Raw genomic sequence first — 144,179 nt, 5'->3', positions numbered from 1 at the left:
CCACTAAAGCCAGAGGCTGCTGAGCAGCCCTTGTATAAGTTAAGGCTGCAAGTGAGTGTGGAGATACAGAGCCAAATGCTTTTGTGGGAGGCTGGGGGTCTTTTAAAAGGGGTAGTTTGGGTGTGTGGTGATTCTCCCACATCCCTGCAGAAGAGGCAGCCGTCCTGTGCCAGAGCTGCTGCTGCCTAGGGGAGGGAGAAATGAAACCCCCTGCATGGGTAACATCAGCTACCAGTTTTGCCTAGGTGCTTGTGGCTGAACAGTGTTCGTGTGTATGCAGCCTGGAACAAACATGAAGGCTGACAGATGATCCCAGGTAGATACACTTTTAAAGGATATTGTTCCCCTGAAATGCGTCAATTTGCCCCATGTGAGCTAAAATAAATTAGATCAAATTGATCTGCTCATGGTTTTCCTGATTGCTTGTAATGATTTTTCTGAATTACAGCGTTCTTTAAATATTACTTGTAACAGCTGCTGTTACAGAATTTTGAGGCAGGAATGCGATTTACTTTTTATTTAAAATAGATAATGGGCGTTTAAAAGTAAGAGTTCCCCAGTCCTGGCACAGCCCCAGTCATGGGTGTCCTGATGTGTAACTCAGCACAGATCATTCTAAAAACAAGAAGTTTGCTGAACAAATACAGGCTTCCTGCAGCCCAGTATGTCTGTCCCCATGGACCAATGAACTTCCCTCTGACTGGAGATATTTTTAATCCTGCTCTGGACTTTCTCCAGGAAATCAGTAATAATTACTAATTGTATTTTTGTAAGCTAAATGAAAGGATTCATTCTTTCTTGAAATTCTCCCTTAGCTTTTGCAATTAATTATGTTGCTCTTTTGTGTGATTAATCCTTGTCTTTGTATTACAACTTCACTTAATCAAATAGTACTGTGGAGCATGCCAAGGGTTCTTAAGTGTAAGATATTTTCTCTTTTATTGTCACTTTCTTTTCTCTGCTGCTCACATCTCTTCTAAACTTTTAGCAAAGTAACGTTTTATTAAAGAACTGAAGAGTCCCAGGATTGTTAGGGGAAATTTGCATGAGATTATTGTAACTAACTTGGCAAAGACCCCCTGCCATGTGTGGAGCTACAAACGGATTCTTAGCAGGAGGACACACCACCAACACATACTAAGGCAGTTTTCTGATAAAACTATTTCAACAGAAGGTCAGTCAAAACCCCTAAATGACCTCAGGTTTTCTTTCTAAACCTTTACTGTATGAAATATATTAAAACAGACTTACCTCACCACCTTAAATTATATATTAAAATTATCCTCTTGCAATATGCCCACACTGGAAATATCAGGAAGAAACAAGCTGGTTTTGAGCTGTTTAGAGAAAGTCTTAAACACTTAGGTTGCTGTGCAATTTTGTGGCAAATCTCACTTATTCCTTTGCAGCCAGGGAAAGTTTTTTCCGTGGTGGAAGTGCAGCATGTCTGTCATTCCAGCATAGCATGGCTGCAATATTGCCAGCATTAAATGTTCAAAAGTCAGGAGATTCGTGTGCACTGAGCAAGGTCCTTACTTCAAAATAAATCATTTTCTCTCCCAGTTTCCTATTTTTTAGGTTCCTTAGGTTTGTATTTCCAAGAGCCTTTCTGTATCTTTAACCTTAATAATAAAGCAAAAAAAAAATCACCTTCAGGAAAGGTAACAACCCCATTGCTCTGGGACCTGGGGCTTTAAGAGCAAGACCTGACCAGCCTTGCAGTGCAAAAAGCAGAACTGGTTGGAGCTATAGGGGAAATGCAATCATTTTATCACCATAGAGGTGTCTGTGGGTCAAGTATGAGTCTGAATATTTATTACCATAGAAACCCTCTCTCCCTTGAGCCTCACGAAAGATGGGCATTGCCCATTCGAAGCTTCACAAGGTGAGCTGGGATAGATCCCAGAACAAAATCAGCTGTTAGGCAAGTCCTGAGGAAGCTGCTTACCTTTCATTATGGGATCACTCTCGCAGCTTAATAGTGAAATAATGAGTGAAGGCAGTAATTGAAATGTTTTTTGCCAGTGTAAACATAAGTGGTTAGTGAATAGATATGATGCTAAAAGACATTGTTAAGATACATGGTTCCATCGCTGTAGGATGAGTTAAACTTGCTGGTGACTATCGCAGTGGATTCCTCTGTGAAGCTTTTTACATAGAGCTAATTGCAGGGAGAATGAGCAGGCAGGGGAAAAGAGTAAAAAAAGTGGAATTAATATCTTCCATTAAGCCCTTAATAAATGCTGAAAAGAAGCTTTGACTATTCAGATGACCTGCATCAGCCGAGCATGGAGGTGCATGCTCACCTTAGGCATAGTTGTAGTCTCATGGAAATAAACTAAAATAAATTGAAAGTATTTTGGAGTTGTGTGGCCCTGCTTGCATGAGTAATGTGAGGGATCTGCTTCTTGAACCAGGTCCTTTATGCAAATAATAAGTCACAAATGTGGTAAGGATTTATTTTATGTTCTTTCAAATGAAGATGGGTTGGCTGTATTCAGTATATTAAATCCTTCCTGCTGCTAAGCTTAAAGAAACTGATTCTCTTGTAACATATTTTGATTTGACTACTGTAGCTTCCAAGTGCTATAAAGCACTAGAGTAGTTTGCCTTGGCCTCACACCTAGTTACAGTAGTGCTAACTTTAAAATTGCTGAAGAAACCCACATCTGGAGTCAATTGAGTGAATTCTAACCAGCTTTGGTGGTAATATGCAAGTAATATTTCATCCTCGTGTGTATTTCACTCATCTTACAAAAAAAGGATGCCTCATTCCAGGACTTCTAGACATATTTCTTTGCTGTCTCATATATCAAGAGTATCAGACTAAGCAGACCGCTTAAAACTGGATATGTCCAAACACTCTCTTATCCTAAACAACGGCGAATATTTTTGCCAACACTTCCATTTCCTGCAGTGGAAAAAAAATATATAACCCCAAAGCCTTGGCCAGATCCCGCTTTCCTTGAAATGCATGGCAAATTTGTCAACAAAACACTCTCTGGCTCAGTAGTGGGGGGAGAAGTTTAACAGCTGGAATTAACCAGCAGAAATAATGTGAAGCAGGCTGAAGCTTCAGATTAGGTTTAGTCTAATGCTGGGGTTCAAGGCTGAGCATGCGTTCCGATCCCCCTGTGCCAAATTTAAGGAAGCAACATCCAAAACCAGAACCAGAGAGCAGGCCCTTTCAGCTCTGGATTTGTCCCAGAGCCAGACCAGGGCTGTGGGCATTGGTCCAGGAATCCAGCACTGAAACACTCGCAGGCCCCAGATTCAACGGCTTGAAACTCCAGTTTTCTGCAGTTGAAAATATTAGGCTGGCATAACGAAAGTGCTTTTATTTACAGAAATGTTGTAATTAACTCCCATTTACAGGGACTTTGTTTGCCTGACTGCTTGCAGGGGATGACCAGCCATAGGGAAGACAGGCATTCAACTAAACAAGACACCAGATTGGTTTTATTCCTGTTTTTATCTGAAGAGACCACCACTGGTGCGAGGCTTGTTTCTTGTAGTGCCTCAAAAATCTACTACAGGCAATTGTCATGTTGAAGAGACAAGGAGTTGAAATCCAGAGGTGCCATCCTATTGGTGCTCCCAACGTTTGCCTCCTCCAGCCCTCTCTGACATGAATTTAATGCAGGTGCAGACACAAACCTAACATAAGGGAGCAATTTTCTGATTCATTCATGTAAGACCCTGAGGGAGAGAAGGAACAAGATGTACAAAGGTAATGCGGCATTGTTAAAAAATTAACTTTGCTTCCATTTTATGGAGCCATAGTGCTGTGTTGCTTAGTTACGTGGATCAGGAATTTAGCTGTAAACAAGGTATTTTACTCCTCAGTCCCAAGGATTTTCAGCTCTGTTTGAAAAGCAGTTAAAAATGTGCATCTTTTACCATATCGTTGGGTTGCTTCTTGCCATTGCTGGTACCATTTGTGCCCTCTGCTGCTGTTCCAGCAGCACTGGGAGATGGAGATGGTGGTGTCCATGCTAACATGACCCCTGCCAGGCTAGAGCCACATTTCCCTACTAATGCTGCACTTGTTCGGAGATGAAACAACCTGCTTATGACTTTTGTGGTGGTTTTTGTTTGTACAAAACCTGGCTGCATGGGTTCCCAGCATTGGGAGTTTGCCAGCTGGACTACACAGTTACTCAAGCTATTGGAAATGAAAAAGGGGTTAATTATTATAGTATATTATTCCATCACTAGTGGAAATTCTGTTTTTGCCCTCAGGATCTCCACTGCTGTGTCTGCTCAGAGCTGTTAAATATGACAAGGTCACTCACCCTGCTTTAATAACAATGAGTGCTAACAAATTTTGGGGTTGCATGCATTGTCATTGTGTTAACAGGGTCGTCCCTGTAACCACAAGTGTTGCCTATGCCTTGTACCCAGTAAACCTCGCAGCAAGTCAGATGTTAGATTACACTGTGATATGTTGGAATCTGTTTATAAAAATACAGTGACGCACAACTTCCCTGCATATTTATATTCTAAACAAGATTAGGCAACTGACAAGTACAGAGAAGATGAGGAGCGATAACTAATGAAAAGAGGTTAAGAAGTGGGGCTGAAGGTAGGAACAAAATACTCCAATCGATAGGGAAAACTTTCAAGAGTTTTCCTTCTGGCTCTGCAGATGGCTGGGGCAAATCTGTCTTTTACAACACCATGTATTGAAGCAACATGTACTTTTGAAGTTTAGTCACCCACTAATTACTAGTCTTTCATTAGCAGCACAGAGACACAAATGATGAAGTACTTGCTTGTATCCAGTAGTCTCTATTGTTGAGGCTTAAAAAAATAAATCATTAGCTACATGCTTGTTAGGCATGCAAAGACTGTTTATGTAAACTCCCTTGCTCTTATTTTGGCTCACACCGATGGTTAAGCTAATGTTTCTTATTTTGAAGAGAGGACTAATTGCCTAAAGGTCAGAAGTGCTGAGTACCACTTGTCTCAGACAGAAAGGGGATGTAATGTGGGCACAGTTCACCCTAAATGTGGGTTGCTACCAGAAATTTGTTGTCCAGTTTGTAAGAACAGCATCATCACAGCTGAGGAAAAACCTCTGTTGAGGTCACGGCCACACAGCTCTCTCAAATCTCATGTTATTTAGGAGCAGTTTTGCATTTCTCCATTGAGGGTGTTCTTCAAGGGAATATCTGAAAGCTGAGGCAAACATCAAGAAGCAATGCACTTGTTTGGTTAAGACTTCAGCCTTGACCTCCATCTTTAAGCCCTTGTTTGTTATTAATCACGTGTTTCCTGAATCAAAGAGAATATTTTTGGAGAGGGAAAATTGTTCTGGGACTGGAGCGTTATACGCCAAACAGACTTGCCCAGATGACAAATAGCCTTTGCATGATAGCCAAGGTTCATCCAGCTGCTCGGCCCCGTACCAAGTGATTGATGGTGTTGATGTTCTAAATAGGCTTAAGATATGCCAAATATCAAGGGCTGTAACAAAGTCCTTCAGATATGTACTGTAGATAGGCAAAAAGGCATGTTCCCAGCATATGGCAACTCTGAGAGCGGTGTCAGGATTATAAGTAACCTTGCAGGGTTTGTCTGGTTTCTTTCGAAGTTAGACAAAAACAGTTTTCTGTGCCGGAATGAGCAGGGTCACGCGAGGTCTGCACGAAGCTTCCGATTACCACCGATTTTCTCTGTAACTGGACACCCTTCAGAGTTATAACAACATTTGATTTCTTAGCAGAGATCAATAAACTGTTTTTCTACCAGGGTTCTGAGAAGGAAAGAAGAATAGGATGTGCTCAGGAGTTGTTGTCAGTGGTTTTTTATCTGTTAAAGGAATGGGAAATTCACACCTGAATAGTTTTATCTTGGTAACATGACAATGCTCGTTCTTCCTACTAATCCACAAAAGGCTGTTCATCGATATCCTGCAGGATCAAGCAGCTGCACTGCAGAAGCATCAGTTTCATTGATCACTCCTTTTCCCCAGAGAAACTTCCTTTATTTTACATTTCCCTCTGCTTTGCAGTATATACAGTTCTGTGGACTGAGCAGGGCTGTGTGCCTGCTAGGTGGGCAGCAGAAGCAAAGTCTGGGAAATGCAGGGATAATGAAGGACAACCTGCCCTCTACTCCAGCTACAGCACAAGCAGAGATTAGTGAAGGGTAGCAAGGTTTTTCTCTGCTTAGTCATTCAGAGGTGATGATTAGCCTGCATTAGACTAACCCCTGCCTGACAGCTAGCAGGGTCTCAGACCCCTCACTAAGAGATGTTCTCTGGTGCAGCCCCCTGCTTGGCACTTCACATCTTCACTGAGCCCTGGTATCTCTACTGGAAAATGTATGTTCCTGGCCCTGCAAGCTCTCCACTCAATGACATAATCTTATTGTCTAAGAGATAAACCCATCTTGGTTTTGAGCCTGTGTTTCTAGGAATGACGCTGGGGATGCATCTCTTGTGAAAAGACCTTGATGGTGTAGTAGTGGGCTATTTCCTGGATAAAACCGTTTCCTCAGTAATTGGAAGACAAGTCAGGCTCACACATGCAAAACCAGCTTCTCTACTGAGTCACTCCAGTTTGCGGCCAGCAGATCTCTACTGGATGCTGCCGCGAGAAGTGGCCAAGACAGCCTCTGCTGTGCAAACTGGCCATAGTGCAAATTGTCCCTGAAATAGGATCAAGTGACTGCAGGGCAATAAAATTTAGCCAGACCATACCAGTAAACTCAGGATCAGCAATGCTCTGAAACACCAGCTGAGCAACACAGAATGGCGTTTTGTAATAACCAGCTCAGTTTGGGGCCACAACATGGAGCAACTGGCACTTTTGCACAGAGTCCAGCTGTAAGCAGCTTCTTAAGAGATCAGAGGTTTCAAAATTCCCTTTTCTGTCATCCCCATGGGCTGGCAGGAATCATCTGAAATCCTAGAATCTGGATCTTTATTTATTGCCTACTCACTTCTTGTTGGCAGTTAGCAGGTTGTGTCGCCAGCCCACCAAGCCAACAGGCTGTCAGTGGTGATTAGCAGTTAAATCGTACACGGTTCAGGGCTCTGTGGTGCCTCAAGTGATTTTGTTTGCATCCAGCCTGGGAGTGGAACAACAAGCCAGGTTTCAATTCACATAGTAATTTAAGCATGAGCCTGTGAGTGGATGTTCTTATCTCTGCTCGATCCATTTCAATGGAGCTCAAACTCGTTCAAAGCCACTCAAGTTAAATCAAAAGTGAGACCTTGAAGAATGAATGGAAAATGAATAATCGCACAATTACCTTCAACTAATTTAGTATATAAATGGAACCAGAACTAGCTTTTCCAGTGGGTTCCTGTTCATAGGTAGCCCTCAGTGTGACACATCAAATGCAATGCTAAGAGTAAAGCTGGTCATGGTCACAGTCATATTCTTGACTTTCATGTCATCTGCTGCTGGGGACATTAAGGCTCTAATGGAATACCATAGGTAATGGTCTGACCTGCACAGCAGGTCATTAAACATTTTCTAACAATTTGGGCACTGGGCCCTTAGCTTCTGCTTGAATTATAGCCTGCATTTCAGAAAGACAGGTGATTGTGACTTAAAGGCTATAAGTCACTGAGGCTCTACCATGTTCCTATCTGACCTGATCCAAGAGTTAATTACCCTCCTTAAAAGAAGTCCTATTTCTGTTCCACAGCTTTTTCTCCAAGTTGCATTGTATAACCTTCTGTAATGATAACAAACTCTGAGATTTCTTACTTTTGCTGATTTTCAGTTGTTTGGCAATAAAACCCTAGCATACCTGAATTTGGCCAGACTGATACTACTAGCTAATTCCTGATGGATATTCCAGTTCATTGAATAATTTCAGTAAAATTGCATTTGGGAGCAGGAAAGCCACTGTTGCCAGTCAGCCTAAATGGAGGGTGATGATGTTGTTCCTCTTCCAGTCAACAGACAGGACATTCTTCCAGGCTGAACTGAATCCAAGTTCAACTTCCAGATCTACCTGACAGGATTACAACCTGCCAGTCCCTGTCATGGCTCTAACAGTTGTGTTGCATTTCTAGGTGGGGGTTCCACAATCCTTCTGCTTTGTGTGGGATCCTGACATATCATTTAACCAGAAGGGGTGGTATGTGGACATGTGTCTTCAGGCTAGTGGGGAGAACACTGATTTCAAAGGTGGAACATCTCACCTCAAGCGAAAAATTTAATATAAGCATTAAAAGTGGAATAGCGCCCAAAAGACAAATTGACAGCTTCCTTTGCCTCAGGATGCTGGAGCTTGGCAGATAAGGAGCTCCCCAGCTATGTAAGGCTCCTGGGAAGAGGACTACTGAGCACCCTTCTCCTCCACAGTAGGAGGCATTGGATGATAAAAAGTGGATTCTTCTCCCTCCCTGAGACTTTGGTCCAAAGGCTCTCTTAGAAGTAACCAAAAGGAATATTTCATACTGAGCAGAACAAAATAGTTTTATTTCATACAGAAGAATTGAAATATTTTTAAAATGTCATTTAAATTATTCCTTAGATGGTTGCATTTTTGGCTGCTAAATCAGAGAACCAAATATTAGCTAATAACATTGGAGGATGCTGACTTTCTAGGACTGATCTGAGAATAGGCTGTACACAAGGAATGGTTTATCTAATAATGTGCTTTTGTTATATACCTTGTACTGTGAAGAAATTACAAGGCTTTTTTGTTGGTTGTCTCCTTTTCACGTACAGTGATGAAGTTGTAGTTACATGTATGTAAAATTGAATGACATAAGTTCAGTCACTGTTTCTACTGTGACCTGTATACATCAGTATTAACACAGTTATCTTCCTGTAGCCTCCTTCAGCAATGGAAAAGCTGAAGACATGATGGAAATCCACAACAGAGCTAGAAAATAAATCAAGCACTTTGCATTTTGGCCCCATGCCCTAACAACACTTTCTCTTCTTACTCTTTGTAACAGAATATGTTTCACAGCATTTTTATTATTGTAACACTTGCGTAATTCAAATCCCTTTACTTGTTGTTTTGGCTTTGTAGATTAATTGGTCCCTGCCTTCCTCTCTGTATCTAGAGATATTTTCTTACTCCTCTCAACTCTTTGCCAGGCTGAGCTACCCCAGTCCGTTAGGCTTTTCGCACGTGGCAGGTTACACAGATGACTTATTCTTCCTGCTCTCCTGAGCCCTCCCCTGGTCTCAGTCCTTCAGGAAGTTCAGCACCCATCTCATCGCCCCTTACTACAATGGAGAAGTGTTTGGACACGTTCTCACTGCAGAGCAGATTTGAACTAGCCTTCCAGAAGTCAACAGCTGTGTTGGGCCATTGAAATGACAAAGCTGGCTCTAGTTCTTGCAAGCCTGCAAAGTTTATTAATTCACCTAATGGTTTGGCTCTGGCTATCCCCTGCCTGTGAGCATTTGATCTGCTCTGCAGCTTCAATTCTCCCAGTTATTTACCACTAGCTATTTGTATACTCAATGGGCTCCACTGTGTAAGAAAACTGTTTAAAAATACATTTTAAAGAGATCATTTCACTTCATGTGGGTTTTTGCCAGCAGTGTGGTTTTTAGAAGTGTTTTTTAAGACCTGTGTAGCACACAACTATGAGGCTGTACCTTAAAAGGTGAAGCAGAGCCCTTCACTTGCAGGGAGTGCTCAAGGGAGCTGCTGTGGAGCACATTGCAAGCCCTGTGCACTGCGTGAAGGCTTGGTGGGAGTTTTGCTTCCCTGTGTATAAAAACAATGATAAGGTTGTGCAGAAGCAGGTGGGAAAGGTTATTTAAAAATTGCTTCAATATGGTCCTTGCTATAACATTATCTGAATTGGCCTGGATATTTAAAAGAGAATTATCCATAATGATCTCACTCTGTCGCTTTCCCTTTTGTTTTTATGTTTCCCAGAGAAAAAATGGATTTGGTTTATCAACAAAGTTCATTTGGGGTTTCTACCTGGATCTCCCATGTTTCTGCCACATCCATGCCTGCCCTGGGAAGGAGCACTAAGGGCACTCGCAGAGATGGAAAGCCACGCCAACAAACTCATTCCCATCTAGTCCTGCCGTCTTGATTAATGCCTGCTACCCCAAAAGAGGTAGCAGGTCAGCCGGGTCCAGCTTCAAGGGGAGCTGAGCACGCCAGTGTGCCCTGTTACTCAGTGGCTTCTCTGTTACAGCAAAGCAGCCCGTGTGGAGATCGCATGGGTCGGGAAAGGGGCGATTATTTCTCCGCTGGGTGGGAGCAGTCTCCCAAAGGTCATTTGCCTGCTGCAGACAAAACAGCTATGCAGGGAGGCTGAAAATTATCAGACTTCAGACAGCCACCAAGCCCTGTAAATATGTTCACTCTTTGCTCAACCACCAGTGTAACAAATGTATCACATTCTTTCAAACAAGGGTAAAATCTCATTTTACAAAATTTAGTTTTGAGCGGTAACAGACTAAAGATTATTGTAACAAAGCAACAGATCTCTTGTTTCACTGTCCTGTAAGTGAAAAGAAATCTTCAGCTTGGAGAGTATTTTTGGTCAAGTTATAAATGAAAAGTAAACAAAGAAAAATGTGGATTTCTTATGGAAACACAATACCAGTTGCTACAATTCTCAATAGCAGACCGGTATCTGCAAGTTTTATCCAAACATGCTTTGCAGGTACTGCAGCAGTAATTGGTGGCTGAACCCCTTGTTTTTAAATGACGTGCTAAAAGCAGCTTTTTGGCCACAAGACAAGAATAGTTTCAGTTATTCAACTTGATTTTGCAAGGAGCCTTCCTACCCTGTCATAAATTCTCTTGCAAAATGCTGGGACAATGAATTTCTAAAAAGCAAGTACAAGTGGGGTAAGGTTTCTAGGGCAAGTTAATACCTGTTATTTCATCAGCTGATTTATCCAAAAGTATGTTTGGTTTTTTACAGCCAGATTTCTTGGTTTGCATTTGGTTTGTATAAAATCTCAAAACATATTCATAAAGAATTCAAATATTCTTTTCAAGCTTGTAGAAACTTTAAAAAATCATAACCCTCAGTGGTTCCTTCTGAATTCTGTGTGCCTCACGTTGAGCAGAATTAGTTTTGTTCTCTTTCCCCATTGGCTCCATCCAAAACAAATCTTCCAGTTTTGTGTTTGCCATCCAAAAATCCTTTTAGTCTCCTTCTTCTCTGCCTTAAAATTTTGCAAGTATTAAATTCCATGCTGAAAACTTTGTCTTCACACACTTCCATGCAGCCTAATACCAAAAATGTTTGGGAGGCAAAGCAACATTCCAAATGCTAAAAAACATCTGTAAGGGAACAACCAATGAGGGTACGGAGCTTAATTTCTTTTTTTTTAAAGAAAAAAAAAATTAAATAATACACATCTCTTAAGCAAAAAAAAATGGATAAAAAAATAAAGAAGCTAGAAGTGGCTGGAAAAGATCTTCTGAGAAGTGATTATTTTTTTCCCCACTAGCAAAATAGGTATGGAAAATGTAAGTATGCACAGCTGTGTTTATTCCAATGATTAGACATTCTATTTCTCTGTGACCTCTTTGCATTGAGCTGGCAAGACACCTGGGTATGCTTAGAAGTGTCTCATTCATGCATTTACATTTATTCAACTCAGACCTTTCTTTCTCCCTCCCATGCCCTTTTCTTCTCTAAAAAGACCACAGGAACAAAACAAAACAAAACAAAACAAAACAGCTGAATCTGTGCACTCCTTCCTCTTTTTTTTTTCTCCATGTTTGCAAGGTGTTTGTCAAGACTCTGCCCTGTGCCTTTACACATTTTAAATGAAAGCATAGCACTATTTCAGCAGTGAGCATAAAGCCTTCCTTTTCAAGGCTTTTTCAGGATGAATCAAGGGAAGAGGTGGTTGCAGTGTATCATGTGATGTGACAGCACACATGCTGTACTGGGAGTGCAATAGAAGCTAAGCCTCAGTATCTGTATCTCCTGTGCTCTATGTCTGCACCTGCATTTTACTTATGCAAAGTATGTGTGCTTGTGTAATACGGGCTATCCTTGCACTAGTGCCCAACTGCTCTGGCTGATATTTGATGGATGCTTAGTTGAGAAGTTTGCTTACAAGAAAATACTGACGTGGTAATTTTGCAGTCCAGACTGTGTTACTGATGTAGAAGTGAGACAGAGAGGGGTTAAAGTGTTTCCTCACTGTCATCAAAGTTTGGTACAGAGCTGAATTCCCCCTAGGTCTTCTGAGTCTTAATCCAGTGCCCTACCTGCTACATTAACCTTCCTCTGCAAGTATGCATCAGGTTTGGAGACAGGGCTTCCCTATTAGTTTCTCTTTTACTGTCATTGAAAGCAAAAGCGAAATTTCTAGTAATTGAAAATTGCCAGCTCAATTCAAGACTGATGCCCTCAAACTTATTATAGTTTCTCCCCTTGCTTCTTTGGATAGCTAGGTATTTCAGAGCACTAAATGCTAATTGCAAACTGTAGATCCAGTTCTTCTTTTAAGAACTGCATCTTAACAGATTGCTGGTTTTCTAAATTTAGTTAGTATAAATTTAAACTGAAGAAATATGACTATATATACATGGAATTAGAGTAAATGAAATGACAATGAGAAGCATCTGTACATAAGGCACTCGTTTTCCTTTCCTTTCAAGCTTTCTGAATTCATTAGCTGGCTTTCATACAATCTGCTGTGTAAAATACAATGTCTCATATCTCCTCCACTCTGTCAAATTAGTCTATTTTTTTTTTCTTGCTTCAAAACCATGACTCAAAAGCTCTGAAATGCTATTGGGTATTATTCAAAGGTGCATCTGATTTGCTGTTTTGATAATTATTAGGAAGTGTTTAAACACAATCTAAAGAGAGAATCACTGGGAGATTTCTTGTACCCTCACTCCACAGTAAGGCTGAAAAGTCCTGAAACCCAAACACAAGAAAACTCAACATGGTAACCCATCCCTTCATGTGCCCCCCTGACATTATCCTTCAGAGCTGGGGAAATGTAGGCAGATTGGAAAGACTTCACAGCAGAGCAATCCTACAATTAGATTTGGAGGGAAGTGTAAAGAAAAAATCTAATTCTGAGATAAATGGGTTTCTGTGTATTGGTTTGCCAGCCTTTGGCTAGCCTGTTAATGCACTGGAATCTGTAGAGCCAGTTCTGTACATTTGGTTGTGGGAAAGGGAGATAAGCCATTTTGGGAACACAGAAGGTAGAAGAAAAGGAGGGGAGTACATGAGAATGAAAGTAAGGAACAGCTAGGCTGGAAGGAGAGCAGGAAGAGGCAGCAATGGGGATGCAGCACGAAATCCTTTCTTCACACTTGAGATAGAAGACTCCTCAGGTGCAACATTTAATAGGAAGCCAGACAAAGTACCTAGCTGTATGTTCTCGGTACTAACCTTGTATTTTACAGGAATGAGCTACTACTGAAAGGGGCAGATGCATGGAGTATTTTCCTCTGGTGGAAAAGCTGTTTTAACGGGTTTCTACCACCTTGATTAAATTATTTGAACTGAGGAAAAGAACAACTATTTTTTTCAGCCCCTGATGTTTTTAAAACTTGGATCATTTTACTTGCCTGGTTTTTAACTTTGCTGTGAAGAACTTGTCCTGCTGAGCATGAATGCAAACACCCAAGCAGGGACAGCAAGCCAGGGGTGCTACAGATGGCTTGGTGACATGGGACATGACTGGGAGACATCCCATGTGAATGTCCCAGAGAAGCCACCTGCTCTAAGTACTCTTTAGAGATTTATAGGGATTTCCCTCTGCTCAGAGGAAGAGAGAGAGGGGATAACTCTTGAGGTTTGCTGTCTAGAAGCGTCCAAGGGGTTTAAGCAACAACCCCCATTGAAATGTAATGTGCAGGAGGTGCCTGAATCCTTCAAGCCTTTTGGGGTCACACTTGAGGGAGCCCAAGGAGAGCATCCGCCTGGGATAGGCTGGGGTGGCCATGGCTGTGGGAACCCGGTCACTTTGCAGAGCCGACGCGGCAGAGGCCATGTGGAGGTGGGGAAACCTCGGGGAACACCATGGAAGCAGGTTAATGAGGCTCCTTTGAGCTCAAAGCGTTTTGTGAGGGGTGGGAAAGGGCTGCCAGCCCATCCCCAGGTTGAAAGGAGGGCTGGAGGGAAGGGGTAGGAACCGGCAACCATCCATGCCCTGGCCTGGGGCGGAAAGGTGGTGTGTTTGCTGCCTTCACCCCTCCCACCTTTCAGCCACATTAAAGCCCAATTATTCACGCTTGATGTCAGCAAGGCAGGCCCCCGCTACCCGCTGCTCCCGAATCCCTTCCCCGAGGGGCCACATTACCCCAGCATGCACCGGCCCATGCGGGGTGGGGTTCATAGGGGTCCAGGGCACCCTCCCCCCCACGCGGCGCTTGCTTTGGCCGTTCCACGTGCCAGGGAGACATCCATCGCTCCATTGGCCTCCAAGGGATAGCGGTGGCTGTTGAGAAGCTGCTGTTCCTCACCCTGCTGCAGGCTGCAAGCTCCCTGGGGGTGACGGTTGCTGGCAAGGCAGGTGCCCTGGGTGCTGCAGCAGCGCACTGGCACCACGGGTTCATCGGTCATGCTGGCTGTGCTGCTCCCAGCGAAGTCAGCCCCGGGTCAAGGAGACAAGGAGGGTTGGCCAACTGCCCCACTAAGCAGCTAGGGGCACAAGGGACGATCTGAAAACTCAAGAGGAAGGCAAGAGGGTAGGGAGAGGACTGAACTGACCCTTTTTTCCCCTTACTATTCACATGCTTACAGATTTCTATCAGGCTTTTTAGCTGCAGGGCAAAGTGTTTCTTTATAGTTCCTTCCAAAGCGCTGCTGCCAGATCCAGGCTGTGGTTGCCGCAGCTGTAACCCATCCCCCAAGGTCTGCACACCCCTGGTCTGGGAGCAGTTCGGCAGGAGCGCCTGGGAGCGCTTGCAGAAGCCTGATGGAGGGACGCGTTTGGTGTCCTCCAAGGCCCCCGTGCAGGCAGTGCGGTGAGGGCATTCTGCGAGGGCTCTTGCCAGCTTTCACAGCAGCAGTTTGCTGTGGTCGTGGCGCGGGAGGGAGCTGGGCTCTGCGGCACGTTTCAGGAGCACCCCTAAGGCTGCAGGCTTCCCTGTTCAGAGGGTGGGATATTTACTGGCCAGCTGATGGGAAACACCCAGAGACAGGCAGAGGAGGGCTGGGTGTGAAAAACATGGTGATGGGCACCAGTATGCACCCGGCACTGCTCCTTCCTCCCTGCCAGCCACAACGCAAGTGTCACGTTGGTGGTATCACGAAGAAAGGGGCTGTGCAGCACCCATGGGTGCTGGCGCTGAGCAGCCCTGCCTTCTCCAGCGCTGAAGACAAGGGGGCCACGTTCTTGCAGGCAGAATTAGACACTTTTATGGTGTGTCTGGGGCTAGTTTTCCCTCCCTGTATTTTTTTTTCTCTTCCCCAGTGGGGACTTGCTCATTTGTAATAGGAAGGTTCATTGTTTTCCCGTCTGATATTTCTTTGATTACTTAAAAAGAAATCCCAGAGGCTTGTTTTCACAAAATAGTGATTGCATAATTGATGTGATTATGATGTATTTTGCTGTGTCACTGCAGCTTAGTTGATTATTTTGAGAAGCTCTGAACACTGCTAGCTCTGCCATGTGTTGTGCGTGCATGGCCCAGGCTTTCATCCCCCTCCACATATGTACAAGAGTCTTTCAAACCCCGTTTCCTCCAGTGAGGACTTCCTGAGACCTTCCACAGTGCAAGGAAAAGGATGCAGACCCACAAATGGCTGATACCAGTGAAATCACAGATAGTGTGAGGTGAGATGCAAAGCTTTTTCTGATTTAGATAATGACTTTACAGTGTGAATAATCAGATTTAGCATGTGGATGAATACACAAACAAAACCATGGGGCCAAAATCTAGGCTCTTTCTCTGGCTAGAAATGTACAGATAAAGCAAATGCAGACCAGACAGGTGTGCTGGAAATAAAATTCTTCCCAATTAAAAAAAAAACATGCAGCAGGTCATTCATGGTAATTACTAATTGTAACCTGAAAATGTATCAGCTAGCTCCAGGTAGGAGTACTTTAGGGCTCACCTAGGGAAGCCTCATGGAGAAGGATCGCCTTCCCTTTTCTTGGCTAGAACTTTTTAATTATTTTCAGCTTGAGCTGGAGACCACCCCTAGAGCCCTTTCTTTCTCCTGAAGACATTTTTTGCATTTCTTTTCTGTATTCTCTTTCTAATTCTCCTTTCTTTCTTTTTTAGTTCAGAGATGAAACATTGCCCTTGGTGCAGCTTCTTGGCCGAATCTCCACATTTTTGAACCTTTTGTTTTTCTCAACATGTGTGCAATTTTCACTATTTTTGTCCAGCGGTGACCTCTGGAATTCCAGAATAATTTTCCCTCCCCTTCCTGGTGCCCTCATGTGACCCAGGAACACAAACATCTGAGAGACCTCTGGGCATCTTCACATCTGCTGGTATATAAGATCAGAGCCATTGTGTGATGTATTTTTAACAGCAGGTGTTGGGCTTGGAGAAGGGTGTGTTGGGTTTTGAGGGGCTGGGCAGAATCTGCACTTAATTCTTAGTTCCCAGGCTATTTAGGAACAGCTTAAAAACACACTTAATCTGTTTGTACAAATTTAACATTGTAAAACCACAATAAGGAATTGCTAATCAAGTGCAAGCCTGGATTTAGTTTCAGCTTTGCATCATTGCTGTCCTAAAAAAACAACACCCCCTTAAACCAAAAAAACCAAACGACCTTCAAACTTTAAAGCTGAGTCCAAGATTCTAGTTTACAACTTATTTTCATGAAATGCTATTGATTGATTACTTGAAGCCTGTTAATTATTATTTAGTCATGGTTTTCAACACAAACTCCTTACAGCAGCAAAACAAACAGTGAGGATGCTTTATCTTTTGCCAATTAACACAGTTTGAACATGACTTAAAATAGGCTGTAAGCTAAGGGTTTGATTCACAACTGTATCTCTCCTGGTTGTGCTGCTGTAATCCTGTTGATTTCCATGGCATTGCGGGAGCCTCAGTGCAAAATGAGAGAAACGCTTCTTTTTAATGATACCCCCCACCTCCATGCATCAGGGAGCTCATGGCACACCAAAGCCTCACACATGACTCTCTTCCATGGTCCATTAGTAGAAATTTCACATCTAAATTTGAGAAACAGTATCAGCAGAGTGTTTTCCCCAAAATACCATTGAAATCCTATTTTCACAGAAATCTCTCTCAAATTTTTTTATCAGACAAATCTAAAATGGTGCTTAGCATTCAGTTATCTGCCAGGTATAAATGGCATAAATGGATGATTACTTTAAATACATCTTCTCTGAGAAGGGAGTTATGGGACCTCACAAAAGCATCAAGCTGTGACTACTTTCAGGAAATCACCTGGAAATAAATGATAAAGGTTGCTTGCAAGTCCTTAGATTCTTATTGCCTTTTTAGGCAGATAATTGAATTCAGTACGAGCTGTAATTCCTTTCTGGGATCACTGAGGAACAAATTATTTATCATCTGGGAGAAGTAACTGAGTGACCTGACAGGTCCTTTCCGTCACAGCACCTGTGATTATAAATTCCCACGGCACCCATTGCATGGATGTATCCACACTAAAATAAAGAAGCAGGTTTTAGCCTTGTTAAAACTGATGAGGTTTTGTTGCTAGTGGTTTCACCAGTAATATGGCTTCACCTGTCCACTTTTCTAGGCTACATTTGAATTTTACCACATGACCTGTTGGGTTGTCTCTGACTGGAGTCAGAATAGCTATTTCCAAGTAGTTACTTTTAATAATGTGCCATGTGTGCATACTTCTCAGATGCAGGGCCCTTACCATGGATTGATTCAATCTGCTCTTGATTTATCCCAGCTGCTGAGTTTTGAGTTTGTATGCTCCTTTATTTCAAATATTAATATAGAAAGGCACTAGGAGGATGCATATGGACCCGACATCCCAGGAGCAACCCAAAATGCCCCACCTCCTCACAACTGCCTCCTTCTGTTGCTGACATGCCACTTGCAAATAGCAGTCGCATATGTCCATATACACCCAGCATGTTGCACTGGTCAGGACCCACATGTTGCCCTCTCCTCACCTTCTTCACCCACATCAGGCTGTATAGGGTGAGATATGGGATGTTGACAGTATCTGAACCCCTCTATCTTACATCCAGCAAAGCTTGCCTTGCATGGTCAGAGACATAGCTTTTAGATGACGAAGGCAGTTTCTTGAAGGATGGGATGCCTGCATGTGAAGCTCCTTTTCTTTTCTTTTCTTTTCTTTTCTTTTCTTTTCTTTTCTTTTCTTTTCTTTTCTTTTCTTTTCTTTTCTTTTCTTTTCTTTTCTTTTCTTTTCTTTTCTTTTCTTTTCTTTTTTCTCTTCTCCTCTCTCTTCTCTTTTCTCTTCTCTTTCTTCTCTTCTCTTCTCTTCTCTTCTCTTCTCTTCTCTTCTCTTCTCTTCTCTTCTCTTCTCTTCTCTTCTTTTTCTCTTCCCTTCTCTTCCTTTCCTTTCCTTTCCTTGCCTTGCCTTGCCTTGCCTTGCCTTGCCTTGCCTTGCCTTGCCTTGCCTTGCCTTGCCTTGCCTTGCCTTGCCTTGCCTTTCCTTGCCTTTCCTTTCCTTTCCTTTCCTTTCCTTTCCTTTCCTTTCCTTTCCTTTCCTTTCCTTTCCTTTCCTTTCCTTTCCTTTCCTCTCCTTTCTTTTTTCTTTTCTTTTTTCTTTTCTTTTCTTTCCATGTTATCCCTTGATTGTACAGTTGAGGAAATGGCACTGTTGACTGGCTGGGCATACATTAGGTCTCATCCTTTCAGCTGCTGGACTTCATCGTGCTACAAAAGCTGTTTCCAGTCCTGTATGCCACAGGGTGTCTGTAGAATCAGAAACAAAGTACAGGAGGTCCTACCTCAGTAGAGGTGCTACTGATGGTAGTAGAGGATGGGTTTGGGCAAATTGTTAAGGTGCTCAAGGATAAACAACACCTGCATTTTGTGCAACTGTAGCTGCCCTCTTGCTCTTCTCCATCTGGGGCTGTGGAGTGCTCCCTATGTTTCAGGTCCTATGCCCTGTAATGAGATACAGCAATGAACATCTTCCTCAAGATGCACGTCACCATTTTGCAAAGGCCATTATCTTTAATCTGGTTGGAAATACTTTCCAAACATTTCTATTCCTGGTTAGTTGTGTCCATAGGGCATTATGAAACCCATAGTGATTGTGAAAATTTGTTGTACACTGAAACTTGCCTCATAACTGGTCTGAACTGACTTGAAAATTTTTAAGAAATATTAAAAATAATTATGACTTGGATTCCAGAGATCTGCTATCGTACAGCTTGGTCTTTGCACATTTCACAGCACAATAAACTAACCAGTAAAGCAGAGAAGCTGTGGGACAGTTGTCCAGCCAAGGTAGTGGGGAAGTCACAACAGGATTACAGGTCCTTTCATCTGCCCTACGATGTTTCTAAGCACCTGGAAGGGGGGACATAAAATCCCAAGTGCATTAAGATAAAGATGAAGGGTGGTGCCTGCAAATAATGAGCAGGATGTGGTAATATTGGATGCCCTGTGTTCCTACGAATGATGTTACAGAGGGTCCACTGATGCTCCAGGTTGTTGAGACCTGACAGGCCTCCATATGCTGTCCCAACAAGGAAGTGTCATGGCAATACACAATTCCATTCTTGGAAGCTTCAGCCCTGGCTAATGCACTTACTAAAGCCAGTGAGGGATTTCCAAAGAAAAGTCAAAAGGTCTTTGGTGGTGTTGCCTGATGGAGCTGAAGCTCTTTATGTAGCGTAATAAGGCTGTTGTGCTGAATAAAAAGGGCCAACAAAAAGCAAGCAAAGGAAATGACGAGAAGATAAAAAACTTGTACAGCTAATGCCAATGCTGACCCTTTCTACAGCCAGAGAAAGAGGGCAGCTGTCAGTTTGGTGCAGTAAATTCATCACTACCGGTTTCATCCATGCTGATTGCACTTGATTTCTCTTCTACTTTTTTTTCTACTTTTCCCAGTGAGTACATCCTGACTGGCCCATCTGCAGGGTCATCTTCAGGAGCAGGAGTAGCTTCAACCACGGAAGTGACTGGAGACTAGAGCCTGTAAGACACATGAGATCCCCTCACGTGGTGGGAATGAACCTCATTTCACACACGCTGCATGGGTGCCCTGGCCACCTAACCATGGAGATTCACTACCATTTTTCTTACTGAGCTTTGGATGGTGCCTGATCTGGGAGGTGTGCTCTGAAAATGCATGTCAAGTCAGGCCTGGCAAGGGGGGTTAACGCTTTGTTTGCAAATCCCAAAGAGTTTAGATGTGATTTAGGTGCTCGGAGGCTCACACTATTAAGACTTTGGCAAGTTCTGAGCCAATATTTGGGAATTTTTCTGGCAGGAAAATAGACACCTCCGGGCATATGCAGCAGCTCAATGGGAATGCAAATGTTGGTGCTGAGAAGTACAGTGGCAGGTAAGTGGTGCTAGGTGAGTAAGCTTTTTTCTGAATCTAGTCCAAATCCACTGCATGTAAATAATATCTGAAATGCTGGAACAGTGATCTGAAGGAGGTGTGGACTTGAAAAGGAGGAGGCTAATAAAACCAGGAGAGAGCTAATGGGAGAGAAAAATTCCATTTAATGAGTTCATTTGGTGAGGATTGTGTAGCAGTATTTAATCCTCTGCTAAAATCAGATCCTCTGCACTTGTAGCTTACCTTGAAATACAGAGAAGGGTGGCTAGAATGTGACTGTCGGAATCAATCATGTCCTGAGGGTGGGCTGAAATTTTATACTGTTTTTATGCAAAAAAACACAAGTGCTTCTTTGCCTCCCTCCAACCTTGATGCATAGAATTGCTTTGAGTTGCAGGCAGGCTAATTAATCTAGTTTGTGCCTGCCTGTCAAATCTTTCTTGTGGTAGAAACATTTCTAGCTGTTTTAAGTGCAAATGATTTTATTTTGGAGAAAACTGCCTTGTGCCTCAGATCTGGGGTTATCCAACAGGATTTTGGATAGGATAAAGGCACTCTGCTGCAACATGCTGCCAGTGTGAGCCAGAAGCAGTGCCTCCCGTGCTCATTTGGCACTGTGCATACAGATGGATGTACACAGCCATGGCACTCTGCGGGAGCTCAACCCAGTTCATCTTATTTCTCATGGTTATACTGATGCTCTGACACCTTATGGGCTACAGCATGTCCGTCTTAAAAGTGTGTTGTGTGGCTGCAACCTGCCTTCTCTCCATGCTTTTCCTGAAGCTCAGGGCAGTCAAGCCACCCTTCTTTGAGTTTTGGTTCATGCAGCCAGGATCTATTTTTAAGTCTTGCGGTAGGAACGTTACACTTTACACTTACAGTTAGCTGAATGCGGGCAAAATACTTTATCTTATCCCGTACTAAAAGCTGAACTGCCTTTGTTGTTGTTAGCAAAACATGTTTTTCTGCTTGACCTCTTTTCTTTGGTGTGTCATCTACATTTTAATGTGGAGAAGCTCTTTCAGGATGCAAATACATCTAACCTCAACAGAATGGTTCATGTTGGATACAGTATCTTTGCACAGCGGTGCTCTAGAAAAAAGATTTTTCCCTATGATGTACAGATCAATTCACCTTAACCCCCCAAATGGGTACTATTGTTGTTGCTCTTCTTTGCACAGTGCAGAAGAAACACAGGGGAAGAGCAGACATGAAATCGATTTTTTTCAAACAAACTCCAAACAGAATGGATGAAATGAGTCTCTTCAAGGTTTCTGTGTCATCAGATGTTATTGTTGACACTCTGAATGTGGCAATAGTTGTTACACTAATTAGAGTGGTTCAGTTCTAGAAGCAGGAACTGTGAAAAGACTGTGTCTAGAAGGTACTAAAAATCTTTTGATACCTGTATTTTTGCCATTCTTTATTATTATAATGAGAGAGTTAATGTGCAGGGGAGAAATCATGTGTCCTTAATAAAGAATGAAGCAGCACAGTTGTTATCATCTTGAGTATCACATTCATTTAAAATCAAGTAGGCAACTCAAAGGTTAAGAGGTTTAATGTTCCTGAACTGTACAATTGAAGCACTATAGTCCAGGTTATTGTTAGCAATTATGCAAAGTGCCTGGGGGGGTTTATTAGAAACTTCATTTTCCAGAAGAAAGTCCCCCACAACTTCAGCCAGCATTGCAGTGTGACCATTTAACAGCCAGACATTTCTGCGCAAAGCATATCACAAGATGTTGTAATGGCATAAGTTGCTCCCAGCTATTTATATGCTGTTAACTAACCTCAAACAGTCTTCAACCTCTCTTAAGTTTTCAGGACACATATCTTTCCAGTGACAATCAGAAAGCTGAAGAAGCTCTGTATCTAGTGATTAATGTGATATTCTGCATGCACTCCTCCCAACATGTGCCATTTATTTGCAGCTTTGCTAGAGCTGATAGTGCACCAGTAAGCCTATTGGACTGTGTGATAAAAAACAATGAGCACAGAATGAATATTATGGTAAAGAAATACTGAAGAAAATCAGCTAAATGGAGGGAAGAGAGGAAGCTTGAAGAATTACAGATAGTTTAGAAGTGAAATTAGAGTCCCTACAGTAAACAGGGGAGGTGGCCTACATGCTGGAATAGATGTGTATAAGACTGAATCAGCCTGAGGAACATGAGAACACATTTGCAGGACAACTACAGAGCTTAAGAAATGCAACGCCAGAAAGGTAACCATTTACTGAAAGGCCAAGATTCAAACTCTTGCCTACCCTTCTGCAATTTTAATCCCTCCAGGATATTCTAGAAGCAACAGAACTGCTGGAGTTTTGTATTACTTCTCTTCTACTTGATCAGTCACAGCTGTGTTGTCTTCCTTTGGTCCCTTAATGAAGCCTTATTGGCTAATACATGTACTATGGGATGAGTGTTCCCAGTCAGGTTCTTAAACTCACAGACTTCTACTTCAGTAGCTAATTTACATCCTAGCGCCTACAAATCAAAACCTCTCACTTATGATTATTGGATCTGCTAACATGATTTATTGACGTTACAGCTCAGACTCCATTTGAGCAGCATCAGGCAGTATCAGTTGTGTCCCACCTAGCCAAGTGTCTTTCTAAACTCTAACAAAACCCAACTAAAGAGTGAATTCTTTCCTGTTTAAGGATCCTCCTACCTTACAGAAAGACCATTAAGCCAAGCCACATGAGAGTAGTTTCTTTGCCTTTATTGATATCCACATCATTCCAGTTTCACTTTATTAGTTCATAATTTTGAAGTTTCTTTAACCTTTGCTGCAATACATACATTTGTGTTTAAAGCAGTCTTTTCATAGCAGTATCCAATAGTCTTCCCAGATCCTTTCAAACCCCTGTAAAGTCACCAGTACCTTCTTGCACACTGTGCCCTATATGGAGAATAAACAAGCTCCATGACATAATTTTCTGGTCAACAAAGCAAGGGTTTTGGTGAACTGAGACAAGTTAATTAAGAAATTAAGCTCCACAACTTTACAGTTCCCTCACTTTTCAACAGCATGTCATGCCTCAGGGTCAGCAGTTGAAGCCTCCTTGCTATTACACAGGGAAGAGCACTATCTGATGCAGCTGAGATGCAGTTCCTTCAGGATGCATAGTATAAAGCACAAAGAAGAAAATGGGACAGAGTGAGAGGTGGAATGGCAGACATCACCTTTACCAACATTTTCCCTGATTTGCAGATACACCAGTGAGGAAGCCATGGAGGAACCCTTTAAACTGAGCTCCTCACCCATGTGCAGAGGTAACCTAGAAGCCGGGGTGGATCTGCAAGCTCTGACCATCTCTTGCAAAAAGCTCTTTCAGGGCCCTGCATTGGTCCTGCATTGGTTGGAGGGGCTGGGCCACAGCAGCACTACACTGAGTCACCCCAGTCCATGATGATGGGAACTGTGGTGGGGAAGCCTTCTTCAGCGTCACAAATCACCAGCATTCAAAAAGGGAAAACCAGAAGGAGAAAATAGCTATCTCCTAGCTGATAGCTCCTCTGACTAGCTGGTTCCCCTGACCTCTGATGCGATCCCATCCTTGCCCAATTGACTCATAACCAGTTCTGCTTCATCCAAGCCACAGTGCACCAAGGCACAGTGAAAGCCAGTCAACCCTACCAACTTTGTCTGTATTTCCTGACAGTTTAATCACTGAAGACTGTCTCTGTGTTGAAATATTTCCCCTTGGGGTTTTGGATAGTAGGTTTAGATCAAGGTAAATGGAAACAAAAAGTGAAAAAAAGCACTTGCCCTCATATAAATCCTTTGTAGTAGATACAAAAACACCTCTTCTGTTACTTTTGCAGTGATAAAAAATATATTTGTCATGAGCCCTCCACCTTGTGCAGTCATAGTGGCTTGCAATTCAGCTGAAACAGCTGCATTTTACATTCTCCTTTTCACTGATGTCAGTGGTGACGTAAGTTAGAAGATACAGACTATAATCAGTCTCACCATCCGTGTCAGTTAAAATGAGGAAAAGATACTGGACAGTGGGAACTGATGACAAGAATTCCCTGAGCCAAATTCAGTCTGGTGGCAATCAGGAACTAGTACTGAAGTATTCAGAGTTAGACTGCTCTGGAAGCAGGCAGAGTGAGAACACTGGTGCCATTTTCAGGTTACGATTCTGAGTGCACATATTTTCCTACACGTCATATTTTTATACCATCTGATAGCATATCATTGATGTGGTTCAAATTACTGTGTTAAGATTCACAAAAAAAAAAAAAAGAGGAAGATGAAAATATAATAGAATCGAGCACAAAGCACTGCTAATGTGGGACCTGAGTGCTTTCACCCTTCACTGGAACAATCATCCAGAGATGCTTGTTCACCCTTTTTGTTACAAATATCTAATCAAACCAATATTATTAATGTGTACCAAAAAAATTATCCCATACACAAGTAACACTGCTGTAAGGAAAACACTTTTTCAATGATGTTACAGAAATTATAGGTTGTTGCACCCACCAAAGTTATTTTAGCAGAGCTGTGTTGTTAGCACTGGAACTAAGCCATGTTTTTATAGTCAAATGATAGGCCTTTTCTGAGGTCATGCCCACGCAGTACAAAGCCCACTAAGTGCCTCATTGAAAAGACTAAATGGAATTCACACTTCTCAGGCAATCGTTTCATTATGATCAGTATGAGTATTCACAACGTAATTTTAAAAATCTTGGAAATAAAACAGTACCTAAAGCAATCATATTTCTGGCTTTCACTTCGACCATATAACATTCCATACAATGAAATTAGCATTTGTTACTTTGCTCTGGCCTTTCTATCACATGCTTCTGGCTTACAGTTTTGCAGGAAAAAAGTATCCACTTAAAAAATAATAGAAATCAACATTTCACTTTTTCATACTGAGAACTACCAACACTCCTGTAATATTATGCATTATGAAAGTGGCACAGAGTCTTGAAGGAAGGGACAGCAAAATGTGAGTGCATGGATTCAGGATCCTTCAGACTTCACTGAGTATGTGGGTTTTAGCACTTGGTTTAGGTAAATCTAGACCAAAAAATGGTCAGCGGATTCATGAAAATCAGACTTTCATTATCCACCACAAGTGGATATTAATCTAATTAACCTATCACCCATGAGGACATGCATCTAGGTGGTACCAGGCAGGGCCTCTCCTTTACCCCTCATCCTCTAGCTATCATCAGGGTCTTTCTGCAGGAGACAGCTTGCATGCCATTGTAATGAACAGCCACCAACATTCTATGTGGGTTTGTCCAAACATTTCTGAGTCATGATAGCCTGGGCAATGTGTTCCCCAGTGCAACCACACAGGTATGGGAAAGGGCAGAGGACTGCCAGCAGGGTGATATGTTCACATGATCTTGCAGGGCTGTCTAGCTTGACTTCAGTGAGATTTTTGTCACCTTTATGTGCGACATTCTCATAAGCAACCTACAGAGACATGCCAGAGGGTAGGTACATAACTGACTGGGTACTGTATCCAGGGGAGTGTTTAGTGTTTCAACATTAAAATGATATCTCAAATACAAAACCCACTCCTGCTAGGTTCTGTCATAAACACACTGCCTTTTTTTCCCCTTTAGTGAACTGGATGATGCAAAAGGAAGTATGCTTACTAGTTACGTATTACATGAAACAGCAGAGATTTCTGGCAGATTGGAGGACAGGCTTGAATTCAAATTGATCTGGGCAGGCTGAACAAATAGGCTTAAAAAAAAAAAGGAAACATACAATAAAAGCAAGTGCAAAGTGCTAAGTTTAGGTAGCAGTAGTCAAGCAAAAGCACAAGATGGAGAAAAACTGGTTAGGGAGCAGTATTTCAGAAAAGGAGACAAGCCCTGTAATAGCTCACCTTCCTACCATTACAGATAGTAAAGCACTGAGGTTCACTGGCTTGCAAATGTGTCTCAAGGACAGCATGCATATGTTGAGTTGGCTTTCCAAGTCCCTTCCATTCTTTCCCTTTGATAGCTTAGATATGCATCATGGCTATGGGGACTTACTTGATGTAGTCTTTGCAGGACAGTTTCTTGGACTATCCTGGGAAAGCAGATCCAACAAAGAGGAAGCAGAATTATTCCCAATATGCCTGACAGGGGCAAAAAACACCTCTGAGAGACAGGAATCCTTCTGGTCCAAACCAGTGGACTCCTGGTTTGAATCACTCCTCAGTGTTAGCCCATCACTGGAATCAAAGGGCAGATTATTGAAGGGATTTTGTGGTATCACAAATGAGAAAAAAAGTCCTTTACTTTCCTTTTCTTTTTTGAACACTGTAATTCATCCATCCTGGTACAAGAGTCCACAGGCTCGAATCACACCATTACATATCAGTGCCATCTCCAGATGAAAATATTTATCATTTAATGAGTCAAAACAGTGTGATAGCAATTGTGTTTGTTTACATCAGTGCATGCCAGGGAAAATAAAAGAGCATAATTTATAGTGTCACCATTATTTATACAGATCTTGGGTTTCATGGCTGGGAAATATGGAATTTATACAGATATATGGTAATGATCCATCGCTGAAAGATGAAAACATAGGTCCGGAATCCCTGGCACTGTGTATTAAGTGCTAATAGCACATTAAGTCTGACCCAAGAAAGGAAAGGTGGGGTCTGCCTTCTGAAGAGGGCTTAAGATTTTAAAAGAATCTCACAGCCTAAAAAAGGGTCTTTCCAAACAGATACAACATTTTTCATTCTTGTGCACACAGAGATCAAGGGAAGGCCATGAATCCATGGATCATAAGGCAGTTTTAAAAAACTTATTAATCTCCTTTGCTTGGGAAATGCTAAGATCTGATCTCCTTTACTTTGCCTTCTTTTATTTGTTTATGAACCAGAAGCCTGGGTTCTTTAGAAAAGGGGGGAAATTGCTTTGAAGTTAATTTTAGATGTAGAAGCAAACCCTGACCACAAAATTATTTCAAAGGGTCACAGCACTGTCAGGAGATTGAGTTGTCCTGACATTTCCAAATACTGGGCATAAGGCAAATTCCTTTCGCCTTGATGTGAGATATTAAACATAGGTTTTATGGATTAAAAATTGGATACTACAAAGTTAAACTTTGGGAGGACTTTCTCTTCTGTCATTGTCAGTATTTCTAGACCCAAATCCTCCAAGGGCACCCTGAACCTGTATTTACCATGAGTACAGCTTTGCAGTCGTGACGTTACAGCATAGACACCATGGAGGTGGTTTTATCACTACATTCTGTAACCTTTTCCCAAGCAGTTACCCAACCCATTGCAGCCTGGGCAGTGTTTTCCAACTAACCTCTCCTTGCAGCAGTGACCACCAGGAACATCCTGGTTGTGCTGGAGCAACAACAGCATCTCTGCCCTGGCAGTTCCAGATGGGGAGCTGGATACATTCAGGAGCTGTTTAGTTCCCTGAGGCAAAGAGGGCACTTCAAGTAGAAAGCTGAAATCAAAACCAGAGGAGGGGGGATGTAGCTTCATAGCCATCAAAACATGTGTGTCCTAGCACTGGAAGAAGGGCAGGTGAGAGAAGGAAATGGACCTTCCTGCGTGGACAATGCTGCATGGAAACCTGGAGGATTTACCCTTTAAAATTGAAGATAGCATCCAGAGGCAATCCACATGGATGCACCTTCCTCAGGGGACTGTACAGGAGCTCTATCAATGATGCAGTCAAAAAACTATCACCATTCAAATGCAACCAGTGGGAAAGAGAGGCAGGACCATGGCAAGGTGGGAGGATTGCCACCTATTTTGGGATGAGAAATGCCGTGCGGTGTGTCAGAGTCCATGCAGAGGAGGGCTGTGGTTTCTGAAGCTTTAGATGGGCACCCAGAGGAGGTGTAACTTATGCTAGAAAAGACTTTCATGTGTTATGATTTGGTTGCCTTCAGCATGGAAGCCCTTGTTATGGTGCTCTGTATTTTCATTTGAAGGCATATTAAACCATTTTGTTTTAAAGATTATCAGATAAATGGTAGTGCAAACCTTTGAGCATGCTGGTAATGCTTGTTTCAGGTTACTTTATCTCTGGGAATGGGCCAAAGTGGTTTCTGTCTGTGTGTGTGTGCTTATAATGAGCCCACAAATTCAGACGCACATGAAAATAATGAGGCAATGACTGTAAATAATCGGGGCCATGATACACATCACTCTCAAAATGTGATCCCCACACAGTGAGAAGACACAGGCTCTGTAAAAAGTTAGCGAAACCTCAGCCTTCATTTCAGTCATTAGGAAGAGCTGTAGGGGAACACAGATACCCCTTACTTTGATAGGTGTCTAAAAAGGGAAGTGAAGCAGAAAAGACAACCAATTTGCATGCGCAAGGACGTGAGGAGGGATGCCATGGTTTGCAGAGGTTTCTGGTTTGGAAGCAGCTTGCTGCCGTGGAGGACCCAGCAGGGTGAGCAGCTGCACCTTCTGTCCCAGGCTCACCAGGTAAGAGCTCAAGGGAAAGCCAAGCTTGGTGCTGCTAGAGATTTTTATATCCCACCTGTCTGGACTCCATGGGTAAGAGTCTAGGGCCACACTCGGGCACTTGGTCTCCCATCCCAAGCACTCTGGGAACACCCTGTGGGCCAGGCTTCAGGGCTTGCACCTGAGGTAGTGCCTGGAACGCAGGTCCATTCCTTCCTGCTGCCAGCCAGCCCTGTGCCTGTAGAGCAGCCTCCGAGAACCTCCAACCAACATTTTTTTCCTTCCCTGCATCACGGCATGGCTGTGGCGTCAGGTGCCTCTGCAGCGGTGAGGGAGCTTTGTGTAAACAGGTATTCACCCTTCCTGCTCTTGTGTCACCTCGCATGAACCAGGGACAGCCTGCAGCAACGCAGACTCCTGCTACCAGTAGTAGCCCCTGCTACTATCACTGGAGCTGTACCAGCAGCAGTAATGAAGTCGTAAGCCTGGAGGGCAGTCTCCTGAGATATTTGCTACAGATGCTTTCCCAGAATGAGGTCGGAGGAGCTGCAGGCAGCCACTGCTGGCACACCCGGGCAATGTCACATGCTGCCGGGAGATGCGAGGGAATGGGAACACATGGAAATGTGATACTATCAGAGAGACCTACGGCTGTGATATTTATTAGTGCAATTTGTAAAGCTGACAACACCTGCCACAAGTCACAAAATAAATCAGAAATGTGTGGAAACTGTAAATCTTTCTGAGAACAACCGTTGTAAACCCTTGTTAAGTTTTACCACAAGAAAGGACAAACGTCACGGAAATTTCAAACATCCTTTTTTACTGTTCCTAGCCTTATCTCTTCTCCAAAGACTAGGGAAAGGACACCCTGTATTTTCCCTAACTACTTCTCACTCTGCTGTTTTCATCACCTTCACCTTGTTTTGCCCTGGGAGGTGCTGCTCCTTTTTGGATCCCAACAGGAAAGGTACAAACACTTTCAAGACAGACAACTGTTTATTAATACAGTCATAGGTAAGGTGGCAGAGAGTTAGAAAACCTGATGCCCTACCTAACAATGAGGTGAGAGAGGCGCTGGTGAGAGTGAGCAGATCCATGGTCCTGTGTGCCTTGGCAGTGCCCAGCTCATGGTAGAGGTTCACTCATCTCCCACAGGAAGAGAGGATGAGTCCCTGACCAAGCTGGTCTTCCACATATCCCATGTTTCCACAGCAGATTGCTTCCTGGTGTCAGGAGTACCAGAGAAGTCAAGACAGGACAGGCCTGTGCTGCTTGCTAGAGGAAGTCCTGAGTGGAGAGGCTGATGTAGTCTTTCTAAGTCAAACCTCTCAATTTGGGATGTGAGCCACAGCCTTATGTCACACTAGGTAGCAGGGGACAAAGTGAACCCAGCAGATCCTGTAGGAGGATGGGACTGTGAATAGCCCATGGGCTATTCAAGGGATGCTTCAGCCCTAGAAATTGTGATGAGAACAGTGCTGAAATCCTTTTGCATCATTTGGCCTGTAACAGCCCAGTTGCATATCATTTTTCCATAGGATAAGAATAAATTGATGGGACTATTCAAAAACAAGCCAGAATTTTGAAACACTATCAGTTCTGGACTTTGAAAAACGATCAGTTCAATCAGTGATTCTCAGCTGCAATGACATTGGGTCAGTCCAGTAGTTCTTGAGGCTTACACTCAGATGTAGTTTTGCTTGGAAACATCACTGATAACAAAATGGACATCTCCAGGTTATTTCTGAAAGGGATAAAATACCTTGGGTTGAGCCCTCTAGTGAAAACCTCTGAGCTCCAGCACTGAAGGGGAAGGCAGGTTGGAAGAAGGATACTAGCTGTGCCAAGTGCCCTATTGTTTTTGCCCCTGCCCTCTCTAACATTCACACTCCCCAGTGTGAACAGCATCCCAAAGCACCTTTCCACTGAGTCACCTGTTTCAGGAAGGCGATGTGTTTTGAAGCAGTCACTGCACTTGAGGCAAAGGTTTCAGCTGAAAGCCCAAAGGAGTGGAGGGTGTTGCACCAAGGACACTGTTCCTGCATGTTAACATACATGTGTGCATATAAGAGAAAGTATGGTGTAGAGAAGTTGCCACTGGAGCACAGGAAAAGTTTTGTACCATCTGCAACTGTTTGATGCTGACTGGAGATATGAACAGTTTATTTTCATTTGCAGAAGTCTACACCTCAGAAATTAATGTTCCTTCTTTTCCTGCAGTCACAGGACTGTGGTTCAGAAGGCTGTCTGGTCACATGCCACAGCCATTCGTAGCATCACATGTATACAAGCCCCAGCCTACAGCCTCTGCTGCAATACTATCCCATATTACCTGTCACCACACCTCCTTCCCACCACTCAGCTATGTGTACCTTCATTTATGAAGCACAATGTGGGATGTGGATTTGTATCCTGAGTAAAACAGGTCTCCATGTGTACTTGACACTTACCATTCACTTAATAATTCAGGTGAGCAAGGAATTGAGTAATTTAGCTCTCAATGTGACCACTACCGCTAGGCTATGCTGGGGTACTACTTTTGAGCATGCATTTGCAGAGCCTTGCACAGTGTTCAGGACAACAAGCAGGGCCACAGAGCATGAGACAGTGAACCCCCTGTACAGGGTGACTAGCTGTGCTGCATGTGCAATATCAAGACACCTGCACATGCACCAACAGGCAGATAGTGCGCCCTGGTCTGCTGGCAGTGGAGCAGAGGAGATGCTGGCCAGGGAGGACCTCTTATGAGTGGGTACCTGAACCTACCCCCACGGGCTCATGCTTCAACACATCACTTACTGGCAATATGGAAGTAGCTTGCTATCAACTGTCCTGCTACCACACAGGTAATGCTTACTAAGCCAAGGTTTCATCATGGCTATTTATGGATATGCATGATTTATCTTAGGTTCTTAGGTTATTCCTGATGTTATCAGCTTCACTGACTATAGATTATTCAAGAAGCTTTATAGGTGGTGGCATCTGAATAATTGTTATTTGATCATACTAAACGCTAGATATGACCAAGTCATGATGACAGAGCTGTGTTATTGTTCAATGCATTGTAATTTAAGTAACATGATTTCACCTACCCATCATCTAAATACTTGAAATAGAAATATTGACAGAAAGCTAAATACCCTCAAATGCCACAAATTTACCCAAAGTGTCTGCATACAGTTTACATTTGATTTCACAGTCAATTGCAAGTTGGCTCCAAATCAACAGTGTGACTCTTTTTCTATCTGTGTTTGCAGAAGCCATATGAACTAGCGGCTAAAGGAGATACGGATATATTAATGACATTTTACAAGTCCCCAGTGGGAATTTATATCAAATGCTGTGTACCACTTCAGTGTTCCCCTTTCACGAAGGAGCTAGAGATGATGCCCTCAACCAAGCAGAGTCAGATTCTGTGGCCCTGGAAATACCTTTCCAGTCCTGTTGTTCTGTGTGCCAACTGTCATATGAGAACGAGCTGAACTGACTTATATTTTACAACAATTCAAATAATTCCAAAAGCACCACCTCACTTTAAAGCATACAGTAGTCCAGAGTTAGCTGCAACCATAGGACATCTCATTCAGGTTAAAATTGCTGATTGGATGCAGGCAAGGACAGAGCTGGGTTTCTGGACTCTGGCACACTAGCATTTGAAAATGCATTGCAGTTTTATCTCAATAAGATGATTTCTCAGCTCCACTGAATCATGGGGAGTTTTGCCACTAGTTTTAGTGGTGTGAGAGCATCACCTCTAGAATTACTTGAAATCAGTATAATTATCCATACTTGCAATGATATAGCGAAGATTGGAATCTGGCCATTGTTTTCTGTCTTAGTGAACTAACAGATTTAAAAGCAGATTCTTACATTCTTCTGAAAGTTTATGAAATTCCCATCTCCAGGCCCTTGTATTCAGCACCACCCACTGCTCTGTTCAGCATCCCAGCTCTCACCTCCAAGCCTGCTGCCCCAGATCCTCCCCTAAAAGGGCTACTCCCATCCAGGACTGAGTCCATGTAGTGACCCAAGGGTGGAGCAAGTTGCTTTGTGCTGGCTTGTCCGTGGTAACCCTCCACCTCTGCATATCAAAGGCATCTGTTAACATCAGTGTCCTGAGAGAGGAAGCAGCTTTTGCAAAGCACATAATGAGCGGCAGCTTGCTAAAACGAATGCGAGGCATGGGAGATGAAGGCTCCTAAGAGCCCCAGAAGCACAAGACTCAAAGTAACCAGCTGAAGTTGCTTGTGCCTGTGACTGGCTTTGCTGTTTTTTCTCTTTTGAGGGCTCTTTGAGGGGGGTAGGGAGTGTTTGTAGCATATAAACCTAAGCATCTCACCCACAGTCCATGATAGAGTGCAGCTATCTTGGTCATACAGGCAATGGTTCCTCCAGTACACCTATGGTTGGCTATTGTGTCCTGCCTTCCCTCCTTGGTGACTGCAGGAGAGCCTGCCTGCCTTGCTTCATCACCTGCACTGTGTACTTCAGGTTGCATTGCACACATACCCACGCACACACGCACACCTCCTCCCATTGGGTGCAAATGCATCCATGAGTCACTATGGGAAGTGCACTGAATGATCTCAGAGCCAGCAACAAACAAAAAGCATCACAAAGCAACCTCGTGTGAGGGCTGAGGACCAAGCCAGCTAAAGCCTAACTGGTCAGATATTCATGTCTAGGGATTTATTCATTTTCACAGTGTTTTCCAAGCAACAGTAGCTGTGTTCTGTATGTCTGACAGACATTCAAATTTTGAAGTGGTACATAGGAATTTACGTCTGTGATGTTATATGATGTGTCTGAGTGAACAAAATGCAAATAACTGAATTGTCCTAAGAGAGATGGAGAGGTTATTTATAGTTTAAAGGTTGCTTTTAACCTACAGATGCATCTGGCATAGATTGGAATAGAGAAGAGTAATACGATCACAGAGCAGGAGCAGGAACTTCTGCTATTGATGCTGTTTGTGCACCATTAAAAGGGACAGAGAAACTCAGTCATTAAGAAGAAAATAAATTGTCCTAAATACCAACAATATTTCAGTGTCAATGTGTGGATGCATACAGATGTATTTAAGCTGTCAGTAGGAGATACTCCATTTGCAAGGAATAGTTATACTGAGCCTCACACAACAGTGAATTTTATGTAAGAAACTAGATCCATCTTGCACCATTGCAAATGCACAGCAAGTCTCACTGTACTCTGGCTTCATAGCTCTGTGGTCAGGATTTTCTTCAGCACTTTCTGAGGCAGAAAAAGCATTTCTTTCCACTTGTATACATCTAAAAGTAATGTTAGAAATTATTTTTAATAATACGAATACTATCCTGCATGGGAGCAGAGCTCTCATGATGCAGTTGAGGGCAGTAAATCCTATTTTCTACTGAGATGAACAGGTTTTGCAGGATGAGCGTGCCTGAAGGCACTGTACTCTACACACCCAATTTTTTTACAAAGCACAGCAAGACAGGTTCATGTCTGGTGTAATCCCTTTGCCTCCAGAAAATTTCCATCTTGGCAAATTAGTGTTAGAAGAAAGCAGTGTGCTGCAGCTTTTCACTTGGGGCCAGTTTTTTTTCTACTTCCCCTACTCCACATCTCCTTCCTGATCTTCCTTTTCTTCAGATCAGCAGGACACCAGAAGGTCAACTTCAAGCAGTCCAAGCGAGAAAGATAACACAAATCTTCCTTCAGTGGAAAAAATCAGAGACAGGCAGGACATCATGATACAGACCTTATTAACACGCCCTGTATGGAAGTGGTTTTGGCTGGAATCTAACCAAACAGTCCTTTTCCTTGTGGCTTGGAGCTTCCACACTTTTCCACTCGTGCAGGCGATCTCGTGTGCATCCCAGGGTGGTTTGAGCCAGACCAGGAGCCTCACACTACTTTAATGTGGCTGCCTCAGGTTTGGATTCAGTTTGGGATTTGGAGCCTTAGCTAGGAGTTCATCCACATGAAAACATAGCTGAGTTTGCTGCTGATTCCCTGTGTCACAGCAGCCCTTGTTCGTGGCTGTGCATCCACCTCGCTTCTGCTACACCCATGCGAACCATGCCTCACCACAGGAAACAAGCTGATCCAGTTAAAATTCCCCTCTCTCCCTGTCAACATGCAGAAATGAAGACAGAAACTTCTGCCTCTGCATTGCTCAACGTGCCGGGCGTTTGAAAGAGCTTTTAGGTGAACATGGAGCCAAAGCGTCTGTCTCCACCCATTCTCCTTTTGCCAAAGAGACAAGAAGAAATAAAATACACATATATAGCCCCCGTCATTGTTCTCTGATTTCAGTGGGATGCTGGATGTGCATGTGTGAGTCTAGCAGTTTCTGCCATAAAACACCTCCCCGTTTTGAAGGGGAAGAAGTTCTCTTCTGTGTGCACAACTGACTCAGACTTGTTTGTCCTGCAGGAAGAGTTGGAGGATTAACTTTGAATACTTTGATATTCAGCGATGAAAAAGCACATGATGACATGGGGATTTGGGGAGGTTCAGTGTGTCCTTCTTTCTCGCTTTTTATGCACCTAGAAGCTGGGCGTGATTGACAGCTTGCAACTTCAGTCCTGGAAATAGTCTCTTGAGGCTTAATCCAAAAAGCAACAGAGGCATCACAAAACCTGGTCCTGCTCTGCTGAAAACTCAAGCAGCTGGCTGCAGGCGTGAAATTCACAGTGCCAAGTTAGACTGTAATGATCAAACTCACAACTGTGAAAGGCTTCCGCATGGTCAGCTGGAGCTGCCAGAGACAGAGGCACATGTAAAGCAGCATCCTTCTCCCAAGGCAGCCAGAGGGGGCATCTCTCAGATGGTAGCTCACCCTCCTGTATCAGTGCCTGATTTAGAAATAACGCAGAGTGACTTGGCTGGTGTACACACATCCCTTTCTGATGACAAGAAAGGAGGAGGAAATGCTGATAGCACCAGCACAGCACTCATTCAGGAAGGTCTCTAAGCACCAGAGAGGTTGCTCAACCTGAGAAGATTCAGATTCACAGCTCTGTCCTGGTGTAAGCTCTCCAGGGCATCTAAAGCATCTCAGGAGAGTGTGACCTGAACACTGATTAAGCTCCATAATAGGCTGCATAGTGTGCTAACTTGGATGTTATCCTTAACTTCCAGTTAACCCATACATACTTAGGCATGCTTTCTGCCCTCATTCAGAAGTTATAGAGCAAAGCTGTGGTTCTCAGGCTGCCCAGCATCAAACCAAATCTCTTCAGGAGGGATGATGAGAGATGGGGTTGGAATGGAGCGAAGGGTACAATGGTATAGGGTCCATTTCTGACCCTCAAGAAGTTGATAAAAACATCTGTCTGTAAATCTTCTTCACATTGGTATTTCTGGTACAAATAAGTTACAATAATTACAGATAAAGTATTCCATCTTAGAACCAGAGAAAGAAACAGATCTGAAAGACTGTTGCCTGTTGCTCTGCAAGGCGAGTGTGGTTGCTACAGAATTTCTTCTTTAAACCTTGCAGCAGGACATCCACGCCTTCACACACGGATGGCATGTGAAAGCATTGCCTCTGTAGAGGAGCAGAGGTACACACAATTCTCTCTTTGAGAGTCCCAGAAGAAAAATACTATATACCAATCATAGAACTGTGACTTTTACCAATTATTTACCTTTTTTGTTCCCCCAGTAATTCCCTCATCTTGGCTTTGAAAGTAAAGGAGTATCTAATGCTCCATCCTTAGGAAGTGCCTTTCTGTTCTTCAAGACACTGGAGGAATGTAATGTTCCTCTAGTGCCAGACTCATGGAAAATTCAACACTGATCCTGCCTCAAAATGAGTTTCATTTCAAAGAAGCAATCAGTATAATGCCAAAAAATAGGAAATCCTGATTTTATTTTTTTTTTTTTGTACATTACTTACATTAGACCCAGTTAAGAGGTTAATGGCATTATTACCTATGATGAGGTGGGTATGCTGCAGCACCTTACACCTCTTGAGTAGACTGGGGTTTGTATCCCTCTGTAAGCTCCCCAGAGCTGAGACTTGAGGACTGAGTGTCAGAAGTCTAAGGAAGCATTGCTGTCCTACTGAGGTCTAGTGACACATGAAGATTTATAAGGGCAACAGGAAACCAGACTGACGTTAGCTAAACTTTGGTGACACCAGCTGATGGTTTACCTGCCTAATTTTAGAATGTGAAACATTTTCAGTGAGCTGGTATTGATAGAAAACTGTGGTGTTATTTTAAAGTCTGCTTGGAGTTGCATCATTTCCATGGAGTCAATGTAACGTCAATAGCTCGCGACTCATCTGGATTTGAGTACAGTGATACTTAGAAGTTTGTCCTGCTGAGGGCTGTCTTTCCCCTGAGGAAAGCTGTGTGTTCACCTTCAAGATATAAATGTTATTGGGAAAGTGAAGGAATGACATCTGATTTAAGAAATTATGGACTAATTAGAGTGGGCAGTATTTTTTCATCAGGACTCTGCTGGATGAAAAATGCAAATTTGCCAACGCCGAAACTTTCCAGGACTGTCCCATTTCATCAACTTATTTTCACACACAAAACTGAGAAGTTCCCTGAAAATTAATATCTTTTCTTTTGACATTTTCAAAATCAAGGATTCAGTGTTTCTTTACAAAAATCTTTTTGTTTTGAGATGCCATTCAACTTTCTTTGAAATAAAATTGAAAACATTTTTTCAAATCTACATTTCAAAATAAAACAGTTCATTTGGGGATCAAACAGAATATTTCATTTAAGTGGTCGGAAAAGCTTTTTATTCTTTGGAGCTGCTGATGAATCAGAAAAATTCCTTCTTTCTTCAACTCTGATATATGCTGTGTTGAAGCTGCTTTGATATTTGATATTTATTACCTTAATCTTATTTGTGCTTTAGCATTACTGACTATAATGGCTCCATCCTTGCCTGATGTTAAAAGTTTAGATGCTGTGGGCCTGAACAGTGCTGGGATAGAAGCCCACTTAGGGATCACAAATACTGTTGACATAAACTAAGCAATTATAATGGGGCTGCTGACTTGGTAGATGAAAACTAAGTAATCATCTTGGTCACAAAACATGGGCATAAGCAGAGGATATAATAAGAGTGAATCTTAATTAGAGGAGAATCTGAATGTAAGAGAAAAATCAACTCAAAAGAAATTGAGAGATCCTACAGCATTCAGATTAACTTTGAACCTGTTTGAAGTTACATCTGAGAGCTGGTGAACAAGGTGTCATGTTTTCAATGACTAATAAAAGTAGTCTTGAGCCAAAACTGATCTGAATTTAGGTATTTGCTTTTAGCAAATAACATGTTAGTGCTTTGAATACTCTGACTTGTGACTACAGGAAAGCTGCCCATTGTCTGTGTTTTATGAGTACCTCTCTTTTTTTAATGCAGACACTGGGGAATGTTGGTCTTTGTGTGGCTAGTTTTCAATGCATTAAGAAAAATACCTGTTTATTTCTGAAAAAGCAAAGGAACCTTTTGCCACCAGAAACCCAAAACTGTCACATTAGGACCACCCTGGCTGGCCTATCTGTTGAGTTCTAACTTCAAGTAAGTAGTATGGATACAGAAAGTTATGCTTAAACAGACAAGACTGTATAGATTTGTACTGGAGATTTTATTTCATAGAATCATAGAATAGAATTATAGAATAGTTAGGGTTGGAAAGGACCTTAAGATCACCAAGTTCCAACCCCCCTAAACCATCTCACCCAAGGCTCGTCCAACCTGGTCTTGAACACCGCAGGGATGAAGCATTCACAACTTCCCTGGGCAGCCCATTCCAGTGCCTCACCACCCTCACAGGAAAGAATTTCCTCTTATATCCAATCTAAACTTCCCCTGTTTAAGTTTTAACCCATTACCCCTTGTCCTATCACTACAGTCCCTAATGAAGAGTCCCTTCCCAGCATCCCTATAGGCCCCCTTCAGATACTGGATGGCTGCTATGAGGTCTCCACGCAGCCTTCTCTTCTCCAGGCTGAACAGCTCCAACTTTCTCTACTTGGCTTTAATACAGCAGTCATTATCAAGGTAACTGAGTGTCCTACAGACTGTTACTGTTTGGGGAAGTATTATCTTCCATTTTCAGAAAGAAAGATCAGTTTGACTTGAGGAAAGAATAACTTCCCAAAGTCTAAATGTTAGGAAGGAGGCCAACGTCTTTGGACCTCCATTGTGCTGTGACAGCCACAAGCTTGTTCTTCCTGGCAAGGTCCATTGCAGGCATTGGAGCTGGAAATCTGCCTTTTTCTCGTGACTTTTGTCTGTGGGCAGAGCAATCCACAAGAGTGACCAGCCATGAAATTCCTGTGCAGTTCTAGGTTTGGATCCTGAAGCTGCCCTCACTAAGATTCACAATTTGGATTCAAGTGTTTATTTCAGAGCTATTTATACTTAGACAATGAAAACTGAGCATGTACCAGCTGAGCCTTTGAACTGTATCCTTTTTCTTAGTGGGCTAGTAATCTTTTCATGGTAAATACGTTAGATATAGTAATCACTATTAGAGTTGGTTCAGCCAATTCCACATGGAAAGTATCTTATGTTGAGACACTGAGAATTGCAACGCCTAACTTCAACAGGACACACTTCTGGAAACGGGCTTTAATTCTAGCTACAAGGAGAGCATGAGCCTGTGTTTCAAGTGGTACAAACAATGGAGTCAGGTCCTCAAGCCAAAATTTCAAAGTCAGATATCTACATGCTAGTTCATACAGGCAGCTAAACAAATGGTCTCAGAGCAAACATCCATAAAGGACACAGAAGAGGAGAATTTTTCCACAGATTTTACTCCTACTTTGTGTTTAGTTTCACTACTCAGATGGTCATAGCAACCTTCACTCAATCTCCTTGTCAGGAGACAAGTTTGTGTTCCAAAGTTCTGCCAAAATGCTTTGGTGTGCCATGGGAGGGTCACAAGAGCCTCAGCTACTTCTGGAGAAAGGGCCGTATTTCAGATGCATCTTCATCCCACATCTCCACACTGCTGTGTCTGAGCACGGACATATCCCACGTTGTTCGGTCCATGCATGAGCTGTTAGTGCTGCTACAGCATGTGTGCTCAGGTGTGTGCTACAGAGCAAATAAACATGTCAGAAGAGCTGGTGGGTCTGCCAGTGCAGAGGTTTTCCCTGATACATCCCCATAGTGTAGGCAGCTCTGGTCAAACACCATGGGCAAATAAAGGGGGTCAGATGAAAGATGCTTGATTTGGAAATCTTGTTGAATTTTTGACATCCCCATTGTTGTGAATACTGCCTGTTTCAAGTTATCTGGTAAATACTTTTGTCATCATGACTAATGACCTGCCAGAAGAAAAGGAAAAAGACATAAAATGGAGCTGCATTCAGGGGTAGGTGGCTATGTCCTGCCCCTCCAGTTTCCTCGCAGGCAAACAACGATGGCTTTCCTTTGTGAAGAAGCTCTTTGAAACTTCACATTCAAAAGCTGCTGTTTTTCTTACACTGCAGTTTATACAGTGGTCATCTGGAAACGGTCTAAAGCTTTACTTGTGCCCAAAAAAAATAACCCAGTCTTTATTTTAAAATGTGTCTTTTGATCAAGAAGGCAACCAGTACTATTAGCAGAAAAGCGATTTAGTTAGATGGCAGCTGTTTGAAAACAAAGTTCTGCTCTGAGTTTATCCTGGACAAAACCAGACCATATAAATAGGAATCTGTACACCTGGCACAGCTTTCCCATTACAGCCTTCAAAGTCTTTAGAGGATACAGCTACTCGTCCCTTTTACAAACCTAAATATTGAGATACAAAGGGACTTGTCCAAGCTGAAAATGAACCCCAGCTCTTCCGCAAGCCAGACCACAGGGCTATCTGCTGTCCTTCTCTGACTCACCTTCAAGAGGGGAGAAGGTCAGGAAACAGTAGTTTTCCATGTCATGTCCAAGAGTTAAGTTGTGCTTGTGCTGACTTCCGGACAGTGAGGCTCATTCATGTCCACGTGGAGTCACTGCCTATCTTCTACAGGGCTGCATGGCCCATGGTCCTTTCAGAGCAGCCGGCTTGCACTGTGCTTTTGTTACTCAATTTTTAATTCAATTTAAAAAAAAAAAAAAACAAAACTGTCTCCCTTTTCTTTTTCCTGTTGGATTTTGCATCAATTATTGAGACCCTTTGGTTTGTCTCTGAGGAGGGGAAACTCAATGACTGATAATTACCTTGCATGCCGTTTAGTGAAATTGAAGGAGCACAGTAACATCCATAATCTAACTCTTCTAGCTTGTTAAGCCCTAGTTCTGCATATTTCCTACTGTTAATATTCAGACATAAATGGAAAAAGGTCAAAAAGATTCAGTGAATTTGTAACAAATGTGCCCTTTGTGTGTATGAATTCTTAGTTGTCTCTACTGGACACAGTGCATTGTTTAATCTTGCTATGAATACCAAAATTACTTCCTTGTTATCAAGACTCATTGCTGTTATAACTGTATCCTAGTGGAAAGTGCATTGACTTAGGTGCTAAAGGACTTAGTTTCTCACCACATCACTGCTACTGTCCTCCCATTTGTCCTAGGACAAAATCCTGCATCTATTTATACCTCTGTTTCCTTTCCATCTGGTGCTGTCTTGTGTGTCTAGAGGTGAAGCTCTTTAGGACAGAGAACTCCTTTTATACTCAGTGTCACAGGCAAAGGAGCCTGATTGCGCTTGATTTCTCAATGAAGTAGCAACAAACGCCAAGCAGTTAAATGTTACACGAAAAGAAGTTCAATCTAAAACTGATGAACATACTCAAAAATGAACATACTCTGTACAAAGTTTAAATGAGCTTTATCAACCAGTTTTACCAGTCTTAGGTCATCAGGTGCAGGAGATTGCACATTCTGCAGCAGCTTCGTCTACATTTTAAATACAGAGGTCTTTAATAAGTAAGCACTGAACAAAAGCCATGACAGCTGATCCTATGCCTTTTCAGTTTTACCTTCCTTCCAGTTGTCCTGCTTTCATCCTGTTGCTTTCCATGCACAGCAGAATTTTGCAGTGAAAACGAAGAGCTCAAAGGGAGGTGTTATCATGGGAGAAGATTGAGAGGTGATCAGAGGTTACCTGCAGTGAAGGTATGTGAGTTCTGCACCTGTATTGAGGGACAGAGCAATCAACAAGAAAAGAAAAAAAAGGGTAGTGGAGAAGGGAGGCAGCACTTTATTTATTAAGTGCCATCAATGTTTAAGGCATAAGGCAGGAATTCCTGAACCAAGCAATTCATAGTTTAAGTGTTAAGTTGTACCTTTAAGTGGAAAAATCCCACACAGAGGCCAAGAAACCACTTACTGAGATTTCTCAGAATGTTTTCCAGTGACTCTGCTTTTCTCCCACCACTCTGGTGAAAGGGAGGGTGTCTCCATAATGCTCATCTCCCTTAGAGGCTGGTGTCACATACACAGACATCCTCTGTTCCCTCCATGGCTGCTGTTTCCCCACCAGACCTGTGTCCCTACAGTACTCCACTCTCAGGAGAGAGTCAACAGCAAGATCAGTGTGGCAGGGCAAGACACTGCCCACCTAGCAAAGGAGTGAAACGATAACACTCAGGGAAAGGACGTCAGTTGGTGGGTAGCATATAAGACAAGCATGAGAGCTGTTAAGAAATCCCCATCATCTGTAGCTAAGCTGTCCTCTCTCCAGCTGGGTCTGCCATGTTGGTGTGTACCTCTTCATTAGAAGATACCCACTGTTTTTTTCAGTGTTGATGCTTGAACATTGCTACTTTTTCTTGTTTAGGGTGTTTTCATGTTTATGTGCCTGTAGCTGATGAAGTTTAGTCACTTCTGGCTGCATTCGAGGTATCTATGGCAAATTACAACACGCACTTTTGCTAACACAGGGAAATGACCTTTAGATCATTTGAACCTTTCATGATCCCATCCTACTGTTCCTGGATACCTAAGGGTTTCTCTGAAGTGCAACAACTTACGTGGTGGGACAAAAGCTTAAGAAAACCTTTTTCCTGCCCTAAGGCATATCCATCTCACACAGGTATGGCTTTACTGCACAGGACCTGCACACCACAGGCAAGCTGCTCTGAGGATGTAGGGTGGAAATGTGACATATAAAACCCTCTGAAGGATTCACGATGTCATTCTTGAGTGTGGAACCCATACAAAGCACAAAACCTTAGTCTCTCCCTCTCTCCCTAATCAGCACCTTCGCATGCTCTTTGGTATTCTGCCTGTGTTGGTAATGAAAAACTGACTTTTGTCATTATGTAAAAGCACTATCATGTGTTGGAAACAGGGATAAAGAAAACCACGTAAGCTGAGAAAGCTGCAGAAAGGTAGTGAGCCCTCCAGACGGAGCTCTTGGAAGCCTGTTTTCCTACCACAGAAAGCAGATAAAAATCTAGCTGAGGACAATCATATTTAGCCTAATATGACCCCTACATTTAAAGTAAGATTCAGAAAGAAACCTGTGGCCTTGCAAGCACAGAAACATAATAAGTCATCCATCCTAGAAAGGGCTGTTAAGGTAAAAATGATGCTGATTGGAAGTGTTCATTTTCTGTACCCATATTTTTCATACTAGGAAACATCAAACTTTCTGTTGCCATTTCAGAAAATACCAAGGTTGTAATATCTGCCATGCCAGAGTATGAAACAAAAAGAAAATAAGAATTCACTTCTGGTTTACAGCTGTTGTCCCAATAGTTGTATATGCACCAATAAAGTATTACAATGGTCCAGAGACACTTGTTTGCCAAGCCACAAGCACATCGTGCTCCAGAAATAAACAAGGGCCAAGAGAAGAGAAGTCAGTCCTGTTGGAACTATGTTAAAAAAGCCTCCTTGGTTTGGTTTGAAACCAAGTGTGCTATTGCCAATCTTGCCATACAGTAGAACGCTAGTCTTTCACCTCCAAACCATGAAATTAAATATATATGCACTAGATATTTTTATTTGCCTTCTACTAGTCCCAGAGGCTCAAATGCGCAATCTTCTCCCTGCCATCACGAGGGCCTAGCACATTTCTTTTTAAACAAAAGCTGAGATTAGCATGCAATTAAGTGGCTCTAGGCACTGAGCCTTAAAAAAATACCCTTTAGAGGATCCTTTTCAAACCATGAAAGCTGGTAGCGCTACAGTGACAGAAGAAAAGTGGGGCGAGGAGGTCACTGCAAAGGCTAAGGTGACAGTGGCTGAGCAGGGCTGGTGAAAGTCCCATGGCAAGAGTTTGTCCCAGGAGCCCGGGAAAGAGAGTGGCAAATACAAAAACCTCCAGCTTTGGCACTTGGCTGCAGCCCTGCTGTGCTTGATCTGCAATTCCTCCGGGAAATCCCACTGAGATTTTTGGCTGGGGCTTTGGAACAACTGGAGAGGAAACTTCATCGAGCCCTCCGCCTGTTTGGAGAGCACTTTATATGTTTATGCTATGCTGACTGAACACTTCTGCAGTGCAAATACCAGCCGTTAGACTTCTAGTTCATGTGCTGTGCAGCAGTCAAGGTTTGCTGCCCGTAAAAGACGGCCCCGTGAGCAGGGGCTCGCTGAGGCTCTTCTGGGTACGACCTTTTGCAGATCTTACTCTCTCGCTCTACAGCTGCGAGTTGTGGTAGTTCCCTGATGTGTAGATGGAATCTGTTGTTTCCTCTCAAGAGAGTTACTAATCTTTTCAGCTACATAAATATGCTTCTATTATTGTCTGAGTAAATTGCCTTAGAAAACTGTTTCTTCAGATTAAAAAAAAAAAAAAAAAAAAAAAAACCCTGAAATTTCTTAAAAGGAAAATGCCGGTATATTTTTCACAATTATTCCAGTACTTTTTTCTACCCTTGTGTATGGTAAAATCTTGATAGCTAGAAACTAGCATAATAAACTGACATTACCATCCCTGCTTGAGAATCTGAGCTTACCCGATCTCAAAGTGAGATTTGTGCATCTCAATCTCCCTTACTCCTCTCTAAATCTCACCTAGATTCCTTCCCAAATTATTGGCTATCTACATTTGTTTGTTATTACAACGTTTCTCTTGGATGGGGAAGAGCCCTGAAAACAGAAATATTATGAAAGTCCACCGTCAACATGGCACTTCAGTGCTCACATCCAGCCCTTCCCAGAAAGAGTCCAGTTCAGCAAGATATTTAATCAGATGCTTCATTCTGCACCCAGCAGTCTGCACCTGCTCTGCCCCCTTCAGCATTAAAGTGAAGGGTTTGCTCTGGGAGCTGGAGAAGCGAGGCAGTGTTTGACAGATCCAGATACCAAGTGGTCTGAATACCCTAAAAATAAGGGAAGAAGCCAGAATAGGGATCTGCTCTATTTTATACACAGCATTAGGTATTGCTGGTATTCATAACTCTTTCAATACCTGAAACCAAACAGCCTTTTGAATCATTTCGTTTGTAAAAAGAAAAGAAACTATGCAATAGGCACTATATAGATGTAATTTCCAAACAAATATGCACTGTGATTTCACCAGGAGGTCTGTGAATGGAATTCAGGCAAGTCCAGGGCAGATCTGTTGAGATGTCTATGGATGTCTGTTGAATCTGCCTTTACATCATAATAAAAGATTCAGTCAGAAAGGAGCCGGTGCCCAAGAAGAGTGCACTGGAGAAACCGTAGGCTAATCTATACCTTATTCATATTATTAATTTTAGTATCTGGACTTACCACCTTAGGAGCATTGTATGAATACAGCGAACAGATGCAGTTTGGCTCTATTCTTAACAGGTACATTTATTTTTTATCGGAAGGCTAATAACAGCCCAACAGCGATTCACATGGAAAATTCCTACCTCTAGCTGCAGTTATTAAAACTATAATAGTGGAAGAGACTTCAATAATTTTTGAGTCTTGTCCAGAAATTACCTGCCCGAACAGCAGTTTTACATACCAAGTCCCACTTACATCCACAGGGCAGGAACTTGAATGCAATTCCTAAGAAACTCATACACTTCCCAAATTGCAGTTGGATGTGAACATTTTGATGGGTTTGTGGGCCTATTGATGCTGTGGCCCTGAAGATTTTGCCACAAGTCTTGGGATAGTTTGCCCCATTGAAATCCCATCTCCTGGCAGAGTATCAGTTTTATTTTCTGAAGCCTCAAATCTTCTTGGTTATTGAGCAAAGCTGAGCCATATAATCTCCTAGAGGCTTAAAAGTCGGAAATCTGATAAAATAAACTCTCTGTTTCCTAGAACTAAAACTCTCCTGATCATTATTCCAGGGACCTCCGCACTTGTTTTTACATAACTGGGATTGTGTGATACCAATTGAGGAGTTCCCAGCACCATCAGGGCACATCTCCCCTGACTTCCAGTGGGAGCAGGTCTGGCCTGATGTCAGAGATTTATTCATCATACTTCAGCTGCCAGCATTAGCAAGAGGCAAGGCGACAAGAAGCAGGTGATGTGTTTTAACAGGGAGGACTGTGCCTATTTACTTTATAATCTAATGCTTTTACTTTCTAGTTTTAAATTTCACCTAAAGCTGTTGCAAAGCCAATTAGTGAATAACGGATGGAGCAGCAGCAGCAGCAGCACTTAGCACTTAGGCAGGCAGCAGCTGCTATTGCAATGGTAGCTTCTGGCTAGGGGCTAATATGCAGACCCCTGCTTTGTTGCAGCTACAGGAACTTGCCAACTTCTGAAATGCAGCGTAAGAAAACCACTACTGCCCTGCTGAACTAAGAAAACGTCAAAAAATAAAGTCCATGTTTGCATTCCACAGTCAGTGTTTTGCTGTGTAAAAGGTGTCTGGGAGTGTCTGAGCCTCAGCGGGCTTGTGCACACTTGCATGGGCACCCCAGCTTTCTCCCGAGCTTTGCTGAGTACCCTCAGTGTGGCGGGAGGAGCCTGACCTCTTTTCATCACAAACGCTGCACCCCAGTGCTCCATCATGCCTGGAGTGAGGCTGCTGACCCACCATGCCTGAGGGAGCTTTCAACCTTCAGAAACATGGGGTTTGCAGGGGGACACCGCAAACAGACATTAGCACAGAGGTGTTGCAGGGGGATTGTGATCCTCTCGTGCTCCTTCTGTACAGGCTCAGCACTTTCTGGGTGTTCCCTCCCACTCCCAAAAGGAAAACTTCTGCATGATCAAGAGGATTCTTCCTCCTGGACCACTTCTTGAGCCTTTTCAGTCAGGGTTTAAGACAGTGAAGTGTCTCCAAGGTGCACAGTGCCCGCGAGAGGAGGGGGCCCTGCTCCCCTGCACGGGAAGAGCACAGGGGGCAGGACCAGCAAAAGCATCACAAGACTGAGCCCTCCTGACTTTCTTCCAACATAAATACTTGCAGAGAAACCTGGAATTATATATAAGTAAGGTTGCCTCTTGATATTACCACGTAATTTCCACTTCTGGCAAAGAGATTTTTGCCCAGGCTAATTTGGAGATGTTTCCCTTCACCACATTGGCACCACTGTGTCATTTCTGATAGAAGTCTCATTCATGGGGATAGTTGGGGCAAGCCACTCGCCTCTCACTCCTGCAAACAGGGCTGTTTGTTGAGTCTCTTTTAAAGACTGCACGAACAGATAAACATGCTACACATGAAGTACATTAGGTGGAGGTGAAATACAGATGATTATGTTTAAGGGCTTACAATAGTCGTTAAGAGCTTCTAACCACAGGCCCTGGCAGGGCTGGTCCTCAGCTTGCAGTACATGTCTTGGCTGCATCCTCAACCGACTTTCTGTTTCTCCCCCTTGAAATAGGGCCAATCTTGTCAGTCTGGTGGCAATGAAAAAAAAAAGAAAAGAAAAAAAAAGAAGAAAAAAATCAACTCTGTTAATAGGATTATAAGATTTGGGGAATATAATGTTGTTGCAGATCATTTATTTTGAAAGCTGATTTCATTTTAGTGAAAACAAGCTCAGCCCTGCACACTGGGGGTTTGCAGCCATTATGCCAAACACAATCATTGCTGGTTTGAAAGATGTGATTGCTTCTTAATGTGGAAATTTCACAAGGTTACAAAAGAGGAAAAAATTAAACTCCTTTCTTATAACAAAGTCACTCTGGGATATGTGCTACAATGCCCTGACAATGTCCAGATACTCTGACCGCATTACACATCAGAAAGGTGGATGAGTGTGATTTACACCATTTCGCAATTGGGGTTTTTTTCACGCAGCTGAAAAAGCCGGAGAGTTTTGAACAAAAATGAAAACAGTGCTTTGTAAAATGCATTTGGAATTGCGCAAACACAGCCCAGGGGTCAAGGAAGTAGAGAGTGGATGAAGAAAGAGTCCAAAGGGATAAATGAGGGGATAATGTGATCTCCCCCTCCATGCCTGATAGCTCTGGACCCACCGTGGCAGCCCACTTGGCATATTGAAAACTCAATTCCTCCTCAGCACAGCAGACAATCTTTGTATTTGTTAGACATCAGAATAAAAAACAATAATCAGCATCCCCAGCCTTTTCAATAGCAACCTCCCAAAGGGCTTGAATATATTCTAGAAATAATGGCTAAGCCCCATTTTCCTGGGTGTTAGAGGATGTTCTGTCACCATCTCAGAAGAACCGCTGTTGTGACAAAAGCCTCATGGCACAGTCTAGATGGGGCTGAGAGGGGAAACAGGCACTAACAGGAAGGTCCCAGTCAGAGGAATTCATAGGGAGGGACCAAAAGGAATGAATTTTTCCAATGTGCTCTTAAAAGGGTGATGAAGGGGATAGCAAGGCTGCCCCTTTCTGAGGTGAGAAGGCAGTATGGATTAGCAGGCTCTCTTCTCCTTTGTAGTGAAGACACTGCTTTTGATCTACAGCATAGGGAGAGCTCTTCCCAAAGGCAGGGGTGAGGGAGGGAGAAGATCTGGAGGGAGACACAAAGGATGGAGCTGAAGCACTGCTTTGTAGACAGGGATTGAAATTTCATGTGTGCCGTGGAACCTCTTTCTTTTCAAAGCAATTTGCTATCATTATATTGCCCGTGCATTTCCAATACATGTCAGCCTGTTCTCTTTTAACTTGGCGGGAGGGGAAGGTGCTTTTATTTCAGGGCTCTTTGCAGAAGCTCACCAGACATCGCTATTATTACATCTGCTGGGCACAGCACAGAATGTTGCATGTTCATTAAAGGAATGGGGTTAGAATAAACCAAAGTTGTTCAATCCCTGTTAGAGAACACTTGAGTGGGCTTAGAGGTTTTCATATACAGAAATATTCCAAATTTTTAAAGTAGGATGGTTTCTAACCCTGTAACTTCAGCTCAGCTTCTGGCTGGCATTACCAAAATCGTTCAGCTTTGTTCGCCTGGATCCTGTCAGTGATGAAAATCAGGAAACTGCTAGAATAGCATTTATTAAGGATTTCATGAAGTTGTAAATTGCAAGGCTCCCATTAACAGTTTCTGTTAGTCTTCCTCTTTCACTTTAGCTCTCATGTTTCTCTAACTGTTGGGGGACAGTGTGTGGTTATATATCTGCATATATATGGCAGGAGAGGTAGGGCAAGGTTTGGAATAAAAACTCAGGTTCACTTCTTCAGCCAGCTGCTCTCACTCACGTGCCAAGGGATGGAGCTGATGTTAGTTCCATGTGGCACTGTGCCTGGGCTGATGTACTCAGAGGCTTAACACCAATAGGCAGCACACGGAGGGTTAGTCTCTGTTTCTGCCTTTCCAGCTATTTGTGCAAGGAAAACTATGCAGAGCAGAACAATATAATTTTGGTTCCCTCATCTATTTTACCCTGGTGTTGCTGCAACTCCAAACTGCCTGAGAATGACCAAGCCCTTCCTCCAAACTTATTTCCTTTCTATTCTTGCATAGGAGGTTGGTAGCTGGAAAGGCCTTTTTGGTGGGAGAACAGCCAAAACCAGCCACCTCTGGCTGCTCAGCTTTAGAGTCAGGATTCCTAATGGTACAGAGAGGCTCCGCAAACTGTTTGATTTCTTCTGCAGAACTGTGAAGATGACATCAGTCACCTCCTCAAAAGATGGCAAGGACTACAGGAGAATAGAGCAAAATTCCCATCCGCTTAGATCCATAGCCAGTAAGCACCAGAAAACTGGGACTTTGAAGTGCAAATACTTGAAATAATTCGCCAACACAGGGTGAAGGAGCCTCAGAAAGAGCACCAATGATAAAGTTCCACTGATTTACATCTGCCCCTTCCTGCCTCAGAGCCACTGACAGGGTGCTCAACCAGGAAGGTGGTGCTGCTGGGTGGTGGTGATGCCTGCAATAACTCTCTGTAATGACAGCCTCATAAAGTGCTTTAGAAGGACTTGTGCAGCTGGGCCAAGAGGTGGGCTTTGGAGATGAGAGGACTAGAATTCACCCTGTGGTTCACTGTGGTCTCCTGAATGAGTGTTGAACCATGAGGAGTCTGTTGCTCACTCTCCTCTCTTTTTTCTTACACAGAAGCCCAACTAACAAAATCAAAAGCACAGCCTGAAATGAGCCCACTGCACACAGGTTTTTGCATGGCACAACAGGCTATCACAGCCTTAATGGTAGGCTGCTAGACTAGAAGCAGTCTTTCATTGAGTTTGTCTTGCTGAGAGGAAAAACTGCTTTGTGTAATAACTTTATGGTAAATGTTGGCAAAAGATTTGCACTGCATACTGAAAGAGAGACATTTCTGACCACAGCTCATGAACCGCATTTATTTACTCTGGCATTTGTCCATTATTTGTTCATAGGCTTTCTGTCTCTGCTAAATGTGTTCCAATTTTGGGAGCTAAATCATTGCCAGTAGTTTCCAGGACATTCCGCTAGGCTAAGCAAAATTGCCCTAAGCAGTTGTCAGAAACCACTGGAGTAGTATTTTAAATACAGAGTATTTGAAGAAAATATAAGATACCAAGAGCCCTATCTGTCTGGATCCTGGATCCTGTGTATTGTAAAAAGTTAGGGAACAGAAGCAAAGGGCTTAAAAGCCGTGCCTGTCTTTCCTGAGCCATTTTTCATCATGTAATGAACCAACCTGATTTTAAAATGTGGATAGTAATTAAAAAATATATGCATTTGTCATCAGATCTTCAGATAGAAATCATGCTCAAACTTCAGTCTGGAAAATGTTAGTTATTTACTTCTTACTAAAAATGAATTACAAAATAGAGGAGGAAGACCATGGCTGTTAAAGCTGACACTCAATTGCTATCAGATGGCTTTGCAAAAAATGTGCATTTATTGTAGTTTAGATAGGATAACAGCATGGGAATTGCTTTTCTGGACCAACCCCTTGATCCATCTGCTCACTGTCCTGTATCTGATAGAGCTCGCAATAACCTGATGTATTACCTGCCCTGACCATGGTCTGATGAAGACTGCGGAATAATCCTTAAGACAACGAGTGACTGGCTTGAAATATGAGTTCCTATATTTTTCTCTAATTTTCTTGGCATTAATTATTGAAATTGCAGATAGTCTTATTGTACAAAAGAAAGCTCGGTGCTTCTTCAGACTGTTGAATTCCTGGCCAGCATGGTAGCCTCTGGCAAAGCAGCCCAGAGTCGGCATGAGCCCTCAGAGAGTATGAAACTTGCCTGCTAGCACTGTGAAATTAGCTGCCTTTCATTGTCCTCAAGTGTCCACTTTTTGCTGTGTGTGAGAGGGTACACTGATTATTTTCTCTACTTTTATCATGTTCCTTTCTTTTTCTCTCCTTTTCAGAGAAGCAAATCTCAGCTTTCAAATTTCTCCACCAATGAGTCAGAGTAATTTCTGAGATCATTTCCAAACACTCTCTCTGCAGACAGAACAACCAGTCCTACCTATGCAGTGTCAGGGGAAGTGGTGGTAGAGATTTATGTAACTGCATTTTGCTGTCTTCTGCTGTCCTGTTCCTTATCCTTCCCATTAAATCCTATCCAGGGTTTTAATTCACACCTTCACATTACTATAGCATCCTCAATGAACTACCACCTAGGATTGCTCTCAAAATCAGTGCTTAAATTCAGGGATCATTAAAAAAAAAGAAAGGGGGGGGGGGCTATCTTTCAATATGTGTATATAAATACTTCATCAACACTGAATTTCAGCCATCATTATTGCTCTTTAGTCTATTTGTAACTACATGAACCTCCTCAGAATGTTTTTTTCACACTGAAAAAAAATTAATGCTATGTCCACTTGTATAGTAAGCAGAATAGTAATAGTAATATAGTAACAGCAATATAGCAAGCAGTAACACTGATCCTAATGAGTGGACCATCTCAGAGGTAAACCTTTTACACTGACAAAAACCAGCCTTTAATCCTACGTGAGTAATTGTTTATTCTCTAGGTATAAAGAGTGCTTTGCTACCTATGATCTAGACAGGTTTGATTGATGGAAATATTCAGATTAACTTCCACGAAGCTTTGGGTTTTTTACTTAGCTTTTTGTGCTCATTTTGTTAAGAGGTTTACTGGAAGCCTAGAAGGATGGATGTTTAGTTTGCTTCTGTCCACCCTCCTGTGGGCATGGGCAAAGATTCAGAGAGATTAGGGATGTATGATTTGGCAAAATCTGTGCCAGACCTTATCTGCTTACATATCCCTGTTTCTATTTTACTTTTACTTGCCATTTGATTAATTTAATGGATGCAGAGAAGATTCCTACTGGTCCATGATTCCCAAATTATCCATGTATTTTTAAATATTGGTAGTCTAAGCACTATCCAAACGCTTTAAAGGTCTCCTAGAATTTTTCCTTTTCTCACCATTAATAAGGAAATGTAAACGTTACCCTGTCACTCCGCAGTGGTAGATTTATGCTGTATGGTAATTCATTTGATTTTAACTTACCAGTTTACTTCAGTGACACCTTTGTTTCATATGCTGTACCATTACTACTACTAGAAAAGAGGAGGCTGAGACTAAATAACTTTCCAAAACCTTATGTAATAAAAATCTTCCTCAGCTCCCCCTTTAATTCCTGTGAACCCAAGCAATGCTGTGATTTCCTTGAAGCCTTCAAGCTTGTGGTATATACAAATAAAGCATTCTTGTTCTGTTTGAGATATTCAGCTACTTGGGCCCGTAAAAAGCTATCTTGACTTCCTAATCTTCCTCTCGCTTGTTATCCTTGATAATGGCAGCACCGTTACCATTCACTTGGGCATTACAGCATATTTTCTAACAAAAAAGAAAGAAGTAGGACTACAGTGGGAAAGCAACAGCATCTGGAAAAATCGAACAATGTGAATTAACACATTCTTTGTGGGCTAGAGGAAGCAATGGAGTCAAGGAAGGCCTTTGGATGTTATGTTTTACAATACCTCTGGAGGCCCAAGCACCACTGTAGGCTGTTTTCTTCCTGCCTTTAGACAAGCTGAAATTAACTGGTAATAACACACAATTAAAAGCGCATGTGTGTGTCTGTGAGGGGGTGTGTGTCTTTGCTCTAATTCCACACCTTCTGTGCATTTTAACTTTCAAACTCCGACAGCAGTGAAGAGGAGACAGACAGGTATACATAGCAGCCACATCAAAATCTTGGTGGGGCAGCTGGAACATTTGACACCTCCTTGTTTCAATGCCCCCTGTCTGTTTTTAATTTCACTAAATCGCTCCCGTCTGGGGATTGTATATTTTCAGTGGCCTCTCCCAGCAATGCAGAGGTAGAGCATTAGTGTGCCAAACCCCAGCTATGCTCAAGCATGTGGCTGCAGCTTTACAGGAGGCAAGAGGAGAGTCAGCTCTCGGGACCAGCCATTTGCCAGACTTAACTGAGACCTAAAAGTGATGCCAAGAAATCTCACTTGCCCTTTTCCTACAAGGGAAGAGATGGACAATGTGAGTAGCAAACTGGATTCTTACATCACCGCTTTGAAATTACCATCAAGGTTTGTTCATCTGAAAGGTCCTTCATTAGTGAGGGGATACTGTACAGCAGCTGCTTCTCAGAACACGGACTTTGTTGCTCAAGAAGGATGTTTGCTTGGTTTTAAGACGCAAGCAGGACCTAGTCCTGAGTAACTCCAGGCAAAGGGATGGCTTTGAAGGGCAATTCAAGGAGGATTTCACTCCACAGCTGTAGGCACAGTGGAGCCTGCGTTCCCGTCCCTTGCCACTGAGACCAGCGGAGGTTTCGCTCCTGATTTTGTTGAGGGAAAAGCTCAAGCCCAACGCAGAAAGCTTGCATAATCTTGGGAGGAGTCACCTCATAGCAATGAAAGTGAGCAACAAGACAACATTAAATAGGGAAAAAAATGAAGAGCTCCTCAGTCAGCTGCTCAGAGGCTGAACGTCACTGTCACAGGGCATAACCCTGCATCCCCCCTCCTGTGAGCATCTCACAGAGCAATCCCCTCATGAGCATGGAATAATGAATAGCAATTTCAAATACTTATGCCTGAACAGAAACCCTTCTTCACATATGGAGATGTGTCAGGATGTAAAGCAAAGTAATTCCTCCCAGTATTAATTTGCACAGCTCCTGCACACTCATCTGCTCGTGCTGGATAGGGGCATGGGACAAGGTCAGCATGAAGCACTGAGCAGACTCCAGGCATGTGTGGCTTCTGGGGGGATTGCAGAGCTCTGTCTCTAGGATCCAGGGGGCTAAAACAGCCCTCAGGATAAAGCCAACCAAGACACATCATGAATTACTTTGGCCCACTTTTGTGAGTAGTGGGATTTGGCCTCAATACAGCAAGGAAACCAAGGTGGTAATAGAGTGCTATTTGTGCCATTGCGTGGCCCTGAGGATGCAATAAATGACTTGCACAATAGGCTAGTGGGAGCATGAAAAGATACCTGAGCCTATTCCACCAAAGCTTCATTGCATGAAAACACACTTTTCTGAGATCTGAAGGATTTTTTTTTCCTCTCTTGCCCTCACTGAGTTCTCTGTGAATTGAGCATTACAGTGGCTTTGACTGTAACCATCATAATCGTTTTCCAGTGCTAATGTTGTGGTTTTAATGAAAGGAAACAGCAAATGGTGTATCGACTCATATACACAAATCTGCACTTCATTTGCACAAAATAGCTTCTGGATGGCTTTCCTCCATGGTTTTGGTCAACACCACTCTCTTTGAGAAATGATCAATGTCTACAATTGTTTGCTCTTCCACAGATAAAGCAGATGCTATTCATTACTGCCTTTGCCATGCATATATTGCTACTTTCCTCAAAGCAGCTGCAGTGGGTCATGTGTTTATTTTTCTTTAAATCCTTTTGTTCTTAAATCACTCCACTTTTGCTTTCAGGGTATGATGAATGATTAATGCTGTAGTAGCAGCATTATTGAATTAGGAAAGTCACTGGCAGCTTCCAAAATCATTGAGACAACCAACAAATAAATACAAACCACTTCTTCAGAGTTAGATACAGCGGAGTAGTGTGATGGTGTCAAGATAAGGAGAGGTGATGCTGATATGAGCACTTTTAAAGCTATAAGACAAACTTGCAGTTGCTGACATGTAAATCATAGCAGCTCTGGTAACAATGCAGATGTTTTGAACAATCTTGCACTGAAGTAGTATAACTGCAATAAGAACAATGTTAAGGCAAACTCAGAACTGGTGTGGGCATTTGGAGGGAATTCTTTTCTCCAAGAAGTTACGTGATCATAAAGGCAAGAATTGTTTGTGGTTTTAAAGTCTGGGTTTATTTAAAGAATAGAGATTTGGAGTCAGATGCTGAAAGGTAGGTGTTCGGCACCTCCCAGGGATTATAGCCAACAGCATGAGCAACAGCTCACCAGGAAGGGAGTAGATTTCTGGCGTAACCCTTTGCAGTCACCACTGGCGTATCTGGTTTACAAGCAGAGCTAGCCTACTGCTCGTGGTGATACTAGAGAGTGTAAGATGGTAAAACTCCAGTTAAATGAGAGTTTGCATGAAATAGGAAAGCAAGATTAAATTCATTTTCCTATATTCATGCACAGCAGGTTTTCTAATGGCTTCTTAACAAAGTCCATCAGGTTTCCATGTGACTTTGCCCCTTGTGTGTTTCATCACAGCACCTTGGTGGCCAGCAGAGAAAGGGGGGTCAGAAAACTGCTTGCACCACTGAGCCTTTAAAACTCTTTTATGCAGAAGTGAAGTGCTGAAAAGGCTATAGGATGGTGAGGAGTAAGCCCTAGCATCTCCAGGTCGCTGGGTTTGCAATCTGAAGGAAGGAACCTCTGTGGGTATGGCAGTGCATGTTGTTTGACAGCAGTACTAATCATGGCTTTCCTCACCTGGGGCTGCTCCAAGCACACTGCAGAACTAATTCAGTTATCCCTGTGGCTCTGCTTGGGATTTCTATAGATATCAAGAGACTCATATTAGTTCTTTCAGTGTACTCCTGAAAATAAAGGGCCCCTTTATGGAGTGCTATAGTGCTATGTATTTTCCTGGCCTTAAAATCTTTTTTCATTTTTCAATTACATGTTCCTTCTTAGAGCTGGGTAGGAAAATGGTTTCCATGCAGAGTGAAAGATCTCACAGTTTCAAGAAGGTCCCTGCTGCTGTTGTACTTCAAGATGCTACCAAGGCCTTTCAAATAGGGCATGCTCAGAGCAGTCAACAGCCAGGGATTAGTACCCTCACTTGAGCTGTTGAAGAACTGGGTAAAAACCATTCCTGTATAGAAATAACATCTGCCCTAGTCCAGGATCAGCTCAATAGTCTGGAGCAGGGTGGGGTGGTTTTGCTCCTTTCCCTGGCTGAAACTGTTTCACTTTGCACAAGCAATGACACATCAACCTGGGAAGAGACCTGGACTTCCATCTGCTCCTCCCAGCACAGTGATGTAATTCATGGACTACCAGCTCGGCTCTTTCACCCTCTTGCCTAATGATTGTCTCGGCATCTGTTTAAACTGGAACATCTCCAACAGCAGAAGTTCTTATTTTGAAGCATCCAAGAGCCTGGAACCTGCCCATGCTGTGTGGTGCTTTCATGCCCCTGGGTCAACCTAAAGAGATTATAGGCCTACATGTTGTCAGCTATTTTAGATCATTGAAAGTTCCGGGTTTGACAAATCAGCATTTTCTGATTTGAGGACATTCCTTCTGAAAGCTCCCAGCCATCTGTACTCTGTCACATTTACCTATAGATCTTCAGTAGGTTCCTCCACTTGCAAGACTCCATTTTTCTAAGGAGTTTTGGTTGATTCAAGGGAAAATATTGGAGACTACTTCATCAGCCTTTCCACAGATAGGCTCTGCCTCTATTATTGCCATGCTTACAGTCTACTTGTAGTTATGCCCACCTGCATGCAATCATAGAAGTTCTCTCTCTTCAACCCCCACCACCAGCAAGAAACAAACTGCTGAAAGCCTTGGCAGGTGTTGTGCATTTATTACATTTCACCAGCTGATCAGGGAGGGGTACCTGAGATTTTATGGAATATGGGGAGAAATTTGAAGTCCCTTCCGTGATGAAGTGAATCTTAGATGTGGGCAGAGGGTGGGACTATCTTAAGCAGAGGAGAAGAATGGCCCTGCCCCCTTGAAAACCTCAATACCCATAAAAGAATCAATCAAAATCTTGCTCCATGATGGACCCACCTACTTTTTCTTTATTTCCTCCCCTCACATAATCCTTCAGGGGGATTAGAACTAAATGATCTTTAAGGTCCTTTCCAACCCATACCACTGTTATTCTATGCAACAAAGCTGGTACTTGGAAATCTCTGCTCTTCTTCTGCTTGCATCAGATGAGGGAGCAGAGGCTGCTAGAGCTGGAAGAGTTCAACCACTTTTTTCCCCTCCCTGTTCAGGCTCACTGCTGTTCTGATGCTCCAGCTAAAGAAAATCTTCACAGGTGTTTTTTTTTTTGTCCTGGGAATGAAGCTTCCCACTGCTAGCCTTGGGGGACACAGAACATCCAGGCTGGGCAAGAGCTCTTTGTGGGTTATTTCTAGTGCTCAAAGGGAGAAGGGGGGAAAAAAAGCAATGAACTACAGCAAGTTTACAGCAATTGCTTTAATGAGGCAAAGCCTTTTAGAATGCAAACATGCTCAACAATACACAAAGAAACAATCAAAAAAAAAGTGTTTTATACAGGCTGTTTTATAAGAAGGTAATAAAAACAATTGTATGGCACACTCAGTTGCATAAACAGGCTCACCATGGAAGGTGATTGTGTGAGAGCAGGACTGTGAATACTTAATTGCTTCCATTATTCTTATTTTCAGTACAGAATACTGCAATCAAAACTTAATCTGTGGCTTGATTTTTAAATAAAAATGTTATATTCCAGTTCCATTGTTGTAAATATAATAAAACAGTCTTTCTGTTCAGTCTTTCATTTCTTACTGCTTGCAAGGAGGTATAACAGTGATTAATATCTACATCCCAGGCAATTTCAAAACCTTTTTCAAAGGTAGGATCATTATTTCTCTTCAGAAAGGCAGAAGACCAAAATGTTCTAAAGGTCTTCATTAATGATTTGACTAGAAGTCGTGGAAGTCTCTCCTGAGATCTTTCTTTAGCTGCCTACCCTCGCTGAACCAACCCCCAAAAGCAATGCAGAATTCAGATCTATTTTCATTCACGCAACTCTTCTGACAAACACAGTGAGTACAAAGGGAGAATGCAAAGAAATACTAACTTGGGGACCTCACTAAGTTGCAATGTACAAAACTGAAAAAATGCCACCCATTTTCCTATACCTCTCAGGATGGTAAATTAGTCAGACAGAAGGCTCATATGAATCTGAATACAGTCCGGTGTGTCTGGAATGGTGTATTATACATCTAGTGATTTATTTGTTATTTTTTAATAGATACTGTTACATTTGTGCTTTAGTGGCATTGCTCTAGACCAGAGCTATTTTCATTTAGACATAAGAACACTTTTGTTTATCCTCTGACTTTTTGCATTAGGAAGAGATACAGAACTGTCAAAGGCCTGTTATGAACATAAACTGAATGATAGGTCTGAAAAGATTCAGGAAACAAGGTTGTCTTATACAAGAAAATGAATATCAGGATTAAAAATTTTATACTCATAAATAGTTTGTACTTTACAGGCTGAGCACATTGCTGTAAAATAGCATAACAGAGTCATGCCAGAGAGACCAGAGCTGCTCTCACTGAAAATTAGTGTCTCTGGGAAAGCAGTGATGATTTCTGGTTTCAAATTAATGGCAAAGAGTGACTTTAAATTGATATTTGTTGCTCATACACATCTTAATTTGCATATTAAATTTAAAGACTCTTCTGCTACAATAGGGAGTAGGAAGTAGCACTTTTTCAGTTCACTAGGCTTATAATAATTTCTACCCTCGAAATCATATGATTCTTGGACTTCCTGTTAGTTCTACAGAGCAGCTGTCACATAGGAAATGCAATTTTTATTTTCACCTTTCTCAACATTACAGGTAGCATAATGCTGTCGGGAATCAAGCATGTTTCCTGCTCACAATTTCATTATTACATTTTAATACATTACATCACTTATGCCCAAAACCAATTCACATGAAGCAAAAAAAAAAAAACCCTGGTAAGGCAGCATTTCTCATTCCCCCTGTACCATGGAAAATAGTTATTTTTAACATCTTCCATCTCACAATAGCAGAACTACTGCCCAGGAGAACAAAGGACATGTAACTAAGGCGATGAGTATTTTAAACTGCCTATGACCTGCACAGAGCATAGACCTTCCTGTAGCCAAACTCCGATCAGCTCACAAGCTTTATGCAAGATTAGCCTTTCCAGGCACTTATTTGCAAGGTGTCCAGGGAGCCAACAATACCCAAACAGCAATTGCTGACCTTTCAGCAAAGTGTCTTACCCTCTTATTGGAAATCAAACCCCAATTGTTTGCTGGCATCTATCAGTCTTCAACAATTAGAGGCAAGAGGCCACGCTGAGGAGGAACATGTATATATATATATGTGTATGTATATGTAAGAAGGACTTTTACATATTTATTAGGAAGAATTAACGTACAAGATATAACCAAGTAATATATATAAGGAAAACACACACACACAGAGACATATATGTGCTAGGCTGGATGCCTACATATATTTTAAGAATATATATATATATATATATATGTTTGTATGGATGCACATCTGCTGGCCAAAACAGCTTTGATGATTTAAAGCAAACACCTTGATATACTGAATAGCTGCTTTTAAGCCAGACAAAGATTACATGTGTACCATGGTGCTGTTGTTCTCATTTCTCCTACCAAACAATGATAACATTGAAGACCAAAATTTTGCTTGGGAGGTAAATGGGTATCTGAATTTTGTTTGCATATTATGAAGAAAGATCTAGCACATTAATCTGAAATGTTCAGAAGGAATCCAAACCATGCTTTCCTCTTAGTGTCAAATTCTTCAAGGATCAGAAAGCAAGTCTGCAATCAAAAATCCAAACACATCAAGACGATCTATAATATGCTACAGAAGTGGAATTGAAAAGACAAGTCATTCAGTCTGATGAGGTAGATGGGTGTCTGGAAGCATGCTGAATGTCACCTGCTAACAACAGCCATCAAGATCAAGGAGTCTAGTGGGGCAGACTGAATTGATTCCAAAGTTACTCATGAGCTAACTTCTGCTTACAAGGATGTGTGAAGAACAGCAAGGAACTAGTAGTGAGCAACTTTCAATAAAGAGGTGTGATATTAGCCAGTGCCCAAAACTATCAGAGAGGTTTGATAAGATGCCACCATATGATTGTCTGACTGATCCTAAATGCATTGGCTCTAAGATCCTAAAGTAGAGAGCTTTACTGATGTATGTTTGTTGTCACAGATGAGTTGCCAGCTTCTCCTCCCCAGTCCCTCACCAGAGGTCCCCTGTTACAGAAATCAGGCTGCAGTGAAGGTAGTCCTAGATAAAACATACACTGCTCCATTGACCCTCTTCTCTTTTGGTTTCTCCTTCTCTAAGAAACAGCTCTGTATTTGGAGCTCAGTTGAGTTCATCCACTGGCCTGTCCACATCTGCAGGATATCCACCTAAGTCACTTAACAGTAGTCCATTGTTAGCTTGGAGAGGCTTCCATCTTTCCAGGCCAGCCAACACCCTAACAGCAACGCTCACCAGTGTCAGGTCACTCTGCCACTGCACCATGTCCACATGTGGTGGTGGCATACCACTGAAAAAAATGCAAGTGATTGACGCATGCAAGCATACAGATCAGGGCACTGATCGCAGCCTACAGTGATGCTGCGCTTTTATTATGGGCCTCAAAACAGCAATAATAAAAAATAAAGATGATAATGCACTGAGTTTGGGCTTGTTCTGCATTACTGGCTATGTGTGTTAGACAGTAGGTGAAATATCGCTTGCTGGATGTGAACCGGCAGTCAAACAGGATGCCTGATTTGGCCTGTGTAATGTGACATGTTAGTGGTAACATCTCGATCACATGTAATATCTCTCTGAATATACCTGAATATATCTGAATATCTTTCTGAATACACTCTGAAATACCTACTGAAAAAGTCTGCACGCTGATTGAACCTGTAACAAGGGCTTTACAAAGCATTGTGACCCAAGTCTTTGGAAGGTGTAAATGGCCACAGCAGCTACAGTCAACCCCAATTTTCAACAGCTCTTCCTCTTTACCTATATTTTTATCACACTCGCATTGGTGAAGTTGCTTACTGAAGAAAAAAGTCTCCTTCCTTAGAAGAAATGTTGCCCAAGAGCAGTTTACATCATATGCTATCTGGAAGCTATTCTGTGAAACATCGTAATAATTGCTTTTCCTGGACTCAGACACTTATTAGTAGCAGCTAAAGTTAACAGATTGGAAGACTGCCTGAAGATGATGGATGAGTTTTCTCAGATTGTAGATTTCTGGTCATTTTCCATGGCAGCTGTAAATTTAAAAATAATATAAAGTTAAGCAGTGGTAGAATAGAATTCACAAATATTACACAGCTACTGACTTGGTCGTTAATCATCCTAAATTAATGTTAAAGTGTTACATATGATGAGCCAGGTTTTGCCCTGGGGTGTATACAGAAGCTTCTCACTGATTACAAATGCTAAATGGCACATGTATGTGAACACTGAATTTAGCCAACTACTTGTTTGCACTGCTGGACTTTTTTAGTACTATTTGAGGGAGGTGAAGTGTTTCTGGTGTAGGAATCCCCTTTCATACTAATGATCTAGAAGACAATTATCAAGAGCCACTGTGTGATTCATAGTCAATATCCCAAGTTAGTGCAACAATCTGTCTACTTATTTTCAGAGCTAAAGAGCACCAATGCCCCCCAAAGTTCAGGAGTCATTTGATCTGCCTGATGTCCGTTTTTGAGGTTGCTGCAGTCAGAAAAGAATTTCTTATTGGGCAGAATTAAGATGCTTGTCCACAACAGAAATTCCTTCTACGCTAAAGCACCATTTTTCCTAGACTTTGTCCTAATGCGCCTCGTTATTTTGGATGAACTCATGTATTTCAGTGTCTCCTTCAGACGGGTGACTAGAGAAGAGCTGCTAAAGATATGCATGTTAAAAAATAAATTAAAAAGTCCTCCTCTCCTTGTCCAGCAAATCCAACCTGATGCAAATAAATAAGTCTTGCTCTTGGAGACGCCATAAGGATTCCTCACCTTCTCCGCAAAATGTGGAGGTCAGAAAACCTGCGACAGTTTCAGGAGGGTCATGGAGATACACGGACCTTTACCTTGTCTATGTCTAACTCTTCTCAGCTCCTTTTGCATTTACCTAACACTGATATACTAATTACATATTAGTTACACTGCATTTAGGCATATTTATGTTATACCTGCTGTTATTGTTAATATTTATTAGCTACAGGACTGAGTTTTTTGCATTACTTAGTCTCCTATTTAATGTCTTTCAGACTGTAGGTACAAATGCTCTACAGCAGTTGCACTAAAAACAATGTCTTTGAATGCCAACTATGGAATATTATTATCAGCGGGTTTTCTCAGGGCCGATTTACTTCTGTTTATCCACAGGGTTTGGTAATAAATACATGTATTTGGGGGATCTAGGTACATTAAACATACTGAATAGCCAAAACTTGTAGAAGCTAATTTCCTTGTCATTGCATTATAGTTACATTGGTTACGCACGTCTTATTCAATTATGTAACTTGAAGAATACCAACGACATAGGTTCCTGATTTCAATAGTACATATGCCGGTTTTAGCACTTACAATGGATCCCTTTTAGGATGAGAAACTAAACTCGTCATGTTTTGAAATTTGGAACCACAAAATCAAACGTAATATTGTCTTTGTGTATGTCATTAATGGCTTTTCTTTTTATACTTTCTGGATGTATACTATAATATTTTGTTCAAATCAAAGTGAAGACTGGAAGGTAACTTGCAATTAATGTATGCGGTTAAGCTTTTACACCGCCAGATACTCTATTGATATCAGCTTAGTCAAGTAGGTATTCAACCAGTTGCAAAATGTGCACAACAGCCAAATAAACTATTTGCTGTTAAATCGTGATGTAGGGGAAGTGCCAGATATACTATGAAGTCCTTTCAATGTGAATTCTTTAACAGTATTTATTTCTGTGTGGAAGGCACTCAGCTACTGCAATAGTACAGAAGAGAAGGAACTAGGAGGAAGGTAGGGTTAAATTAATATCCACAGAAATTGACATACTATTATGATTTTAGCAGCAAAACACGTATCAAACAGGTTAAAAACTGGCTGACTGATCTCAAAAAACTAGGCATCAGTGGGGATTTACAACTGAATGAATGTTCTTGATGTTCCCTTGAGTTCTATATAAGGCTCAATATTCTTTAGCAATTTCACCAATGGTCATGTAAACATATCCCTAAGTACAATCTGTGGATGACTTGAGTTTGGCAGAGTGATATACAAAGCCGAAGGCTAGGCAGTCAATCAGAAATTGGGAATGGTACAGGAAAGAATCACAAAGATATTCCTTTCAGTAAGCAAACAAACAAACCAACCAAAAACTAAAAGTTAAACAGTTCCATCTGCTTAGTTAATCTGAAGGCAGATGGAAAGAGGTGAACTGTACACATAAGTAATTCACAGGATGCAAATTCCAAGTAAGAAAGGACTCTTCCATCTAGCAGGAGAACCATGGGCTGGAAACTTAAGCCAGGCAGATTGAAAGTAAGGTGCCTTTTTAACAATAAAGATGCTTATCTGCTGGAAAAAGCTTTCCAAGGATATCCCAGATACATTTTATGATCTCTTAAGGCCACGAGGAAGACATGCTTTAACTAAAACTAGAGGTTTTTGTTTAACATAAGAATGACTGGAGATAGTGTGAAGATATATAAGCAGACAAACTGATCATATTTTGAGTATAAATGTATGCAAATTTACCAAAGCCAACATTTCCTCATCTGCCTGTGGTATGCCTCATTAAGAAAATTGCTTATTAAGAACCATCTTCTAAGGAGGTGGATTATCATTGTTTAATCTTACCTTAAGGGATATTATGAAAGAAAAACTCTATCAAACATTATAAAGTAAATTCTACAGTACAACTTGTCTTGCAGCGCTAGAAGTTGCTGGAGAGAACAGCCCTTATTTGTTAGATACAAACCTGAAGTAAAATGCAGTGAAGGAACAGAACTCATTTTAGTAAGTATTAACAGACTAATCATGAAAATACTGTCACTGCGTATGCTTTGAACCACGTGTGTGCCTTAGTGTTATTTTTGAAATAATTAGAACCACAGTATATCTTCTGATACTTTCAGCTTCTATCAAATAATAATAACTAATAACTTTAGCATCCTTCCCCTGCTTCTCCCATTTTGCAGCATATTATATCTTCCAGAAACTTGCTGAGCCAGATACATTATCAAAAACAGAGAGTAAATCCATTCAAAACAATGTGACTAAAAGCAGAATCTGTCTGTTTGCTTTTGCATGTTTTGAACAAAAGGTTCCATTTCTGCTTTTACAGCTAAATAGCATTTTGTAATGAGCTCTGAAATTTTTGGGAAAGTCAGATTACAATGTTGGTTTAACATCAGACACTCTATTGTTCAGATGTAGGATCACTGCGATATCCAGCCTCTGAAAACTAGTTTTTCTTTTGATATTGAAAAGACCACTGAAGTAATCTACAAAGAGCTCGGGCCTCAGGAAAGAAGTCTGAAAAACAAACACTGTTAAAGATTGGTCAGACACGATTATGTGGCTGACAATTACATATGATAACAATTAAAATTATCTGATTCCAACCACATGGCATCTTAATACAGCAGATCTCCAGGCAAATAACTTGTCATATAATAGGTTTTGATTGATGCCGCCAGCAGCCTTCTGAATGCTACAAATACTTTCCCATCAATGTCTCAGAAATCAGTGGAGAGTACTGACTTCGTCCTAAACTGAAATTATTTCCATGTACCTAAATACCCTTGTTCTAACTGCTCAGTAACCTAAAATTCTTGTTTTAGTAGATGATAAAACACATGAGTACATGGTGTCCAGCTTCTTACTTCCAATTGTAAATAACTTTGCTAATATATACATTAGTGGTTTCAATGAAAATCCTACATGTTTTCTGAGACATCTTTCAGTTACCTGCCAGTACATCTCTGGGAAAATATGTCTGATTACAAGCCAGCTGAAGAACTCCAAACAATGGCTGAAGTTCCATGTGTTGACTGGCATAGGGGACATAACCAGAGAGCATAAGGAGCTGCCAAGGAGCTGCCACTGAGCAGCATGAGCCTACTCTACTGCCGACTTTAATTTGTGTTAAAAAAAATAGGGATGAGTTAATGATTGCTAAACCAACAAATCATCCTCCCATTGGAGGAACCCCTGAGGACATTCTGTCTCCAGTGGTGATATAACCAGTAAGCAAACACATTGTCACATTGCCTAGAATGGGCATACAAAAGCAGAGGGGATCGGACCAGGAATTTGGAGTATTCTCATGGTGCCAGTCTCCACACATGTTCTTGGCTTAGCCTCCTGCTCCTTATTTTCCTCTAGACCAGCATGAGGACACAGCCCAAAAACTACTCTCCAGATCTGTGATGCAAGTTTTATTGTTTCCTTCTGTGTACTGTTACGTAGGAAGAGAAACATAATGCCTTAAAAATGAATTGAGGAATAATACCATACATTTGTTAGAAGGACAGTTTTTGCTACCATTGTTGGTTTAAAAAAACAACTTTTTCTGCTTTGGCATCTAAATCAGGGTTGCAACACTGCAGCTGGAAAAACAGCTGTCTCTTCTAACTGTGGCTGCTATGAACACAGCTCTCCACTGTAGACTGCGGAGTCAATAGCACATTGAGAAAGAAGGTTTAGTTAAGACACTGCATCAGTTTTGGCGGTGTTGTTGAAGGTGAGCAAAAATCTTACGTGTTATTCACATCAGTCTCACAGGTCTGACAGAGCATGTTATCCAGCCATAATGCTAGATCTTGCCTGTGTTATAAATATATGGGAGGGTTAAACAATGCCTTGTAATTTTCCTGATTTTTTATAAAAGATCACACTAAAAATATGAAAAATACGAAGCAATAAAACTCCTGAACAGACAATGCAACTCAGCAGTTATTCTTGACACCTCAGCCATAAATGTGTTTCTGTCCCTAGTTAACAGTTCTACAATGTATGCCACAACTTTATCTAAATGGCCTTTCCTTTGACTGCATGATGGATGCCATCTTACTGTGAAGGGCATATATTAATTTTTAAATAGTAATAAGAGAGGAATTATGTAGCAGAATTATCCATGTTAAATTAGACTCACATATTACTTCTCTGCAAGAATTATTACATTTATTGTAATTATGCACCAAAAGTGTTAGCATCACAGTTCTCCAGAAGAACATTGAGGCATCAGCTCATTCCAGTACACCACACAGGATGAAACCCCTCCATATCCATATAGCTCTAAACTTTTCAGTACCAATCACTTGTCATGAAGTGCAGAGAACTCTCTCCAGAACAGCAAGTCATGTGATAGTTAGACTTTACAGAGACGGGATCTCAGTGTTGTGCAAGAATACATTAGTCAAAATGTCCAAGTCATCAAAGAGCCACCAGTAGAGTGATCAACATTGATCAATAAAGCCAAATCACACAAATACAGATGTAGCCATAGCCATACCCTCTGAAGAATTTGGTGAACAGTATGACAGAGCTTCAGCTGATATGTACCTTCCATCCTTGATGACCAACTACATTCAGAGGCTACTTCATAAGTGAAATGCTTGTGCAGCTGAAGCATGAGCAGAGGTGATTAGCCCAGGAGCAGGGCCTCTCACTTTCTTCATGCAGAGTCTAATACAAAAGGACTTTGATCTTTAGTGGTATCTATACCACAGTGCAAAATAATAATGATGATAGCACAACAGTAATAATAGGAACAGATAGCAATGCTGAACCTTGAACATATATCCATTATAAACACATAAATATTCAGTTGTCTGCTACAAGAGCACAGGTCATAGACTCTTTAGCTTCATTTCCCTCCTGCACAGCAAAAAGTAGGCAGGAAAATTATTTAAATATATTTATTAGCTGGTAAACATTATCTTCTTGAATTGGCATGACAGGAATTTGGGGAGCTGCGCTCCAAACATGTATATGAGAATTGATATACAGAATATTCGAGCTCTGAAAGAATCTACAAAAATAGCCAAAACGATAGAGACTTTCTTTTAAAACAGGGCAGAAAAGGTAGTGACACACATCTAAATTTCCTGCGGTGCTTTGAAAACCTTAGCATCTACCTACAAATCAATGGGGAGGGAGCTCAATTTATTATTCTATTGATTCTCTGCATACTTTTTTCTTTTTCTTTTTATGAAAGAGAAATGCCCAACCTTTAGCCTAAAGGCCAGCTTCCAAAGGCCAGAATAACTTATCCAACCATTAGGCACAATTTGCTGTCACATCCTTCACTGAGGCCCTCAGTCACAGGGAAGCAATGAACTGCAAACTGCTAAATTGGCAAAAAGGTGGCCAGAAGCTTGGTCTTAACATCATTTTTGCCCAAGGCCCTGTGGCCTCTATACCATTATAAACCAGGAGTTGCATCCACCCTAATTCAGGCATGTGCCCAGCACAAGATGAACGGGTGATGCAAACAGCCCTGTGAGGAAAGCATGAGTGAACCTCAGCCTTGAGACAGGCGCTACTTGAACCTCCTCATCCATTGCCAAAATGAGCATTTTCTGAAGGAAGCACTTGAAGATTGATTTTCTAATGGACATGCCTCTCAGCAAGTCAGAGGTTAGAGTACATGATTTTTCCTTAAAAATGACACAATCTTTCAGGCCAAAAGGCTGAGATTGGCACAAGATATGTAAAGTACATATTAATGGCATAAAGACAACTAATATTTGTTGCCAGATCTAATGCACCATAACTTCATATGTAGCAAGTCTAGTATTTTCCTGAAGTTCTGAGCAGTGTCTTTCTGTCACAATGACTCACCCATGACAGTGAAAACATACCCATGTTTCAGATGTATGCAGAAAAAGAGCATCCTTGCCTTGGGAAATCAACACTCCAAGAACAGAGGGGGTAAAAAGAGGTCCAGAGAGTAAAACATTCAGAAGCTCATCAACAGTGAATTTTTCTGCAAACAACATAGGAAAGAAGTGGGTACATTGAAAGTGGAGAAGGTAGTGGCATGTTGTAAGAATTCAGGGATGCTCAGTAATACCACAGAAGCAACCAAATATCTGCGTTATTTTCTGATCAGAAAGATAAGTCGATCTCCAAACTCACTGAAAAATGATGAGCTAGTGCTTCAGAGAGGGGTTGAAAACAGGGAGGTGGGGCTGCTTGCATAGTTTTGCTTGGCATAGTTTCATTATTCACAAAAATGAGGGGAAAAACAATATTCCAAAACTCTTGCCAGGCAGTTATTAATTATTATTCTCCCTTGGATTGCAACACACACAAACATCAACAACTCTTTTAGTTATGTTGGTCTGGAGTCCTGTCCAGTCTTTCCATGTGGAGCTTGTAAGGAGCTGTCTCACTCTGTGTGTTGAAAGTCTCTCGCCTTGAAAATGCATTTGGGCTAGCGCCTTAAAGGGACATTTGAAACTTGCCCATGCTGCTTTGCTTTTTTTCCCCTTGTTGTCAGGCTCATCATGCTGAGTCATATCTGCAGCTAGATCATAATGATTATCCTGAAATGTCAGCAGCTGCTCTTTTCACCCCCATATGGTGCCAGATTTAGGATGAGGTTTCCCTAATGCATAAACAATGACTATAATTGTGGTTTTTGACAACCAAGGTATCACAGAGATGTTATTCTGTTGTAAAAAAACTGCATTTTCCACAGTTGTAATGAAGGGGTGGGTCATGCTGACCCATATGTTTCTTTGTATTTCTCCCGAGAGAAAATCTATGACATAAGTGAATCCCTGTCAGCATGGCTGTTGGCCATCGGCTGTTGTTTGACAAGGGGAGCATCTAAAAGCTTTAGCAGTTAATATCTTCTTAACTGTGAGAGCATTATTTCCTAATTCCAGAGATGATTGTTTGACAGATAAAAACCTGGCTTTAACCTCTATTCTCTTAATTTAGATGTAATCTCCTTGCAGTCCTTAGATAGCTCTGTCTTCTTCCTTAGTGCTGCTTAAAGTTTCCAGTTCTCATTAAAAGTCAACTGAAAGAAGCTGAGGTATCAGAGAAACAGGAAAAAAAAAAAAACAAAAAAAAAACTACAAAAAAAAATAGCAGGAGTTGACAAAAGTAACGAAAAAACAAGGTGGTTCTATCTGTTCTTTCATTTATATGTGCGTCAAGTAGTATGTCTAGTCTAGTAGTCTAGTATCTGTGGATACAGAAGATGGCGGAACTGTGTCAGTGGGAGAGGAATCTAGCCCCAGCACCTTCATTCTGTATTTTAATATCAAATAAAGCAATACAGAGATAAATGAAAGATAAGCAAGTAGAAAACCCTGTAAGGGCAAAAGCAGGGTGAACATGATGCATTATTGTTGAAGACTGGGAGAAGAGTCATTGAAGGTGACGAAAGTAACCACCACCCTCCATTTGAGATAACACAGCCAAGTAAGTTCTTTGATGAGGTAATACAGGTTTCTAAGACAAGGCAAAAGTACACACTAAATCCTTAATAATGTGGGCAGATGGTACTGCTGGTTATTGTTTTGAGTAAGGGTGTATTTGTGTGCATGCATGTACAAGAAAACAAGCTGGCTGACACAGAAATCAGTTCTAAACCACAGCAGCTAAAAGGAACCTATGCCTAAAGGGATAGCTTACTGGGGGTACTGAACAAAAATAAATGTGATGCCATAAGCAAAGACACTGTCTTTGGTGGTTAGAATGCATCTGCAGTCAGAGAAAAGGGAGCTTGCATGTTCTTTGTAAATACATAGAACCACATCCAAGAAAGTCCTAACTCCATCAATGGTTTACCTTCCTAACCAGAACAAGCTCTGGTTTGTGACCATCTGTGTCAAAAGAATGAATATTATAGGTAACAAAACAGGCTAAAGGGAAGCCTACAGACAAACCCACACTGTCCTGTGAAAGCTAAGTACGTTGTAATAAATTAAAACTTGCTGTAATTAATCAAAAGCCACATTACAGATATTAATACAAATACGAAATGCTTTAACAAGACAGCACCACTGACACTAGCCATTTTTCACTGAAAGAAACTCTCCTGAAGCTTAAACCAGCCCTCAGGATTGAGACTGAAAAAAAATAGTGGTGTTCTGCAGGACAAGAGGTTCAGGTTTGGTGAAACCAATGTGGGAAGTGAATTCTAGAGCAGTGTCCTTCTCTGAAAACAAAGTCCCTCTGGGCTCAATACCTAGGTGCTTAGGCCTCATCCTCAAAGCTGGCTTTGACAACTAAGCCCCAATTAGGTGCCTATGGTCCCATTCCCTCCTTGCCCTGAAACAATAACGAAACCAGATTTTATGTACCAAATGGTACGTAAATGGCAGACAGGTCTACCTATTTTGCTGGTTTTAACCCTGCCTGCACAAGCCTTTCTGCTGAATTCGTCACATGAGATGAAAACTAGTTGGAGAAGTGAGCACAGGGACAACCTCTGCAGTAACCTGAAGCATACATGTTCTGCTGTTCTGTGGCATCACAGCAGTTTATGTCACCCTCCTGATCAGCAGTTAATTTGGATCTCTAGTGCTAAAACTGTACTGCCCTTCCACAACTGTGACTGAAAAGCAAAATTGGTCTGATTTGGAGTTATTCTGATCCTTCATAAACCAGACACAGAAAAAAATCTGGAGGATGCCAAACACCCAGTCGCAGTTGGAATTTTTTTGCATATCTTTGCTTTCCCTATATAGCTGTTCTCTAGGCATCTGGCTTCATCTGCTTGGATGATGTCCACCTCTTTATATTTAGCTGTCTAAGAATCTGGCATCTGGGATAAGACAGTTGTCTATGCCTCTTTTATAGCTATGGAGGTAGATCTTCACTTCCAGAAACATGTTGCTGTATCCTAACAAAGAAATCTAAGTCAGATTATCTCTAAATTAGTATAGCGCACCTTTCCCTTTGACTGAAGTGGGAGCTAGACAATTAAGTCAGTCTGAACACATTACTTTGGGACAGCAGCAAAGTGGCACAAACATTACTTCTTGTGTATCAGGACATGGTACATTGCCAAATCTTTCTCAAGGGCATCTGTGGTTTCTCACATAACTATTCTTATGTGTGTCAAAAATGACACTGTTAAATGGAGTAAGCTTATGAGAACAGAAGATCAGACAAGAACTCTCAGAGGATACAGCCACTGGGCAGGCTGCTTGGGCGTCTCACCTGATGAACAAACCTCACACGGTTTCTTTCCATGAAGGAGCACTACTTGTCATTCAATATTCCTCCCTCACAACGAGTTGTGTGTGGTGGGAAAAAAAACCCAACATAGTACTTGTGTTGTCTCAAAAATGTGTGGCTTGTTTAGGAGGTTAGACTTGAGCACCATGGCTCTCTGAATTAGGAGTAGTAAGAAATGAGAGAATTTTGATCTGTCTGCCACTCTGTAAGTGTAATAGGAGGTTGGTTTATTGTTCCTCCAGCATAATGTAAAAGGATAATTTGTAATGAGGCAGAATCTAGGGCAAATAGCTCTTGCTATAATATTTTGCCTTCAGAGATCTTAAGAGGTAATCTGCGGTGGGTATGCTTGCTATAAATCAGAGGCTATGTCTTTGCATTTGGAAGTCACTATTATTATGTTAAAGGGTGTATGCTTACATAGTTCAAGTACAGCATTTGGAAAGAAGTAACTTCACCTCAGAGTGGAAGTTTCCCTGGGGCATAAATCTTCAACAGTGAAATTTTGTATGTGTACTTTGACAAACGCATGCCCAGTGGGCATGTGCCAAATTATGCCTTTGAAGCCATGGAAGCCTAGCTGTGGGAACCTAGAACCTTGAAGAGTTTCTCAAGGGAGAGGAAGCAGAGCCAGCTGGACTCATTTTCTATAGACAGAAATTTAATTGCCAGTTGGTAGCTACTACATTAGAAGAAAAATCATTTCAGAGGCCTGGAACAAGCTGCTATGAAGCCCTTGTTAGAGGAGTTGGGTGGCAGCCTGACTGTGACCCATCCAGAACCTTCTCTGCGCATTATTTTCATCTCCAGTATTTCCTGTCACAGTAAAATGCAATCACTCAGGAGTTAAGAACAAACTGTAAATACTCCTGAGTGCAAACCAGCTGAGCAACAAACAATTTTTCTAGAGCTAATGCATATCAGTTCAGCAGACTTACAGACATGAAGTTAAACTTATGCAGTAAAATTGATGTACAACCTCTTCTGCAAGAAGCAGTTTATTTTCACAACCTGGGCTATATCTTCCTCATTCTCTGCAGCACAACCTCGCAACCCCTGAGGGGCAGGCTCCTTTCTGTGGTAGCCAATACCTGTTTTCTGCTACATGAGCTATTCTTTGACTTCATCCTTCTTCAGTCATTTCAAGTAGGTCCTACATCGTCCTTCACTCACACAAACAAATGCACGTGTTATTTTGTCTGATCACCAAAAGAGATAGAAAACTGGACAAAAACACTGCCCTAACAACAGGCAGTGTTTGTGTAATGTGAAATAACTCACGTGTTACTGTACTATCAAGAATATGTTTCCCTACCAAAATCATTATTAAAAAAAAACACTTAAGACAAAAATAAGTCCTCCTGAGGAAAATTCCCTAATGAAAGGAGGCTCAGGAAATACCTTTATCTGAGGTTAGACCTAACTGGCAGACAACAAAGTTTACGAACCCAGAGGCTGGTCACAGCCTTCTGCTTTTCTTCACTGACAGATGAGTACACTTCTCCCTCTTACTCTCGCAATTGACTTTTCCTTGTACACAGGCTCAGACAAGATCAGTCTATCATCATGTTGGACTCTATCAACATGCAGCGAGAGTATCTCCACTATGCAGTTTACAATCTGGACAAATGAGGAGAAAGAGGGAGGTAAAGGTTCCTCCCTTTTCACATGGGGGAAAAATTCTATTATCCACAGAGATACTTAGCTGTTTTGCTGATTTGGATCTAATAGGTGAGACTCATAACCACATTTAAATATCTTCAAGCACCATTTGACCTGCTGTTTCCATGAACATCCTCTTACTGCACAGTAAGGGTAAAGACCTGTTTTACTACACATTAAATCAGCACTGCCATTGTACGCCAAACATTGCTAACAAAAAAACTATTCCTGCAGAGTAATATGCACTGTTGAAGATTAAAAATAATGCAGAAAAAAAAAAGGCAAAACAAACACTCAAACAAAAAGTCCTATACTTTAAACCAAATTAGTTGCTTCTCAAGGATACAGCCTCATGGCAGCACGGTTGCACTGGCTTAGTTTGCTCATGTAACTACACTTTGTATCACATCAGCCTGTGTTTGCCCTGGGTAAGAGTGCACACAAGGACAGTCATTGCTGTTCAACTGAGACACAATAGCTTGTTAAATTGTCATAAACTGATCATAAGTTTGAGTCCCAAATGGCTTATCCGAGGTCACCCAGCAGTTTGAGACACACCCAGTGACTGAACAACATCTCCTGAGTCCAGCCTAGTGTCAAATGCAATGGCACTTTTCCTTCTCTAATTGTGACCAATTGTCAGAGTCTTCTGGTGGGTGCAACCAGGGGGAAATGGACACGGGATGAACTGGGACTGTCCAGTGACTCCTTTCAGTTTCAGATGATGTGTGTTGGCAAGGCGTCATCAGGAAAACATGGTTCCACCAGGTCTCATCTCTCCAAAGACAACAAACAATTGGATATTGTTGAGTAACTCAGAGAAAAGTCCTTCTGATATGTGTAGGTGTTGCTGCCAGACATTTCAGAGCATCAGCTGCAGAAACAAAAAGCACTTTTGGTCCTCAAGAAGCTTGTTCAATTCAATGCCTTCCTCTCCTATACACCGAAGTGGCAGAGTGCTATGGTTAGTGCTGTGCAGTGTGTAGTTTATTGGCATTATACTGGTCTGAAAAGCAACTAGCACGGGAGATGTAAAAATGAAATAGCGGGGCAGAGTGATCCAGTGCTGGAGGAACACTGCCTTCCACAAGCCACGTAAACCCTAATTAATAGACAAAGGGCTCTATTCTTCACCGGCCTTTAACTCCGCCCCTCTTGCTTCTCTCCCTTTTAACCACACTCCTTTTCCCCCTCCAGTTTGCAGTAGCATATACAGGGCCTCACGAAAGCCCACACAAATCAATGGCAACACTCCCATTGACTTTAATGGGCTTTGTAACAAGCAAAGAAAGAGGAGAATAGGTGATTATTTTTCCTTTCCAAATGATGAGGCCCCCCAGTAAAACAATCCATATAGCAGTCATGAGTGCTTTATATTGTGCAGTGCAATGGGCATAATTACTCCAACCCTCTAAAATGCTACCAGCAGTTGGTCGCTCTAATGCTTGGAAAATTATTTTAAATAGACTTTATATCTACAAAATAGGATTTTTTATATTGTAAATACTAAGGGTCAGATCTCAGCAGTTGTTACCAGCATATCTGCAGTGACTTCAAAAAGGATACTCAACTCACACATATAGAACTAGCTCACACCAGCACTTGCTGCACAGTCAAAATTATTTTGATATCTATGAGCTGTTCTCTCAAAGCCATAAATGTAGGGTCAGCCCTGCTGTTACCTTTCAGTCAAATATCTGAGCATGATCTTGATTAATGATTCACCTGGCTCTTTTTATTCAAGTAGACTGTCATTCTGTGCCTCTACAAAACCTCTATCTATCTTCCCTTCTCTACAACAGAGCACAAAAAGATTCCTCCATCTCTTCCTCTTTCTGCATTGATGGAAGGAATGTACTGCAAAGAGTAAAAATCCCAGGTGTATTTTAAAAGTCATTTCTTTTTCCCTCTTTACTGTCTGCAAGTTTATCTGCTTAAGAAAGAGCTATGGTACAGGGCATGGGAAAATCCATTGCCAATGTACTAGCATGTTCTGCCCATCTAAAACATCTTTGTTTTGAGAGGCTGCATGCTTTTTTGGCAACGCTTAGACAAAAATGACCTGAAGCTTCGATCATATGCAAATACTCTTATTCAAAATGGTGTATGGAATACTGTCTTTCTAATCCTTCCACTAAAATATGATTTGTGGCTGTTCTTCAGAACGTCTGCCTGATTAAACATCCTTGGAAAAAAAAGCATGCATGGGTTTGTAATAAAGAAACATAAAAAGGTTTCTTTTAATCAGTAATTAAGTAGCAATTAAGCATAATTATTACAATTTGAATCTAATTTATAATATCGGTAGAATGAACAGATGTAATTAATCCTCCAGTAGTCAACAGTGTTTGGCTTAAGCAAAGCCACCTCACACTTTCCTTCACATTTGCAACAGAAAAGGATGCTGTAGATGGTTGATGATGAGTGAATGCTTCTTCACCAAGGGGTAGGAACATTAAGCTGTGGGGTAGGAACTGTTCAGTCATCTGGAAGCATCTGAAAATATCTGTACAGGCAACATAAGGTTTTCCTGCTGTCTTCAGCGGAGGAATCTTCCCTTTGAGTCAAGTGATAAAAATTGTCAGAATTTTAACCTTGCATATGAGGAGCTGTCACTTTTGTGTAGCCGGTACAGTAACTCTGTTCAATGTTGCAATCAGCCTTTGCAAAATATACCCATAGGCTTTTTCCTATGAAATATGAGTAAAACTGGTTAAGTTATTTTCATGTGGTGGTTGGGGAGTTTCTCATTCACAGGCTAGGGAAAATGACTTAGTTTACTGAGTTACTGGGTAACCCAGATAGAAGAAAAAACACTTTTCAATGCAAACTCTAGGTTAATTTTCTTTCACTCTGCAGTTTTTGAATAGTTGGGAAACATGGGCCTGACCTTGGACTGTCTGGAAGGAGCCAATCTGACGACTTTCTGGCACAGATGCTTTCAAATAAAACTATTATGAAATTTTCTTTGTTGTCTGACCTTGCTTAAGGTCCATCTGAGCCACACATGACTTGACTGCAAAAACCTGAGTCTTTACATGCCACTGATTACCACAGAGCTGTATTTGGAAAGGTAGGTGATGGGCAACTATAAAAGCTCCTTATAAAGTTGTCTGGAACCACTCACTATAAAACATTTACAGACCAGGAGCTTTACCGCTTGTGTAACAATAGCAAATTCATACAACAGGCCTTCAGCAAAGATGACCTTATGAACCTGGTTCTAGCAGAAGTAAAAATTGTGTATCTGAGGGAGGTTGTGAATGCTCCACCCCTGGCAGTGTTCAAGACCAGGTTGGACGAGGCCTTGGATGATATGATTTAGCATAAGGGGTCCCTGCCCACGGCAGGGGGGTTGGAACTTGATGATCTTAAGGTGCTTTCCAACCCTAACTATTCTGTGATTCTATGGTGGATCCAGAATGTCCTTCAAGCTCGCAAGGCTGAATGCACCTGCCCTTGCTCTTACTCTGATGCTAAGAGTTGATCCCACAAGCATTCTACTGCCTGGGGAAGAAGATGCCCAGAGGGAGCTGCAAAGATGCTGAGAAGGAGCTGCAATAAACTAGTACTGCTTGAATCTAGAATTGCTTGGGACTTGAAAAGGGAAAAGAACCTGTTGAGATACTAAAATCCAGCTTGCTCAAGCCTGCATTACTTTAGGCTGAACCAAACAGGTCTGTATTTTTCTCAGTGACAGAAGCCTCACAGAGTTTGTGGGCTTTGTAAACTAAAGATTTCATGGATTCCTTACCTCTTGCAGGAACAATTTAAGTCTGTTTAAAAGATTGTTCTACAGAAAAAGCTTTACAGTTTTAAGCTGTACATTCCTGTGGAATGTACCATTAAAACCCAGCCATTTGAAATTGGTAATAAGGAGACAGTTGCATATTCAAATGCTTATCTCTTCAATGTTCCAACACTTAATCTCTTAAATGAGTGTAATCAGAAAAGAGGCATTCTAATTCTCTTGCGGGGAAGAGAAGGACAAGATCAAGTGATAACCAGGCTGTGTCTCAAGCTGTTCTCATGAGACTTTGGCTGCATTTGACACCAAATTGGAGAGAAGAGATTTCTTAGGTAACGTGCCTGACAGAATTCAAACAGCAGGCACACTGCTTCTCTCAGGGCACTAATCCAATTTACGGACAACCTTAAATTCAAAAAAAAAACCAACAAAAAACAACCCTTTATAAAAATGTTGAGTTTGCTTATTTTGCTTTTGCCCACATAAGGATTTTTCTCACACACACACTCCTTGAAGCACAGTAAGGTTGTGGAGTTAGCCACTCAAAAGTTAGAGTGCCAGAAGTGAAGTTACGTATGCAACCCAAATACAGTTCCTTTATATGAAGTCACGATTAGACATGCTTCCACAGGACACACACTTCTGCCACAGGACAAAGACAGTGCAAGCTTAACTTATTAGAGGAGCAAAGATTAGTATCATGTGCTGTACTGGACAGTCCTGACTAAAGACAGAGTTACCAGGTCTGCATGGCAAGACACAGGTGAAGCAACTCTTCTCTGCCCTCAATGTTGGAACTGGGAGTCTGCGAAATGCCCCGATGCCATGTTCCTTCCCTCCCTGTGTCAGGAACATCCTGCACAGACGTGTGAGGAGTAAGAGAGGAGGGGAGGTAGCAAACTAGGACTGCAGCAGTGTGGCATACCTCACACCAAGGGAATCGCTGAGAAAAAGAGGCAGACTTCAGCCAAGGTTGCTCCCTAGCCTATGACCCATTTTGTTTTCTGTAGCAATCTGGTTCACATTAAAAGTACAGTACTGACAAAATTGGGGTGGTTGGTTGGTTTCTGTTTGGTTTTTTTGGTTGTTCTGGCATTTGCTGGCAGTTCCGTGGCTTTTGTCACCTCTCCTCTAAATATTTCTTTGTTCAGCCTTGTGCCTTTGAAACTTTATACCCAGATCTAGTTATCTTTGCTTTTCTAGCCCTCCAAACAAAGTAGTCACTATCTTGTAAGCAACTGTAGACTCATCAAGGCCTGAAGTTTTCTTTAAACAAAATGACCACAAATAATTGTTCCGACCCTAATCATCTGCAGCCTGAAAATACACTAGCACCCTCTGAACCGTGGTGAGTATTACAGACATTTGGTTTGACTTCTACAATCACTTCAATGTGCAGGCGTTGGCTTTCTTGAGCCCAAGTCAAGTCACCACATTAAGGATGGCGGGGGTGGGGAGCCCAGACAGAGGCTCTCATCTCCAAGATAATAGCAGGAGATGGGGCCAGAGCGCCTTTAATCTCGCCTCTCGAATAATAATTCATCCCTTTCTATAGCCAGTGAGGCACCTGGCGGGGGAAGTCCGGGCTCCTCCGAGGGACCTCCTCTGCGAAGCGTCTATGTCCCTGGACAGGCAACCGATTACTGCTGGTATGTTCCATCGGGCACCAGCGCGGGACTCCCCATTCCTGCACAAGGCCCCCACAACCTGCACCAGGGACCACGAAAGTCGGGGGCCCGTGGAAATTTGGCAGGATGCACAGACCTGAGGAGACCTCAGCCAAAAGCAGCCAACCGCTGCGGCCGAGCCGTGGCGGGCCGTGCGGGGCCGCGGCCGGCCGCAGGAGCCTCGCTGAGGCGGGGCTGCGTAGCCCAGCCGCCGCCGCTGGCGGGAAAGGAGACACTTTCCCCGGCGTGGCGGGTTTCCGCCGCCCGCCCGGCGCCAGGCCCGCGGGCCCGGGAAGTTCCCCCCCCGCCCCAGGTACGCTGCTCCCGGAGGCCCTGCCGCCACTCCTGCCCTCTCCCCGGCAGCCTGGCGGCCCGGCAACCGGCCCGGCTCCACGCTGCCTCTCGGGGCCCGCCTCCGTTCGCCGCGCCCCCGCCGGGGGCCGGGCCGCTTTCGGAGCGGAGGGGGAAGCGGGGCCGCAGATCCTTCCTCAGCCCCCCGGGACCTCCCGGCCGCTGGAGAGGGGCTGTGGCCGGGAGCGGGCCGGGGGCCCGGCACCCTCGCCCGCCACCCCGGGGCTCCCGGCCGCGGACAGGTCGCGGTGCCCCCGCTGCCCCCTCGGGAAGAATGGTGCGGGACCGCTTCCCTCTGCGGGTGGAAGAGCTGTGCGCCACTGGCCCCTTGCATCGTCGTGTTTAGGCTAATCTAATAGCAGCAGTGATTAGATGTTACATTATTTGCACGCTGATCTTTTCGGCTGAAGGGAGATTTAAAAATCAATAGTAAAGTCGCATGCCTGGCTGCCCAGACACTTACAGAAAAGCTGTTGACCAAGGCCAATAAATCAATCCTCCTTTTTCTTTCTCTATCCTGTTTGTTTCTTTTCCGCCTCCAGAAATTTCTTCCTTGCAGAAAGGAACCACATCTAACAAGGTGCCACTTTGAAACACATCATGCTTGAAGCCAACGTGCTAATTATAGATTAATAGGAGGTAAAACTCGGTTGAAATGACATAGGGAAAAAAAAAAAAATCCAAGCTGATCAAATTTAGTATGTCATCAAACATATTATGGTCTCTTAAAATCCTATGTTTAAGAGGCCGCTGCGTAATCTTCTAAACCCCGTGACTCACTGGCACCAGCTTTTACTCAGATAAGTGAAGTTAGAATTCATTTTCAAGTTATTTTGTGGTAACCGGGCTGTCACACCCCTGGGAGTTTTACAGCCCCGGTCAAGGTATGTCCGATATTCCAGCCTGACACAGCAGCAGCCTGGAGGCAGAACAAGTAAATGAAATGGAAGTGTTTAACAGGCTTCACACGTTCCATTTATTTGGATTTGAACTGAGGAGCTCAGCCGAGCCTTGAATCACCATAGAAGGAAGAGCATAATTACTTGTCATTATATTCATTCCGATTTATAAATAATGTTTCTGGCTTTGTTTTATTCAATGCTTAATTTAAAAATAATGATTAAAAATTAGCCCTCAGGCTACGCGCTGGATTATAGCCAGATGCGTTATTACTTCTCCTTGGAACTCCGGAAATATCTAAATGGACGGGGAGGGAAAATGAAGATTCCCCACTCAGCCAGTTGTGATGGAAGGAGGGTGCTGTGACTTCAGCATTTCAGGTTTTAATTGTTCTCAAGCGAGGAGGTGCTTCACCCGAATCGAGAGGGAAATCCATGTTGGGAGAACTCGGGCTCGCTGAGAGGTGCGTGTCCCCGGTACCTCTCCGCCTGATCGCAGGAACACGGAGTACTGCATTCCCGGGTCTGCCTGTACCTACACACGGGCGTAAGGAAACCGTAGGTGGCTGCATATCTGCACACACACGTAAATTTCCGTAATATGTTTAGATGTTCTGCTGCTGGAACAGCGGCAAAATAAGCGTTCACTGATTTAGAGCACTTCCCAGGTATTGTAAACACTGATGAACCAAAATCCTGATGTAGGAAAGGAATAGTTCCCTCTCACGTACACACATACACACATATACCCCAAAAAAGGGAACGGGAGAAAAAGAGAGAAAGGAGGGAGAGGAAAGTGGAACTCGATTTATTCTCATTTGTTTATCTCTAGATTTTTCCCCCTTTCTGCAAATTCATTTGAATAGCTTTCAAGCTGCAAAATGGAAATGTGGCTCCTGCCCTCTATTTCAGCAGCAGCGTCCTGGCAACAGAGCAATTTTCTATCATCAAGGATAAATGGCATCGAACAGAACATTCTCATAAAAAAAAAAGAAAAAAAAAAAAAAAAGCTTTAGCCCAAGAAGCCCATGATTGCTGCCCTTTCTGTCTATCATCCCTTTACAAAATCCTCTCCTCCAAACCTGAGCTGCATGCTGTCAGAGCTAATAATGTCTTCTGAAGAAAAGGGGAAGAAACAGCATTCATGCACAATGTTCCCATTTATTACATAGAGTGCTTATTTAAAAATTGCAAATATCTTTGTTTGGTTCACTGCAAATTAAAACCAAGATGTAGGAAGTTACACGATGCAACAATTATTCATGTCACAGCAGAGCATCAAACCCTTGTATCTTGCTCTTCTATTGGTTAACGTGTGTGTGTGCGTGTGCGTGCGCTGTGTGTGTGTAACGCAGGGAATATCCCTTGTTGTGAAAATAAAAACCACTTCAGGTAAGTCTGTGTTTTGTTTCAGAGCAAGGGGAGGGGGAGTCATTACTGATAGGAAGCCGGACGAGTCTGTGCGTGTGCTCTCATTGCGGTACCGGGGGGGGGTGAGTCCCAGGACCCACCATAAGCCTGTCAGGGAAGCAGGGTGCTTCTCTGGGGCAGAGGGGCTCCCTCCGTGCCCCTTCCCGTGCTAGAGCCGCCGCTTCTCACCCTAGAGCACCCAGGCAAACCCAGCAGGGACGCGCTAGCGCCGGGACGGACGCGGTGTGGCCGTGAAAGGACCCTCGGTGATAAAGCTGCAGCAGTAGTCCGTCCGAGAGGATCTTCGACGGCCAGAGGTTATTCTAGGGAGGGGGGAATCGCGCTGTGCGGAGCTTTGGCGAGACCCCCGCCTGCCGAAGGGCAGACACTCCGTAAGGTGTCAAAGGCCGGTGGGGCGGGACACGGCAACTGGGGACAGCGGGAGCGGGCCGTGAGAGGAGGAAGGAGGGAGGCCAGCAGCCGGCCGCACGCACCCGGCACCCCGGCGGTTGGTGGGTGGGAGCAGCCCCACCGGGTGATCGCAGAATACTTCGTCGGGGTGGGAGAGCACACTCCAGCGGGTGCTGCACCGTTATAGGAAGGAGGTGGGAGAGGCGGCCATGCCGAGCAGCCCGGGGATAGCCGCGGCGCTTCTCCCCGCCACCCGCCTCAGCCTCTCCTCGCGCGCTTGCCGTTAGGGACGTTCAGGGCCTCTGTCGCCGTGCGCATGCCTCGCACTTCGGTCACGTGTCTCGCGGGCGTCGGTCCCGGCCGTGAGGAGAGAGGGCGCGGGCACACCCCCACACCTCCCCGAGCTGCTCCCTCCGCGACAGCCAGGCCGGCGGGAAGCGGGCCCGGGCCCAGGCCCAGGCAGGGCCGCCCTTCAGAGGTGCCTCGGCCCGGCCGCGCTGCCTGCAGTAGAGGGACGGCACTCTGCCTCGAGGAGCCTGGTGGCAGCGGCGGGCGGGTTTCCCTTCACGGGGGGCAGCGCAGCCGAAGGGCATCGCCTTTAGAGGGCGGCTGCGGCATCCCGAGGGGCTGCCCTCGCCCTCGGCGTGCGCACCGCAACGCTGCCTCCCCTGGGGCAGTTCTCTCGGGCACTCTCGGAGGTCTTTGCTCGCCGAGCACGGCCGAGCATTCCTCAAGACGCTAACAAAAACGCCCCACACATCACCCATTCAAAAAGCCGGGGTCGGGTCTCAGGGAGGGGGCCTTAATTTGCTCCCCTCCTCGTTCTCACGCACACAGGGGCTCCAGTACCTCTGGCTCCTGCTTGGCAAGGTAGAGGAGGCAGCACAGCCAGCCCTGACCAGGGTCAATGAGAACCTCTCAAATTCGGAGCAGTGTCCTGAAAACTTGTCCAAAACTTACTTTACTCACGGGCCACAGGCCACCTGACCGAAATTATCCTAAGACACAAATCACGACTAATTTTCCTCATTTTTTTATCCGCACATATGCATGTAGAATTAAGGGAACCCTTTAAAGTTCAAAGGCGGTGAACTCCACGGAAGACTTCTTGCCCTGTTCTACCTGAAGGCTGCAGGCAGACCGTTTGATTTATTTTAATTTTTCAAAGGAATGGAGAAAGTCCTCCTATTAGCAGTGGTGTTATTATAATCTCCATTCTTAAACCTTGAAAGACCCCTGTAAACAATAGTCTCCTCTCAGCCCGGTTCCCACCGCCGCCCGGTAATGACGGGAAGATTAATGAGGCTTTTTTAGCAACACCTGTCTTTTTAAGCTGTCGACACAACCAATTAATACTTTTAATTACCGCTACAAGGAAACTAACCAGAACCTTTCGGATTTGATTTGGAAGCTGAATTTTGTCCCCTCTGAAGTGGGGGACAAAAGTTAGTAGCCCTAACGCCAGGCAGGGAGGCGGGGGGGAGGGGGGGGGAATAGTTTTGCTGTGGGCTTATTTCGCCTCTGGCTGGATAAAGGGGTTACTTCTTTAAGAGGGGAGAACCAACTGTTTTCGGTTTATCTCACTTTGCTTTTACCCGAGCCTTTGCAAGTATTTTACCATCCTTTTCGAGAAGAGGAAAATACAAGCACCTGCTGGCGTGACCCCGGGGTGCACAGGTCCCCCGAGATCCCCGCAGGGGACGGCGGGAGAATGGCTGGAGGGAGCAGCAGCCGCTTAGACAACAGTTAACATAGAGAGAACGAGTGCGGGAAGAGGCGATCCGACTCGCACCGAATTCAGGGCAGTTCATACGAGTTATGTCAAAGAAAGAAGAGTGTCCCGCTGTCGGAGCCGGTCAACACCGGGGCAGGCGGCCCCGGAGCCCTCAGCAACGGGACGTCTGCTGAATGCCCATCGGCAGCTCCGCTTCCTCCTCGGGGCTGAGTTCTTCCCCCACTGCACTCCCCACTGATTCCCCATTCAGTAGGTCCCTGATCTACATTCGAACAATCGGTTGAGCTGGAGATGGGACAAACACTTGAATGGAAATTGTGTTTTCATGCAGCCGGAGCGGGTGCGAGCAAAAGTTTCCAGGCACCCGCGAAGATGCCGGCAAGGCGCAATCCCCTTTTCCTCCAGAGATCCATTTCCAGCCACAGGCCCAGTAATAGGGCTGCCGGCGGCCCCTCTCTCATCTCCCGGGGGGGTTGCAAAGGACGCCATCACACCTCGCCTCCATCCGCATGTTTCCCAAGGCGGCGTGAAGAGAGCGGCAGCGTGGGGAGCAAAGCGGGCACCCAGCTCTGGAGGCTCAGCCCCGGCCCGCCCGCGGAGGGCTTTTCTCTCTCCCATCAGCCCCCAGCTACGGCACGGGCACTGCTGGCAGCTCCTCCGAGAGAGAGTTGCAGAGCAGAAGGCAATGGTCTGTAGATTAAACAGACCTTCTCTGCCCGGTAAAGCACCGGTGCTGCTCCTTGGCCGTTCTCCTTTGTGCTATCTCGCCTCACGCTGCCCAGGCCTCGCAGAGTTATGCCGTAAAGGCGATGTCCCACGTTAAAACAATATGAATTCGCGGACGAATGCTGAATATGAATGAGGTATGTGGTCGTATGACTGCTTTGAAGCTGTACTTCTCCGAATATGGCTTTAATTAAATGTCTTCCGGCTCTAAAAGATTACATGTTGTGCAAAATATATCCTAGCATGAAATTTACTTCCACGATACGAAATTAGGTTACTTATAAATGTCTTTTTAAAGAAGAAAATCGTTTCTCCTCATTCTGGTTTCTGTTTTTTTGAGCAGAGAGCTCCAGCGAGGAGGGAGAGTTGGATAATATATTTATAGAGGCACGTGTAACAAAACCTGCCAGCAGCGGAGTGGGCGAGGGCTGCTTGCTCAAATGCAGACAATTCACAAAACAGGCAAGTTAATCCAGATCTGATTTGCTTCAGATCCAGCTGTCAGAACCCAGAGATACCTCCCGCGTCTCACGCTGCGGATATTTGATGTGCTCTCACCGCCTCCCCCTCCCCGTCCCTTCCTCCTGCCTGTATCCCCTGCGAAGGATGCTCGGGGCGGGGGAGAAGGGTCAGGACAAGCAGGTGGAGAAAGGCGGCCACTCCACTCGCGAAAAACAGAAGTCATTCTCAGCGGGGTGGAGGTTGAGGACAGTGTCGTGGTGAGATTGGGACCAGTTAGTGGGGCAAAGCGGTTTAACCCGCCAGTGAAACCGCGCTCCGTATCAAGAGTTTTCCCGGTCCGGACGGTGGATTCACGTTGCTGGAGGCGATGCTCTGTTTGGCACTTTTTACGCCCTCAGACACGGGGACCTCACCAAGCTGAGTTTCTATAGAGAGATCAGATAATGAATCCCTCTGGATTACCTTTCTAAATTAACTTTTAGATTGTTTTTATAGTCCTCTGAGACCCTGACAAAAGAGACTGTAGCTAGATACAGGTACGAGATAAACATATAAAGCAATCTCATTACATGGGAATGAGTGAAGAACTCTCCTTGCAATCTACTGTAGATAACGAGGCTGCCTGAAGAAACAAGTAAAGCCGAGATATTTACTTCTTTTCCTATTAAATAAACCTCAATAGCTGCATTGACTTTGCACAGTGTTTACTACATTTCTATTCCATGCTTGGGTAAATGCATCCCTAAAGGTAGAGTAAATAATTGCACTGATCTCAACAAGGGAAATGTGTAGGCATTTGAAGTGTACTAAAAATAAACGGAGGCGTAACACACTAAAAGGAGAGGACAACGCGCCCGTTTGCAGCAATTCAAGCCTCTCCTGTCCCTCGCCGGCACCGTGGGTTTCCCGAGCATTACCCGCGTGACACGTCCCCGCGGGTGGCACCGGAGCAGTACCCGAGTGGCCGTAGGGAACCGCGGCTGGGGAGGGAGGGAAAGGGAGGTTCTGCGCGGAGCTTGGCTCGGGGGAGGAACTGGCCGCTACCGCAGGAGAAATTGCAGCCTCTCTGCTGACTTGAAAGAGCCTCGAGTTTCCATTCGCCTCTGAGCCCTTCCAAGACGGACACTTAGGGAGAGGTGGTGGGTTGGTTGGGTTGTTTCTTTTAATTGGATGGCGTCTTCTTCTTCTGCCAGAAGAAGTTGGGGTTTGGTGTTTTTAAAATTGTTGTTTTTTTCCTTTCATTTGAAAAGAAAACAAAACAACAGAAGTCCCCGCTAAAAACATCTGTGTGTCAGCAGCACCCGAGCGGCGGGGACGCCTGCCAAGCCAAAGCCTCTCAGGCGGAGGTCTGCAAACCTGCGGCTGCCTTCGGGGAGGCTCCCCCTGACCCACGGAGGGGAAGGTCCCCCACCGCCGCTCCCTCCTAAGGCTCCCTGCGGAGGGGCGACGGAGGCAAACCCACCCGCACTGGCTCCCCATGGGGTTCCCACGTCCCCGGCTCTCGGTTAGGGCGACGGAGATGCACACCTGACCAGGTGTGGGGGAGGCGGATGGCCAGGCCCTCCGCCAGGTGGTCCGCCAGGTCCCGTCCCCAGCCGAGCAGCCCCTCTCCTGAAGCTCAGTTCCACTGTAATGCAGATACCCACACCTCACTCTCCCAAGCCCCCCCAGACCCCTTCCCCATCAGGGAAAACAACCAACGACAACACGACAAAACATTAACCAAACAAAAAGCCCCGACCCTCTGCGGAGCCACACATAAAATGAATCTGGCTGTAAGGTTTTAATTACAGCGAAGGCTTCGCTACAAATCTGTACAAGAGACAGTGGCTGGTTCCCACTGGATCTTTCCCCTTCTGACTCCTATTATTTTGACCCAGGCTACAATATAGGGAGCGGCGTGTGTGATCCATCTGCAAGGCTGGGATGGGGTTTACCCCCTCCTCCGCCTCCCTGCCACTTCCTTCACACTCGCGGTATGGAAAGCCATTGACGCCTGCCTGTCTGTTATAATGTTAGTGGGTTGAAATCCAGAGGAGCCTCCTCTCCGCTCTTGCTCTTGCACTGGCAGCGCTCGAATTCCCCAATGTCTCTCCTTAAAATGGTCCGCTTCCAGCTTGAGGAGGTGACCTCCTTTTGCGGGAGCCTTTGCTCACCACTCAGCTGCTATTAAGACGATGGCAATATGACATGCTGGCAGAAAGAGAGGAGGCCATGTGTTTTGGGGTAAACTGACTTGAGAGAGAGACGGAGTGTGTGTGTGTGTGGGGAGGGGGGATATAAAAATGCCGTCGGCGGATGCAAGGCGATATTTTGTTCTAGCTTCTTCGGGAGCTGTACGTAACGCTGGCAGAGCTGTGCTGGCAGGGTAGGGGTGCCGGGGAGAGCCCCGTGCCTTTGCGGGGGGAGCCCCTCAGCAAAAACCCATCTGGAGTAGATCCCCGCTAGCGGGAATATTCTCCTGCTTTCCACTTCTCCCGAGATTTCACCACCACCACCACCATCCAGCAGGAGAGCCCCGCTCTTTCGCACTTTACAATTGTTTTGTGGATTCCGTCCTGTTGCTAAAAAAGCAGGGGATCCCTCACTAACCCTTGCCTCTCCCCACCAGCATTTCTCTGCCCTGTTTAAAAACCTTGTCGAAAGGTCCGCTTCGTGTATGTACATGGACATACCGCGGAAAAACCCGCAATAGCATAATTCCTGATAGATCTTTCCAGCCACCCTGGCCGGGGTGGGACAGAAAACACTATCCCGCACTCTGTTGTGAACAAGGGAGGAGGGATACATGCTCCCTGAGAGCAGCCCTAAGCCCCTGCGCACCCCTTCTGCTGGCGGGAACCCCCCAGCCAGAGCACCTAGAGAGAGACTGAGGAATGCCATCAGCCCCACCACCACCTCCCCCAAACCAGCAAAACAGCTAAACAACCCAAAAGAGCGTCTCCACGTGCAGAGCCCACCCGTGCAAACCCCAGAGCGGGACTTCCCGGGAAGGAGGGGATGAGAAGCGGAACGGGAATATTTGTTTTCCCCTGTTGTTATTGTTGATCGCATGAATGAATGAATGAATGAACGAATGAATGAATGAATGGAACAGAAGGTGCTCGGAGGCATATAGGAAGCCTCTGGCCGCTTACATTAACTTCCTATTATGCCCTAAAAATAGAACGCCGTTTCCTGTTGTTCGTCAGCTCCTTCTAACTGTTGTGTCTGTTGTGTGACATCTTTCGACTCACAAATGTGTCTTTAAACCACGCAGACAAGGTTTGGTCTTTAGAAAGTATTAGCCACAAACATCATTAAAGCGACGCAGTGACACTAAGAACCGGTAACACGAAGTCACCCAGTCCTGGGGCACAGGGAACCCCGTGCCACGCTTTCCGCCCGTCACCGCGGCAGCGGAGGAGAGGAGCACCGGGGGCGGGGGGGAGTGAGAGGGGGAAGGGAAGCCGCGCTGTTCCCGCAGCTCCCAGCCAGTCGGGGGGAGGACAGGGATTAGCCCTAGTACCTCCCGGGGTTCAGAGGCCTCCCTGCCACCCAGCCAAGCGAGGGTGCCTTACGGAGCTCATCACCAGGGGAGATCAAACTGGGGGGATGAGAGGAGGAGAAACCCGGCCGGGGATGCTAGGGCAGGACGCGGTGTTGTCCACGGTCCGGAGCATCCCTAACACCCTCGGCCAGGTCTGCAGCCTCCATCGTCGGGAGAAGCCAGGCAGTGGGGTCACAGGCAATGGGCTCCTGCTGCCTTTCCCAGGCAGCGGGGGGGGGGCGGGGAGGGGGGCCCGCTCCGTAACTCGGACCTTGCCCCTTCTGGCCTGGCTGTGCTGGAGCTCCCAAGGGAGCTTGGCAGAGACCAGGCGACCCTGGAGCTCCGTGTCCCACTAGTGACTGTTTGTCTGTTCTCTTCAAGAATCTCTTCAGTGCAAGGGGACTAGGAGGTGCGCCACCCTCCCTATCCCCCTTTTCATGAGTCACCCTCCTGGAAATGAGCACCCCACTGCTCCAGTGCTTTCAGAGCTACTGATAACAGATCTAATTTCTTAGAAGGAGGCCGGCCGGTCACGGAACTCGGCTGCACGCAAGCCGGAGCCGGGGAGGACCGGTGCCCGGTAGCGCCGAACCTCCTGCCGCTCCGGCAGCTCCCGGTAAAGCGCGGGCCGGGGGCCTGCCCCTCCCTCGGAGTAGTAATACCCCTCCAACTGCCTCCTCTACCAGGGCACGGCTCTGGCCCCTGTTGCCCCCCAGACCCTCTTTGCCCTCCACCCCCCCTGTGGGCCTAATTAAACTGGGGGAAATGATCTGTGTAAGGCTGGATGGAGTCAACTGCCCTGCCGACAGACGGGGATGTCTGAGCACCGCGGGGTAAGAGCAGCGCCGGGTGGCCCGCGCTTCCCCCCTCACCGGCTCCGCCGCTCTCCCCGAATCCGCACCCGGAGCCGCTGCCGGTGACCCGGGTGCGGCACTCGCTCGCACCACCGCAGTTCGCTCTCAGCTAGGCTGAGCGAGGGGTGCACATGTAACCTCGTTTGCTCCCTATGGAAGGGAGCAGCTTCTGCAGACTCTCCCTCCCTTTTCCTCTTCTCCTTTTTGTTTCACGTTGCCTAACTCAGACGCCTTATTCCCTTCGCGGCACTTAGGTGTTATTTCAAACCGGTCTCTTCTCCTTCGCATCTTTCCCTCATTCCCGAGTTAACACCCCTTATGCGGCAGGAATTATTTCGAGATCAGAAAGCAACGTGTTGCAAACCCTCCCCAGCCTATTTTCTGACACCTTTTGTTCTGCACGCTCTTGCTGCTGGAGAAAGTGCTAGTATGTGCACCTGCGAGAAAACGCCTTCGTGATCTTAATAGCAAGCTGGAGGGGATAAAGCAATAAAACTGCCAAATGTACCTGTTCCTATTGAGTACATTACCTACACCTATAAATAAAGAGTCCCAGTAGGAATTCTTCCCCTTTCTCTATATTTTTATTCATTGTAGATTTGTAAACGCCTGGATCGGGTTACCCTTTCGCGTGTTAAAGTGGAACACTTGTTAAAAGCAGGAGAACAAGGCAAGACACTTACAACTGCATTCAGAGTTACTGAACCGGCTCCAAGGGCTCAAGAAGTGAAACAACGGTGAGAGGGTGGGTAAGGGAGCTCCAAACATCCCAGCCGCCCAGGAGAAAAGACACCCCCCTCCTCCCCCTCATGAAATAAGCCAGCTGAACTATAAGCACCGAGACGCTGTGGGTTATGCCCTGCAACCGATCGAGCATCGCTTCGCACCCCCTTCCCCTCCGCCCTCCTCCCTCGGACGGTGAGGTATGCAAAAGGGGGCTCTCATCCGTCGGCTCCCCAGGGGTAATGACCGGGCTGCGGAGAGACAAATCCTCAAAATAAACGAAGAAAGGGAAAGGGGGAAAAATCCCAGAAAGAAATAAAACCCCACTCTGAACATTTCAAAAAAACCGAGGCGTTAAAAAAAAGATCTGGAAAATCTAGACGCGGATCCCCAGGCGATGTGGCCGGGAGAGGCAGTGTCAGGACCCACGCTCGGGCTGGAGGGGTCTCGGGGGTCTGCAAGCGGCAGCTGCCGATGCCGGTGTTGTTTTTCCAAGCCCGGAGCCTTCAGCCCATTTCCCCGTCTAGAGCGAGTTCGGGATTTCTCTAGGCTTAGAGAGCTCCGCCGGGTCCTTCCTACCTCAGTCCTCTGCGGTGGGGTCTGCCTCCGGAGTTCATGCTTAGCTGGACGCCAGGAGATTTAAGAGAGGGAAAGGGGGGAAGAAAAGAGAGAGGGAGTGAGGGAGAGAGGGGGGAGAGAGAGAAGAGGGGAGAGAGATCCTCCGCCGTGCCGGATCAAACTTAATGTCTTTCCCTAGTCCATCTTTGAAAGAGAAGTGGTAATACCACCTGGATGTTCGGATATAAATCCCCTTGCAAATAATAAATGGATTAATAATAACAAGGTATGAAGTTCTTTTTATAGAAAAAAGGAGAGAATTGAAACTAAATGCGGCAGTTAGACAACCATTTTGATAAGAGGATAATTGAGGCGACACTGGTGTATAATTAGAGGATAATTTATGCTATATCCACTTTTATTCCACCTCCCAAAATAAACCCAGTCCATAATCATTACAGGCAAATTGTTCTGAATTTTATAGCAGCAATTTGAACAAAGTACTGCAGTTAATCATGGGAGATTTTTGTGTATTCCTGATTAGAAGTCTAATTGCCTCCTTCCAGAAAGTAAAAATAACCGTAAAACGACTCTATTTTTATCATTAACAATGTTGACAATAAAATAAAATCAACTGGAATTGTAATCTAAAGACAAATTTAGGGCGCAGGCACTTTTTTTTTCTCTTTTCTTTTTTTTTTCTCTTTTTTTTTTTTTTTTTCCTCGGGTCGTTTATATCCTAATCAAGCTTTTGCCAAAACCGCCAACCGCACGTAGCCATTTGCATATATTTGAAAGCCATTATGGGGAGCTGCTGCCGACGCCGCTTTTCAACGGGGGGGGGGGGGCGTGCGTGTTGAAAACGCTTTGCGCGACACTTCGCCTCGCTGAAAATACCGCGCAAGGAGAAGGGAGAGAGAGAAAAGGGGGGTAATGAAAGGGGAGAATGGAGGGGGGATGCGTGATTTTGGCGGGGAAAGCGTGATGAGGGGGAGATAGGGGCAGGCCGTCCCCTTTTCCCCACCCGTGTGCGAGGAACCGAGCGCTCACGATGCGCTCTCCGCGCCCCGTGCACGGGTGGGGAAAAGACGAGGGGTGAAGGGGAGGGGGGGGGGAGAAAGGGGGGCGGGCAGCGCGCGCGCTGCCGGGGCGGTGACGTCAGGGGGTTGAGTGACCAATGAGGGAGGCGCTGCCCTCCGGAGACGAACCATTCGACTTATGCGCGTCCCTGCCCTTCAAGTCGAAGCGCGGAGCCCCACAACTTTCCCAGCCCCCCCCCCCCGCCTCCCTCCTTCTTCTTCCTCCCGTATTCCCGGCCCTCCTCTCTCGCTCTCTTCCCACACTCCCCCCCCCCCCCCCAAAATAAAAAAAAACAACACAACCCACCCCACGCGCCGGGGGGATGAAGGAAAAGAGCGGCGCAAAAAAGCGGCTGGAGTAGCCCGCCCTCCCCCTCCACACACCCCGCACACCGCCCTCCCCTTCCTCCCCTCCCTCAGTGAACGAGGCCCCTCGCACAACGACTCTTGGAGAGGAAGGGGGGGAAGGAGAAAAAAAAAAAAAAAGGCGGAAAAGAAGGAGAGAAAAAAAAAAGGGGGGGGGATAAAAAAAAAAAAAAAAAAGAAATTAAATTAAATCCCCGCTGCCTCTCCAGCGGTGCCGCGGCGGGTAAGGGTAGCGGCGGTGGCTGGGCAGAGAGGAGGCAGAGCACGGGGGGCGAGCCGGGGAGCGCCGCGCTCTCCCTCCCAAACTTTGATGATGACCATGACTACGATGGCTGACGGGCTGGACGCGCAAGACTCCTCGAAATCCGCCTTCATGGAGTTCGGGCAGCAGCAGCCGCCGCCGCCGCAGCCGCCGCCGCCGCCCCACTCCCAGCAGAGCTCGCCGGCCATGGCCGGCGCCCACTACCCGCTGCACTGCCTGCACTCCGCCGCCGGTTCGCATCCGCACCACCAGCATCACCACCACAGCTCGCCCTACTCCGGCACCGCCGGCTCCTACAACCACCGTTCGCTGGCAGCCTACCCCTACGTGAGCCACTCGCAGCACAGCCCGTACCTCCAGTCCTACCACAACAGCAGCGCGGCCAGCCAGACGCGAGCAGACGACTCAGGTGAGCCGGCACCGCTTCCCCGACCAGCCGCCAGCCCCCCCTTTGTCCTTCTCTCCACCATCCCCGGGACTCATTCTGGGCTCCCGCACAGCGACCCCCGCCGTGCCCCCCGCTCCCGCCGGGTGACGCTGACACTGGGGTGCGCGGGGCGGCGGGGAGAGAAGCGGGGGCTGCTCGTTCCCGAGGGCCTACTCCTTGTCGTGCCCGGCGGAGTGGCCGCCGTGCTTCCCCCCATAGAGCCGGCGGCAGCTGCCGGAGGGACCACGGCGCTGGGTACCGGCGCCTCCCCGGTAGCCCCGCGGCCGGCGGGCAGGGGACTAAGCTCGGCGCTCCTTTGTTACTGCTGGACCAGCTTTAGGCAAAATTCCTGCTAACACCTGAGGAGTGAAAGTTTCCAGGCGAGCGGGTCGCATTCCGCTCGGGGGCCGCCTGATTTATTTATTATTTTTTTCTGGGAGACGCTTATTTGTATGTATTCATCCGGAGGGGCACGGCGGGGGGGGGGGAGGGAGGGAGGGAGCATTGTTAACAGTCTCGGACTGGTGATTCACTGACCACCAAACCGGCGACGCGAAGTCAGTTAGCTGGTTCGAACCTGGATGGCCCTGGACCCGGGCATCCCTCCACGAAGCCAGCCCTGCAATTTGTTTTCCTATATATCTGTTCAACTAGTAGTAGTTTTTCTCCCTCGAGGAAGGGCAGAGTGCCCAGCCTGCCCGGATGATAGTTTCCTTCCCCACCGCCCCCCCACAGCCCCGGCATCTCCCCAGCGGCAGCCGCTGTGTCCGAGGTGATGTTGCACCGGCACCGGGGCAGGCTGCAGCGTTCAGGGGAGCCGTGGGGCAGCCAAAACGCCTGCTCTAAATAGGGAAAATAGGAGATGTTTCAGCTGTGTTATTTCGCTTGCAGATCAGCAAAAAACCACAGTGATTGAAAACGGTGAAATCAGATTCAATGGAAAAGGGAAAAAGATTCGGAAGCCTCGAACCATTTACTCTAGTCTACAACTCCAGGCTTTAAACCATCGCTTTCAGCAGACTCAGTACCTGGCACTTCCAGAGAGAGCTGAGCTGGCAGCTTCATTAGGACTTACCCAGACACAGGTAATTACTGGGAATCCCAAATCACTGAAATCCTGCTCGAGCGATAAAGGCCAAGCACAGTACGATGCTCCCCAAACGTTTTGGCCTCTGTGCGGGAGCGGTAGCGAAGGTATCGCACACGGTCCCCAGCTATGCGTGACAGGATTTACCTAATGCACGACAGAGAGACCGGTCTGCCGCAGAGGGAGCGGGATTCGGCCGTCTGGCGAGCAAGGGCTCCCTTTCGATGACACACATAACATTTTAAAACTGCCTGTCTTTTCGGATCATCCCAGCCACCGAGATGCAGCTGCCCAGCTGTGAAAAGGAGAACAAAACAAAGGCGAGGGATCGCTGGGCCTGAGGTAGAGCTGAAAGCAAGGCAAAGCTGCCTCGTAGCAACCTCTAGGCAGAGGGGAGGCAAGAACAGGTTAGGAAATACCTGTAAAATCAATAGTTAATTCACCCGGGATGACTAACGCAAACGCAGCGGTTACCCTTGGGCAAAATGTACGAAAGGTGATAATAGATCTGAAGATCAAAGACAGCCGTGTACAAAATTATGGCAGGTTAAGCCATAGTTAAGTGTGGTTGGAGTAGCTGTGCCATTCGACTAATTTAAGCTTGAAAGACACATGAGGCATTACAGGCTTCCCAGGCTGGGGTTTGCGGGGAAGTGCATGGATAGATGGGATCAATTCGGGTAAAATGTAATCATGGGAATTTATGAGCTTAACAAACAACTTCAGGATTTTATCATTGTTGATAACAGTCGCTTCCAGCCAGCGATTTTTAAGTACTCGGCAAACATTAATCATGGGAATAGACCTGATGGTTTTTCAAATGGGATTTTAGCATCCTTACCATGCACACTCTGTCTCATTGCTGTCTCGCTTGCTTTCTCGTACTCAGAGATTTGGTTTTAGGGGCCCGATCCTGAGCATGCAGCTAGACAAGTACCCCTGCCTTGCCCTAGCATTATATCTGTAAAGTTTGCAAGGTCAAATGCACGTGTGGGAGTTGTTTCCTTTGTATAATTTTAAGAAGAGTTGTTTTCTTTGACAGATTTTAAGAAGTATGTGTCTATATATGCTTTACATATATAATTCCTTTAACAATTCTGACATGCCAGAGTGGGCCCGATCCTTGCACATCTCTTGGAATGCAGGCTCCCTCCGCTGGAGCTCTACTGGATTAGGAGCAGGATGAGACCCAAATCAATCTCTATAACCAGATACTCGCCGAGAAAAGAGCATTTTCCTTTCTTTAAATACAACTTCTAAAATAAAGCCACAGTCCTGGTTCCATTGCGCCTCCTTCCCCGTCACATCACCAAGGACCGCTTGATCGTGCATGTTTTTGGATGCGTGCTTTCTTTGTAAGATGCCCTTTGTTTATTGGCTCCTGTCTCCTGGCACAAAATCATATGATTGCCCGTGTTTGACAACAGTTTGTCCAAATGATCAAATGACCTCCAAAATTCTGAATGAGGCGTTCAAGCAGGACAGTGCTGAGCACGTACTCTGCTGCAGTTCAATCACTCTGGCCTGCCCAAGAGAAAATAACGTTCTAGCCTAAAACCTGCATCCCTCACGCTTTCCAGCTCCGCTCTGCCTCTCCTGTTCTCTGAAGCTGCATCCAGAGCCCGAGAGCAGCAGCAGCAGCTACCCTTCCTTCCCCTCTCCCTATCCCTCACTCCTCACCCGGCTGGCGTGGGCTCTCCAGACCTTCTCTAGAGAAACCCCCAGCCCCGAGGGGCTCCCCTGCCTTGCTCTGGGTGCTGACGGCAGCCTAATACCCGCTGCGTTTTGCTCTACAGGTGAAGATCTGGTTTCAGAACAAGCGCTCCAAGTTCAAGAAGCTGCTGAAGCAGGGCAGCAACCCCCACGAGAGCGACCCTCTGCCCGGCTCCGCAGCCCTCTCCCCGCGCTCTCCGGCTCTGCCTCCAGTCTGGGACGTTTCAGCTTCTGCCAAGGGAGTCAATATGCCTCCCAACAGCTACATGCCTGGCTATTCTCACTGGTATTCTTCTCCACATCAAGACACAATGCAGAGACCACAAATGATGTGAATTGTCCAAGAGAAATAATCTCCCAAGAACGCCTCGTCTCGACATGGCAAGAAGTTCCCCTGCTTTGCCAAGCCGTGCCAGCTAACAGGCTCTGTGTGAACTTGTAGATGCGGCAAAGAGACAGAGTGGCTTCATTTTCTTTTATTTTTGCTTTTTTTTTTTTTTTTTTTAAGTAACCTCAACGATTGATCTCGAACAGAAAGACACAATTTTCATTCTGGCGCACAGAAGACACTTCTCTTTAGGATATTTTCCTTTGGACTCCAGGGCACCAGCCTCTTTCTCTGTGGAGTATACGTCAAAACAAACTTTTTACAGACTTCGCCCACAAGAAGAACCTGAATCTACCATGGCAGCCGTTTTTACTTGTTTAATGAGCTAAAGACATTACATGATGAAAGAGGGACTAGTCAAAGCTCCTTCATTTTTATTCACCAAATCCGGACTGGGGGGGGAAAATTCAAAGACAGGAGAAGGGATTAAAAAAAACTGAAGAGGGGAAGAAAAAATGGTTGAAAAAATGAAAACATACTGTAAGATTAGAACATTACCACGAAGCAAAACCTGCATGCTTTCTCAAAATGCAACGGGCTGCGGCTCCCAAGAAACCACTGTCTCTCCCGCCAAGAGCCCCCCACCCGCGCACACACACCCGCACACAGCCGGACAGACTCCCGGAGACGAGCAGGACGGACAGCGAGGGATCCGCGGCAGGACCCGCTGCGGCGGCAAGGCAGGAAGGTTCAGCGCTGCCCGCCGGCAGCCTCACCCTTGAGAGAGAGGGACCTTCCCCCCGAGCAACCTTTCTGTATATATTGTTGAATTTTAGTTGTACATATACTTTGTATGGTTTTGTCTCCTTTCATATATAGAGTAAAAGCCACAAAACGCCCGCCTGGCTCCTCATTCTCTCTCTCCACCTCCGAACCGGTGTGTACCCCCCAAAACCAGTTCAGTCCGGGCAGCTGGACGCTGCCCCCTGCTTGCCTGCCCACACGGACATCCTCCCCCCCCCACCTGAGCATACACCTGCCAGCACAGACGGAGCGAGGGGACAGGGGGGTAGCTGGTGGTTTGGGTTTAAGGCTACGACTAGCACAGGAAATAAGCGAGAGCGCAAAGATCAGCCTAGAAGAATTTTCCCATCACCCGGCCATTTCTGCTGCGATTTCCCTGCTCCCCCGCTCAGCTGAGCTGAGCTTTCTCGCCAAGGCGAAGCCCAGAGCCCTGCCTTTCTTCCCAAAGCTCGGAGCCTCCAAATTCTTAAGAAAGGAGGCGCCCTCCTTTGTTTTTCCAGAGCAGACAATGCAAGCGGAGGAATGTTTTGCAGAGCCCTGAGAGGTGCCCAGGCAAACACCGCGCTGCCCGGCCAGCCCCAGCCGCACCAGCTTGTGGAAAGCACAGCAACGCCTGACAATGAAAAGCCCTTTCCTCAGCCAAGCTGGGTGCCCCATACTGCGAGAATTAATGGCTAGAGACCTGGGCATCCTTCAAATTATGAACCTTGAAACCACTGAGCCATTTATCAGAAGTCAATAGAGATCCTCAGAGTGCTCCATATAATGACAGCTACATACAGTCGTGCAAAAGGACAGTCACTATAATTAGACACAAAGCAAAGACTACTTACCAACATACCAGTTTTTTGGGGGGTGTTTTTGTTTTTTTTTTTTTTGAGCAACTTCCACGCTCAGTCAGTCTTCAGAGTGGTTTAAAACCGATCAGTCTTGTCATTTTCTACCATTCGTATTGTTACATTAGGAAAAATGTTTTCTTTTCTTTTTTTCCCCTTCCCACTGTGAAACTTTGGGTTCAGAGCTCCCCAGGATCAATTCTGAACAAAGCCTCCAGCTGCAGTGCCATCCAATTTGAAGCAGACATTGGGGACAATTTAAGGTTTTTATCCACAAGAAGGTTTTTTTTCCATTCTCTTAAATGCAGCCATAATTAGAGTAATTTTTCATGTAGCCCGCTGATTACAGCATTTTTACCGTCAAAGATAATTACCTGTAATTTTCTTCCACTTTTAATACTAAAAAGCCATCTTTATTTAGATTCAGGAACAGGAAAGGCGAAACAAAAGAGGAAAATTATTCTGTTATTCATACACAAATTGCAGAGACGTAGGGCCTAAAATTGAAAATTAACCAAAATTATAATGCTGAAAAGAATGGAAGAGGCTTCAGAAGTACAGCTGGTAGTGGGGCTCACTGAATTATTCAAATGACACTGGAGAGAAAGCTACCATACAGTTAAACCAACAGCATTTGTGCGTCTGTGTGTGTGTGCGCATCTTTCAGGGAGCCCTGCCTTACCCTCCCCGCCCGCCCCAGGCAGGCCCCTGCGGGGGCTTACCCTCCCCTCCACCCCCCGGAGGGCGTCGGACGCCCCTCTGCGGGAGTCCCGCAGCCCAGGGATCCCGGTCCAACGTAGCCGATTCCAGCCGAGCCCGGCCCGACTGCTCCCGGCTCCCATGGCCCCACAGCGCCTTAACCCTTTCTCTGCAGTCCTCGACTGGGGATGGCAGCGGGCGGTCCCGTACCCGCCCCACCTCCGCCTGCGGCCCAAGGGGTGCCAGAAGGGGGTTGCTGCTTGTCATGAGATTTCGGGGGGCCCGTCCGGTGCCACCGTGGGTGCCGGCGCGGAAAGCCTGTGGGAGCGCCTTGCCCTCCTCCCCCACCAATGATTTCTCAGATAGGCTTAAATAAAGCCCAGGCAACAAACAAGCAAGCAAGCAAACAAATAAATTATCATCATCGTAATAATACAAAAGCCGGATTAGCTCCGCAGAGTGGGCGAAGGTGCGGGGGGCAGGCCTTCCCCAGAGCTGCCTGGGAGCGAATAGCAGCAGCGGTAGCGCCGGCTCCCACTCGCGGCTGCCGCCCCGGGAGACTCTCGTGAAACAGCGTCATCTATGGATGGAGCGGCAGCAGCTCCCCACGCCAGCCCCCAACCTGCCGCCGCTCCGCCACCTCCCGCCCGCAGCAGGGCTCCACCGCCCCGAGGCCGCGGGATGGGCGCCACGGACAGCCGCGCTGCAGCCGCCCCACCGCGAGGGCCGGGAGCCGGGGCCAGCCCCGGGGCTGGTCCGGGGGCTGGCGGGATTTCTCCGCTGGACGCCGAGCCCCGCCGGGCGCTCCGTAGGGATCCACCCCGTCCCCTTGCCCGCGGCAGCACAGGAAGGGTAAAAAGGGGTGCAAAGCTGTCGGGGTCCGGCTCGCCGAGGGAAACCACCGGCGCAAGAGTGACCGCGGGAGCTGGGGAACGAGCAGGGACGGAGAGAGCCTCGACCGGGAAGGCGCGAAGCAGCCACAAAGCGACCCCAAACCCAAGCGAGCCCCAAAACTTACCCCCTGTGCAAATCTGCTAAGCAAGGCTCGGGGTCTAGAAATCTATACTGAACAGAAGCAGTGGAGAATATTTTTCTGAGTCTCAGGGCAGAAGCTCTTTCTCTATATTCTTGGTTGAGTGAGCACATCCAGGTGTGAAATTGTTTGCACACCCCAGCACCTCTTATATTGCCAGCAAAATTAGCTGTTATTACTGTCACTGTTTAGTGATGGTTAGCTTGATAAAAAAAACCCTGCTGTAATCAAGACCTGGCGCATCTTTGCAAATTACAGATAATTGTAAACGTCCAGATTATGATAATAGCATCCTAATCCAGCCTGCAATATAATTATTACAGAGTGTTACATCTGAAACTGTCCAGTAGGGCTAATTCAGCCATTATTTAGACCCTATTTTTGCACTGCAAATGGGTTGCTGAGTTGAAAATGTACGATTGTAATTTCACGGGGCACTCAATGAGTAATGGTATAGGGAGAGAAAAATACAAAAGTGAAATGTGAACAGTAGCGATCAAATCAAACTCTGAAGGACAAAAGACTGTTTGATTCATAGGGAATGAGAAGAGCGGGAATTAAGAAAATAACAAATCAGTGGTCTGAATCGCTACGTGTCCAAATCCAGAGGAGGGAGAGCCTGATGTGCAGGAGGGGGAGGAGGATGCTCCAGGCTTCCTCTGCCCTAGGCCACCTCCCGGCTCCGCTTTTTCCGCAGCCTCTCCCGGTACCCGCGGGGTCCCCACTCGTCCCCAGAAGCGGGGTCCCCCTTGTCCTCTGCTTCCTCTCGGGTTCCTGAACCACAGCTTGGGGGAAGAAGCCTCAGGAGCCTCGTAGCCGGGCGGGGAAGGTGAGGGGTGCGGGACACGGGGCCCGCGCTCCCTCCGCGGGAAGCTGCAGAGTCCGCCGCCTCTTGCGCTCCCGCTGGACCAGTCCTCAGGGGTCCTTGAGGAAATTATCACAGAACCGACTCAATTGTAATTAATTAACTGAAAGAGCCTGGCTAACAGGACTACCTGCAGCTAGCGAGGTTAACTCATTGGGTTAGTTGGCTTTCCACTCCTGATTAGGTTTTATTAACCCTGGACACGAAATGCACAAACCTGCTTCATTTTTAGTGGCCCAAATCATCAAAGTGGTGTTGCTGTCCCGCCGACAGGTACCTCAGGGCAGGGGCGGCTTGAGAGCAGTCAGGAGGGGGCCCTTATTGCCCACCGGCCAGCCCCCCCCCCCCCCCCCCGCTGCAGTCCTGTCGTCCTCTGCACGGGAATTAATAAAATTAATTATATTAAAATTAATAAAAAATAACGCGAAGAAAGGGAAAAGAACGCTCAGTGGATACCGCGAGGAGAAAGCCCTATGAAGCGGGTTATACGATGCATATGGAGGAGACGGCGAGTATTCCCTGGGATGGAGGGACAGCCCCACAGTCAGACAGGGGATGCGCTGCAGAGCATGGAGCCAGGTCAGGATCCGGCCCGGCAAGGCTCGCTGATCGCTGCTGCAAAGCTCAGGCTGAGGTTTAGGCAACCTCTCCGGACTGCCTAGGAGCAGGAGGTAGCAAGAAGCCATCTCAAGGCTCCTCCGTGCCAAGGACTGGAGCCATCGTGGATCCTGGCCGGGCCCTCACCTAAAGGGTGAGGAGGCGAGGGGGGCTGGGAGTTTTTCCTGCGGCTTTGAAGGTCGTGTCCGTGGAAGGTGTTCACACAGATACCCGGGGCGTGGGTGCGTGTCGGGATTTATCGGGTCTGTAGTCCTGGTTTATCTTAGAGGATAGAAGATAAACCATTGCTTATCCTCCCACATCGCATGGAAATAGGCGCACTGCCGAACAAAGAGGAGAAACATTGAATTGATGCAACAGAGATTCTCCCTAAAAAGAGAGAGAAATGGAGGCTTAATGTAAACTCCGCGGTTCCTGTTTTCACGGCTCTTGTCTGACCTATAAAGCAGGTTATTGCGTTACTGCAGGCAGCCGCTGAAATGACTGAGAGAAAGAAGAGGGGATTGTCCCCCTCCACCGCCCCCCCGATTTTCCTGAAGCAATAGATCTCCTTTCCGTAATCCACAACCGAACCACCTAAAGTCTGTCAGTCGCAAAACTGCGTGGTAGAAATCTGTAATGGATGCCACATGTGCAATGCACGCTCGGGATAGAGTGCTGCCGGCGGCGGAGCGGGCAGCGCCCGGGGGGGGACCGAATTTATGGGGGACACCGCAGGGAGACGAGGGCTACAGAACAGCCTGGAGAGCGGGCCGGGCTGCCTTGAGGCGGCGACGGGTTGGAGGGGTGGGTTGCTGCTTTCCCCTGAGGTGAAGGGGGAGGGAACCCGAATGGCTTGGCGAGGTGGCAGCGGCGCTCCCCCGGACGGAGGGGGAGATTGCCGGGCGGGAGCAGCGAGGGCGCTTTGGGGAACGAGAGAAGGGGTTCCCCCGGTGTCGGTGCGCAGGTTCGGGTGTGGGTGCTGTGGGCGTGTGCCCCATCTGTGGGTGAGCGCAGGGGATGTTGGATCTGCTGTGAGTGGGAGAGCCCCAGGGGAGCGGGCAGAGTAGGGAGCGTTGGGTCTGGGGCAGCCGGGGCTGCAGGCTCCTCTCCCTGTGCGCCTGTGTGTCTGTGCGTCTGTGTGTATGTCAAGCCCTGTGGCTCAGCCCTGGAGCCGCTCGGCACCCACAGGAATGTGGCTCCTCTCGGCTCCCCGAGCTGCCCCGGCTCCACATGGAAGTGGCCGCCAGGAAAACAGAAGGGGAGGGAAAGAGAGAGGGAGTCAAAAGGAAAAAAAAAAAGCCCGAGCCAGTAATCCGCCGAGCCCAAACCCAGCGTGAGACAAAGGACAGTTCATCCCATCCCTTGCCCGGGGAGGCAGGGGGGGAGGCCCGGACTAGCCAGGCTCCCTCCGGCCGCCGCCGGAGCCCCGGGGGTGCGTCCCGGCGGAGAGAGTCGCCGGGCTGTGTCTGTCTGCGTATAAGGGATATGGGGGGGACAGAAGCATCCACCGTGCTCTGACAGGGGCTCTCAAGAACGACGGGCGGCTGTAGATCCCCCATTGGGCATTGAGGCCACGGGGACCCCAGGCATCTCCTGAATGGGCCTGGCTACCCTTCCCAGGTAAGAGGTGCCAGGCTCTCCCCGACCTGCCCAACAGCACCTCAAGCTGGGAGGAGGAGAACTTAAGCAGAGAGGAGGACCGGCATGGAAACCAAACCGAGCTGACTCGGCTGGCTGGAGAGGGGAGCTATGTCAGGGCCCAGTAACTCTGTGTGAATTCACATCCCTGCCTGGCCGGCATCCCGCCTCCCCAGAGCTGTTCCTACGCTGTCCGCTCGAGCCCTTCCGGTCCCTGCAGGTCACCGTCACCACCGGCCCAGCGGCAGCTCCTCAAAGAAAGGGGTGGGTGGATCCACCTGGGAAATAGACTTCCACCTTTGGTATCCAAACCTTTCTGCAAAGGGAAGGGACCTCGGGGAGGGGAGAATCTCTTACTGCAGGTTGAAAAGGAAATATTAATGCTTTTCTAGAGGGAAACGAGGAAAAGAATGGAGGAAAAAGTCGGGCTTTATTTTGCACGGGGTGGAAGTTAGCAGAAGAGACAAAGCCAAGCTTTTCAGCTAGCGGAAAGTCCCTGAAACCTTGCAAGTGAACCGAGCAGGGGTCGGTCCTCAGAGCCGCGGAGGCGACGCGGGAAGCAGCGGGGAGGCCCGCTACCAGGCAGCGGGCAGGGGTGGGCAGCCGGTGCGGCCCCTGCCGCCCTCCGCCGGCACCCACGCGTCCCTCCCCGGCGTGCAGAGAGCAGCATTACCGAACAAACTGGTCTATTGTACTGCGAGCCATTTACCAACCCCCGAACCTGTTACAAAACAGCAACCCCGGGCTTCTTTCTTCGTGGAGAAACACGCACACGCACACGCACAAAACATGGCAGGCGGGAGCGGAGGGAGAAGAAAGGAGGGGGAGGGCAACAGGGAGGAAGACTAGAGACAGGTAAGCGCGCCCCAGGGCAGGAGGTGCCTTTCCAAGCCTCGCCTCCCAGCCCCGCCAGCCTCGGGTGGCAGCGGGGCGGGGGGGGTTGGGGGGTGGGGTGTTAATCTCGGGGATCCTTCGAGCGACGCCTTTGGCACGTTCCCTGCTGCCACCTTACCCCAAGCGGCCCTGAATTCCCTGATGGCCGAGGAGAGGTGGGAGCCCCGCGGGAACGTGGGTCGCCTTGGGGACCCCGGTGGCTGCCGGGGAAAACCTGGGGGTTCTGCTGGGAGAGGGGCTTCAGCACTGGGCTGCGCCAGGCACGGCTCCGCCGCTGGGGTCTTACCTAAATCGTGTAAATAGAAATAAAAAAATCAAATACAAGTACCTCGCAACGTGCCTCCTTCAGCCGGAGCTGCCGCAGGCTTTTACCAGGAGTGAAGGGAGCGGGGCCCTCATTTTATCCTTTTCTCACATTTAGTGGCTCCCTTTGACGGAAACGTAATTTGTGTAATTAGCCGAGCGCACACGGGCGACTGATGGGCTGTGGAGTGTGCAGCTCTCGACGCTAATTGCTCTCAGGAAAGGATTCAGGGCGGCTTAAGAAGAGATATTTAATTTCTACCGTCAGGATGGGCAGCTATGGCTTCAGCTTAAATCATTGTGCAAGAAGGTGTAAGTGATCCGGCAAAAGCCCCTTTTCCAGCGGGGAGAGAGCATCGCCGGACATCGGCTCGCCCCTGGGGAGGCACCTACAAGGACCAGATCCTGCCGATATACTCGGGCTGCGCTGGCACGGCCCGACCTGGCCCGGTGACTGAACAGGGGCTCCCAGGATCAGGCCCATCAAAATCCCTCTTTCCTCCCTCGCTCTCTGCAAGCAAATTGGCATTATGATAATTCTTAACATTATTTTCCCTCTTATCGATAGAAAAAGGGGTAATTTGGAAACGTCTCTCGTGGTCGAAATAATTTTATTTTATTCAGAATATACAGTTTAATTCCTCTATCTACAATTATTTACAGGGTTAAAATAACATTGAAAAAAAGTCTCTGGAAAAGTTGAGGTCATAGATTTCAAGGCACCATTGATAGTGTCCACAGCTGAGCCAAAAAATGTCCGTATTGTATAAAAAAAGGGTTTCCTTTGAAATGCAATAAGTTACATGCACAAGCTTTACACGTTTTAATCTTTTTGTTTGTTTCTTTTCCCTTTTAAAAATTCCCCATATGCATTCCTTTCGTTATTATTCCTTAACAGTAAAACACGGGAGTCCAAGGAACAAAACAGAACAACAAAAAAATAAAAATAAAATAATAGGGGGCAGACTCTAATAGATTGTCCCAGAGGCCAGCGCTAACGGGTGCTGTAGGGAGCCGTGGGGTTGGAGGTGGGAGTTGATGGAGTTGGCAGCGGGGTACCAGGAAGCGGAGCTCTCCAGGTAGGTGGATGCAGGGGACGGGTTGGAGTTTGGAGGGTGAGCATGTGCGTGGGCATGGTGGCTGAGGGAGCGGGACGAGCCCTGAGGTTCCCAAACCGCAGGTGACTGTGGAGAGTTGCAGGCCATGGGGTCGCTGGAGCTGGGGCTGTGCTCTGGAGGCATCTCCCCGTTCTTCATGATCTTCTTGATCTTGGATCTTTTATTCTGAAACCAAATTTTCACCTGGGAGGGGGGCGGGAGAAGAGGGGAGGAAAGAGGGAGGGGGGGGAGGGAAACCGACACCATTAATGCCCGCCTGGCAATACGGCGCTCTGCGACTGCGAAGGACCCTCTCCCCCGCCGCCCTACCGGCCCCTCCGGGGGGCACGATCCCGACCATCCCTCCCCGCCGCGGAGGCCCAGGGCTCTGCGCTCCGCCGGGCCGAGCCGAGCTGAACCAAGACAAGCGCGGTACCTGTGTCTGCGTGAGTCCCAGAGAGGCGGCCAGCTCGGCCCGCTCGGGCAGGGCGAGGTACTGGGTCTTCTGAAACCTCCTCTGCAACGCCGCCAGCTGAAAGCTGGAATAAATAGTCCGGGGTTTGCGCACTTTCTTTGGTTTGCCGTTCACCATCCTCACCTCGGGCTCCGCCACCTCCTTCTCTGCACGGGCGCAAGGGCGGGAGAGAGACACAGACGCAGACGTTAAGGCGCGGGACACGGCTCCGCTCCGCGCCGCTCCTCCCCGCGCAGCCTGCGCCGCCGGCATCCCTCCCGCGGGCCGGGCCGGGGAGAGGCGCCTGCCCGACTGGTCCCCGCGGCTCTCCCCGGGGCTCCCGCTGCTGGGACGCGGTCCCACGCACCCTCCGCCGGCTCCGCGCCATGCAGCGCGGGGGGCCGCGCCCCCTCCGGGAAGGGCCTTGCCCACCCCGGCCGCCACGGGCATCCCAACTGGTGCGCAGCGCATCGCTGCGCGGGCGCGGACGGGGGCGCGGGGCATGCGCGGCAGCCGCGGGGATTAGGGGGATGACCGGTGCCCCGCTGGGCAGAGGCCAGCCCGGAGAGGAGCCGAGACCCAGCCGGGGCACCGGCCGATTCCCCCTCACAACCGAGACGTCCATAGCGCTGCCGGCTTGTCCCCAAGCGCCGCCGCTGCGGCACCGTCCCAGCCAAGCCCCGGCCGCCTGGATTGGCTACGGCTGGGTTTAGGTTTTTCTTTCCTGTCCCCACATTTCCTCCTCCTCAACAACTTACAAAAAGTAAATGGAAAATGCTAAAACCTCGGTGCTTTCTGGGACAACCCCCCCGGCTCCGCAGCCTCATCACGCCCGGGCTCCCCCTCCCAGCCTCCTTCTTCTCCCCTCCAGCACAGAGGGAAGGAAACTTTCTTTGCCATCGCGAACCCGACTTTGAGACATGCAACAAGGCTTAGCTATTTTCTCCGCTCTTCCTGCGGGGGGAAGCAGGAGGGAGGCAGCTGGGGGAGCTCGGGGGCGGGGGGCAGCTGACGGACGCTTGCTTCCCTAAAGTACTGTCCCAGGATTTGCGTTGTAGATCCTGCGGGCTGGGCAGGAAAACTCGAACAGCTTTTACCTTTTTTTTTTTCCCTGTAATTTTCCTTTTTATCCCCCCCTCCCCCTTCGATTTTTTCCCCTTATTTGTTTTCCTTTCTTTCTTTTAATTACTATTTTTTAACTTCTCTCGATGGCTCAGGGCAAGCCGCCTCCCCGCTGGGCAGGGATGTGCGGGGGTCGCTGTCCCGGTCCCTTATGTTCCCCCCTCGCCTCGGGGTCTGCCGCCCCTGCCCCCCGCTCTCACCTGGCTGGCTGGCGGAGCTCTGTACACGGTTGTAAGCCCCGCTGTACTGATGGTAGGGGCTGGCGTAGCTGTAGTCGGCGTAGGCTTTGGCAGGATAGTTCCCGGCAGATCCGTTCATACCGTGGTACTGATATTGGTAGGGGTTGAGCGCTTTGCCGTAGGAAGCCGAGGTAGGCGAGCAGTAGCCGTGCGGGGCTCCCCCAGCAGGGCTGTAGTAGTCGGAATCCGTAGCCGAGGACTCGGGTAAAGTGGGAGATTCCTGGGACGGGTGGTGCATGGCTGCGGCCGTCTGGAAAGGAGCCTGGAAGTCGCCGGACCTGATGTTGGGGACCCTTCTGTCAAATACTCCTGTCATAGCTCGGAGCCGGCGGCTGGCTGGAGCTGGCTGTGGGGCTGCTCGGGTCTAAGCAGACATGTCTGGGGGAGGAGGCTGCGGCGCTGTGTCTGTCTCCGGCAGACTGCTGGCTGGGGCGCAGCATAGGCTTGGTTAAATCCTTAATTGCGCTCTTACGCACAGCAGGGTGGATCGGGTTCCATTGGCCAGAGCAATCGGGAGCAGCGACACCCTAACTCGTCCAACTAGTTTAGCACAACAAAGCTTTGGCTTTAAAAAAAAAAGTGGGGGGAAGTAAAAAAAAAAAAAAAAAAGAAGTCCCATTCAGGCTCTTTTAAAGTGAATACCAACAGCAATCTCCGAGCCGGAGCGTCGCGATAGGGAGGTTTCCGGCTCCCCCAACCCCAGCCGGGGAGGGGGCTCGGCCGCCACAGCCACTCCTCACCTCCAGCCCGCAGCGCCCCGGAGGCGGCAGCCGTCCGGTCCCTCTTGGCTACGCTGAGGGCTTGGGAACTACGCACTGGGCGCTTCTGCCTCCCAGCGCGGTTTCTGGTCTGGTGGCAGTAACCATCGCAGTCTAACCGGGGTCGTTTCACCCGGGTCGTTCTCGTTCTCGTTCTCCCTCTCCCGGGTGGACGCCGTCCGGGACCTCCGCGTTAACGTACATCGTATGAACTCCCCAGAATTGTGAATTTTAGTTACATCATTTCCTGCGCCCAGGACCCCAGCACTACCTGGAGACGCTCTGCCACAGGGGTGCCGGGAAGCTACTGAGGCCTGGGGGTCCTCACCGGCCTGGCTGCAGCACGAAGCCCCAGGGCACGCCGCTAGCCGCTTGTCCCCACGCATGGCCGCTCTCACAGCACCGTGGTCATGCTCACGCTCCGGCCCAGGGTCTAATGCCCCTCTGAGAGGAGTCCAAACCATGCTCCCGCGTGGGCAGGACCAGTCGGAGCCCGGTTTCCGGGTGACAGACCCCCCGAAGAGGCTGGTGTTGTTCCCTCTTTCCCCCCCCCCTCCCCTCAGCATCTTTCTTCACCAGCAACCGGTCTTCCACACACGTCTATGCACCGAGGTCCCACGCGATGGGCTCCGCGGCCGGGACGGGGCGAGCCGCGGGCTGGTGATGCCGATGCCCGTCCCCGGTGATTTTACAGACGCGTGGCAGGAAAAAAGAGAGAGAGAAAAAAGGATCAGATTTTACTAGACACGAGGGAAAACAAATAAAAAGCTGTTTTCAGTGACCTGGAGTTGTAGATTTTTCTGAAGTTGTTTACTCTCCAGATTTAGCCTGTTTGCTCACCGAAGATCTCCCAGCCAGCTGGGTAACACTTGTAACACAACCATGCATGTTGTACTTGAACTTATTGTTTGCTTTGGAAATGTCCACAGCTCATATAAAATCATATTAAACAAATCCCTAAGCATTTCATTAGATGAATCACTTACTTAAATCCATTGGAAATATCTCCCCCTACCCTTTATTTTTTTTTTTTTTCTCTAAAGAGAGAAACCGGAGAGGTTCCTATACGTTCATATATTCCATATATATATTTACGGCTGGGAGGGGGAAGAAAGCAAGTTTATTAAAGCTCCCAATTTGCATCCAGTTGGAGGGGACGGTAGATACTTTAAAAGGATGGAGAGGGGGAGAGGGGGATGGTGGGGGGAAGCCTATTTATATCATAAATTCCAGGGCGCTGCACTTCAACACGTCCGGGCAGGAAGGTGCCGTTTGAAGGGAGCATGCAGGAGGGGAACCGGGCGATCGGATGGGAGCGGGTCCCGGCCCAGACTACCTCCTCAGGGCTGGGATTTGCAGCTCACCGAGGGTTCTGGATCCTGCAGCAGGGAAAGTTTGCTCTTGATTTATTTAGTGGCAAGACAGGGGAAACCCCCAAAAGTTTCGATATTAAAAGAAAAACATTAAAAAAAGGCAGAAATCCATCGGGCAGGACCGCCCGTCCCCGTCCCCCCCCCTCCCCCCCGAGCTAGGTTCTCTGAGGCCACCGCAGCCGCGGCAGTCCATGCGAGGGCTACCGTGAGGCGGGCGCACAAACCCGCCCGCTCGCAGGTTTCCCGCCCCGTCCTTCCCGGCCCAAACCCGATTTTCTTGACTTTCTGCTGTTTTTTTTCCCCCAGCGGTTTTTATTTAACACATCCGGTGGGGAGCGAGCCTTTCTGAGGGAGCCGGAGTCTGTTTTCTATTTCACAATATGGTCATTGTTTACCGGCACATGCCCGCCGCGCCGCCGCAGCGGCTGCGCGAGGCCCCCGCGTCCACCCCCGGCCCTTTCGGGCCCAGACCCAGCTCATCCGCGATGCTGTCGGGAGGGTTGAAGGTCGCGGTCCCTGCCGGTCCCTCCGCGAAGGGTGCGGGTCCGCCTCGGGCGCGGACACGTCGGAGGCATCGCGACGGCGATGCCCGTGACAAGAGCGCCACGGTGTGGCTGCGCGGCGCCGCCGCGCTACCTGCACGCCACCCGCACCCCCCCGCTCCTCCCGCCTCCCGCCGCCGGGGCCAGACTGAGCGGCGGCGGCGAGCGCGGAGCAGGGCGGCCCCGCCAGCGCTGTCCCCGCAGGGCACGGGGACCGGGGCGCGGGAGCCGCCGCGCCGGCGGCCGCGGCCGGACAACGCGGCGATTGTTCCCACCCGCGCCGGGGAGCTGCTGCCCCCCATCCCAGCCCCACGGCGGGACGGGGCCCTGCGCCCCGGCCGGTGCCCGCCCCGCCTCGCCCTGGCCCGGCCCTGGCGCGGGAGCATCCCCGCGGGCCGAGAGCCCCGCGCCAGGCCTGCCTGGAGACCGGGGGACTCGCTCGGCGGTGCTTTGTCTCCAGCCAACAAGCGAAACATTTCGGATTGAAGCCGCTCAAGAGTTTTGGATGAAATCTCGCAATTGTTCAGAGAAAAATCTTTCACTTTCTGGATAAAATATTCTCGTTTGGGCACAGAGTTTTTGCTGGAAACTTTATTTCCATGGAAATTGCTGGCAAAGAATGAAAGGAATTTTTTTCCTTCTTAAAAAAAAAACCCCAAAACCAAACCCCAACAAAATCCAAACGCAAACAGCCCTCCACAGTGGAAACATGGATTAACTCTTGTTTTACAGCATCAGAAAAGGGTGATTTCCAAACAGTTTCAACAGCTGAGGGCTTTCCTGGCACCCCAGTGCATCCTCTTAAGCTTAGGAGTTGTTTACTTACCTAGGGGAGTGTTTTCAGAATGAGGAGGCAAGGGGACTGGAACTCCTTGTATTCTCACCTAAGGCTGGGCAAAACCAAACATTACATCTGCTTCAAAGTAAAAATCTTGTCATGTTTAGTATGGGCAAAAGCTGCTAGCAACCCAGTGGGGAGGGCTGGCGAGCTACCCAGATGGATGTTCACAGGGCAGTGATAAAAGGGGAAAACGCAGGAAGGGATTTAGAAGAAAACACTTGGGAGCAGGGGGGGGAGAAATAAACCCAACAACAAACTCAGGGAAGGAGCCGAGGACTTTTTGTTCAGGTTTCAGCAGCTCTCTGCAGAGCCTCCAGCTCTGGGTACAGAGAGAGGAAAATGGGCATTTCTCCACCTAGGCATGACATGCGCTGCTTTGGAGAGCTTATGTCCCTCCAAAGGAAAAGCAGGTTTTGTGTTCTCGTTAAGGTCACCATTGGTGTTGATGGAAACATGCTCATGTGACCTTGGGATCGAAGCCTGTCTGGTCTCTAGCACTGGGGCAGGCGCTGTTTTTGCCCTCCATCCCGAAGCGTTCCCTAGGCTCCGGTTCTCTCCCACCCCTGGAACAGCCTTTTCTCTTCCCTTGCTTGTGGGTGCCCAGGAAACACTGTGCCTCTGGTTAACGAAGTGGACCTGTCACTTCAGCATTTCCATGGCTGATGGACTCAGTGATGGGGTTGGCCGCAGCCTGGGCTCCACCGGCCTCGCTTGTCGGCCTGTAAATTGCACTGCTCACAGAAACCATGACGTACAATGTTAAGAATTAGAATTTTCTTTTTAGGGCAAATTGTGGCTGTCTCTTTGACTTGCCAAGGAGCTGACAGGAGAAACTTACACTTGCGCCTGTTTCTCCCAAATTGCACTGACCTGACTGAAGGGAGGAGCTGGGGCTCCCTGTAGCAAACAAAGCCAAGTGTGCAGGACAAGATGATGTTGAGAGATTCCTGGAGACACAAGACTGCAGCCCCCCTTCCTTCCTTTCTTGGGGTGTGCCTGCCAAGGTCACCGAGGGGGTGATTTGCTGTTTCTTGATACACCACAACCTTCCCATTGCCTGGCCTTTCTTTGGCCTGCCCCTCCAGAGTGGGAAACACTCAGTGAACTCACGCATTCCTTTTCTTTTTGGAACTCTGTCCACACGAGCTCATGGGGCAGATGGAGAACTTGTGTTGTTCTTCAGTTCAAGGGCTTGGCATGGACGTGACCCATCTTTATAAAGAAGGAAGTCTTCGCTGGGCTGGGCAGGATTTTTCAAGAAAAGAGCATTCCAGTCTCTTGTTTCCCATTTCTGGCCCACATGTTTCCATCACAGTGTAACACTGGCCTTTTTCTCAGGTCATGGAGGCCAGCAGAGAAACATCAGCAGAAAATCCAACTTCTCCCAACTGAGTTGTTCTACCTGCCTGTTCTCTAGGTAGCTGGGTGTTGCTATCCCAGGAGCGTAGGTACTGTGATGTGAGGCCCAATGGTTTTTAAGAAGTACAACTCACAAACCAGATGAAGCCATCTTCAGATCTGCAGTTCGGGTCGGCTGTTGCCTGAGGTTTCTATAGCAGACATTTGAGCATGGACCTGGAGCCGCATGGGCAAAACTGCTGCTGGAGGTGCTGCTCTGATGCAGAGCATGAGCCAGCACCACCCGGGAGCTGGATATAAAAGCTCTCTTGGCCAGAAACACGCTAGCTGCCTGGCTGTGGTGCCATGGGGAGGCCCTGCAGAAGTCTGGCATGGCGGTCAGAGTGGTGGTGGCACTGGCACACTGGGAAGAGCCTCCGACTGAGAGCAGAGGAGGCAGGGACCTCAGCTGTGTCCCTGTGTCGGCAGGAGGGGCAGGAGGGAATGACTTCAGGAAATCCAGAGTCCTGGGTGAGTGTGCAGCTGGGCTAGATGACTGTAATGATCTTTTCAGGCCTTAAAATTTATTACTGTAGCTTTTAGCTCGAAGTAGCCAAAGGCAGTTGCTCCTCAAGGAAGAGGGCTGATTCATCTCCAGTACAGCCATTCACTCTGCTTATTCTCTCCCGCCTGTCACATCTCCTTCAGCTGTAACTCACTTCTCAGCAGCTCAGATAGGGGCAGGGTCACTGCCTCTCTGCAGGACTTCAGATGTGAGATAAATCCCTTTGCATCCCAATGCCGCAGGAATGCTTTCCCAGATCTCTGACATCCCTGTTAAAAGATGACCGGTCAAAGAATTTGAGGCGTAGCTCTTCAGGCCCTTTGGTGTGTTTTCAGCAGAGTGGACCAGGGCAGGGCAGGGCAGGGCAGTGGTGCTGGTGGAGGGGCTCAGGGAAGCCAGCCCATGGGGGCTGGCGTGCAGCACTGCATGCGGCTTTTTCCCTACAAACCTCAGGCATTAAGCTTACAATTCCCCTTTTGCTCTTTTAATGATGATCTAATAGGCTGTTATCCTACAGAGGTCAGCCAAACTTCTGTAACTTAGACCTTGAAGGATTTGCAGATGATGGCAGCCTTAGAAGAAACTCTTGGAAACTTCTGTTTAGCTAATGCTAAGTTTAGTGCGAGGTTGGCATGCCAGTGCAATCAGCTCGAATCAGTCAGCATTAAACCATACAAATTGATGCAGAAATAAACCACAGCAATTAGGCTGCTGGAGCAGTGCATATGAGAAGTGACATTGAGCAAGGGGCCAGGACACCTTGCAGGTTAAAGATCAAAATAGCAAAGGCGCATCTCTTGTCATATGGTTCTGTCCTTATTGCTTATGTTACATGGTCTCTCTGGCCTCACCTATGACCAGTATGTACTCACTGACAGCACATGTGCTTGCGAGCAGTAGATAGTATCTATAAGTGACTTAATAACTTGCATCTGTCATAAAACCCACTTCATGTTCAGTTCCTCAGTTACAGCTTGGCCTTATTATCATTATTATTTAAACAAATATATGCTAGACTTTCCCTGTGATTGCAATTCCAGGGCTGTATTATTACATTTCATCTTCTGCCTTAGCTTTTATGTCCTTCATGAAAACGTATGCTGCCATAACCCAGACTTTGTCTCCTAAAATTTTCCTGTGCAGCACAGGGGAACCTTCTGCTCCTTCATCTTTCACAATCCAGCATGCAGCTGTGAGCAGCTCTGCAGGGAAGCTGGATGTTACTGGCTGCGTTGTCAGTGCTGCCTCTTCAAGGGGCTCTGTAAGGTCACCGTCATATTCATAAGTGTAGACGAAAACACTTTTCTTCTTTTTCTGGTCTCTATGTTTGAATTACATCTTTGTCCTTGAAAGAGGCCCTGCTGCAAGAAGCATCAAGATGCTCTGCTTTAAGATTCATTTTACATTCCTGTGAAGATCTTAATTTATTAGAAAAATGGAGGTTATTTTCTTCTTCAGCTCAGATTTCTTCATCACAATGTTCTCTAGGCAGTGACTGAAAAATAGCCCTTGGGGCTGTATCATTTTTGCTTCTGCGAGCCCGGTAGTGATTTTATTATTAGGAAAATGCCTTGGTTTGGGAATGAGAAATAAGGTGATTTTCTTAAGACACTTTGAGGCAGGCATGTATTCTGAGGTAAAGCACCATGCCACCTGGGTGAATACCTACAGAAGGAAAAAAAAAATCATGAAAGGTATTTAGCTGAAAATACATTTGGATTCAAAATAAGTTTTTTTTTTTTTAATTTTTATTTTTATTTTGTTTTAGTTTTTTCTTCTTTCAAAGAGGGTAAATTAACCTTTGGAAAAATCAATCAAACCAACCAACCAAAGGGCTCTGGCATCTTCTGCATGACTTGACTTGTACTTTTTCATGAAGATGCCTCCCTTTCCAAGTGAGATCCTTGGATCCAGTAGAGGATAAAAGAATGATGCAAACATGACCAAATGAGGTTGCATGGCTTGTGCTGTGCAGGAAATCAGAGCAAATGATTGCTGTGGTCCCTTCTAGCCTTCAGATCTGCATATTTTCAGTAATCTTTTGTCAGTTTCATAAAAAATACCCCTTTTTTTTTCTTTCACATGCTGCCAAATAAAGTCCTCATGGTTAATATGGCAACACCCTGGTTTCAGAATCCTTCTTGATTAGAAATAATGGGTGCATGATGATGCCTGGGTTTAGATTTGGGACTTTTCATCATTTGAAGGACCAGCAGTTAACCCTAGAGCTCTTTCAGTGCCGTGTGCATGGCTCCCTCTTCCTTTTCTCTGATCTCCATGGAGAACCCACCTGCTACAAACCACCAGCATGATCCAGATCCTGCTAAAATAAATAGAAAGGGTCCCCACTAAATTCAGTAGGGGGATGTTTTGTGTGCTCGTGCTCCCTCTCCAGGTTCAATACCTGAACCACAGAGCTGTAGCTTCTGCCTTAGCTTACCCATTTTGATACCCCTACTTCAGACCCTCTCACCTGCTCTCATTACTTTGCAGGAGGACTCTGCTGTGTTGCATTGGAAAAAAAAAACTTTTCTTCCTCTGGTGCTTGTTACTGAATTTGGGCAGATCAGAAATCCTTGTCATGATTGCTGTTGCTCTTTGCCTCAACATACCTACACTCTGGAGAAGGTACGGGTAGATTGGAGGGCAGAGAGAGCCCAAAGCCTGTCCTTGGCCCTTTTGCTGTGTTGTACAAGAGATGACAATTATCCTCTCTGTCTTTGGAAAAGCAGCTAGATAAAATGCAGACATTATGAAGGGAGGCAGTCATATTACAACAATTCTGGGCAACGAAATAATTGTTGTGGATGGAGTGGAAGGATGGTACAATGTGATCCAAAGATGTGTTGGTGCCAGTGCAAGTCTTTCCAGACACGGTCAAAACAACTTTTTGCAGCCCTTTGTTGGCTTGCATCTTGTGATATGGAAGACAAAATCTTCTACAGACCAAAGAGGCCAGGACATCATTAGTGTTACTTTACATAGGATTTCAGGGGAGATGGCTTCGGGTGTTTGTGGGCAGAGTTTGGATTGAGGATCTCTATCAAAATGTGGTTCTTTTGGTGAAATAATAGGTGATGGAGAGCAGCTGCAGAGCTCCTTATTGAGGGCTTCACATTTAAACTTTTCCCACTAGGACTCAGAAACTAATAGAGTGATAAAAGTGACAATCACATGTTTCTCCACATTTTGTTTTTATAATTGTAACAATATAGCGCTATTTGCCCAATCAATGTAAGCCTGGTGCTCTCGGCAAGTATTTACAATGTGTGTCCGCCGAATTTACTCTTTGCAAAGCAGAATTTACATGCCACAGATGAAAATGCTTCAGCCTCATTTAAATAGGAAATAAAAGGGGTTGCATTACTCTATTTCTTTGCAAGCTGGAAAAAAATAAAAATAAAAGGCATTGTCTTCTTTCAGAGTTCAGATTTCATTTTCTTCAAATGAAGTTGTGGTGGTTAGATTTACAAAACCTCTATTCTTTTTTAGTTTTTTTTTTCCTTTCCTTTTCACAGATCTGCAAATTTCCTATCTTGAAAGTGTTTGCACAGAGTCAAAAAGAAAACAATAGAAACACAAATCTTCAAGCCAAGAGTTCCAAGCTGGCATGAAAAATGGCAAGAGCAAGATTTGAACACTTCTTAATACCAGCGTAACCACGAGATTACTTTTAAATTCCTTTTCCCTGAAATTCTGTATTTTATTTATCAGGGCAAACCAGAGCATAAAGCAGAAAAGACATTTCTGAAGATTTTCTTGGACTGTTTAAAGCTATATCTGAAGACATACAGACTATAATAGAAACGCATGACCAAATTATTACTGTGTTTTTTACATTTTGGCATTTTTGCAAACTTCCATAATTATGTTATTTTAGTACATTAAAACAAACACCAAGGAAATAGAAAATACTTCTTCCACAGCTGTGTTTACTACCTTAAATGTGTTTTTTTTTCTCAACCAGGCAACCAGTCTGAGATAAGAGGTTTCCCTGCTGTGTAACACAGCATAATCAGAAGCACACGCAGCACCCACCTGGAGTATTCCAATGCACAAGAGTAGTGGAAAATTAAAGCAATAGAATGGAAAAGTCAATAGCTTTTTCCAGTGAGAGACATTTGACATAGTAATAGACCTACTTTTTAAATGTATGAATCTACAGAAGATCTTGGAATGTTCTTTTGAGTGAAAATCCTGTTTTTACAGGGAGAAAAAGAATATTCAACCTTCATTGAAGATATCAAAATTTTAATTGAAAGGCTTTAAAACATACCCTTATTTTACCACAATGTGAAACATGATTTTCTACTTTCTTTAGTACTTTGGGGAGCATGTTTTACACAAATGAAAGCCTAATGAGCTATGATTCGTAGCCGGATAGAAATATTTTGTCAAAACTGCAAATATCTGAAGAATGTTATTTAGTTGAAATCAGCAGCACCTTCAGAGATTTCCTGAGGAGTTTTAATGTGCTTGAATATCTATTTAGAAATGAAATTGAAATTTTTCTTGATATCATTTCTACGGCAAAAATAAGCTGGACAATCATTGCAGAAAAATACCTTTCCCTTGAAATGAACAATCTTGCCTTCCAATTTTCAGCCATTGCTGACATGAAGTAACCCCTTTTCAAAAAGTCCAGGCATTTTATGTAGGATTTTATTTCAGTGAAAAGTCTGATGAATCTTTTAAAAACTTATTTTGAGTGATCACTCAATAATTATTCTGAATGTTGTGGAAATCAGAAATTCTGATATATTTTTCAGGTCATGTAAAACATACATTTTTCTTGACCTGAAATGAAATATTTTACTTCAGCTTCAAGTATTTCTTTAAGGTCTTTAGTCCTATACAAAGGAAATGAAAGAAATTTTGCAATCATGATTGCAAAAACCAAAAGTGCTGTAAAACATCAGTGTGGGCTTTAGACTTCTATACTATTTTGTCTTTTTTTTATCTTTTTGTTTTCAGTATGGGCAGTTGAAGATAAAAACCTCTCAAATCAAGTAATGGAATATTTCTGAGTAACCTAATTTACAGTTTTTGTTAAGAGACAACTTTGGCTGAAAAGAAGTAATCAGAACCGACTTTGTTTCTTAAATCAAGCACTGGCAAATGTAATGTAAGCTCTTGCAGCAAATAGGCACTTAGAAGAATTCTTCTCATCAGATGAAATGTTAGGCAACCTCTTTTGTCTTGTTTGAAGATTCCACCCAAGAACATCAGACAGAATCTGGTCTGTAAGCTCCACTAACATGATCTTTGCAGCTTGCCTCCAGTCTAGGCCAGCACCCTCAGCCTCCATTGCTGAGGTGGAGAAAGATGGATGTTTTTCTCCTAGGAGAGACACTGTGAGGCAGCTGTGTGCCTTCATACCTGATCTACTGCTTCTACCGAGAGTACTGTCAAACTCTAGTATTTAGGATACAAGTAGATGCTAATATAAGCACTGCAAGTTGTATTAATTTGACTTTCAAGAGAACTTGCCAAACTGTCCATAATACTTTCTGAATATTTAGCCCTGTAACCACATGTAGTCCAGGAGATCCACCAAGAATCAGAAGATAAAGATGGTTTTGCTCTGTGTGTGTGTGCATATGCCATGAGTTTAATGTTTGACTCCTCAAACTGGTAGGTAACCAGAGCATTCCCTGGCACTGCTGCCACTCCTATCACTATGGATGGGTATTCTAACACAGGGACAAGCGTAGTATATTGCCAGAAGAAGCTGAAGTCAGAGCCCTCCAAACATTAGTAACACCACTCCTTTTTAATAACAAAGTTAGTTGAGGCTCAGACACTATAGTAAAGGTCATGGCAAATTCATTACCACCAGCAAATCAACTGTTTTGGAGTCCGGCTGCTCCCACTGGTGCTGCAGGAGGTTTACCATGGGCTTCCCCAGAAGCCAGGTCAGGTCAAGTGCCAAGGCTTCACAAATTCTCAGTTTACTGTGATGTGCTTTAGTTTAGTTGCTGAATGGGGTGGGGATAGTTGAAGTTTTATATCTGTGTGCTGCAGCAGATGAGGCTGGCTGCTTGCTCTTGCAGCATGATATTTCACCCTTTGCTATGTCTCCCGCAGCATTTGGCTTTAATGAGGACTTAAAATTCAAGTACTTTAAATTTTAAATACTTAAAATTTAAAACTAATATGTCAAAATAAGAAATATTTAGAAATAGATTTTGTTATGAAATAGCTTGGCAAAGCCTGTGTCACAGACTTAATCAAGTAAATGCAAAGTATTCCTGAAGCTTGGGAGGTCCTGTGTTTCACTCAGCTGGCCAGCCTTCCCCTTGAGCCCCAATGGGACAGTGGGAGAAACAGGAAAAGCAAAAGCAAGAAAACTCCTGGATTGAGATTAAGGCAGTTTAGTAGGTGAAGGAAAGAGTCAAAACACAGCAAGCAAAGCAAAGGCAACCACTCACCATCTCCCATGGGCAGACCGATGCCCAGCCAGTTGCTGAACATAGGGAACCTTGGAATGCAGCTCCCCGCCCCTTCTTCTTAAGTTTTGTGGCTGAGCCTGATATTACAGGGTAGGGAGGTGAACAGCAGCAAAACACAGATCCTCCTTCCAAGGGTGTGAGAACTTCTAGATACTTGCAAGCATTACAAAGTAGGAAAAATAGGTACAGGGATTTGTCCTACCTGTGATGCCTAGAGAGTCCCTTCTTTAGGAGGTACTACAGACATGGGGATGTGGGCTTCCTTAAGGAGGATAACTGGATGAGAAGTGCTTTGTTTTCCTGTCTCTCAAAAGAGAAATGACTGTTTATTTAAACAAACAATACAATGAACCTTCCTATTCTGTTTTGGAAAAGAAACCTGCAGTTGCAACTACTTAAAAACCACTTTCTGCAACACAAAGCACGTTCTGCTCATAGAGACATTTATAGAGGAAATTAGCACAACTTCTTGATAAATCTATTGGATTAAAAAGTGATGTGGCTGGCAAACGCAGTTTTCCTTTTAAGCTGTTTGAGCGATTCTGTCATAACAAACATTGTCCCCAAATTGTGGCACCCTTTCACAAATTTTTGAGTGGTGCTGGAACACACTCTGATATGATTCCCTTTCATTTCTGACACCGTTATGTCATTTTATGGATTTGCGCTGACAGCATTTCATTTCGACATCATTATAGCATCTCAACTGACTTTCCACAGTGAGCACACCAAGAGAGTTTTGTGATGATACTATACTAAGAACAGTTAGAACAAATAGGTTATTAACCTGACTGCAAAATAACCCTGCTGAAGAGTAATCATTATGCATGAACATGAGCAGGTTTTCTTGCTTAAATTTTCAGCTGTTGCAAAGTTTGGTATTTTGGCCAGGTTGGTCAGGGCTTTGAGCAACCTGGTCTAGGGGAATGTGTCCCTGCCCATAGAAAGGGGGTTAGAACTGGATGAGCTTTAAGGTCCCTTCCATGCTACTATTCTAAGATTCTGTGATTCACAGTACAGGTAAAGGTGTGGTTCCTTGAGGGCTGCTGCAAAACTTCCACTGCACCTGACTGTTCCCATGCTTGGATCTGTTCTAAGCAAGGAAAGAGATGCAAGCTCACGCACAGTAACATGAAAAAATAAGGAATATTAAGGTAGTGGCATCTATAAATGCAGCAAACCTTGGATTTATCCAAATGCATGATATTGAGAAAGTCTTCATTCATTTCCCTCCTGGAAGTGTGCTCTAAAGCAGGTTCTAACTACATCATCAACCACCTTTTTATTTTTTTTGGTTTTAATTGGCACAGTTTTGTTGGCGCGGATATCCAAGGCATGCTTAGGAAGTGAGACAGGTCAGTACTTTCACTGTAATTTTTAAATTAGTGATCCTCTCCCTTAGCTACTGCATTTGGTACAACAAGTAGAGTCAGTCGTTTCTTCATGATCTTTTGCAGGAGTGGGAATTTTCTAGTCTCTGCAGTATGTAAGTGCCTTACCAACCCTGATAACATTTTTCCTCAGGTGAAATGAGATAATGAATACCATTACCTTCCCTGTCTGAGAGGGAAAAATGAGACAAAGGAGACTTGCTGGAGTCCAGATTACAGTCAGCTCCCATATCCATCCCACCAGCATACATGCCATTGTCTCCACCTGTGTGTGGATGTCCTCAGGCAGATAGAAAAACAGGGCTCTATTTTCTTCTCCTTTACATTTGGTGTATGTTTAACAGTGTCATACTGTAATAATGTGGTAGGTTGCCTGGAAATAGCATGCACCTGAAAGTAGAGAAGTTCCTGAGGTGCTTTTAGTCACCTAAATGTGCCAGCAAGCCCAGGCTGTGTGGGACAGGAGGCAGGACTGAGAGGAATCAGATGGGAAAGCAGTCAACTGGGAATACAGCTTTTTGAGACAGTGATGCATGTTTCTTATTTTATATTTATGGCTCAGCTGATGTGGATCAAAAAAGTTACCTGGGATCAAGTCTCAATTATCTTATTCCAATGAGAAATGTCAGGTAAATGTGAAAGTCTAGAGGCATAGCAATGGGATCTCAGCAGCCTGAGCCCAGTCTCATTTGAGTAGGGCAGTTTCCTGCGTGCTTTGAAGAGTGAACAGCAGCAGGATGTATAACATGAGTGTGGAGTGGTGTGTTGGAAATGGGTATGTCACCTGCAGCTGGACCATGAATAGTGATGAACTGTTTTGTCATGAAATTACTTTTTTACAAGGGATGACATTGGAATATAATGACAAGTTCTGCTCTGTAGATGGTTCCTGTATTTGCAGTTATAGGGTTGCTGTATGTACAGCATACACCTCATATCCAAACTTGGAAATAGCCACAGTTCCCATCTAGAGCTGTGAATGCCGTATCACTGGAAGTGTTCAAGACCAGGCTGGACAGTGCTTTGAGCAACCTGGTCTAGTGGAAGGTGTCCCTGCCCATGGAAGGGGGGCTGAACATGATAATCTTTAAAGGTCCCTTCCAATGAAAACCACTCTGATTTTTCCCTGTGCAAAAGTCTCCAAAGCCAGAAAGAGGTTTCAACATTTCTGTGAGCAAGCAAGAGAATGAGCCACTCTCATCATAGCTCCCATAGGCATTGCAAGGGAAGAGCATCATTTATCACAGTATCATCTTAGGTTATTCCTGAGCTAGTAAAGTTTGAGCACAGACTCGAGATAGAGCTCATCCTTTTAAATCCAAGCCCACGCCTTTCAGCTACCTCATCCCAAGACAGATGTGCTGCACCCAGCCTCCAGAAAACCTGATTCATGGCTTCATCCACAGTCCATTGCCAGCAAGCAAAAGATTTCCATTGACTTCACTCAGTTTTGTGGCTGGCCCCTGGGACTCAAAACACACTGCGAAAGTTCAGCTCTCTGCTGAATCTGTCAAGGGTCTCCTGTGTTCTTAGAGCCAGCAGAGCCTCTCTGGTTGTTGCCAGTGGGGAATTTGGCTCTGTGTGCCATTTCCAGTGTGGATGTTGCAAGCTGACTTCACCCTCCGTTCATCTTGTGCTTCTTCTTTAGCTTGGGAAATGAGCTGTAACTAAGAATGTAGCTTTTTAGATATTAAAGCCGGTTTACATTCATTAAATTTATGAAACCATGGTTAAAAATAAAACTTAAAATGATGTCTCTTGAGTTTTTGCTGATAAAAAATATGTCAGACTTTCTGGCAAACCCTACCTCTGGGATTAGTGCCAAGTGTTTGCTTCTCTATTGCTACCCTATTTTTGACCTCAAATGGAACTTTCTAATTACATCACAAATATTATTATATCATGCAAATTAGGAAGCTGTTAACATACTCCAGGATAAAATAGCTGAAAAATAACAGGCTACAGCCACAGCTTTCATTACACTCCAAAGGCCTAAAAAGTTCAGGAGTATAAATCGTCAGTCCTGTCTCTTCGAGTACTGAAGAGCAGATTACCTCACAGCAAAGCAAGCTGGTTACTTAAAGAAGCTGGCTAATCCATGAGACATTATTTCTGTCCTCTTCTGTTGGCATCTTTTGTAATAGTTTATTAACAATGATTTGTGTCCTGTTGAGTAATCTATGTATAACACTGTTGGCACTGTATTAGCTGAGACCAAGGGTATTCTGGCTAGTTAGTCACAGCTATCAAATGCTTGGAACTTAATTTTCACTCTTTTCTGGCTAGCATCTTTAACAAATATTTTGCTGCAGGGTAGAAAAAGTCCTAAATAGTCAACAGCATTGTTTGCAGGACTGAACATGCATTTGCAGCCAGATTAGTATGTTTGATGTGCTCCTGCGGTGGAAACACAATGACATCTACTGGCCAATGCAGATGGCTGTAGGAGTGTTTGCAGGAGGATTATATGCAGAAAACAGCACAGATTCAACTCTGGGAGGAAAGGAGATGTCATCCTTTTGAGAAGCAGGATGATAAATAAGAACATCTGCAGATACCTCAAGTAATACAATAGGAACTGCAAACCAGAAAATAGAAGGTATTTTACTCATGTACCACTTGTTTATTGTTAGTTGAAAAACAAATAAACAGAAAATCAAAACATGAGACAAATCCTCTGATTGTTGCCTTCAGTAGTGGCTGTCAGAGAAAAAACGGAGTTAAAGCAATTTACACTGTGTATAATCAAATGAAATCCACAAATGAGTTCCAAAATGCAAAAATGCACCTCCTCTGCTCTTCAGAAAGAGATACATTTAAGTGGGGGTTTATGATAGCCTCAACTGACAGAGTCCTGATTTCTGCACTGCACTACTATTAATGCATTTTTCTCTTAACGCGATGCAATCTCTATAAGTCTAATGCAGAAAATTATACTTAATCAAACCCAAACGCACAGTGTTCCAGCAGTAGGGTATTTCTCTTGCAAATAGTGTTATTAAAAATAAATAAAGGAGGCAATCAAAACATGTCTGTTTCTGGAAATGTGAATGCTAATGATAGCAAAGAGAATAAATTTCCTACCAGCTCACACTTCTTACATTCAAAGTGTACCATTCTGAAATCCCTTGTATTGAAATCCCCATCAACTCTGCTCCTATAATTTTTAGTTCTGTTGTCTCAACAAGTTGATGCAGTTCAGCAGAACCAGCACCTCTGAAAATCATCATACTTGCTTTCTAAACTGGTAGGCTGTGCCAGTTTACTCGGTGAGCACCACTGGGCTGGAAATGTTGTAGCATCCAGGAGAGGAATATACTGTGCAGAAAGGAAGGCTTTGCCTGCAGTTCGTGGAAACAATCCAGAGCTGGGAGATACAGCATGGATTAGATCTAGTTCAGGGTTGTACAGGCCTCTAGGTGGCAAGAAGAAAACCTAGGCTGACCAAAAATGGTGAATATTGTGTACAGAAGCAAGAGCAGCAAATAGAAGCAATGCACTGATGTAAAGCTCTGTATTACAGGTGATCGCCCTAATTTATGGAGACTTGAGTACTGTTATGCATTGGTTTTAGTGGGAGTCAAGAATGTGCTCGAACTGGAGCAGCATCTTGTATAACATAAGCAAGTAGTCCAAAGCTCTGTACAAACACAGTAGCATGCTACTCCCTCACTTAATTTCATCCCTTACAGAGGAAAAGAGGAAATGTGAGTGAAGGGGTAGGGATTTGACCCTAATGTCACAACCCCACTGCTCAACAAAGGGCTTTTCACAGTGCTGTTTGCAAGGAAGAAGAGCAGAGAGGGGAAGAGGGAGGAGACAGAAGGAAAAAAAAACAAAACACAGAAAAGAAAAATATGGTAAGGTATTACTACTTCAGTATGTCATTATATAGATCTAAAAATGCTCTTCCTCATAGCAGTAAAACAGAAATGTGTGATAAAAAAGATCTGATAGTCAAAATATTACAGCAAGTTCTTACCAGACAACATACAGCAGAAGTATCCTTCTGCACATCGAATTTGCACATCCCCTGGAGGGGATGTAGGGATGCTAGCAGTGGGATAACTGTGGGCTGGATTTCCCTCCACAAATAATTTCAGAGCATCAGAAGTGGCATTTGATTTCTGACTGGCAGCATTCAGGGTGCAGGACAAAACAGGAATGTGAGTATCTGCAAAGCTGCTTGTTTGGGTATGACATCCTGGGTTTTGGTTCTGAATGGCTATATTGTATTGAGAAAAAAAAATCAAGAGCAAGAAAATGTCTTCCATATTTTCCGATATATGTAACTTCTTTAAACAGAGCTATTATGGGATGTGAACTTTCATGTTAAACACAGTGGCACCTAATAAAGAATAAAACATAAATTAAGACACAGACTTCTGGGCTGCTGTCCTACATTACCATGCCACCACGGCTTCTGCAAGTGGTCATGTGTACTAGTGGCTTCTCACTGCAGTAACTGAGATGCAGCCTGAAAACCATAAGCATGACACTTGTGTCCCTGTTTAGTGCTGATATGAAACTTCTGCTTTTAATGCTGACATGTGTAAATGTCCATGGGTGCACTCCACAGTAATTTCGGGTAATAATCAAACACTCTGCAGGGTCCCCCTCGTATCCTCTTCCCTCTTTTGACTTCTACGTACATTTCCTATGCACTTGGTTACACAGGAACTGTTAATTAAAAATATTTGTTCAGATAGTAAAGGATGCATTGTTTTGGTTTTTTTTTTTTCATCCAGACCCCAAAAAATCTGTTGAATCTCTTAGGCAGCAAGAAGACAGCCAGCGGTAACCTTCACTCACCCTCCGAAAAGCATTGCATTGCCTGGGTTATTTGTTTAAAGCGACAGTGTGATGTCAAACTGGGACCTAAACATTGTAATTGTAAACACAGGGGGTTTTTAACAAACCAAAAACTCATGGAGATATTTCTGTGTTTATAATTTCCAGTGGATAGAGGGGATTTTGATGTATCTTTATTAAAAATAAACATCTTCCACACAGCCGATGCATCCCAGGCAATGCAGCCTTATGCTTGTGCATGGGAGCCAGGGAGAAAAAATGGAGAGAAATTAATTATTTCAACCTGAAACTCACTGATCCATTTTGTTTGTCTGAGTTGGGAGAATGAGGAAATGCAGAAAGGCAGCTAAATGCTTGAAAAACATTCATAAAGTTTGAGGAAATAAAGGTGGGAGGGTTAAACACCCCGGTTAAAAACACAGAAGAACATTTTGTCCTCAGGTTTGCCAGATCACTGCTATTGCCAGGTAAACAGAGTTGGGAGAGGGCTTCCACATAATTTTCTGTTTTCCTGTTTTCAGTACTGAGGTCTGCTTGCATATATGGATGCATAAAGATGTATCTTCTTCACAAAGGTGTGTAGAGATGAACCAGAAAGCTTTTCATGCACAGAGCTGCAGTCTCCATCTGGACACACTTCAGGAACGAGCTGGCCTTATTCATCTTTGGGTGCTCACTTTGAGACACCCTGGAAGGACCTGCTTTTCAGGAGCACAAAACCTATACCGTCCTTAGGGAACTTAATTCAGACACTTCAAGTGATGAACAGTTTGTTTCCAGCCTTAGAGTATTGTCTGTGGAGCCTAAATACAGAACTCCCCTGGGACATGGCAAAACTAGACATGGGAACTCCCCAGGTGAGGGGTGAAGCCAGGAGAGGGAGGTGCTCTGCTCTTGCCTTGACCTCTCGTTGGCCCTGGATATGTCTCTTAATTTTCTTTAGCAAGCAGGCAAAAAGGAGACACAGCTGCTGAGGAAGGGATGATTACTAGATAGTGAATGAGCCAACTGTGGAATGGGTGAACAGCATAGCCATGTTAATTATTCTTAGCAGTTTTTATTCCTCATCACCTTTTAAACATGCTTTTTCATCCTGTGGCAACACTCAGTTGCCTTCCTCTGGTGCTGCAGTGTGGCACAGTGCTGAGATTTGACTTACCACCATCTGGAAGTGAGATGGATGGAACATAAAACTTCTATTTTGCTAAATGACCAAACACAAACACTCATCTTTGACCTCTTCCCATCCTTGTCCACCCTGGAAAGACCAACCAGAGAATGGAATAAGACACATATAAAATATCCTTAAACTTGTGATCACCTCCCGGTAGGAGGTGTTCTTATGACTTTTGAATGTTTCAGCATATCTTTAGTTCTCTTTGATTCTTCTGAGGTTATATGGGTGGTTACTGGCAGAATTATACAAATACAGTCTTCACAGCTCAGCAATCCTTGGATCCAGATTTGGAGTTCAATGTGGGTGGCATAGGAGTAAATGCCAATAAGAAGGCTAGGACAGGGCTGTTACTGAAACTAAATGACTCAGTATAGAGCCTTTGCAAGCTGCAATTAAAGAGCCAGAAGAATATTTTGTAACTACTAAAGCGTAAGGGAAAAAACTCTTTTTTTGTCATGCTGTTTTATTTTCCCTGTTTAATCTTGCCTTAAGACATACTGTTACTCAATGTCAGTCAGAGACAATCAGTATCTTTCAAGTCTTTTGCCGCTTGGGGCATTTGGAAACCTTCTGTGGGAACATCTTTCTGTTCATTTTAGGGTTAAGGCTTCAAGTCTTGACAACTGCATGTTCCTTTTATTGAGAGAGACTCTACAGTGTATATAGAAAGATTCTACCAAACTTCCCATAAGTCAATGGTTTTGTATGGGCCACATCACACAACAACGAGGTATTGTCCAAAAAGTTGTTAATAAAAGCCATCACACTGGCACAGTGTGGATTAATACAAAGTTGTGCAAACCTCAAAGACAATATGAGCTATTGGCTAAAGCACTGAATTGGGACCCAGGAAAGTCTTAAGTTATTGTGTCATCTTTGCCACTGTCTTACTGAGTGCTAGGTCTGCAGGATGTCCTTGTTTCCTAAGCTTCCCATCTGCTGAATGGGGATGTAGTACTCACAGGCAATCTTGATGTAGCAGAAGGCACATTTTGAAATGCAAGCATGCAAAGCAATTGGTGAGTGTCAAGTACACACGCACAGGGTACAGCTTACATTGGGGTAGTACTGGGATGAATTACTAGGAAAAAAAGAAAAAAGTCACAGTTTAAAAAACCTTAAAAAATCTGATTACAAAGGAAAACAGAGGAGTATGGTTTTGGTACATTACTTCAGACCGCTACAATAACACAACAGGTTTGTGTGCACTTGTCTATGTGTGTGTGTATGGGCGTATGTGTGTTTGAAGGGGCATGTGGGTGTATATATATGTATATACATTTATATAAAAATAGGTATATGCATATATATGCACACACTACTGGTGGTTTTTTTGCTTGTACAACAGCACATGTATCATACAGACAATAGCTGAGCAGGAATTGAAAGCATTTACTGACAGCAACAAAAAATGATTTGTGTTCTAGGATCAGAAAAGCAATTTTCAGTTTTGTTTTACTCTTTTTCTAGTCAGTCAGTACTGGTAAGTATTTCTGAACTGGCTGTCTACCAAATTTCAGTAACATCAGTTTGGCCAGCCAAAGAGCAGAGGTCAGTATCAGACTGTAACACGTGCCTATTTCATGGGATTCATACTTTCAGATTTCTCTGAGGGTTCATGAGCTGTTCATGAAAAGATAATTAAAAATTGCTGTAAGTAGGGAGGGGAGGGGGAATGACCCCAGATTTGCAATGTGAACTGTCCTGCAATCCTTGTCATGGCTGAGTTTTCAAGACCACCATCGTATCCCAGTGGATTCAAGAGCATGTTAAATACAGTCCTCTTGGAAAGGTTAAAAGAAGGGGTATTATCTAAAGACCTACTAAACCAACTGACTTCAGACCTGCATGGACAGTGTTGCCCCTGGCTCTGATGAGGTATAACAATTTTCAAAACATGTTGGAGATGCCTGTGGATTTTAGAGCACTTTGAAATCCAGGTCTTAAATGAGAAGTTTTGCTCCCAGGGCATAACTTTGAACACGGAGTGCAGGAAGACAGTAAATGAGTCACAGCAAAGCCCTCTGGAAGCTATGAAGAGCAAAATTTTGATATATGAAGCTGAACAACAAAAGGGATACAGTTGTTCTCCTTCTGAAGAGTTTCTGAAGTATTGACCCCCTCCAGTACAGCTCATGGTATGCTCATGCTGCTCCATGCATAAAAGATAAAAAAATGATCCTTTGATCGCAGTAAGACTTGTGACATATTAATGCCGGGCTATTTTTTAATGGTGGGCTTAATTTTGGGTATCCATTTCTTAAACAACCTGACATTTGACATACAGACTGTGCCACAGACCTGGGTGGGATTCACCAGTTTCTCAACATGATGCAGCAAATATTTGAAATTTAGAGCTCGCAGAAAAATCATCTGTCTTACAGAATGCTGTTTTCACCATTAGCTCCAGAAGTACATAATCACATCATTAAACACGTTGCTTTCAAGACTCATGGTCAATGATTGTAAAATATACATTATTTTTTTCTACCGTATTGATTGATATAAGAGTGATATAATTTATATATGGTGGGAAAAAAAAAAAAAGAAACAGTGCATGACACTTTGTAGTGGCTACCTCCCATCAGTGGAAAGTCTCCAACTTTTTTCTTCTGAAGAGATTGTGAGCATCCTACTATCTAGCAAGTTAGACTGAAACAGTTGATAGTTTTTTCTTCTACAGCTTGCTTTTGCAATTGAAGGGCTTTGTGCACCTGGAGCTTCCACTGTTCCATGGCATACAGGAACATTCAACATCTCAGTGTAAAATCAAGTCTCAAAGAAGTAAAAAAACAAATAGTACTTTCCCGAATCAGTGAGGAGTTTGAGATCGCTAACTGACTTGTTTTTCAGTCTAAAAATGATTCCTGTGGCACCTTATAAATAACTTTTGTTTTGGTTTAGGAGAAATGCAAAGCCATAATTCACAAAGCAAACAGCAATAAACTCATTATTAAAAACCATATTTCACAGATGTGATAATTTCAATACTAAGAAATGCAGCATGTCTTTTGATCACTACCTATCCTGCCTTCAGGTGGACTGGGAAGGGGGCGGAGGGAGGAATTGATGAACAGTGATAGCGTTGTTGGATGAAATGTGTTTAAGGAACCTTGAGTATTTATGCTAAAGCTACATTTTTTTTTCATGTGGTATCCTGCAGTTCCATCCTGAATCTCAACCATTAATACATGATGTTACATCAAGAAACCCGAAAGGAAAATCCTGACTACCAAGAAATGCAATCCCAGATATTACCAGATCCAGTGAATAATAAACTCAGGATGAGTAACCAGCCTGAAGTGTGGTGCTGAGTTTCAGGGTAGGGAGCACACACAAACAGGCATAAACAGTTACAGAGCTACAGAGTCAGTTTTATATCAGATTTGTTTTCCTGATTGATCACAACATCAGAAACTAGACAGAGACAAGAGATGCCTATCCAGCGCTTCACATCAAAGGTTATGTCAAGTGTTTTAATGCAAGGCCAGTTATGTGTTCCAGTACTTGGCCAGTATGATAAATTGTCCTGGACAGACTGGATGCATTCAGCATTCAGAGGGCTATCAAAATGTTAGGAAGAGTCTGAGATGGGAAATGTACTTTGCTGATAGCATATTGTTTGTGTCAAAATGTTCAATGACACTGGATTATACATGCTTCATTTTAAACTGCAGGCGATGATCAGATTTGTGAAACGCAGCAAAGACCTGAACCTGAAAACTTGTAGCCTCTGAGAAAGGTAAAAGGAGAAACCCAAACACGCTCAAAGGATGACAAATTTAATGTTTGTCTTCAAATTTTGTGTTTCAGCTCTGATTTATTCTCTAAAGTGTGCAGCACAGTCTGGTGTTTACATGCACCTCCCAAGATCAGTGCTGTTAACTGCTTTGTTTCTCTCCCAGTGGGAGGGAATGAGCTCGCACACCAGTGTGATCCATAGGGCTCAAGCTTCCCTTGTGGCCTGTAGTCTGTCATGTCTATATCATAAAAAAATGAGAAGGGATTTCCAATCCATCTGTGATCGGTCTACTCGGTGGATGGAAGAAAAAGAGAAAGCATAATCTTCTTCCCAGTCCCCTTTGCCACAGTACTGCTGCCAAAACTGAAGCAGCCACACAGAGAGCTGAGGAAACTTTTAAAACTTAATTAGGGAAGAAAGCAAACAAAATAATACTATAGTGTGTTTATTTAGACCTGCAATGCTGCCAGAGAAACCACATAGCTTGCATTTGTAAGCTATGCTTTTCATATAAAACATATTTAATTAAAACAGGAGACAGGACAACAAGCTTTCTTCTAACTTCATTTAAGCACATGTTTATGTTGTGTTTTAAATTCCCCTTGGGTTAATGTGAAGCTGGGATAAAAGCTTAAATGTGATGTAGCCTAGCTAGTTTTATTCCCTGAGTTTAGACTTCAGGGCCTGACAGCATGTCATCTGGAACTCCCAGGATCCATGGACACTGGTTTTCAGAAGGGGCTTGCTTCTGCTCCCCTCCTGATGCTCCAAGGCTGGTGAATGGTTTTGCATTTGCACACATATGGTCTTTTCTGCAGCTTTTCAAAATACTCATTTATTTAGTTTGGCCACCTTCTCCCTTTTTCTGTTTCTCCCCTCTGTTACAATCATCAGCATAACAACTTATGTGCACTTTTTGTCTTCTTCTGGAAGCAATTTCAATGGATTTGCAGAAGCATCTTTGCATAGCTTCACGTTTTACAATGACTTACTAAGTAGACCAGCAAAACAAAGCTTTACCCATGAATGGTGCACACTTTATACTATAGTTGAAATAACAAAACATGATCTTTCAAACTGTTTTTATGTGAGTTAATAGGAGAAATTGCAGCTTTTATAGAATGTTAATGTGGTTGAACAGAACAGCATAGTGGCAGAGTAACCAAGTGGATTAGTAGGGATTTGTCAAAAAGATTGTTCATGAACGAGAAGACACACAACGATCATATTGACATTTTTCAATTTCTGTTTGAATTATTAGAAGTAGAAAGATTGTTTTGTAACATAGGCCATCTTTTGGATGTTTTCTTTGATTGTTGAAACCAGTAATAGCTTTAGGACAAAAAGTTTTTCAGCTCACAGTCTGATTTAGCACCACTGCCTATAAATGAAGGTGTAGGATTTTTCCCCTAAAAATATCTTGCCTGTCATTACATTGAGTTTTGATGTTCTTTAATCATTCTACCTAGCATTTTAATTTTGGATCAGTTCACAGAGTTGAACTTAGAATGTTTCAGCTGAATAGCAGATGTTTCTGAAAATGAGATTAGAGAAAACCCTCAGAGGTTCTTTGCAACTGTCTTTCTTTCACAATCACCTGAGAAGCACTGGTGCCTCTCTGCCTTGAAATATGGCAGTGGACTAAGGAGAGGAGAGTTGTGGAGCAGGAGGGTCCACGTATGAGCCTGGTGGGAAGCTGCCTACATTTGGCTTGCTGCAAAGCTCTGCTCACACATGTTCAAACAGAACTTGACAGAGTTTGGCAGCTAAATTCCCTAAAGATTTCCAATGCATGTGTTATCTTTCAAGTCTGCAGGAGGCAAGCAGAACTTCCTCAGGAATTGCTTCTTCTGAATGTCAAAAAAATGTGTTTTGGATGATACAGATCATATGCTTCAGATGAAAGAACAAGAAATCCTGCAATGAATGAGCAGCTCAAGCATAAGCTGAACCAAAGCAGAACTTCCTTTTAATGTCCAAAAGCTATCAACACACCAAGAATGCAACTGACTGAAGTTCAGGAGCAGCTGGCTGTCTCTCCCTTCCAAAAATCATCATGTATTTTATTTATTTATTTCATAAAAGATACTGTTATTTGGTTTCATACTACAAGATGCACACATGAGAACCCGAAGCCATTCAGATGAGTTACACCAAATAGCATTTATTATAGCATCTTTTTTTCCTCACTGAAATGGAGCTTTTGAATGAAAACCACCTGTCCTGCTCTGTGTACCCTGCTGCCCAGCCTGGGGCATACTAGGCACAGCCTGTGTGAAGAATGCCAATTTCATCTGGGCCAGGCACTGACAGCTGTCTTTGCAGCCAACAGCAAACATGGTTGGTACCTTCATCAGCTTATGTTTCCCCAAGCCTTGGGGAAAGAGCTGGTCCATTTTTTAACAGCATCCATGTATAACAGTTTGCATGTCCAGCTCCTTGGTGAGTTTTGAAGCAGACCGTCCCATGCTAGGACTCATTTTGCTCCTGTTGAATCAAGGACAGAGCTCTGCTTCACTTTGACACAGGCAGAAGCACCCTCCAATTACCCAGAGCTTTTCCTAAGTTGTTCGTGAAACTATTCATTTTGCAGTTGTTTCCCACAAAGAAGGGATAATTCCGTGTCTTTTCAGTTTATGAGGCACACTGGAAGATGCCGCAGAATATTTAGCAGCAATTTGTGCTGTCATAACAGATCTCTGGCTTGGCTTCTGAATCAGAATAGTCTGCCTGGTCTGGAATAGTATGCAAAAAGGAACTGTCTTGAATCTATTTAATATTTAGAGAGTTTATTGAAAATTTCATAGTTCTGAAGTAAGAGATGCATTTTGTTATCTGCAAAATGCAAAAACAGGAAAAGACACAGGAATATATGGTTTTGTTTTTTATTTTTCTTTAATAGCAGAAAATTAGACTATACTTTAAGATTTATCTGCAGTTTAAGGAAGAAGATTAGAGATTATCCTGTTTTTTTCCAGATGACAATAAAATTTAGCTTTGTCACGACTATCAGCAGTTCTGGAAAGGGATGTCATTGCATTCTATATTTAATAATTTATTTTGATTCACAAAAAGAACTCCACTCAGGATGCTCTTGATAATTTTTAAAATTACAGCAATTATAACAGCTTAATAAATACTTCAGCTTCATCTTCTTTAGTCAACACATTACTGATAAAAGAAAAAAATAAACATGAAAATGTTCCTCCAGTCTTCCTACATTTGGAGTTAGGACTGTAGCAAAGAACATGGCCACTCTGGCAGATTCACAAGGTCAAAATCTGTTTTGCTCCTAGCTCAGAAAGATGGCTAAGCAACTAGAGCACTTTGCCTCTATGCTTTACCACAGATCTCTTGTGTATCCTTGGGGAAAGGCTGAGATGCTAGTCACAGAGTCCTAGCCACATAAATAAAAATTTAGTATATTGGCTAAGCCACTGCCTGCCTTTGTGCTGTCCTATGGCAAAGCTTATGCTGCCTCCCCAGGTCCAAAGGCACTACGGAATATGGCACAGAGATACTCTGGTCTCTTTGTAAGATCAACTCTGATTGTAGCATAACTAACACTGAGCCAGTGCTCAAAAGCCCAGCTGCATACAGAAAAATCCTTTATGTGGTATCTAAATCACATATACCCCGCCATATCCTTCTACTGACAGCTGAAAAAAAGAAGGTATTAACTGCCTCTACTTGCCCAAAAGGGGTGGGATGAATCCCTCTCCAGAGGTTCCTCCTTCTTTAGTGCAAGCTAAGAAGTGCTGCCAGGCCATGGAACACTGGGGTCGGCAGAACAGATGCCCCAGTGCCCTGCACAGGAGCAGAGCTGCCTGGAAGCACAGGCAGGTGTCTGCAAGAGGCAAGTGGAGGAGCTGCTCTCACACACATTAGCTAAAATTGTGTCTGGACTCCAGCTGTGGCATAGCTATTTTGAGTCCTGATGACTGAGAGGTCATTGTAAGGAAATAATACCTCTAATATCATATCTTAACAAGTTCTGCTGTGCCCATACACAAGGGATATGCCATTCAACTACCTCTGCAGCCTCTACACATTCCCTGACAGTGCAGAGCCCTTCGAGGACTTTGGGATATAAAAACAATTAATGAGCAAAGGCTGACAATTTACTCTGTTACCAAGCTGCTTGCTGATCTTAGAGCTCTATCTTCTGCTCCGTGAGGAGTTTACTTTGCTCCTCTGTCAGTGCCTAGTGAAGGCTGAAGCAACCCAGTAATGCACAGATACTGCAAGAATCCTTCTCTTCTGCTGGGCAAGAGCCACCTGCCCCTGAGGATGGGCAAAATGGGTTTTGGTCTCTGTGGACAGAAAGACAAGGTGGAAAAATTGTTAAAGATCACAGAGCTGGCTGATGCATTGTGGTCAGTATTTGATCCACAGAGCAATCATTCAGTAGAGGGCTTAAGCAGGCCACTAAAGGAAAAGGACTCCTACAAACCATGCAGGGTGGATGCAGCAAGGAGAGAGCTATCAATGTGCAACATAAGTATGGTGGTCATTATATAAAAATAAATTTAAATAAATTCTGCTAGTGAATGCAAAAACTGATAAAGCAAATGAGGTTTTTAACCTCAGTCTTTAAAAAAACTGAACATACTGAAGGGCACAGGGGTAGACAAAATGCATTAAGTCTAGAAATCTTTCCTTCAAGAAATGTCTGTAGAAAACAGTTTGAAAATAACAGCAAGACCAAACAACTTGAGGCTCAGGCCTCTCCTGGCAGGGTCCATCTGTTGGGAGCATCACAGGCACAAAGAGAACTGGAAACTGAGACTGAGAAAAAAGTGAAACTACAATAGTTTTAACGTTTGTGCTACTGGGAACGTCAGTTTTCCATCACCGAAGTACTCAGGAGAATAAATAAACATCAAGAAAGGGTAGTGAGTAAAATAGTCTGTAGTTTGCTCTTTCCTCTGTTGCTCTCAAATAACAACTTGGGCTTTTGGTGCATTTTTAGGGCATTTCTGAGTATTCTGACAAAGCTTAATGCTCCCTGGGCCTATGGAAATGTTTCCTTTTCGTTTTGAAACATCAGTGATTTGATTGGCTGGAGGGAGCCTAACAGGCATCCGTGATGAGGCAGAGCTTCCGTCACTGCTGCCACCGCCTGATCTTCAGACTCTGCTTTTACTGAAATAGCCGTAACTGTTGACATTTGAAGATTTTTCCATGTGGGTGGGTTGGATGTGATGTTAAGCAGATGAAAAAAATTCATGGAAAACTGGGGAGCTGGAGCTCAGGCTGTAGGTGTAAGGAAGGTACCTGGAAGGTAATGAAGGTACTTAGAAGGTAACAAAGCAGAGCTTGGTGGTAACACTGAGATGGCACAAAGTCCTGGGCAGCTACATGGAGGCAGTGAGATTTCTTACTACGTCTCCTCTCATCGGTCACCCATGCTTAAAAGTACAGGTAAATTAAATCTAAGTTTGGTTTTAGCGGACTAATTAATTTGTACCAAATTCTGCCCAGGTACAAAGTGCGGTTTGTTCCTTTGGTGGTGAAAACAGAGCTAAAAATTAACTGGGTTTTAATTTTTTATCGTGACCCCTGCCATCTGCACACATCTTTTTGAAACAATGCAAATTGCTTGTTCACCCTCTACCTATTTTAAAAGTGGTATTTGCAACTGAATTTCTGGGTAACCTTTTAAAGACTGCACAGACGAACATGGTGCAGATGAATTTTCAGCAGACTCTAAGTTTGTTCTACTTTTTTTTTTTTTAATTGGAAGCCTTGTTCATCAGTACTCCATTAACAGAACAGAGAACATTCTTGTTCTGATTATTTTTAAATTTATCTGGTTTCACTTTTAAGGTTAATTCATTAACATTCAGTGGACCATCTTCTCACTGCATTAATGAAAGAATCTGATTTTTAAAATGCAGGTGTACACATACACAAGTGCATATTCCATTCCGGGTGGCGTTCAAGGCCAAGTTCGACGGAGTCTTGGTTTAATGCAAGGTGTCCCTGCCCATGGCAGGTGGGGCTGGAACTAGATGATCTTAAGGTCCTTTCCAACCCTAACTATTCTGTGATTCTATGGACACAGACATACAGCCAGACAGAAAATTCAAACAGATGAGTTTGTCATTGTTTGTCTCTTAATTTTGCATTTCTGCAATGTACTGTAATTTGGAATTGAAATACATGGGATTGAAAGGCTGGACCAGATGATCCTTGAGGTCCCTTCCAACCTGGTGTTCTATGGTTCATTGATATAAAGCAGAGCTTTAGTTCCAAGACGCGCTTGCACTCCGCAGTCACTGAAGCTGGCAAGCGGGACATCTCTCCCTCCGCTACAAGACTCCATACCCAGCCCAACCCAGCCTGGCCTGGCCTGGCCTTTACCGGGCCCAGCTCGGGCCCTGCCTTGCTTCGAGCTCGGCCCCCTCGCCCCGCCCCCGGTACGGCCGCCTCAGGGCTCTGCCGGGCCCTGCTCAGCCGTCGCCATGCCGGGCGGTGCGCGGCGTCTGTACCGGCGGATCCTGCTACTGCACCGGGCGCTGCCGGCGGCCCTGCGGGCGCTGGGTGACCGCTACGTGAAGGAGGAGTTCAGGAAGCACAAGGCGGCGGGACCTGCCGAGGCCCAGCGCTTCTTGCGGGAGTGGGAGGCAAGTGCCCGGCGCCCGCGGGGCTCGCTCTGACCGGGTTCGCCTCCCGAGCCGTGGGTACGCGGCGTGACTCCGAGCCCGGCCCTCGCTGCCGGCGGGTGTCGCGCAGCCGCCGCTTGTTTTCCCCCGAGCCCGGCCAGGAGCGCCGGGGCGGCCCGCGCAAGGCCCAGGTGCTTTCCCCGGTTAGCGGGACTCGTAAGCCGGCCTTTAGCCGGACCTGCTGTTACCTGTGGAAGCAGCGGTAGCAGCTCCCGGACTTCTCTTTGTTTAAGGACACGTGTCATAGAAAGGGAGATAGGAAATGCCTGCTCGTTTCTTCCCTGCTTGTGGCCACTGAAGTGTGAACAGCTGGTTGGAGTGCTTGGGCTGGCTTCCTCTAGCACGCTCCTCTGAAGGGTGAATGTGTTAAGAGTTACAAAATTTCCCATAATTCTGCATCTCTGGGCAGGCTGTCTTTTATGGTTCATATATCCTTGGTACTATCTATGTGTGATTATATACTTGTGTATACAGTTATACACAAGTATATATGGCAGAATGGCAAGTTACATAATTAGCTATATATGCATATATAAAAATAGATGCACATTTATCTGTATAATTTATAATAATATGTTATATAAATGTATATATTTATAGCTACATGCATAGCTAATTGCATAATTATAGCTAGCTAAATACATAGGTGTAAATAGCTTCCCCATGAGCTGAGAGGGCTGGGCTTGTTCAGCCTGGGCAAGAGAAGGCTGCAGGGAGACCTTATAATGGCCTTCCAGTACCTAAAGAGGCCTAAAGTAAATCTGGAGAGGGACTTTTTACAAGAGCATGTAATGACAGGACAAGGGGGAATGGCTTTAAACTGAAAGAAGAGAGAGTTAGGTCAGACATTAGGAAGAAATTATTCACTGTGATGAGAGACACTGGCACAGGTTGCCCGAGGAAGTTGTGGCTGCCCCATCCTTGGCAGTGTTTAAGGCCAGGTTGAATGAGGCTTTGAGCAACCTGGTCTAGTGGAAGGTGTCCGTGCCCATGGCAGGGGGTTGGAACTGGGTGAGCTTTGAGGCCACTTCCAACTCAGACCATCCTGTGAACTTGAATTTCATTTTTGAGTGACATTTTTTTGGAGTGTTTCCTAAGGTAACAAGTCTCATGTGAATATTGCTTCTCTGCTTACCCCCTGCCGCCTTATCCCCTTGAATTCAGTGCTCAGTTTCACCAAGACAGAAAAGGAGATTATGTAGAAATGATGAAGATGTAAGGAGTTTCACAAATAGCAGAAGAAGGAGACTACAGAGGTGCTTTCCCTGCATGCCTGATTCCATCAGATGCCACCATGTTAATAGACCCCCCAAAATCCACAGGCAAATGTTAGCGATGCTTCACAGAGGAAGAAGTCAAATTTGAACATGAAAGCAACTGCAAAAGACTGACCTACAGGCAAGCTTTCCATGGATTTTTGTGTTTGTTGAACTGCTGTTTTGGTAGTTTTCTGTGGAAGAAAATTGTATGCTGTTCAGTCTTGGAGGCTGGTTGGCACAGGTAGCGTGCAGTGCCTCCCGCTTTGCCAGCAGAAGGGTGGTGTGTGGAAATCTGACACATGCCTTCTGCCTGCTGTAGCTGGAATCTTAGGGGTAAAGCAGCTCTCTACTGCTGGGGCATCAGGGGGCAGCAAGGAGAACACTGCCTGGTATTAGGTGTACTTTAATTGCCTCTTGTCAATTAACAGATTCCCTAGATCGGGAAATTCTGTATCTGTCTCTCAGATGTACCTAATGGTATTGTAATTCTCAATTGCCGTTTACTTGATATTGCCAAAATGTTTCCACATCACTGCTTCCAGTTTTAACATGATGTAAAAAGGCAAGTTGCAGGTTACTATTTTCAGTGCTAAAATCTCTGTTAAAATAATCTTAGAAAAGGAAGAAAATGTTTATATTGAAATATCTTTAGTCATTCCTGTGGAGTAAACAAGTAGTGAAAATGTTTCTCAGTTTTAAAATGTTGTAGATTACATGGAAAAACTGGAAAAGATTAGACTTCAAGGAACAGAAGTCATATTTTGAAACCCGATGTTTAGTGCTGCTAGCTATGAAGGAAACTAATAACTCTTTTGAGCGTGTGCATATAAAGAACTTTGCAAATATGTCTGTCTTCTAACAAGATGCTGGGAGATGCTGGGTATTAGCATGTAGTTGATGTGGCTCTTCTCATCTTTAATTTTTGTTTTATTCTGGGATTTTTTTCCCTCCCCCGAATAATCAGGGTGGAATTTAAATTGGACTTCCACATTTTTGGCTTGTAGGACTCACACTGCATCTTACACTGTGCTGTGGTTTCCAGCCTCTTGAAAACTTGGACTAGATGACTGAGGAAGGTGGACTGTAGGCAACTTTGATTAGGTGTTCCAGGCTTGTAGGATTTGCATGTACAAAGACTGGACGCTAAACATAATGTAAACAATCCAATGTTCTAGTCTGTTTATTATTAGTGCAAAGCAAATATATATATATATCAATGAAAAGCAGGTTACATACATACCAGTCCCTGGTTGCATGGGATACCGCTGAGCAGAAGGAGGTGGAGCATGTTGCCCAGTCAGAGGGGTGGTTGGCAGTGCATTGTCAGGGCATCCCCCGTATCAAGATGCGCATATGGCCTTCTCACCCATCTGTCACTGCACAGGTCCTTATATCCCCCCTCGGGTTGGAGTGGAAAATTACCAGTTGCAACATCAGCGCACACGTGGCCAGCATGTGAACAGAGGTTTACTGGTGTAAGACTCCCTTTTGCTAACAGCGGTGTTAACTCCCGTATTTTCAAGGCTATGTTACCACAACCTGTGCCAAACTACTTTTCTATTTTTGTGTGTTTCACCACAGACCATTATCTGTTGTCACTGACACATTAGGTAACAGAGAAGGACGCTCTAGTTGGAGTCCTCTTTGCACCCTTCCTGGGCAGCAGGATACTTTTTAAATCAGATACAGGCTGGAGGCTCTAGAATGTTTCTTGCAGAACACATCAGTGTGCCCACAAAGCACCCAGTTGTTAGGCTACTTCACATACATGAATAGTAACTGTACTTCTTGCCTCTGTATCTATTTTGATTAAAAAGAAACAAACACAAAAGCAAACATTAAAAAAAAGCCAAACCAACCAAGCAAATCTAACAAATCACTTCAGCATTAATACAAAATGGTGTTTATATTGATTTTCCTTAGGGGGAGGGGTTAAATGCAAAGTTACAGCTCTGTTAGCAGTATTTTGGTACATTGCATGTCAAGCACTTTTCTTCCCTATTTGCTTGTTCATTAAGTTCCGCATATACCTTTCTGTATGTACTTCAATGTTGGCCATACTCAGCTTCCATCTGGAAGTTATTTTCTCATGTCTTCTATTGCATGCAGGTTGTCTAGTACAGAGTGGCATGATGTCTCATGTTACAGAAAAATAGTATTCAGGAATATATATTAAAATATTATATCTTACTGTATATTCACCAGAGGGTAAAGACTAGGGATATAATGATTGAATCAGTGTTTCTTGACTTTTTATAAGGACTTCACTATGAAGTATAATCTTAATAAGCCATCCCATATGCTTTTTGAATGAAAATTTCCAAGGATAACTTAATTTGACATGAAACTACTTACTTTTGTTAAAACTCTTCAGGCTTTTATTGGATAGTCAGACCTTTGTGTGCTTGAATATACTACTTCATAGTCTGTGGTATGCTTTTTTTGTCCTCCAATTTGACTCATATTTGCTAATTTTTTGGTTAATAGGCCTGGCATTTTTATTGCATTATGATTGTGTGATTATGATTCCCTCCTCCCCACCTTGGTATTTAAATAATTCAAGGCAACTGCATTTATTGTTTAGCAGAGAAAACAAGCTGAGCAAACTCCCTTTATTTCTTGTGATACATGATGAAAAACCTGTAGGATTTTGCTGTTAAAAGCTTTAAAATGAACTGTTAAAGAAATCTTAATCTTGTAGGGCATTCAAGCAACTGTAGCTTCTTATGTTGGTGCAGTTCCTTAATAGGAGATTCTGTTCTGTGGCTTTTGGGAAGAACCCAAATCTCAGTGCAGGGCCTGAATACTCAGCCTGTCTCTCAGACAGAGGTGCAGGCATTTGGAATATTCTTACAGTCCTTCTGATGGATGGAGTATTAAAGGGAAATTTCTAAGACTAACTTTAAAAATAAACGGGCAGAAAAGAGGTAAAAAGGCTCCTAAATGATATTGTCTTAATATGTGAATGATTTGTATTGTTTTCACGTAGAGGAGTTGAGAAGGGATCACCTTGTTTGCCGTGCAGTGGAATTGAGTGGTTTAGTGTTAGAACCCAGCTGTACAGATGGGCGATGTCATTTTATGAGAAACCTAAACTGACCTGTTTGTGTTGACAAAATGAGGGAACTATTCTTTGAATATTCTTGGAAGACTTCTTAAGTGAATAAGACTGATAGAAATAATTTCCATGTACATGTACATTTATATAAAAGTAGAACAATGTAAACTCAGGTGTTTTTCCTATAATTAGTGTTGGATTGATGGTTTGTGTCTTGATATCCTCTGGGAAGTGTTAAAGAGTAGTACAAGGAAAGCAAGCTTTGTTGTTCAGGAATTATGGTTGATCAAATTCAAATTAAGTATATAAACTATTAATATATGTTCCTTTCTATTTTGTAAATATTTAATATTTTAATTAAAATAATCGGTACTCATTTACAGGAGGTGGCTGATACAGTTAGATTGATAGTGATTATTGGAATGCTGTTGAATTACTGTTGACAGATATGATGAAGTAATTCAAGTCTTCTAAATCTTATGGTAGTTTATGAGAATACTTACTTAAGAATAGGTAATACTAAGATAATATTGATTACTTTATTCCAAGTTACAAATGATACAATGTAGAATATTCAGCTATGTAATTTCAGTAGTAATTTGTTTTATATAAGTTAATTCTCCTTTTAATTTTGAAAATTAATATTTCATACTTAGCTTGTTTAAAAAGTCTGACCCTGTAGATGGGAAGGTCTGGACTATTTTGAGATTAACAGAATCATTCTGCAGAATTACATGAAATTTTCTCACACCTAATATATTGAATAAATTGCCTTTGAAATGCTTTGGCCGCTCTGACCCTGAAAACCTTTTTATAAGCTTTCAAATGAACTGAGACTGATTTGGGAGCTGGCATCTGCTGTTGTGTACTCAGAAAAAAGGTGACTTTTTTCATTCCTGGTAACAAATCTGGTTATTATATTGGTAATTAAGGTGGAATTATATCTATCTGAGAACCTGATCATGTAGCCTTTCAAGAATGGCTGATTTTTTTATTTGGTATGTTATTTGATAAGATGCAAATAATTGTCACTCATCAAATCTGTTTTCCATTGCCCATGTTGCTTGTAGTATATAGTTTGCTAGAGTGATTGTGGGATGGTCTCATTATTTCCCAGGATAGTTGTTCTGATACATCGTTTTCTGCTTGTGAGTGGATACTCTTAACAGATTTTTTTTTTTCTTTGGGCTATTAAGGTCTTCCCGTTATTGATTTATTTTAAAGCTACTGGCACTGATAAATACATCAAGATGTTGAAAAGAGAATTTGAAGAGCAAATAGCCAAAGAAAGTTGGATGGGTAGAAGAAGCAGCTGTGGCCAGTGCTGGAGTCAGATTGGGATAGGGATGGGACGTGTGGGTTGCCCTTTGTAGTGTCTTTCAGCAAACGTATAGGTTGCGTAAGTCTAAACCTGCTGCTGATTTTCTGTATTCTGCTCTCAGTTTCAGTGAAGTGCATTATATAAGTGATCTTTTCTTTGCCTGACAAAGAAATACATTTTTTGGAAGTGAAATATGACTTTAAGGTTTTTGCCATTTTATGACTTTAATAAAAGTTGTGAAATAGGATTTAAGAGTACTATGTCACTGGAACATTACCGGATACACTGGAATTTGCTTTTAGTGATTTTTATGGCTATCTGGATGAAAACCCTCTTATTAAGAGTAAATTCCTGCTGAGATTTACGTATTTAACCCCCACTTAGGGTGTTCACTGGGTATTAATTTGTAAGAACTAAATTGGAGACAATTTCCTCTATTTTCTTTGATACTTCTCAAAAGGCAGGAAAGAGTTTCTCACTTCTCTGAGAAATGTGGAGTTGTGGCTGAGAAATTGGAGAACATGTGAGATTTGGGTATGACCAGCCACAGGAAATCAGCCTGCTGCTCTGACCTGGTGTTCATGGTGGCCTTCTTTGCTGTCAGGTTTGAAGTCTACCTGTGTAAGATTGCAGCTTGGTGTACCTATGATTCAGTGAGTTTCCTGAACCAGCATTCATGTGCAAGTGTCCCTTTGACCAAAAAAATAAAGGCAAAGGTTGACCATATGGATCCCTATAGCAAAGTTTCATGGTAAAAACATGACTGGAAGTGATGGAATAACATTTCGTATTATGGTATCACTTCCATCCTTTCAGTGCTCCTTCAAATTTGGATTTAGAGAAGGAGATGGTGTCTGTGCCTCTTCTGTGGATAATAAAGGCAGCCTGTGAGCCTTCTCATACGTAAAGGCTTGGGGCAACCTGGTGGATTCCCACTAACTTGTGTGTCGGGCATGCCCATTGCAGGGAGGGACATTTGGTGCTTCTCATCTGGAAAGCATTGTTCTTGGAGATTCATCTGCCCACTGCTAAGGCCAGTAATTTCTTGGTGTACCTACTGGTGTGAGATAGCATCTGATTAACTTTTCTTGTTTAACTTTGTTATCTGTAAATAGACTGCATTGTTTTGTTTTTTTTTTTCTTCAGCTTTAGAAAATGGTGTGGTCTGGGATTGATGGAAAGTGAGATTTAAAGGCAAATGTAGGATTTTTCATTAGACCTTTACTGTATTTTCCAAATTCCAAACTTCGTAAGTTGCGGCATTAGTACTCTTAATGCTTCTGTCATGTTACTATGACAATTATCTCTTTATTACCATAACTACCATTGCATGTAGCTAGTCAGATGGCTGTCCTGATAACTGTGCCTCTCTGCCAGTTGGAGTTTTTATTTACAACTGTTTTGACACAGCAGGAAATAATATCTGAGTCATTGGGGTCACATCAGACAGTAATGTCAGTCACTTGTGTATGCCAGTCACCTCAAGTCACAATACACTGTGTGGTAAATTCCATTGAGGTGGTGGAACTTTGTATGAATACATCGTTTGCGAATAGATTTATATATATACATATATAAAAATATATATTTTTTTTTGATTCTTACATGCATTTGTAAAGTATATAAGATGCTTTTGATATTTAATGTATGGCATCAGTTAAACCCCAGCTGAAATTTGTTGGCAGAATACAGTAATTTTTCTTAGTTGTAACCTAGATGGAGAAGTTTATATTGCTGTGGAAGTGGGATAGATCTCTGATGCGTAAGAGTTTATTCCTTGCATTGAGTACTACTGGCTTAGGAAATGAGCAGAGCAGATTTATATTGGTGCTCTGAGATTTGAAGACACTGTAGAAGTTATGTGTATGCCTGCTCATGGATACTTTCCTAATGGATGCAGGTTTGTGACAGCCAGTGTGTGTTTCAATCTTTAAATAAAAAAATGGGAATGGTCAGACATGGTAGAAGCAGAACCAGCAATGGAGCATTTACAGTTATCAGTTTAAAAGGTAATTCAGGTTTCCATCTAGTGGTGGTATAAAATTCTGTCCAAGCAATACGAGAGACAGCATATGCGTAACCGTTCTAGGTAATTTACCACAGTACTTGTGTATGTGTTTGATACTTAGGAAATCAAAAGCCTTTCATATGTATAAATTATATACCTAATAGCACATAATTCTTAGGGCCACCAGATTCTTTTAAGTTAGAGCTGTAATGATCAGGAATCCATTGTTTTGGCAGCGTGCATTCAGATCCCTGAGTACTCTGACTTCAACAGTATTTTACCTGCTGCAAATTAGCCTGATTCTGCTCTTTCTGTGTTCCTGTACAGGCATTTCAGAAAGTTTAACTTGGCACAGATACAGAAAGAAAACTGGTATCTCAAAAAATTGTCTTTTAAGTTGTATGCATGCAAATACGAATCTTGTTAGATTTCTTGTTTCATCTTAGACTTAAAAAAACCCCACAAAACAAAGAGGAAATGGGTATTCTGGTGGCTTTGCCCCCATCCTGATGTTCTGTCAGGAGCTTTTTTATTATTTAAAGTATTTTACAGTACTGTCTTTTTTACTATTTAAATCATTTTACAGTGCTGTCTTTTTTATTATTTAAATTATTTTACAGTAGAGTTTAGAGAATCATACCAGGTTATGTATTCAGATGAATATAATATTGAGGTAACTAATCCACAAATCTTTGAACTTTGTTGTATTTTAAGACAATGTAGCAGGTCAAACTGACAAACTGACTGTGAATTGGAATTGCAAATTTATAAGGATTTCTGCTTGTTTCTATTTTATTGACACATTTCTCCTAGCATTTGTTTGGTACTTGTGTGAATATTGTCAGCTTGTAGTGTTTTGTAAGCATGGTAGTTTT

General features: G+C 44.6%; 2 protein-coding genes and 1 long non-coding RNA gene across 3 annotated transcripts; 1 reads left to right on the top strand and 2 right to left on the bottom strand.

The window, feature by feature from the left end:
• Positions 1 to 57,612: 57,612 nt before the first annotated feature.
• On the bottom strand, positions 57,613 to 97,415 carry LOC134156774 (uncharacterized). Its single transcript, XR_009962055.1, has 2 exons — positions 97,053 to 97,415; positions 57,613 to 61,488 (listed from the first exon to the last, which is right to left on the bottom strand). It is a non-coding gene; the product is annotated as an uncharacterized LOC134156774 (long non-coding RNA).
• Positions 91,471 to 95,873, top strand: DLX6 (distal-less homeobox 6). The gene is made up of 3 exons (XM_062605119.1): positions 91,471 to 92,269; positions 93,179 to 93,372; positions 95,171 to 95,873. The coding sequence occupies exons 1-3, from the start codon at positions 91,909 to 91,911 to the stop codon at positions 95,420 to 95,422; spliced, it is 807 nt and encodes a 268-aa protein (XP_062461103.1). The 5' UTR covers positions 91,471 to 91,908; the 3' UTR covers positions 95,423 to 95,873.
• A 6,266-nt stretch (positions 97,416 to 103,681) lies between the features above and the next one.
• DLX5 (distal-less homeobox 5) lies at positions 103,682 to 106,458 on the bottom strand. The gene is made up of 3 exons (XM_062605027.1): positions 105,961 to 106,458; positions 104,621 to 104,805; positions 103,682 to 104,388 (listed from the first exon to the last, which is right to left on the bottom strand). Exons 1-3 carry the CDS (start codon positions 106,313 to 106,315, stop codon positions 104,056 to 104,058), a joined length of 873 nt encoding a protein of 290 aa, XP_062461011.1. The 5' UTR covers positions 106,316 to 106,458; the 3' UTR covers positions 103,682 to 104,055.
• Positions 106,459 to 144,179: the final 37,721 nt, after the last annotated feature.

This window comes from Pezoporus occidentalis, unplaced genomic scaffold, assembly GCF_034315485.1.
Source record: "Pezoporus occidentalis ecotype Australia unplaced genomic scaffold, CSIRO_AGI_Poc_V1 ctg9, whole genome shotgun sequence".
NCBI lineage: Eukaryota > Metazoa > Chordata > Aves > Psittaciformes > Psittacidae > Pezoporus > Pezoporus occidentalis.
The sequence above is the reverse complement of the archived record's forward strand: the minus strand, read 5'-3'. Positions and strand labels throughout refer to the sequence as shown.

What these genes read in the sequence shown, in the direction of transcription:
- DLX5 (XM_062605027.1), bottom strand. Translation starts at nt 106,315, where the DNA reads ATGACAGGAGTATTTGACAGAAGGGTCCCCAACATCAGGTCCGGCGAC. An exon ending in GAGCTCCGCCAGCCAGCCAG is followed by an intron (nt 104,806 to 105,960) that starts GTGAGAGCGGGG and finishes GCGCCCGTGCAG; the next exon opens with AGAAGGAGGTGGCGGAGCCC. An exon ending in TGGGACTCACGCAGACACAG is followed by an intron (nt 104,389 to 104,620) that starts GTACCGCGCTTG and finishes CCCCCCTCCCAG; the next exon opens with GTGAAAATTTGGTTTCAGAA.
- DLX6 (XM_062605119.1), top strand. Translation starts at nt 91,909, where the DNA reads ATGATGACCATGACTACGATGGCTGACGGGCTGGACGCGCAAGACTCC. An exon ending in GACGCGAGCAGACGACTCAG is followed by an intron (nt 92,270 to 93,178) that starts GTGAGCCGGCAC and finishes TTTCGCTTGCAG; the next exon opens with ATCAGCAAAAAACCACAGTG. An exon ending in TAGGACTTACCCAGACACAG is followed by an intron (nt 93,373 to 95,170) that starts GTAATTACTGGG and finishes TTTGCTCTACAG; the next exon opens with GTGAAGATCTGGTTTCAGAA.